The sequence below is a fragment of the Oncorhynchus clarkii genome, chromosome 5, assembly GCF_045791955.1.
Source record: "Oncorhynchus clarkii lewisi isolate Uvic-CL-2024 chromosome 5, UVic_Ocla_1.0, whole genome shotgun sequence".
NCBI lineage: Eukaryota > Metazoa > Chordata > Actinopteri > Salmoniformes > Salmonidae > Oncorhynchus > Oncorhynchus clarkii.
In genome coordinates, this window is record NC_092151.1 from 38,449,650 (window position 1) to 38,576,389 (window position 126,740).

At 42.9% G+C, this 126,740-nt stretch overlaps 6 protein-coding genes across 9 annotated transcripts in view; 2 read left to right on the top strand and 4 right to left on the bottom strand.

Annotated features, from left to right (window-relative positions):
* Positions 1 to 2,845: 2,845 nt before the first annotated feature.
* LOC139409996 (palmitoyltransferase ZDHHC8B-like) lies at positions 2,846 to 20,988 on the bottom strand. The gene is made up of 10 exons (XM_071155414.1): positions 20,680 to 20,988; positions 7,982 to 8,103; positions 7,347 to 7,504; positions 6,557 to 6,729; positions 6,310 to 6,412; positions 6,097 to 6,188; positions 5,873 to 6,005; positions 5,630 to 5,744; positions 4,852 to 4,964; positions 2,846 to 4,514 (listed from the first exon to the last, which is right to left on the bottom strand). Exons 1-10 carry the CDS (start codon positions 20,781 to 20,783, stop codon positions 3,435 to 3,437), a joined length of 2,193 nt encoding a protein of 730 aa, XP_071011515.1. The 5' UTR covers positions 20,784 to 20,988; the 3' UTR covers positions 2,846 to 3,434.
* Positions 20,989 to 21,748: 760 nt separating this feature from the next.
* Positions 21,749 to 22,771, top strand: LOC139409682 (olfactory receptor class A related 5). The gene is made up of 2 exons (XM_071155092.1): positions 21,749 to 22,435; positions 22,541 to 22,771. The coding sequence occupies exons 1-2, from the start codon at positions 21,749 to 21,751 to the stop codon at positions 22,769 to 22,771; spliced, it is 918 nt and encodes a 305-aa protein (XP_071011193.1).
* Positions 22,772 to 25,285: 2,514 nt separating this feature from the next.
* On the bottom strand, positions 25,286 to 43,471 carry LOC139408783 (nucleoporin 155). 2 transcript variants are annotated; one of them, XM_071153101.1, is made up of 34 exons: positions 43,338 to 43,471; positions 42,605 to 42,762; positions 42,298 to 42,435; positions 41,953 to 42,049; positions 41,774 to 41,844; positions 39,118 to 39,210; positions 36,617 to 36,880; positions 36,446 to 36,519; positions 34,882 to 34,973; positions 34,655 to 34,752; positions 34,376 to 34,543; positions 34,192 to 34,292; positions 33,816 to 33,986; positions 33,589 to 33,699; positions 33,318 to 33,498; positions 33,090 to 33,155; positions 32,810 to 32,954; positions 32,576 to 32,642; positions 32,378 to 32,493; positions 32,124 to 32,230; positions 31,828 to 31,961; positions 30,307 to 30,498; positions 29,969 to 30,107; positions 29,721 to 29,856; positions 29,440 to 29,593; positions 29,154 to 29,258; positions 28,865 to 29,019; positions 28,561 to 28,690; positions 28,332 to 28,445; positions 28,095 to 28,215; positions 27,546 to 27,656; positions 27,144 to 27,280; positions 26,818 to 26,924; positions 25,286 to 26,624 (listed from the first exon to the last, which is right to left on the bottom strand). In XM_071153101.1, the coding sequence occupies exons 2-34, from the start codon at positions 42,744 to 42,746 to the stop codon at positions 26,486 to 26,488; spliced, it is 4,176 nt and encodes a 1,391-aa protein (XP_071009202.1). In that variant the 5' UTR covers positions 42,747 to 42,762; positions 43,338 to 43,471; the 3' UTR covers positions 25,286 to 26,485. The 2 variants fall into 2 exon arrangements, with proteins under 2 accessions (XP_071009202.1, XP_071009203.1); XM_071153102.1 differs by lacking the exon at positions 33,090 to 33,155 and having other exon boundaries at positions 43,338 to 43,458.
* Positions 43,472 to 44,649: 1,178 nt separating this feature from the next.
* LOC139408784 (nipped-B-like protein B) lies at positions 44,650 to 98,486 on the bottom strand. Of its 3 annotated transcripts, none has more exons than XM_071153106.1 (46): positions 98,449 to 98,486; positions 84,480 to 84,630; positions 74,447 to 74,612; positions 74,176 to 74,276; positions 72,721 to 72,832; positions 72,426 to 72,580; positions 70,881 to 71,026; positions 70,613 to 70,703; positions 69,690 to 70,214; positions 68,234 to 69,538; positions 67,702 to 67,881; positions 67,325 to 67,516; positions 66,815 to 66,883; positions 66,634 to 66,723; positions 66,309 to 66,409; positions 66,118 to 66,204; positions 65,782 to 66,013; positions 65,312 to 65,463; positions 65,139 to 65,219; positions 64,457 to 64,557; positions 64,169 to 64,301; positions 63,991 to 64,073; positions 63,436 to 63,568; positions 62,384 to 62,527; positions 62,189 to 62,275; positions 61,869 to 62,092; positions 61,550 to 61,652; positions 61,337 to 61,435; positions 53,380 to 53,526; positions 52,673 to 52,807; positions 52,436 to 52,534; positions 52,252 to 52,305; positions 51,873 to 51,981; positions 51,609 to 51,745; positions 51,239 to 51,379; positions 50,867 to 51,115; positions 50,672 to 50,762; positions 50,338 to 50,511; positions 49,849 to 50,039; positions 49,574 to 49,681; positions 49,249 to 49,449; positions 48,964 to 49,110; positions 48,452 to 48,789; positions 48,112 to 48,286; positions 47,328 to 47,522; positions 44,650 to 45,730 (listed from the first exon to the last, which is right to left on the bottom strand). In XM_071153106.1, exons 2-46 carry the CDS (start codon positions 84,541 to 84,543, stop codon positions 45,368 to 45,370), a joined length of 8,010 nt encoding a protein of 2,669 aa, XP_071009207.1. In that variant the 5' UTR covers positions 84,544 to 84,630; positions 98,449 to 98,486; the 3' UTR covers positions 44,650 to 45,367. The 3 variants fall into 3 exon arrangements, with proteins under 3 accessions (XP_071009207.1, XP_071009205.1, XP_071009204.1); XM_071153104.1 differs by lacking the exon at positions 98,449 to 98,486 and adding an exon at positions 97,624 to 98,106 and having other exon boundaries at positions 67,702 to 67,824; XM_071153103.1 differs by lacking the exon at positions 98,449 to 98,486 and adding an exon at positions 97,624 to 98,106.
* A 2,952-nt stretch (positions 98,487 to 101,438) lies between these two features.
* Positions 101,439 to 113,293, bottom strand: LOC139409997 (excitatory amino acid transporter 1-like). The gene is made up of 10 exons (XM_071155416.1): positions 113,133 to 113,293; positions 112,029 to 112,181; positions 110,977 to 111,114; positions 107,463 to 107,667; positions 107,287 to 107,329; positions 105,612 to 105,883; positions 104,686 to 104,919; positions 104,214 to 104,408; positions 103,959 to 104,093; positions 101,439 to 102,755 (listed from the first exon to the last, which is right to left on the bottom strand). Exons 2-10 carry the CDS (start codon positions 112,165 to 112,167, stop codon positions 102,551 to 102,553), a joined length of 1,566 nt encoding a protein of 521 aa, XP_071011517.1. The 5' UTR covers positions 112,168 to 112,181; positions 113,133 to 113,293; the 3' UTR covers positions 101,439 to 102,550.
* A 12,923-nt stretch (positions 113,294 to 126,216) lies between these two features.
* The window catches only part of LOC139409998 (ran-binding protein 3-like), an 18,587-nt gene continuing 18,063 nt past the window's right edge, over positions 126,217 to 126,740 (top strand). The window contains exon 1 of the mRNA XM_071155417.1: positions 126,217 to 126,608. Coding sequence (XP_071011518.1) covers positions 126,398 to 126,608 — 211 coding nt within the window. The 5' untranslated portion in view covers positions 126,217 to 126,397. The remainder of the gene's footprint in view (positions 126,609 to 126,740) is intronic.

The following is a 126,740-nucleotide window of genomic DNA, read 5'->3' on the forward strand; positions in this document are numbered from 1 at the left end:
TTTCATTTAAAACGACGTGGATACAATGTCGATTCAATCAGTGTGTGCCCAGTGGGAAGGAGGTTTTCCAAGAGTGGAGCCAGTAAGCTTGAGAGCCTCTCCGCTCCGACTACTAATAATACTGTGCCCGACGTGCTGTCTTCCAGTTAGAGGTACCTGCAAATCAGAATAATCCACAGAGAAACAGGAAAAGGAACTTCAGGAAAGGAAATTCCCCCGACGCAGACAGTCCAACAAAGGGCCGAGTGAATGTTGAAGTTCTATAGATAATATATGAGATACAAGTCTCTTTGAATTGTGATAAATAATGAATGTAAACCAGGGCGCCCCAGAGAGCTGAACTACACAAGGTGTTATGATTTATACTGGGCCTTCCTGTCAAGTGTCACCACAGGAAACGCTTCATCATAAACAGCCCAGGGAGGAAATGAAACGCTTCAATGGCACGGGAAATCTGAACCTGGCAATCAACAAGGCACTGATGACCCTGATGGATGGGGCATATCAATTAGGAGGAGAGTGTGTGTGTGTGCGTGCGTGCGTCTGATGTGAGTGTGCATGCATGCGTGCATCTGATATAACTTTATCACCATTGGTGAGCCAAACATAACCACAACATGGTGTAAGATAGCACTATTCTGACACCAGAATCTGCTGCACTTCACATACTCAACGAACCACAAACCCTCCTCTTCACAGCGGCCCTCCTCATTAACATTTTACCCCAGGCTACAGAAACAGTGAGGAGAGAGAGGGAGGGAGAGATGGGGGGTAAGAGAGAGAGAGAGCGAGTGAGAGAGAGAGAGCGAGGGGGGGGAGATAGAGGGAGTGGGTGAGAGATGGAGAAAGAGAGGGAGAGAGTGGGAGAGAGGGAAACTGAGTATTAAAACTACATCAAAACCAGCATCTCAGAGGTCTGCAACTGGGCCAAAGTTAAAAACACACATGAACAGAACACCAAGATGAATATTTGATCAATGGCCTTTAAAGCGGTCCCATCACTAGACTTCAGACGGTTGGAAGTGTCATGATTCCTACAAGCTGGGTGAAGATCAAAAGAGCTCGTTCAGACTGAATAGACACAGTGGGGTCACGGTTGTAGAGGGCGTTTCATAAAGAAGGGGGGGGGGGGGGTCAATCCAGGAGGAGAGAGAGAAGAAAAGGAAGATGAAAGGATGCACAGAGTCTGAAGAATGGTAGAATTTTACATTTCAAAAATGGATACGTCAAATGAAGGGTGGAAAGACTTCAGTCATTAGTGAGACAATAAGCTATTTGTTATGTGATCTAACCTGAAGAGATGAATGGTCATGAATAGTGCATTGTTTGGGACTCAATACATGGTCTGTGATGTCATAAATGGAATGAGAGAAAAGGCCGGTGCCAACTGCAGAACCATAGAAACTGGAACATGACAGCAGGGAGGGGCTGCTGTTAACCACGGCTGTTCCTTCATTTCGTGTTTTCTGAGTACCTAACTTCTGTGTAAACGGTTGTTGATGTTCTCTGTACTTCTCACTACAGCCCTGCAGTTCTGGAATGATGTCTCAATCTCTCTGTGTCTATGGCAACGATCACTGGCAGTCTGAGAAATATCACCGCATCAGAATGCTGGTGCAGCACACAATCTCAGTGGAATTACCTCAATAGCGAAGGCTTCATTTATGTAAGATATCCAACACATACTTCTCTGAAACCCATAGCTGAGCGCAGCGAGCCTCCCATCAAAAAGTAGGCCTAGAGGATTACCTACCCACTCATTTGGGTAGGTTGAATCCCCGAGCTGACAAGGTAACAAAGTCTGTCGTTCTGCCCCTGAACAAGGCAGTTAACCCACTGTTCTCAGGCCGTCATTGAAAATAAGAATTTGTTCTTAACTGACTTGCCTAGTTAAATAAAGGTCAAATTAAACATACTCTTTGAATGGAATTTTCTTTATTCTACTCACAGCACCTCACACAAGTCCACTAGGGGGTACCATTTCATCATACTATTCTGAACGAAAGCTGACCTGAGCTCAGTTCCTGCACCTTGTGTCAAAGCGGGATCCAGGTGGAGCCAAGCTTCAGTACCTTGTAGGTCAGAAGAGAAATCTTGGATAAAAGTAAGCTAAACCAAGGTTATGGGTTAGGGTTGTGTTTAAGGCTAGAGTAAGAGTTGAACTGGGATGTGGACTTGAAGCTAGTGTTATTAGATTAAGGCGCCCCATACTAGGCTCGGTTTGCTCCTAGCAGAACTCGGCTAGGCGAAGTGAACCTCTTTGCCTCACATACTTCTTCGATTGAAAAACGATAAAAGTAGCAAAATTACTGTTTGTCCTCTTGAGACCCCGTAGCAACAACATAGCCAGTATACACTTCCTTAAAATATTAAGAATGAATCTAAGATAAATCAAGAAATATGTAATTCATTTGGATGTTTTCGACCGAGGAGGTCTTAGTCGCACAGTTTACCATCTAACTAAGATATTTTGGTATTTCTCAAGTCGTCTCAAAGTTGAATGACAACAAACAATCCCGCCCATAGTTCCCACTCTTACTAGGAGTAGTACTGTTGACCAATCACCGATGAAGGGGCGTAGACTTCGGCTACCGGACTTCGACTTGCCTTAAGAAAAACATTTGTGCGCGAACAGCCGGGGGAAAAAACAGCTGAACACCCAAACGAACCAAACGTTACCAAATGTAATCATCATAAATGCGCAAACTGCTTCGCTTGGGAAGAATGCGACAGGCTTTATGGTTGTGGATGAGCCTAGGGTTAGATTTGAAACAGGATGTGGACATGAAGCTGGTGGCAAGAACGGATAACAATAACAGATCATAAATAACGGAATGACAACAGCTTAAACAGAAAAAGGAACAAAACAGTGACTTTTTTTATTTGTCAAAACAACCACAAAATATGACTAAAGCATGATTTCTACAGACGCAAAATAATAGAATGTCCCATCATCATCACATAACATTATTTCTCAAAAGCATTATCAAAACACATAAACCAACAATAAAAGATCTGTCCTCTGTACATGTCTGCTGTTCTAGTTGAGTTCATTGATTCCTCCGACTGCATAAAGAGGCACAACTGTCTGCTAATTGGCCACTGTCCTGAGATATCTGCATATGCTGTTGGTTATCACTCACTCTATATTCAACACACACCCTTGTCTACCGAGAGGTCCAAGTGCAAATATCTGTACAAAATGATTCCCATAACTGCATGTTGATGTCCTCTCAACTCCCACACCCTCCCACACACTGACAACCCACACAGACACACTTACACAGTGCTGGGAAGTTGTGGATATACAGGCTAACACTGCAGAGTAGTGTGGTTGGCTGCATACACCCTCCAGGAAGACTCAATGGTTCCTATTTGGGGGCACCCAAGGGTGCTGAGTGCTTTCCCTCCATGGCATTGGTGAGTAAGGGGCGTTACGGGGGGGCATCTGGGGGAGAGGCAGAGGAAAGGGTGCTGGGCAGTGTGGAGGAGGAGGAGGATGAGGGCTGGGCCTGCCTGTTTGGGGGGAGGTAGGCTGGGGAGGGGGAACGACCCTTACTCTGCAGGCTGCTGCTGCTCTGCAGGGGGGAGCTGGAAGTCCTGGGGGCTCGGGTCAGAGAGGATGACGAGGCGCTGGAGAGGGGCGACCTCGTACCCCCGTACCCCAAAATACCAGTGCTCATCAGGAACTCCCTGGAGCCGTATGCGGGCGGGGTGGGGCCGCGTGACCCTGGGAGGCGCATGCTGTCTGCAGGGAGGCTGCATCTGCTGGGGATGTCGTACAACCCCATGTCTGGGCAGCCGTACAGGGCCTGGGACCTGGCCTGCATCCGCAGCATCCTGTCCCTCTCCTCCATCTCCCGCCGCTCCTGAATGGAGACCATGATGGTCTTGGAGAGGTTGTCATAGCGGACCGGAGAGGCCTCCCGGTGGATCAAGGCTTGCTGGGAGAGGTCCCTGTGCATCAGGGCCTGAGGGGAGAGGTCCCGGGAGGTGAGGGCCTGAGGGGTGAGGTCCCGTAGAGAGGGATCCCTGGGTGAGGTGTCCCTGGGCTGGGGAGATTGCCTGGTGACCCCCATGAACACAGGGCTGTAGGTGTGTGGAGGGGGCCGCTGCAGCACACTGCCTTCATGTCCCAGGGTCATAAAGTGCGGGTGGTAATGAAGTGGGGGTCCCCCTCGCTGGGCCAGGTAGTGGGCATCACTTGAGTTCACCAGGCTGTCATAGGAGAGGCTGTTGCGGTTGGACAGGGGGTTGTGAGGGGGGAACACGCTCGGAGATACCTGATGGGAGATCAGACCCTCTGGGTACAAGACCGGCAGCTTGTTGTGGTGGCGATAGGCGTGTTTGAGGGTGAGGGAGCGGGAGTTGAGGGTGAGAGAGTTGAGCTGGAGTGGAGCGGACATGGGACCGGATGGGACGGCTAGGTGCTGGTCCAATGTGCCCAGGATGAGTTCTGATGACAGGTCATGACGTCTACTGCTGCCCCCTTGCTGCTCTGGTGCCACAGCCACCTAGACACAACCACAACACATAACAGACTGTCAGAGAGCTCTCAGAACACAACACAGCCACAACAGTCTGTTAGAGGGTCGACAGAACACAGAATCACATGGCCAGTCTGTTAGAAAGCTCTCAAAACACAGCACACAATCATGATCTGTGGAAACGGCTCAAAACGCAGCACACAATCATGATCTGTGGAAACGGCTCAAAACACAGCACACAATCATGATATGTGGAAACGGCTCAAAACACAGCACACAACCATGATCTGTGGAAACGACTCAAAACACAGCACACAACCATGATCTGTGTAAATGGCTTCAAACACAGAATTCTATGACTGACCTGATGGACAGGTGAGGGGGGTGGTGCCTTAGATGTGGACTGCGGTAATGGCCTGAGCTGCTGCAGGGTCTGCCCAGAGGAAGGGGTCACTGGTTTGGGATGCAAACCCCTCTCTGGAATCCAAACACAGATGGAGAAGGAAATCAATATTTAACAAAATGTGAAATATATTACCATAATGTCTATTGGGATCTGTGACTGAACTAATCCAGAGAGAGGCAGTGACGTGTCTCATTAACATATAATGCAAGTCTGTCCTCAGAATCACCTTAATTAGCCAAAACATTTGCATAAACAGGAATTTGACTTGGTGAAATGGTGCTGCCACAATTAACAGAATATACAGACAGACGATAAACAGGATATACAGACAACAGACGTAGAAGCATAGTTTACACAAATCCATACGTGGTAGGTATTCTACGTACACTGTAAACTAAGACCTGCGAACTTCACTACAAACACTAAACTACATTCTGAATCAGGCCGGCTCGAATATTCAGCAGCTCATCACGAGTGAAACTTGGTTGGAAATCCACAAGTAAACAAACAAAGAACAACCAACGAAGAAGACACAAGCAGCAACAAAAACCATGGCTGCCTCTCTGTTGAATAATGTGGCCACCAGGGTGCAGTAGGAGAGCAGTGAGTGACAGCTTGTGGGGTTTCTGGACCGTTTCGAGTTTCTTCATGATCATTTGCTCACGTTCTCTATAATATGACGTGCATAAATACAGGTACTGTCTCCCTGGTTGTCAGATTACTAATGTGACCCTACCTTCAAGTGTTGCTAGGTGTCTCCTCAGCACGTTGGGGTCTGGTTTGGGGGGCAGAGGTGGTGGGGTGTCCAGACGTCGGATGTCTGGCTCTTCCATACCGTCAGTGGACGGGCGCTGAGAGCGGAAGAGAAGGCACTACTCTTAAACATATCTGATCTGCTGATGAAGTTAGTTAAATACGGAGGCTTTATGTGAATCTGGGATGTTCCCTTCTGAGGGTATTTTGGGGTGGACAGACTTACTTTATTTTGGTTATCATGACACTGGATGCCGTTATCCTCAACCTTAATAATTGGTATCTGTCTGTCAGTCTCTGGTCTCAGGAATGGAGGAATGATGCGAACTGTTGATTTCTTAATGGGCCTCGCTGTATACCTGGTATGGTCCAAGCAAATAGATAAGCTAATGAGCTCCAATACGTTATGTTAAACATGATGTTTACATAAAAACGTCAAATGCTTCTTACTTTGGAGAAATGGGACTGCATATGAGATACTCCAAGTTGCCACAGCAACCTTGTGTGAAAGGGTTGACCCCTCCTTGAAACTTCCCAGTGACCTGTGGAAAAGAGGGCAACAATTTCCTCATTAAAGTGAGGACTCGACCTAGGGCGGCCTCATGTATTCCAGAATCTTTTATCTAGTCGTTTAAAAACATGAGCTACACAGAGGCGTCTGACCTGTTCATTGGTGGTTCGGCCCCTAGACACCAGGTAGAGGTGGAACCCTGTGAGGCCCAGGACAGGAATGAAGAACAGACCTGATACGCTCATCACCACCAGGCTAGACACAGCAGTCAAGGAGACTCACGGACTCTCTGTAGGGACCTTTAGAAATGAATTACCATGATCATACTGCACATACTGTATGAACACACACACACACGCACACGCACATAGTACACAGAGTTTGTTCAAGGAAGGATACGTGACAGTACAGTGCAGCTTCCATAGGTCTTCCAGATGGTGTAGGATGTAGAGCAGGCCACCGGAGAGCACGCCCACCATGTGCAGCGTGAGTGACAGGAGAAACAGGAAGAAGTAGCGGTAGTTCCGCCTCCCGATACAGTTGTTCACCCAGGGACAGTGGTGGTCAAAGTCCTGCATGCGGTTATGACACGATGAGACACAGCATTAGATACAACATTCAATCCCTCTGAGAATTATGACAACACACTGTAGTAGCCTACTTTACATGACTCTGTCCCAACATTGTGCATCCCATTCTACAAACAGAGTGGTCTAGCTAGCCACATCCACATGGGATTGATCAATCTTGGACAGTGGAAAGACATTATCAACAGAAGTCAAATATCATCAAAGTGTTGATAGGCACTGAGCTGTCTAAATATACCTCAGTGTACACACAGAGATTGTCCCAACCATTTTCAAATCTCATCTCTCTCCCCGCTGCGGGGACATTAAGGATTGGGGGAAAGGGATTAACCTGATTAATGTGATCTCTCTCTTCCTCCCCCTCTATCCCTCCATCATCTTCTCCCACCCACCATTACCCTACAGCCACACACACTATTGATCCCCCTCCTCAGGCACTTCCTCCTCCCTCCACCATCAACCACTACCCCCCCTCCCACCCCAAAAACCTGTCTCACATCCACAACTTCCCCCTATCCACCCCTCCCTCCCGCTCTCCGCCAGCCCTGGCTTGTTCTCCCTTTCCCTCTATCTCCCTCCCTCCCTCTCTCCATCCCTCCCACCTCTACACAGTGGTCACAGACACTGCAGTGGGAGCATCGTGGAGGTCTGTAGAAGTGGCAGGAGGCACACCACTTCATCCGGACCTGGACACCCTTCACGTCCACGTTCTTGTAGAGCGGGGCGCGGAAGTCATCGTCCTTGTCCTCGTCCTCATTAGCTGAAACCCAAACGCACAGCTCGACATGAACTTACAGGTCACCGGCACAACACTGGGCATTGGGTAACACAGGATATTCTTGTTTTTATGTCAATGTTTTCTCTTCAAATTCCTTCTCAGGCAGAAAGTTAACATTACTAACATAAACCTGGCCTAGTTTATCAATATATTGTCATGGTAATGAAATGGACTAGTATGTTATAACTAGTAGATAATAATTCAATAGAATTGAACAACTGCCTGCCAACCTCCTGTAATGTTTGTCCTGTTTAGTTACACTGTAGTGTACAGTAGTGAATAGACCAGTGCAGGTTTTCTGTTCTACCTGATAATTAATTGCACCCACCTGGTGTCCCAGGTCTAAATCAGTCCCTGGTTAGAAGGGAACAATGAACAAATGCAGTGGAACTGGCTTTGAGGTCCAGAGTTGACTTTGATGGCAATAGTGTATAATATAGTAGTTATAGTGTAACTAACCCATGGGGAGAACACCCGCATCCATAAAGGTTGCCATGGTGAAGTTGGCCAAGACAAAGAAGAAGAGGATGCCACTGCATGGTGGCACGTAGATTGACACAGTCACTGCCAGCCACGGGCACCTGGGACAGAGACAAGAGACCTGAAGCACAGTGGACTCACAATACACACACAACACAGTAGTTTTGCAATACACACACATTACACTCATAGTATAGGCGTAGAACATGCACCGTAATATGTCTAGGTTGAATTGGTTGAAAGGGGTATAAATCTCCCTCAGGCTCAGTGTAGGAATCAATCAAAAGGAATCGTCAAAATGATTTGGTTCCTCGGCAGGGAAATATAACTACACTCGGCGACGCTAAATTCAGATTGATGCCCAACTTCATGGCTTTTTCTGGATATGTCCACAGGGCTTATAGAAACCATCACAACCATCACTGTCATTATGCAAATGTGGTTAAAACTGGAGAATTTGATTTGGTGAGAGGATGCTATGATTATATCTCCACAGTGTGAGATGAAATAACGGCTGTGTAATCAGGTTTACTGAAGGGGACACAGGGGAAGGCACGGTGGATTATAATGATTAAAGGTCGGCATGAGGAGCCTATACAATATCCAATCATTTTTTTTATCTGTATAGAATTGAGTCCAAAGCCATGCTGCTGTGGCGATTTTATCTTCACTTGAAAAGTTTACAGCAGAACGGGTTTCAGCATTGGACCTCTTACATTATCACAACTGGCATCATGTCATAATGGCATAATGCTCCTACTTCCTGTCGGTATTTGATGTTTAGGGGCAACAACAGCAGAAGTGTGGTTTACCATTGAAGTGCAGACTGTGTATTAGTGACCATGGCCGTAACAGTGACTGTAACAAGACCGTGATCAGTGTGAAACAGATACTGGGTGGATTCCCCCCCCCCCCACACACACACACACAACCCAAACCTGTCTCCCCACAGTTGCAAAGGTGAAGGGTCAGGAGGTGACGAAGGCAGAACGTATATGTGTGAACCCCAATAGACTGACCGTGACTGTGAACACCGTGAAATTGACAACATTTTGAGTCAAGAGTCTCCTTTCCCCAACTCCAGCCCAGCCCAACCTGGCGCAAGCCCCCCAACCCCCACAGAACAGCCCCAGTAAGGATGAGCGCATGGGGGAGAGTGGGGTAGCGTGGGGGAAGGGTGGTTACCCCCAAAGGAATGCCTGGTAATGCCATGCCAGCTGCAATCTCAATAATCCCAGGATTAGGGACTCTGGATTACAGCCCACTCTGCCAGCCCGCGATGGTGGAATCCTCCCATCAGACGACAAGCACACAGACCCTACAGCCTGCAGCACACATCACAACACACAGCCCAACAGAACCTATTCCATACCTTTAGGATAAAGGAAACCATACATATTCCATTACCTATTCAGCTACAACAGACACGCCTGCCTTTACAGACAAACAGCCTTCATAGGCAAATACAATACAGTTCTGTACAGTTCTGATCTGTCAGAATAATGCTCCTCTTGAAGGATTTACTTAATTGAAACATTAACACTACATTGTACTACTGAGTAAATCAGATTAATGAGGGGAACAGAACAGTGGTTCCCCCACAGCTGGAGGAGGGGATTTATATTTTAAGTCCTATCTGAAGCAAAGTTTCACTAAATGTGTTCATGTTTGAGATGTACTTAAATTGTCATAAGAGAGCTAGATTACATGGATATGTGCATTATACTGTACCCCTGCACTACCCAGAGTCCACACTGTACTCGTCCCGGTACACTGAATACTGTACTCGTCCCGGTACACTGAATACTGTACTTGTCCCAGTACACTGAATACTGTACTTGTCCCAGTACACTGAATACTGTACCTGCACGTCTAGCCACTCTACAGTATAAATAGGGAATGTGGATGAAGTTGGTTGATTCAGGGGTAACTGCCAGCGGGGCAGCACTAAATATGAGGGATCAAGCCCAGTCAGTCTGCATGGTCTGGAGTAGTGTTCATGTATCTGCATAACACCTTCACCATCCTCCTCTACCAGCAAGGCCAATGGGCGGTGGGGAAAACAAGGAGACAAAAAGGCAATTAGGAATAGGTATGCTGTCACTGATTATCTTTTCAAAACTCATTATTTAGATGGTCAAATCCTCTTCCCCCTCACCCATCTGTCAAATAATGGATCTATCACAAGAAAAAAAAACTGTCAAAATGAGCACAATATGGAAGATAATGATATTGCGTTCAAAATAAGCAGAAATCAGTCAAACTCATTTGGGCTGAGTGCGGAGCGTAGAGGACACACCAGATAAGGTGGAGCGCTCTAGAAGAGGGTCGATCCGCGACTGCCGGATTTCTTATCAACGGGATTATTTCTGTGGATGCCATTGCATGAGCTGCCTTGCCGTCCGGCCCATCATTGGTTTGTGACCATCTGGAGCACAGCACAGGGAGAGTTCATTATGCTGCAGTGTGGCGGTGCAGGCAGACAAGCCCCTGCCTTGCGCCTAATGAAACAGACAGCAGAGCTGTATTAAATCATCCAGAAGGGTAAGCTGCTGTTGAGGCTGTCCAATCTGCACACTGCCCTGCCTGAGTAAAGCACAGTAGTGAGCAGGCTAGTCATCACTACCAGTGTCTATCGCATCGGCAGCAAGCAGCAAGCACAGAAGAGCATTAGAGAGGCTCACAACTACACTCTCAGGACAAAAAAAGGGTTCCAAAAGGGTTATTCGGCAGTCCCCATAGGAGAACCCTTTGAAGAACCCTCTGTGGGAAGGGTTCTTCATGGAACCCTAGAGGGTTCTACCTGGAACCCGAAATAGGGTTCTTCAAAGGGTTCTCCTATGGGGACAGCCAAAGGGCCATCTTAGGTTCCAGTGTATGGCTCCTAGAAACATCTCATGGATAGAAAATATGAGTGTTAGAAATGCTGAATGACATGTGATCATAAGCCCTTAGGAATGTATGACCGGTCTTCAGCTTCAGCAAACACTGAATGAACACATAACACTGTTATAACAGGGTTCGGAGAGAGTGCTTCCTTGAACTATTAAAACTACGGGCTTGAATATCAGCTATGTATGTCTACTTAAAGGAGACATACGTGTACATATTACATCATTGTATCCAGGGATCGATGCGTATGCGGGCATAAAATAAACAGTTTGTTTGGGGAGGAGTGTTATTCTATAAATATCTGACCCACTATGGGTGTGTATCACATCTGACATCCTCCCCTCTGCACATGGTTGCATAATTAACTCAGGAAGGAAGTAAAAGGTCAAGAAGGCTTCTCGTTTACAGAATTGTGTAGCATCTCAGCTACATCAAATCTTGACATTAGCCGGGGAAAATTGTTACGAGGAAACACCCTTGAAAGAATCTTTGCTTGTAATGGTTCAATTTCGTAGTGTTTCCACTGCTGGTCTTTGCATGTCTTTTGTGAATTGTCCACAGTAACAGTACTTAGAGAGAACAACGTAACACAAACACAATCTGAAGGCTGAGATGACAGTTTCCGTTTTAGCTCAGCAATGCGGCTGTTTATCAGGCGAAGGATGACCAAAGGTTCCTACTTTCAGTGGTTCCCCCCCTTGCCAACTTCACAGGAGGGTTTTTGTCTTGATATTGAAAAGTGTCCTAAATCTTGCATAGACCAGTTTGTCAGTTTGTCTGTGAGTCGTGTACTTTGATACATCAGAGTAACTGCTGGAGCTTACTCTCCATACTAACAGACTGGGGTTGCATTTGGGCACTTTATTTTGACACGCACATACTCTAAGTAACAACCTGAGGGACCACGAGGTCTGACTGACATTCACTTTGGACTCCCTGCATCAGCATATAGCACCAAGGACGAATCAAGGTCCCTTTCCCTCAGAAGGACCCAGGTAGGGTTGCATTTGGTCGAGATAACGACAGAATCTGGCATCTGTCCATCACTGCTTTTAAAGAAACACAGACATCGTCCTTGCTGACAGAGCAGACAGGCAGACAGACACAGACAGACAGTCCTTCTCTGAGTAAAAGGCTGTCTAACAGTGATGTAGGCCTACATATGATGTAACGGCAAAATATTGTCCCTACAGATTCCATTTCTTCTGCTACTGCCAACGTGAAAGGGCAAACAAACGAGCATGTGTGATTGGGCTGGAACGCTCTGTTTCAACATGACCTTATCTTTGAAGAATGGCTGTCCATGGAATAGAAACTTCCGACATAGTCTATTTTATCATCGTGAAACATCTCTCAGTGGGAACGTTTTCGGGAATGTTCATCATGTCTCTTGTTGGCGATCTTCAGACAAACCTGCAATAACAGCCACTTGTCCTGGAGCAGTAGAGCTCTAGGGGTTTGTTCTCTTGAAGTGTGGAAGTTCTCTTTACAAATGCAGATACGAGTCTATTGATCATTGATGGAAACGGACCACTCACTTGCCTGGCCGCCAAAGTCATGCTACCCACATACAGCAGCATCCATCATCTGATGGCAAAAACCAACACAGAATCTCAGGGATTATCGGATGTTGTGAAAACTGTATTTTTTTTATACTTGGGGAAAAAAATATTTTGTTATATTATTTAAGCAAATAAAATACTGTTTGTTTTTGGAATTTTCTAAATATGTATAATATTATTAATTTGCATGTCAGCTCTGTGCCAGGAAATGCCCTTGTCCAGAACAAAGGATCCCAATTTCAAACTGCCCCCAAAAGTGTTTACAACTTTTAAAACGGGCTAAAATGAATATTCACTGAAAAAGGATCTCATGTAGTTCCTTGCAATAGCCCTCTCTGACTTGAAGGAATATGTTTCTCAAAACTGTGATTCCTAAAAAAATTGTCCAGAGCGTTGGTCAACTCTGTCAGATTTGTTCAAAATCGTAAATTAATTTTAAAAAATGTGTAGGGTCAGCTATAGGAAGCCCTTCCTCATCTTTTAAAAATACATTGTAGATATCACATGCTCACAACCATAACCTGTCAACTTCATCTAACTACTAACTACTATTACTTTGCCACTATGGCCTATTTATTGCCTTAACTCCCTTATCTTACCTCTCATTTACACTCACTGTATATAGACTTTTTGTTTTCTTTTGTTCTACTGTATTATTGACTATGTTTTGTTTATTCCATGTGTAACTCTGTGTTGTTGTATGTGTCGAATTGCTATGCTTTATCTTGGCCAGGTCGCAGTTGCAAATGAGAATTTGTTCTCAACTAGCCTACCTGGTTAAATAAAGGTGAAATAACATTAAATAAATACAAAATTAACATAGAATATGACTTTTGGTTCAAATATGTTCATTTTAATTAGGTTATAGCAACTGAAGAAAAACAATTTGCAATTTGTCAACTCCGTAAAACATCAACTCAGTCAGATTTTTGTCTAACGTCTGATAGAAGGGTTGGGCCAACTGCAAACACTGATGGCCACTAGATTATCACCAATTTCCGCATCGATTTACCGCTCCATAACACGGATGTCGGGGGGTTCTTTTAGTTCTGATCGCAACCAACACTTTTCAATATGATTTCAGCCTCTTATCATCAGAACATTTTAATCTAGCTATTTGAGCAAAGTAAGGGCGATGTATCTATTTGACAATCATTCAGTACGACTGAAATAAAGTATGTCCTTGTTAGCACGGCAAATTGACTGTGAAAATTTACCGGACATGTTGTATGATTGGAAAACTAATGTTGATGGTGAAGCCTACTTATTGTTTAAGTCATTCCAATTTATGTAATCCATTAAATACAACTGCCTTTGATTTAAAAAAATGTGTCTGATATGGTCATTTCTTATCAAGATCGAGGGTAAAATATCCCTGGACAGTCCATACTGTGTGACTAAATCAAGTAAATCGTGATTGAGTTATATATATTTTTTTATCAAATGAAAATATAGTTTACAGCCTAAATGTATTTTGAATGGCATATACTATTTTGGCATTTAATGTGAAACGTTTTGATGAAATATAGGCCTTTTAACACTACTACTTCTATACTGAACAAACATGTAAACGCAGCATATAACAATTTCAAAGATTTTACAGAGTTACAGTTCATATAAGGAAATCAGTCAATTCAAATAAATAAATTGGGCTTAATCTATGGACTTCACATGACTTGGAATATAGATATGCATCTGTTCATCACAGATACTTTTAAAAAAAGTAGGGGCGTGGGTCAGAAAACCAGTCAGTATCTGGTGTGACCACCATTTTCCTCATGCAGCACGACACATCTCCTTCTTATAGAGTTGATCAGACTGTTGATTGTGGCCTGTGGAAAATTGTCCCACTTCTCTTCAATGGCTGTGCGAATTTGCTAGATATTGGCGGGAACTGGAACACGCTGTCGATCCAAACATGTCTGGTGAGTATGCAGGCCATGGAAGAACTGGGGCATTTTCCGCTTCCAGGAATTGTGTACAGATCCTTGCGACATGGGGCCGTGGAAGAACTAGGACATTTACAGATTCCAGGAATTGTGCACAGATCCTTGCGACATGGGACCGTGCATTATCATGCTGAAACATGAGGTGATGCCGGTGGATGAATGGCACGAACATTGGCCTCTGGATCTCGTCACGGTATCTCTGTGCATTCAAATTGCCATCGATAAAATGCAATTGTGTTTGTTGTCCATAGCTTATGCCTGCCCATACCATAACCAGACCGCCACCATGGGACACTCTGTTCACAACGTTGACATCAGCAAACGGCTAGCTCACAGAACGCCATACGGTTGTGAGGCAGGTTGGATGTCCTGCCAAATTCTCTAAAACGATGTTGGAGGTGGTTTATGATCAATTAAGATTACATTCTCTGGCAACAGCTCTGGTGGACATTCCTGCAGTCAGCATGCCAACTGCATGCTGCCTCAAGTCTTGAGATATGTCTGGCATTGTGTTGTGTGACAAATCTGCACATTTTAGAGTGGCCTTTTATTCCCCCCAGCACAAGGTGCACCTGTGTCATGATCATGCTGTTTAATCAGCTTCTAGATATGCCACACCTGTCAAGTGGATGGATTATCTTGGAAAAGGAGAAATGCTCACTCACAGGGATGTAAACAAATTTGTGCACAAAATTTGAGAGAAATCAACTTTTTGTGCCTATGAACAATTTCTGGGATCTTTTATTTCAGCTCATGAAACATGGGGCTAACACTTTACATGTTGCGTTTATATATAAATTCTGCCTGTTGGTTGCAATCAAGCCGTTGTGTTTTTGTTGGGTATTGTCAAATGTATCATCCATATTTTAAGTAATGTTTGTATTTACATACTCTGTTTTGAGTATCTGTTGTCACTTTGGGCAGTTGCTTGTCAACTCCTCACTGATTGCTAATCATTGTCCTGAAATATATGCTTAAACTATTGAATACTTTGCTGTGCTAGAAAAAAATATATAATGTTTGCTTTATAAACTTTGTTTTAAGTTCTTAATCTACAAAAACATGCCAAAATGCTAAACGAAATTAGCCCTGGAGCATTATACAGTGTTCTAAAACAAAACAACAATATTTGAATATGCTAATGTTAGAATGAAACAATCAAGGCCTTTAAACACTTGTTGTACAATAAATATAAAAATGAAATGCCTTTTATGGTGTCTGATGGAGTTGACATAAATCTGGTTAGGTACACTTTATGAAAACATGTTTTCATTAGGAGGTTGTTCCTTTGCATGGTATGATAGCTGATACTTTGGTTTAAAATATACGTATTTCAAATGTTGTTATTATGAAGAAAAATATTTGTGACAAATGTTTATTGTCTCATCTTTTAAGAATTCCTGATTTACAATCCCAATTAAAAACATCCCCAGAATCAGTCAACAACAGTGGGGCGCCAAGATAATAACGCAATAAACAAGCCTACGTGAAGAGATGCGATTGGCATCCAACTGAGTCACTGACACTTAGCAATTAAACTTCAACATCAGCAGCTTCATCAGCAGCCAAGAGTTGCAATAAAATCCAATAAATTACGCATTCACTTATCAGATGATTCATTGTATTGTATTTCCCATAAAGAATTCTAGAATTCCTCATTCCAAACAGCATGTGAATTGGGGGTATGCAGTAGGCATGGCCATGTCAGTTCTTATATTCAGTTGTTATATTCACTGTTGACACTTTCAGATACAAGATACATATAACAGTTCAATGACATGAAAATGACTGAAAACTGTGACTCTTCCATGCTAAAGATTCAGATCCTACCCTACAGAGCCATAGAGGATTACACGTCTCTCTTAAGCCCAGTGTCCATAAGCTCCTTGTCTTTGAACAGCAGGGAGTAAAAGAATAGGGAGGATGTCAGCATGAAATCACTCTTTCCAGACTCTCTCACAAATCATTGGATAACCCCCAGCCAAGTCAGTGGCTTTAGTCCAAATCAACCCAGTCAGTACAGTGTAGTACATTTACAACTCAATCCACTGTGGCCCACTTTCTCTTTCCTCACATCAATGCATAATCACGTCACTGAGGATATATCGTTCTAAAATATTTCAGTTAATCAGAAGTGCATGTACTCTAGTACACTTATGCCAAGTTCCCACCTGAGAATTACCCCAGTGTTTTACCCAGAAGGCTCAGAATTTTCTGTTTCCATCTCCACAGATGGCCTCAGTGAACATGCTTCGATTTTAGGGCCAAGGCCTGGCACTTTTCAGCTGCCATTTACATAACAGTAAGTGTGAGCATGAGTTAACATCTTTCTATAGTTAACACCTCCTCATCGAGCGACTGTCTTGATGATGCAGAGGTTGTTGATTCTGCCCTTCACAAGTCATCGATAGTTTACTCCTCCCTGCTCGCCCCAAGTTTTCAGTCACCCCTCGTTCCACAGATGTGGGAATCAGGAGGCATCGATCAGAAGATCGGGATATTAATTGGAAACTTCTCATCTGCTAGAGGATCCACTTGAAAAATTGCTGGTAAACCAACAGATGTGGAAACTGGGTATTATTTGTCTACAGGGGTCAGTATAGAAGTACTGTTCAAATCAAATCAAACTTTATTAGTCACATGCGCCGAACACAACACGTGTAGACCTTACAGTGAAATGCTTACTTACGAGCCCTTAACCAATAACGCAGTTAAGAAAAATACCTACAAGAAATAAGATATAAATGTAACAAATAATTAAAGAGCAGTAAAATAACAATAGCGAGGCTATATACAGGGGGGTACCGGTACAGAGTCAATGTGCGGGGGCACCGGTTAGTCGAGGTAACTGAGGTAGAGTTATTAAAGTGATAATAACAGAGTAGCAGCAGCGTAAAAAGGGGGGGAGGCAAATACTCTGGGAAGCCATTTGATTAGATGTTCAGGAGTCTTATGGCTTGGGGGTAAAAGTTGTTTAGAAGCCTCTTGGACCTAAACTTAGCGCTCCGGTACCACTTGCCTTATGGTAGCAGAGACAACAGTCTATGACCAGGGTGGCTGGAGTCACTGACAATTTTTAAGGCCTTCCTCTGACACCGCCTGGTATAGAGGTCCTGGACGGAAGGAAGCTTGGCCCCAGTGATGTACTGGGCTGTACGCACTACCCTCTATAGTGCCTCACGGTCGGAGGCTGAGTAGGTGCCATACCAGGCAGTGATGCAACCCGTCAGGATGCTCTCGATGGTGCAGCTGTAGAACCTTTTGAGGATCTGAGGACCTGTGCCAAATCTTTTGAGTCTCCTGAGGGGGAATAGGTTTAGTCGTGCCCTTTTCACGACTGTCTTGGTGTGCTTGGACAATGTTAGTTTGTTGGTGATGTGGACGCCAAGGAACTTGACGCTCTCAACCTACTCCACTACAGCTCAGTCGATGACAATAGGGGCGTGCTCAGTCCTCCTTTTCCTGTAGTCCACAATCATCTCCTTTGTCTTGTTCACGTTGAGGGAGAGGTTGTTGTCCTTGCACGAGTGAACAGGGAGTACAGGAGGGGACTGAGCATGCCCCCCTGAGGGCCCCCCGTGTTGAGGATCAGCATGGCGCATGTGTTGTTACCTACCCTTACCACCTGGGGGCGGCCTGTCAGGAAGTCCAGGATCCAGTTGCACACCATAGTGCCCTCAAACCTTAGTGATGAGTTTTGAGGGCACTATGGTGTTGAACGCTGAGCTGTAGTCAATGAATAGCATTCTCACATAGGTGTTCCTTTTGTCCAGGTGTGAAAGGGCAGTGTGGAGCGCAATAGAGATGGCATCATCTGTGGATCTATTGGGACGGGATGCAAATTGGAGTGGATCTAAGGTTTCTGGGATAATTGTGTTGATGTGAGCCATGACCAGCCTTTCAAAGCATTTCATGGCTACAGACGTGAGTGCTACAGGTCAGTAGTCATTTAGGCAGGTTACCTTAGTGTTCTTGGGCACAGGGACTATGGTGGTCTGCTTGAAATATGTTGGTTTTACAGACTCAGACAGGGACTGGCAAGTGAAGACACTTCAGCGCATGCTCGGAGTACACGTCCTGGTCACACAGTCGTCCGGAACAGCTGATGCTCTCATGCATGTTTCATTGTTGCTTGCCTCGAAGCGAGCATAGAAGTTATTTAGCTCGTCTGGTAGGCTCGTGTCACTGGGCAGCTCACGGCTGTGCTTCCCTTTGTAGTGGTATGGTAGTACAGTGGGACTATTCACCCAGGCGCTATTAGCAATCTAGGGGATAATGTTGAAAATGTTGTTGGTGGTATCCCAACAACACGGTAGTGATTCTCACATGACTAAAATGTTGTTTTGAGAACACAAGTACGGTGGGATTCGGGAACCTGTGTTTCTTTAGCCGACCCAGTCTGATTTCTAACTGACTCCTGACTCTAAGCATCATTGCCCTCTGGAAGAAGATAAAGGGATTTAGGAATACATGTTCACATACACTCAGAGGTGTGGTTGTGTTCATTATATTTTGAGTCATAATAACATATAATATAATGACGTTTCCGGATTAGGACGCAGTTATATTAACCACTGAACCACATTAATCATCCGAACATTTGAGTTTAGCCTAACAAGAAAATCAGCCTTAGACATAGGCCTAATAGTTAAATAGCCTCTTAACTCACATAGTCCCCATACCAAATTCATATAGCCTACAGTAGCTTATATTAAGAGGATCAACATGATATTAGGCAATGACATGTAAATACTAATAGACAGCTTTGGGTACAGTATTGTTGAACTGTTTAATGAATAGTATAGCATATTGATATGTAATTAAAACTACACCAGAATTTCACAAAAGGGACTTTTTTCAACAACAAATATGTGTCATATTTCACTTCTGTCAGATTGAATGGCAAAAAAACACTGTTCTAAATTCCGAATGTGAAGTTTGCCTTAAAATGTTTATGGGTCGTTCTTGAATTACAGTGGAACTTGGACATGGCATTTTGGACAAAATGTACTTCATTTTTCTTTATTTGATTTGGGTACATCTTCCCATTCTAAATCAACTAATATGGTAGCTTAATGATCTTAAAAAGTGTGTACCTTTATGACAATGTTGTGACATCTGTAGGAGTAGTAACACCAATGATGGTAACACCAATGAGACATTTGAGGTAAATTAAGATTTTCTGAAATGGAGGCCACAATGCTCAAATCTAAGTTCATCAATCCTGTACTAAAGTGATATGATTAATCATTTTTCTCACAATGATATTTCCCTTCATTTAAATGGACTAACCCCAAGTTGGGGCGGGCAGGTAGCCTAGTGGTAAGAACGTTAGGCCAAACAACCGAAAGGTTGCTAGATTGAATCCTGAGCTGACGAGGTAAAAATCTGTCATTCTGCCCCTGAACAAGGCAGTTACCCCACTGTTCCTAGGCCGCCGTTTGTTCTTAACTGCCTAGTTAAATTAAAAAGTGACACTTTGGATTTTGACACCGAATGAATTAACGGAATCCTCAAATGTATGACATATTTAAAGGGTGTGATTAGCTAATCATTTCCTTTAATATAGACCACTCCCTGAAAAAGAGTTTGCCACTGGAGAAAATGCTCAAGGTTCTTGTAGATCTTTGTAATGAGTTATTTTCAAGGTGGTAACACCAGTGACATAAAACAGAGGGTCACACATTATACTGGTAAAATAATTGGTATTTCAATAGCCTTCTTTGTTTTGATTCATCTATACAATATATGACATACTTTTGTTCACTTTCTAGCATTCAAATTCCCAAAGCATGTCACTACAACTCCACTACTGTGACAAGCCTGCTCCTAAGTACTTTAAATAATGCATCGACATAGAGGGTTGCAGTATGAAGGATTTTAATGATGTTTTATCATTTATAAACAGTTCAATATAAACCAAAGCGTGTATTATCTGTGTTTATTTGTCATTTTCAAGTGTGTTTCATGGTTGCAAAGGCAAGGGATTCAAATGCCAAATCAATTAAAAAACGACCCTTATTCTACACAGTGTGTGAGCGACAGGACCTATTTTATCGTAAGCTTTCCCTAGAGACAACTTTACCGTTTGGAGCAATTGTGCATGCCCATTGGATCTGATACTTCATAGGCCTATTACAGTATATGCAATTCAAATATGTGGACTTGGCCTAGGCCTACTTTAGATATGGAATATAATAGTTTCGAAAAGGTAGGCTACTTTCGTGTCTGGTGTCAAACTACATTTTCAAAAGGAGGGATATCGTCAACTTACGTAAAGACAAAGAATAAAGTGGTGGACCCGACGAGGAGGACTGCAGCGGTGGACACTGGAATAAACGCGCTGGCTTTAATTCTTTCACTGCCGCTGGTGGGCATTCTGTACTTTCCACAAACATCAGCAGTTTATTCCAACGAAACGATTACACCGAGATAGAATACATGATCCATGATACGACGTATTCCCACTATGTTCTGTCCTGAGTCTCCATGGATCAAATGCAACAAATCCATGGTCAAAAAGTCCAACGAGCTGTGCCCGTCTTGGAAATCCCACCGTACAGGACTGGGCCGGACCAACCACCAACTCAGCGAAGCGGCTTTTGATTTGATAGGTGGGGCTATCGCCGGGGAAAGGTAGCTTTGGGACACAACATCGGGAGTCTGTCTATTGGTTGGACTCCGTTTAAAGGAGGACTTACGTGAACTACACTATAGCAGAATAGACTCAATTGTGGTGTATGTTTTCAGTGCTAAATATTATTTTGACTATTTAAAAAAAAACGTATTTCATGTCATAGCCATACTCTTGATTACAAATGTTATTTGCTTCAACATGGAAATGGATCTGTCATTAGAAATGGACAATAATGTTGCTCTATAGTGACAGATAAAAGTATATAATGTACAAATGTTGAATATTCTAACGACATAAATATAGGTTATTCAAACCCTGCTCCTTTACAGTGATCCAAGTTCAGTTTGGTTTTTCGCTTCTGTATTGGGATACTACAAGTCTCTGGCAGGGGCGAACTGGCCAGCCAGAGGGGCTGGTCCATTTTTAGCCCAGTGGGCCTGACTAACTTGTTTATTTTTAATTATCTGGCTGTTGATGGGGGCCTCAACAATTAAAAATTGTCCGGTGTGTTTGAAATGCCAGGGCCGGTTTCTGGTCCCAGTCTCTAGTGCTGACCAAGAACTGAAGACTAGATATGTATGACAAATGTGAGGTTAAGTCTCTAAGGATTTGTTGAGAGGTTGGGCCTGGCTGTAGCATGATATTAACATCCCTTATAAATGTTGAGCCAAATAAGGCTCAGACATAGATAGATGAGCCAGGCGTGATGGATGCAACGGAGTGGATCGAAGCCTTCATCCGAGGGCTGATGTGTCTGCTCGGGATCCTGGGGAACAACTGGCTTTGTCTCCGTTCTCTCCCCGGACCCAAGTCCAGTCTCCGCACCAATGAGCTCCTCTTCATCAACCTGGCCGTCTCCAACCTCATCACCAACTACCTGGTGGACCTGCCCGATACCATGGCTGACTTTGTTGGCTACTGGTTCCTGGGGGAAGCCTACTGCTGTGTGGTCCAGTTCTGCTCTGACCTGTCAGAGACCAGCAGTGTCTTCTCCACCTTGTTTATTAGTGTGTTCTGGCACCAGAAGCTGGTGGGCTCTCTGAAACGCGGAGGAGCTCCGATCCAGCTGGATAGCCTTCGTCTCGTAGCCTGTCTCCTGGCTGGCAGCTGGACAGTGGCTGTGGTATTCAGTGTTCCACAATTATTCTTTGTCCGGTTGGAGAGTGGTAATGAGAGCCACGATGACTGTATAGAACTCTTTCCCTCCCAAACTGCAAGGCAGACCTATGAGCCGTTGTATCTGACCTTCGCTAACGCCCTCCCCATCACTGGCATAGCGTTTGCTAGCATCCAGATTGTGATCACTCTGCTAAGGCACCAGGCACGTATCCAGGGCCTGACTTCGGACCATCACAAGGGGACAGCTAATTCTTTACCTAACAATGGACCCTCAGTTGTTCACAGCTCGATCAGTTCCCCCCTCTACCAGGTCGAGATCGGGGACAGCATAGTCAGAGCTCCACCCGATCTGAAGAGATCCTCTCAGCCTCCAGCTAAGCCCAGCCCAGGCTCAGGTACTCAGGTGAGGGCAGCCAAGAGCGTGGTGGCTGTGGCCACTGTGTTTGTGGTATGCTGGGTGACCCACCTGCTGCTGATGATGGCCAGCAACATCCACACGTCCTCCTTGGTGTTGGAGCTGGCCAGCTACATCGGATCCTCTTACACCTGCATCATCCCCTACATCTTCCTCTATGGAGTAAAAAAACTGTCTTTCTCCTGCAGAGGGTAGCTAGATATAGTCATACACTCATTTTCTATTTAGTGGTATCAAACCAAGTGCTTTGTATAATTGTTGCTATTTTTTAAATTGTATTTAACTAGGCAAGTCAGTTAAGAACAAATTCTTATTTTCAATGACAGCCTAGTGGGTTAACTGCCTTGTTCAGGGGTAGAATGACAGATTTTTAACCTTGTCAGCTCAGGGAGTTGATCTTGCAACCTTTCGGTTACTAGTCCAACACTCTAACCACTAGGCTACCTGCCGCCCCATATGTCTTCAGGACATCTGCGTTGCCTGAAAATAAATGAAATTAGATTGGCATATCGCCATGATTTCATTAGTGTAGTTATACTAGTGTAGACACAAATTCAGTATATACACCATCACGTCTGGGTGAATATCAGTGAACTCCAACGACTCTCTGACAGATCGAGCTAGTGATGGTGACTGACAATTAGAAGTATGTTTATGATGGAAATGTTGTCAACCCTGTAGAATGTTAAGTCACATAAAATACACTATAGATATATACTCACACATTACTTTGATGTTAATGATTTGCTATAATATCTTATATAAAGTTTGTGTTAACAAGCATTTCAACTTCGAGTTTGATTTAAGTGCTTCATGAACTTGGGAAATCAATGCTGCATCTCTGGATTCAAGTCTGCTTTAATTGTTTTGTTTCCAGCACATTAAAATCAAAGGCCCGTGCCTGAGTAATTGGAGAAAAGCATCTCAGCAATTATTGCTAAGTTGCAGAGACAACAACCAGCCCTGGGGCACAATTATCCTCTATTAAGGGTAATTATGCCAACAAAAACAACAGGCACACAACAAAGTATGAACAACCCTCTATAATGGGGTATCTGTTAATTGTCAACAGTACTATGAGGCTGTGTGCTGTGGGGCCTTGTGAAATTATTCAGACCCCTTTGACTTTTTCCACATTTTGTAACGTTACAGCCTTTTTTCTAAAATTGATCATATTTTTGATCAAGTTTTTGGGGACCTTCAAGGGGGTGGCAGGGTAGCCTCTTGGTTAGAGTGTTGGACTACTAACCGGAAGGTTGCAAGTTCAAACTCCCGAGCTGACAAGGTACAAATCTGTCGTTCTGCCCCTGAACAGGCAGTTAACCCACTGTTCCTGGGCTGTCATTGAAAATAAGAATTTGTGCTTAACTGACTTGCCTAGTTAAATAAAGGTAAAATAAAAAATGCTGCAGACATTTTTTGGTACCCTTCCCCAGATCTGTACCTCGACCTAATCCTGTCTCGGAGCTCTACGGACAATTCCTTCAAATGGGTTTTTGCTCTGACATGGGACCTTATATAGACAGGTGTGTGCCTTTACATATTATGTCCAATCAATTGCGTTTACCACAGGGGGACTCCAATAAAGTTGTAGAAACAGCTCAAGGATGATCAATGGAAACAGGATGCACCAAGCTTAAATTCAGGTCTCATAGCAAAGGGTCTGAATGCTTAAGTAAATAAGGTATGTTTATTTTTTTTATAACTTAAGTCTTAACCTGTTCTCGCTTTGTCATTATAGGGTATTGTGTGTAGATTTCTGAGGATTCTTATTTAATCCATTTTAGAATAAGGCTGTAACATAACAAAATGTGGAAGGTCAAGGGGTTTGAATACTTTCCGAAGGCACTGTATACACTCAGTGGTCAATTAAGTACACCACTCCCTTAACGAAAACGGTTCACTCCTACAGACAGTGAGTCAAAGCAGGCAGACAGGCATCCAGTTACTGTTTGATTTAACATTAGAATGGGCAAAACGAGTGACCCAAGCAACTTTTAGAATGGTATGATTGGTGCCAGGCGCACTGGTCCAGTATTTCAGGAATGGCTGTCCTCCTGGGCTTTTAATGCATGACAATGTCTGGTGTGTCCTGAGAATGGTGCCAAACAAAAAACATCCAGTCAGCGGCAGTCCTGTTGGCAAAAACAGCTTGTTGATGAGAGGTCAAACGAGAATGGCAAGAATCGTGCAAGCTAACAGGCAGGCCACAAACAGGCAAATAACAGCGCAGTACAAGTGGTGCGCAGAACGGCATCTCGGAACGGACAACTCGTCGGTCCTTGTCACAAATGGGCTATTGCAGCAGACGACCACACCGCCGGGTTCCACTCCTATCAACTAAGAACAACACGCGGCTCCATTGGGCACACGATCACCAACACTGGACAAAACATGACCTGGTTTGACAATTCCCGGTTCCTGTTGCATCATGCTGATGGCAGTCAGGATTTGGCGTAAGCAGCATGATTCCAAGGCCCCATCCGGCCTGGTATCAACACTACAGGCTGGGGCCGGTATTGTAATGTTTCTGGCAGACGTTAGGTCCCTTGATACCAATTGAGCAACATGTCCATGCCCTGAATAATTCAGGCTGTTGTGGAGGCGTCTCACCCAGTACTAGATGGATGAACTAGATAGACTGTGGACAGTTTATATCACAACAGGACCCATACATCGATATCTGTGAACATTTACTTGTGCAAAGAGTTCAAATCAAAGTGTTTATTTTTTATATACTGAACAGGTTGCAAATTTTATTATACATTTTTTTCCAATACAATCTTAAACAAAAAAACAATGACAAATTGAAATTATTCTATGCATGTAAAATTGGCTTATTTGATAAAATTGCTCACTGCAGGCCTGAGTTCTCAGAGTAAAACTGTTTGAACAGCACCCTTATACAAGGCATGGATCAAGGATTTCGGTCTCATCCCTGAAATCTCAGTTGAGTACAACACTCATACAGTCAAATAAATGCCATTTAACTAGTCAGCCAAAAGCAGACACACTGATTAAGGTGTTAAGTCATTCAGAAAAATAAGAAATACTAACAAAACATGTAAAAGTAAGGTTAAGTTATTACAAACCTTTGGCAGAGAAGGCATTCTTAGCATAATGTAAGGAGTACCAATATTTTACTCTGTATTACGGAGAGGTTGAGTGGTACAGACAAAGCCAAATACTGTCAGCTTAACAGTCTTCTTGACATCTAAACAGTGGGGGGGGGGGGGGATTAATCTGGGTTTAAATGAGTGGAGTGATTAAGACAGCGTCCTCAGCTCGCATCAGAGGCTAATGTCCATGGAACAAATACTTAGGCCTGAATCATGGCAGGCATGTGGAAGGAAAGACACTCATGAATGATATCAGCACGATATCCAGCCATCACAGCAATCATGTAAGTGCATTTCTCCTCTACATACGTACATTCTATATATTTTACCCACATAAGTACAGTAACTCCATATGTAAATGACAATCCCATCCCTGTAAAGTATTGTCCCCTAATTCTGTGTGTGACAACAGTTCATGTTTACCTAACATTCATTTCTGAAACTAATGCAATTCCCTCAGACAGACACCAATAAGTTGTCTTCACTTCTGCTTATGTCACAAAACAAATGCATACTGTACTTATAAAATAAGTTAAAAATAGGATGTAAAAAGTCTGAAGACAGGGGTGTAGTGAGCTGGTCAATAACCCCTTCATGAGAAATGCGGGGGTGTAAGTCCTTTGCGACGCAACTGCAGTCTGAGAGACCGAACTGTATTCTCAATATCACTCCACTATCAAAAACCAGCCAGAACAAGAGATATACAGAAGAGTTGTGTTATTCAGAACTGTAAACCGGTTTCATTCTGTCTCTTTACTTGCTGATCTTCCTGTGACCCCTGGGAACCTCCTCAGTGAACTTTCTCCAGCTTGGCCTGCAGGGCCTTGAAGTTGCCGATGGTGAGCCGCAGGGTAGAGTTAGGACTCAGGGACTGCAGCTCCACCAGGTAACCACAGATGTTATCCAGACACACATTAGTGAACCGCCGTCTGACAAGATGGGGAAGGAGGAATAGGAGTTAGACGGAGTGTATTAGATAAATTAGAGATACATTTTAAACATGTTTACAAACAATAATTGTCATGACTACGTACGTATACGGGTTGATATGTTTTCAAATGAGAAGCGCGGCCTAATGAAGAGAGCAGCGACGGTTAGCACACGTGGTGATTGGTTAGTTACCGGTCATATGTTGGTACTCTGCTGGGGTCCTCTACGTATCCTGACAGCAGCACATGTATACACTCTACCAGGTGGAGAGGTTTCTTCAGACGCTGCCAACACGGATCCTGGGTGACACAGCCACAGTTCGAGACATTCAGTCTTTTAAGGTCGACAGAACCTTATTAATTAATCAAATAATGCTCAAGTTGAACAGGTGTAAAATATGATTTTATAATAACCCTTTATTATGAAGAGTATCTTTATCTATTTGTATCCCAAAACTGCCAGCAATAATTGCCCCTCCGGGATGAATAATGGTCATCGAATTTAATTGAGAGACATACCCGTGTCTTGAAGAGTTGGTCGTAGACCTCCAGCAGACGGGGGAGCTGTACTCCTATCTCCTGCATGGTGAAGGTGACAAAGCCCACGTCCCAATTCAGATGACACACCTCCTGCTCCAAAAACTTCACCAGGAATTCTGGAGACAAGACAGTGGAAAAGTACTGTACATTAAACAAATTTGCCCATCTCTGTAGTTCAATGGTAGGAGACAACCTAGGACAGGTGTTGGTGGATAATGAAGCAATTACAGATGAAACGTCCAGACCCTATAGACATAACACCTTAGAGACATACATGTTGACATAATGAACTGCTAATGTAATTACACTCAGTATGGATGTCTTACATAGAGGACAATCAGAGAATTGGCTGAATAAATTAAAGTAGGCATGTGGTTTTACCTAGTGGAAAGTATCTGGGTGTTCCTGCGTAGATTTTCCCCAGAGACACCAGTTTGAGACTCAGAGCTCTCATCCTGTCAGCTGGACTCATGGCCACACTGTCACCCAGCTCTGGAATAAAGGACAAATAACAGAATTCAAGATTTAGGTTGTTTATCTACTTACCCAGAGCCAGATGAACTCATGGATATCATTTTTATGTCCGAGTGCAGTTTGGAGATGATTGAAGCTAGCATATTGTTAGCGTGGCGCAATTCCGTGAAGTCTCCCGGTACAGTATCCAGCTCCTCTCAAAAGCAGGGGAATAGACCTAACTACTCCAAAACTGAGTGGTAGGCCATTTCTAGTCTTACAAAGCTATACATCTAGATAGAATCTAGTTTTTATGATCAGAGAAATTAACATATTGGTAAAATATTGAGAACTATGTATAGCTTTGTAAGACTACCCCATAACCAACCACCCAGTTTCTGAGTAGTTAGGTCTATTCCTTAACTACTCAAGAGACAAACACGTTGGATAACGTCAGGAGCACTTGTCTGTACACACCTTTCTCCATGATCTCCTGCCACAGAGAGTGCACCAGGATGGGGTCAGAGTGACCAGCACAGTGGATGATGGCCAGTTTGCATTCAGACAACCGGAAGTGATCTGCAAACTCCCCATACAGCTAGATAGGAGGACAAAGGACAGGGGTATTAAAACATTTACTGTATGGGAGGAAAATGTATTACCAAACAGAACTATTGGAGTGAGGGGCAGTGTTAGATATCCATGCACCGTTACCTTGGTGATGTCCATAAGCTCGGAATCCAGTTGTGACATGGCTCCCTGTACAGAGGGATGCTGGGAGTAACGTCTGCTCAGAGTCTCCTGGATCTGGACCTGAATACGCACCACCTGGGAGGCAGGACCAACAATATCAGCTTGAGTTGACAGAGCACAAATCTAAACCTTGTCAAAAAGGGGCCAAAACCTAAAAATTCAGCGAGGAGTTATTTCCCCTCCCCCGTACCTCCATCTTCTCCTCCAGCTCATGCAGGAACTCCCCTTCAGCTCCTTGAGCAGAGATGCAGGAGGAACTCTTGGCTGACAGGATGGCCCTGGAGATGTACTCCAGCCTCTGCTTCAGGGAGATCTCAGTACTGCACACAGACAGACACACGTATAATATGTTCGCACTCCCTTTTAACGTCACTCAGAATCTACATGAATGAGGCCATTTTCATATGTCAGTGGTAGCGCCGGGCTCTATCACTGAGCCACACAGTGTGTGGAAATGGCCCATCAAGACTCGGGGGGGGCCTGTTAGATCGTACCTGTGCATGTCAGCGAGCCTGGCCAGGACGTGAGCTGCCTTGCCAAAGCTACGGCTCTTCTCATAGTACCGCCACAGCAGGTCCATGTTCCGCACCTTACTCTGGTCCTGCTTGATCATGTGCATCAGGTGTTCCTCCAGGTATGGAGAGTTCACCTGGATAGAGGACAGAGAGAGACGATAATAAACCACAATGAAAGATCAGTTTAATGCAATATACTCATCCACTATAAAGTACAGAACCAGGCATCTCAGGCAGTGACTGTGGGACAATGCCAGAATGTTCTTACCTCCAGAAGCTTGTCGGTGAGGTCAGCCTGTATCAGCCAGTTGTAGAGGGCTATGTGGAAGAGTTCATCCTGTGACCTCTGGGCCAGACCAATGACCTGCTCAAACTGCCGGGTAGAACGAGAAGATCATGAGACAGCTCATCCATAGCATGAATGAATTGAGGGCAAAATCTTTGGACCTAAACATTTTCAGCCTTATACTAAAAAAATAATGAAATTATTATTTTTGTAAACAAATTCCTATTATTGTTATTGGGGGTTACAGTCTCCTCCACGCAGCACTTACGTGGGCGGTGGCATCCTCATTACTCAGCATGTTGGGGTCAGAGGTCATAACAGGGGGTCCTGGCTGCTTAGGGACACTGGGAGACTGAGGAGCCGCTTTACTCTGGTTCACCAGCTCCTGCATGGTGTCTGTGATACACTTATAACATGACAACCTACAGGAGGAGACGAGGGGGTGGTCAGTCTGTCAGCACAAGGGAGAAAATAAAAGGGCCAGGACATCCCTTAGCAGATATCTATTACCACAGTCTCATGATCAACGTAAACAGGTGGTTAAGTTACCTCTCCTGGAAGGCCAGTGCTCCAGCCTGGTCCTCCTCTGGTTCTCCGTTCTTATAGAAGTGAGGTCCCAGCCTCTGAGGATCCTTCTTATCCGCTGCAGTCAGGCACAGCTCAAGCACCCCCTCATAAAAACGCACTGAGAGAGAGAGAGAAAAAGGCACTTAGCGTCCCATCCACACTAAGCATGAAGAGTCAAGGACATTTCAAATAGTATTAGTGTGATGGCCAAGGTGTGTGTGGAGCCTTACCCTGTCTGTACTGGGAGCAGACCAGTGGCAGGTCTGTGTGTTGGCTGATCAGCTGGTAGAGTTGTAGTGACTCTCTCAGTGTTCTCTCCTTATCGATCTTAGTCTGGATCTGTCTGGAGCCCTGCAGCAACTCATTAGCCTGGGAGGGACAAAGGGAGGGGGAGATGTAGTTCTGAGATACATTTGTAAAGGGAAAAAGAGGACCGAGGAGGCAACAGTGGATGCTATCAAACTTTGCCCAGGGACTGCAGATGGGAATTAACCTTGTAGTCAAAATCGGATGGGCATCTTCCCTGTCATATAGACAAATAAAAACACAGCGCGTGTTTGTAGACTACCTTTGAGCAGACGCTGTCGTCGCTGCTGTACAGCAAAGGACAGATGTCTCTAAGGTGGTTGCTGATGGCGTCGACAGAGGCGGAGTCTTTGATGTAGACGTTGATGAGGGCTGTGATCAGAGCTCCGGTCAGCTCTCGACCCCGGATCACCACGTCCTTAAAACTCGCCCCCTTCATCTGGTCCTGGAACTCCTATTACAAGTCCCACACGGGTTACAAACAGGAGACAAGGGAGACATCTTTACAAAAGACTTCAGAAATACACCTTCCTCCATATTGATTTGGACAGTGAAGCTAAAATTTAGAAATTTGTCTCTATACTCCAGCATTTTGGATTTGCGATCAAATGTTTCATATGCTGTGACATAACAAAATGTCACCTTTTATTTGAGGGAATGTTCATACATAGCAACAGCTCTGGTGAACATTCCAGTAGTCAGCATGCAAATTGCCCGCTCCCTCAAAACATCTGTGGCATTGTGTTGTGTGACAAAACTGCACATTTTAGTGGCCTTTTATTGTCCCCAGCACAAGGTGCACCTGTGTAATGAGCATACGGTTTAATCAGCTTCTTGATATGCCACACCTGTCAGGTGGATGGATTATCTTGGCAAAGGAGAAATGCTCACACTAACAGGGATGTAAACAAACATGTACACAACATTTGAGAGAAATAAGCTTTTTGTTCATTTGGAACATTTATGGGAACTTATATTTCAGCTCATGAAACATGTGATCAACACTTTGCATGTTGCATTTATATTTTTGTTCAGTATAGTTAAGTGTAGTATTTGGTCCCATATTCCCATCATTCCTTAACTGCATCAAGCTTGTGACTCCACAAACGTCTTGGATGCATTTGCAGTTCGTTTTGGTTGCATTTCAGATTATGTTGTGCCCAATACAAATTAACGGTAAATAATGTATTGTCATTTTGGAGTCACTTTTATCGTAAATAATAGATGTTCCTGAACACGTCTACATTAAATGTGGATGCTGCCATGGTTACGGGTAATCATGACTAATGATGAGTGAGAAAGTTAAAGGAAAAAAGACCATACCCCACCAAAACGCTAACCTCTCGCCATTACCAATAATAGGGGAGGTTACCAATTTTTGGGGGAGACTAGATACCTAAAGTGCTTACATTTGTAAAAGGTTAAACAGATATCTATTAAAATACCCTCTAATGAACGGTGGTGACATGTTGTACTGTCACCTCATTTTAAACATTTGATCTCAAATCCAAAAATGCTGGAGTATAGACACAAATTTACACATTTTAGCTTCACTGTTCAAATAAATACGGAGGGGAGTGTGTGTTGATGATTAACCAATTAGATGAATTAGTCTGACTGACAGCACAATGTAATCCTGCACATCCTGAATATCCAGCGCTGGTTTCCCGGACAGATTAAGCCTGGTCCTGGATTAAAAATCTATCCCAATGGAGAATGGACTAGGCTTAATCTGTGTCCGGGAAACCAGTCCCCAGTGAGGTCATTGGTGCTGGAAGCTTACCATGGGTAGTTCAGAGATGATGAGGCTAAACTGGTGGTCACACAGCAGCTTCCACAGTGCCAGGGTCTGACAGGAGCGATGCACCAGTTGCTGGATACCCTGCAGGGACATCTTCTCATAGGCCTGAGCCTCGGCTGTGGACGGGGAAGAGAGAGAAACCGTAGTCACAAAGTACAGAGACCACAAAATATAAGTATAGTGTTTTCTCATTGGTGTTAGGATTCTACTCCAACAATGCGGTCATTCTAGTTGCTCCTGGATTTGGAATGGCAGTTTAACATCCACACATTACTTACTGTGGTACTTCCTCTGGAGTTCCTGCTGGACCTGCTGAGAACTGGCTCCTCCATCAGGCCGCATGAAGCCCAGCAGACGCTGCTGCAGATTGGCTGGAGAGCTGAAACTGCAGATGCGTGGAGTTCAACATGCAAATCAAATACTATTTATTTCACTAGATGACCATAGAAGAGTGGATATATAGTACCCCCCATAAAGCAGCCAGCCCAGGTCTTGGCCATGGGGAGAGGCAGGGTCCAAGGCTCTGTCTTACCTGGCTGCCCCCAGAGACGAGGGGCTGAACTGGGAGTTCTTATCCAGGAAGTCCTTCAGACCACGGAGTTCCAGAAGAACTGACTCCAGATCAGATGAGCTGGCTGTGCTCTCCAACTGGGGCAGAGAGAGAGAGATTGATCATCCTCAAATTAACTTGCAAAGGAGGACTATAATATGCTGTTAATGCAATACTCACAATACTGACAGCCTGATTTCCTTTACTGATGGTCTTCTCAACAGCAAGACTCCCGTCCCAAATATTACTGTTAATCAATAACGTTCACAAGTTAGTGAAGCCACTCAAGTCATGCTATAAGTGAAACATATGAGTATTGTCTCTCAGTCCAGTAAATTCATTTTTTTAAATGAATTTCCCCGAGTATGGAAGTGAGGCCTGAGTACAGTACGCTATCCAGGTGAAGGGACTGACCCCATTATGCGTGCGAAGTAGACACTGATGCCATTGTGTTTCCCTGAGAAGACCACCTCTGGCCCAGAAGACATGCCAGTGATGGGGGCGGAGGGCATGGGCATGGCTGGTATATAGGGCGTAGACACACTCTGGGGCATCATACCTGAGAGATTGTTGTCAGGGCACACACACACACAAACATTAAACACTTGAATGTTGTTAATATTCAGTGGGTGAATGTGTTGAGTACTGTCGATGGGCAAGGCACTCTGCAAAAAAAAGAAAAAGGGCCGTGTACCTGGAACAGGCGTTGCTAAGAAACTAGGGTTATGCATTGGACTGCTACCAACCGGCATAGGGGACCCTAAAACAACAGGCAGGCAGGGAGTAAGACAAGTGATGAGCAGTCTAATTGCAATGCACTGTGTAAAACTTATACAGGGGATTTTGACTAGGGCATTATTGCCATGCTCCAACTAATGGAAATTTGGCTTTAAGCAGAAATCCTGCCTCAGATGCGCCTCACCTGGTACAGGAGAGCCGAACAGAGCGCCGACGTTGCTAGGAGCAGAATGAGCCGAGGGGAACCTCATCTGAGCCTCTCCTCCATACCTAAAGAAGGCTCTGGTGGCCCACTGAGACACCTCTCTGTCGCAGGCAGCACTAGAACAGGCTACTATCAGAGCAGTGGCACACGCCTGCTCCTCCTGAGGTGAAGAGGGTTAGATCAACACAGAAATAAAGAGTGTGTGTAGCAGTGCTTGCAGTAACAAGACAATGAGTAATGAGATTCATACCCTGTGCAGTTTGAAGAAGCGTTCGACTTCTTCACTCTCTCCACCAGTACCGCTCACCAGTAGGTGGCGCAGCTGGTCCACCGGCCGCAACTTGTGGAAGATGTGACTTCCCTGGAAAACCATGAATAACAACCCGTTTGTTCACAAAATGACAGACAGGACTGCACAGGTTTCATTGACCGTGTGAATTTACAGTGCCATACTAAGCCGTCAAATCTTGACCGTACCTTGGCAGAGAGAAGGACAAATTTCTGCGGAGGGACATTGTGTTGCTGCACCACGACAGGAGAGTCAGTGAGGGGAACCTGATCCTTATTCAGGGGGGTAGAGATTTTAGGTGCCTTCTCCTCCTTGATGGCACAAAGCGCCCAGGAGTGGCCATCTACATTGGACATCATCTGCAATGATATACACAGACAATAGAACTTTAATGCTCTGAAGCCAAACAAATACTACATTTAAAAAGAAACTAAATCATAGCATATGCATTGCAAAGTAAGCCGGGGTTTTGACTACACATAGTAGTGCGTCTAATTTCAACTCCAAAGCAGATGGGGTTTTACATCTCTAATTAACTATGACCCTCACTCCCTCAGCTCCCACCTGAGCCTCCATCAGGGGTTTCTTAAAGGGGAAGGAGTCGTGGTTGATGCACCACAGGATGTCACTGTCCTCAGTCTCAGACGCTGCCATCAGGAGAACTCCTGTAGGGATTAACACCAGAGACACACAAGTAAACCTTTAGGTTTATTACAGGATAGCGTATAGACTGCAGAGTGGCTTTTACCTTTGCTGTGCAGAGCCTTGTGGACCTTGGCAGGCTTCTGCAGGGTGGAGGACGCAGAGAAGCCTGGAGGCAGGCGGACATGGACCAGAGCAAGCAGACAAGGGCGTGCCCCTGGCTGCTTGGCATGTGGTGGGGCAAAGGGAGCGGTGCTGAAGTAGAGACGCACTCCTACAAGCAGAGATAGAGACCAACATAAGGTCTTTGTAGATACTTATTCTGCAATGAAAAGAATGTCAGTACGGCCTCTATTTCCTCTCCCATGTCAGTCCGTCTCCTTACCTGCATGAGTGACAGCCAGCAGGTGGCAGTCGGACGACTCCGATCTGTCTATCACAGAGATCTGAATGATGGGTTTAAACACAGAGCGATCTATGGTCCTATAGGGAGCGATGTAAAAGAACAAAGAGATTCATTTTGATTTGTTCTTAAGCAGTGATGAGCGTTGACCATCTGAACCATTCACTAGCACTCTGGATTTAACCAGAGGTGAGGAGTAGCTGACAAACCTGGCAACGTTTCCTGCTGCAGCCACGATGGAACTCTGTGACATGGCCGCCACACGGCTCATACCCTGCCCATCTACACCTAGATCATACACCTGGAACAGACATCATCAGCTTTTAACTCAAGGTCCTAATTCAGCGTTTCCCAAACTAGGGGTCGCAACCCCACGTGGAGTCGTCTGATATGAAAATGGGGTCGTGGGAGAATTTCCAAAATCCAGATTTTTTTGCGCATTCAAATGACCTATCGTCATTGTATCTCAAAATCACTGTAACGTGGTTAAACTTAAAAATCTAAATGAAAACTATTCAAATCTAAAACTCAACCAGAGTACCCTTAGATCGGGCAGAAATGAGCTTGTAACTCAAGGCCATCAGACTGTTAAACAGCCACCACTAACATTGAGTGGCTGCTGCCAGCACACTGACTCAACTCCAGCCACTTTAATAATGGGAATTGATGGGAAATGTAAAATATATCACTACCTAATATAATGTTTACATACCCTACATTATTAATCTCATATGTATACGTACTCTATATCATCTACTGCATCTTTATGTAATACATGTATCACTAGCCACTTTAACTATGCCACTTTGTTTACATACTCATCTCATATGTATATACTGCACTCAATACCATCTACTGTATCTTGCCTATGCCGCTCTGTACCATCACTCATTCATATATCTTTATGTACATATTCTTTATCCCCTTACACTTGTGTCTATAAGGTAGTAGTTTTGGAATTGTTAGCTAGATTACTTGTTGGTTATTACTGCATTGTCGGAACTAGAAGCACAAGCATTTCGCTACACTCGCATTAACATCTGCTAACCATGTGTATGTGACAAATAAAATTAGATTTGAATCGGAATGATTCAAGTGCAACAGTCAAGTGCGGCCTTTCGAGCGGTCATGTGGACATATGCTGCAGACAAAGCATTGACGGGTCCATCACGGAGGAGTTTTGGTTCCTGACTCAGAAGGGAATACCCTGCAGTCTCTCTCAGAGCGTTAAAACTCATGGTACCCTTTGCCAGCTCATATCTGTGTGAAGCTGGATTAATTGCTCTCGTCTGCATTAAAATCAAATATTGGCCCAGGTTGGATGTGACAGCAGAGATGAGGTGCGCACTGTTGACCACGCCCCCTGACTTTCAGCAGCTCCAATGCGACATGAATCAAGCACACCGATCTCATCAGTGGTGATGAGATAGGATACATTATGTCAGTTCAATTAGCAATTGGCTGTTATAGGCCCAAATTAAAAGTATGTGTTCGTGTGTTGACAAGACAATCAGAAATACTGTTACAATGTTTTGCAATTGACTGCAATAGTCCCAAATAAAAAAGTAAACACTGGCTGTTAATCACATCGTTTTGAGAATTTTCAGATATCAAAATGGGGTCGTAGATTAAATAAATTTGGGAACCCCTGTTCTAAATAGTACAACCTTTTGAAATGTCTGACAAAGTTCTACCCAAAACATCATCCTATTCAACAAATAAACATATTGATATTTACTACAGTGCTACCATTCAAATAGTTGGGTTGTGTACCTGTAGAACCCCCTTCTCTGAGCGGGTGAAGAGTGTGTTACGGGAGTTGTCAATGGCAATCTGCACTACCGGGTCTGTGGGGCACCAAGATAGAAAAATAGTCAAATTCAATTCAAGAACTAGAGCACAAGAAAGTTCCAATTCCACAAGGAGCCTCTGAACTATCCTTACCGTCCTCAGAGAAGGAGAACTGGAGCAGAGAGGGGACTAGGAAGGACAGGCTGCTTTTGGAGTGGTTAATCTTCTTACAGCGTTGGCTGAACCAGCCTGCCTCGGCCTGGTAGGCTACCTCATACAGGCAGCCATCTTTCCCTGCCAGGAAGATGCGGCCCAGGTCGGTGGAGGTGATGGCCAGGAGGTAGGTGTTGTCTGTGGGGATGGAGTACAGCGGGTCTGGTAGTAACTGCATCCCTCCAGACATGCTGTCATTCAACCCTGATAAAGAGAGGGAGAGGGAAAGAGAAGTTGAGAGAGAGTAAATCAATTTCTGAAGTAGTCCATTGTGGGTTAAAGACGTTCCAGTGATTTTTATACTTTTCCTGTTGAAAAGCAATATCCCAGGTATAAATACAGTAAACACACAGACACTAAAGGGCAGTGGTGGAAAAGGTACCCAATTGTCATACTTGAGTAAAAGTAAAAGATAACTTTATAGAAAATTACTCAAGTAAAAGTCATCCAGTAAAATACTACTTGAGTAAAAGTATTTGGTTTTAAAGTACAAATAATTTCAAATTCCTTATATTAAGAAAACCAGACGGCACCATTTTATTTTTTATTTAACCGATAGCCAGTGGCACACGCCAACACAATTTACAAACGAAGCATGTGTGTTTAGTGAGTCCGCCAGATCAGAGGCAGTAGGGTAGGGCTGGGCGATATGGCCAAAATATATCATGGTATTGTTCAAATTTTTGACGGTATGACGGTATTTTATGTTTTTGATTAATAAAAGCTCTAAGTTGGCTTTATGAGTAGAGCGTGACAACACATATATTCTAAATTATTTCAAATGGGCCTTTCTCCATTCTGATTGTTTTATTCTGTTCAATTCAACTTCAACCTAAAATTATTTCCTGCATTTTCTGCACTCATTTGAGATAATTTCCACACTGCCACTATATGGGCAAAAATACTAGGCTTTATTTAACCAAATGTCGCAATTGCGATTTAGATCAAAACCCTTGGGTGAACTTTTGGAATCATGGTAATATAATTTTTGAATTATAATTCTAGTTAGAATATAAATAATGGTGGGCACTTTGAATAGTGTTGTTTGACATGACAACGAATGAAAATGCAACTTATTGTGACATAGGTAGGAACCAAAGTGGTGTTCAGTGTTTCCTAGGGGACCCTATAATCTTTGGCTACATTAAATCTTTATTCGTATAGCCAACATATTCATGCTTCACCTATTCCTTTTTGATTTAGAAGATACTGTTGGACAAACATGCTGATTTAAGCCTCCACCAGTACTGGTATCAGGCTGTATTAGCCAGCTACGTTTGCTCTGACTCAGTACTTTTGTCAGCTAGTTAGCTAGCCAGCTAACACGATTTAGCTTAACTTGGTAAGGAAATACTAGCTGTTTGCAGATGTAAGAAACACAAACACGGCGTATTACATTTAACAAATCAAACATTAAAATACCGTTATAGAAGGTAAAGTAAAAACCCAAACTGGTCCGTGCATAAATACCGGTATATAGTAAAATACAGTGTACCGCCCAGCCCTACAGTAGGGATGACCAGGATGTTCTCTTGTTAAGTGTGTGAATTGGATCATTTTCCTGTCCTGCTAAGCATTCAAAATGTATTGAGTGCTTTTAGGTGTCAGAGAAAATGTATTGGGTAAAAAGTACATTATTTTCTTTCAGAATGTAGTAAAAGTTGTCAAAAATATAAATAGTAAAGTAAACTACAATAGTAAAACATACTTTGAATTACTGCTTAAGTACTTTACACCACTGCTAAAGGGTAAAAATACATGTTTTAATAGTGTTCAGGCAACTGCAAAATTCAAGGAGTAGGGTATTCAAGCATTTGGACTGATGGTGACTGTGATGTCATCAGCCTCCCCTCTTGCTTGAGGAACAATAGAGAACAAAAAAGGAAAAGAGCACCCCCCACTTGTGCCATGTCATGAGGATACATGGAAGACCTATTGAGATGTGCCATTTGTTAAAGGGATACTTTGGGATTTTGGCAATGAGGCCCCTTTATCTACTTCCCCAGAGTCAGATGAACACCTGGATACCATTTTTGTCTCTGTCAAGTATGAATGAAGTTGGAGGTAGTTTTGGGGGCCAATGCTAACTAGCATTAGCACAATGATTGGAAGTCTATGGGTATCCACTAGCATGATTAGTTAGCAATTCCACAAGAGCTAGTTAGCAACGACACTAAAACTGCACAGAGACAACGATGGTGTCCAGGGGTTAATCTGACTTTGGGGGAAGTAGATAAAGGCCTCATTGGCAAAATCCTGAAGTATCCTGTTAAGTAAATCAGGTGTTAAATGAGGTGAAATGGAGACTGGAGTAGGACTTTAATACTAATACCAACAACACAAAGATAAATCTAAACCAAATCAACCAATTTCAAAACTGTATGTCGAATTGATGACACTGGGTTGTGTGCTTCAGGTCTAGGAGGATCATCATTACTCACCTGCTTGAGCTTTAGGGAAGCTGAGCCCCAGGATCACTACATCCACAGGAGTGGCTAGGACCAACAGGAAGTGGATGTGTGGCTGGAAAATCCCTGTGGAAAGAATTAAGTAATTTTTTTCTCCCAATGCAGCCATTTTTTAAATCTCAATATCAAATGATATTTGGGTAACAATTAAGTACCTTACTCTTAGATTTTTGACCATTTTAAATTGAAAACAAGACACAAAAATAGCTTCTTAGCAAAGAGGAATTTATCAAGCAAGAATTTTTCTAGGACTGTCTGGGAGTGGTCTGAGTGGGGAGGGAAAACATAGCTGTTTTATTAGGTACCCCACCCTGTTCACAAAAAAGGCTCGCTCCTACAGAGTCCATGAACCCATCTTGCCTGCTGTCATTGGTACATGCTGTTGGCGGTGGTGTAAGGAATGTTTTCCTGGCACACGTTCGGTTTCTTGATACCAATTGGGCAACAAACACATTGTAGAATCCATGCCCCAGAGAATTCAGACTATTCTGGAGGCAAGGGGGGGGTCTGACCCTGTACTAGATAGGAGTACCTAATATCTATGCACAGTACAAATCAAAGGTTTGGACACCTACTCATTTCAGGGTTTTCCTGTATTTTTCACTATTTTCTACAGTAGTAGAATAGTAGTGAATACATCAAAATGATTAAATAACACATATGGAATCATGTAGTAACCAAAAAAAGTGTTAAATAAAAAAATATGAGATTCTTCAAAGAAAGTCCCTTTTCCTTGATGACAGCTTTGCACACTCTTAGCATTCTCTCAACCAGCTCTCTGGTTACAGCCTCATTCTAAAATTGAATAAATTGTTTTACCCCCCATAATGACAAAGCAAAATTAGGTTTTAAAAAACGTTGCACATTTATTACAAATAAAAAAAACGTCAATATCAAATTTACATACGTATTCAGACCCTTTACTCAGTACTTTGTTGAAGAACCTTTGGCAGTGATTACAGCATCGAGTCTTCTTGGGTATGACGCTACAAGCTTGGCACACCTGTATTTGGGGAGTTTCTCCCATTATTCTCTGCAGATCCTCTCAAGCTCTGTCAGGTTGGATGGGGAGTGCTGCTGCACAGCTATTTTCAGGTCTCTCCAGAGATGTTCGATCTGGTTCAAGTCCGGGCTCTGGCTGGGCCACTCAAGGACATGCAGAGACTTGTCCCGAAGCCACTCCTGCGTTGTCTTGCCTGTGTGCTGAGGGTCCTTGTCCTTATGTCACAGTCTGAGGTCCTGAGCGCTCTGGAGTGGGTTTTCATCAAGGATCTCTTTTTACTTTGCTCCGTTCATCTTTGCCTTGATCCTGTCTAGTCTCAAAGTCTCTGCCACTGAAAAACATCCCCACAGCATGATGCTACCACCACCATGTTTCACTGTAGGGGTGGTGCCAGGTTACCTCCAAACATGACACTTGGCATTCAGGCCAAAGAGTTTAATCTTGGTTTCATCAGACCAGAGAATCTTGTTTCTCATGGTCTGAAAGTCTTTAGGTGTCTTTTGGCAAACTCCAAACAGGTTTTCATGTGCCTTTTACTGAGGAGTGGCTTCCTTCTGGCCAGTCTACCACAAAGGCCTGATTGGTGGTGTGCTGCAGAGATGGTTGTCTTTCTGGAAGTTTCTCTATCTCCACAGAGGAACTTTAGAGCTCTGTCCGAGTGACATCGGGTTCTTGGTCACCTACTTGACCAAGGCCCTTCTCCCCCGATTGCTCAGTTCGGCCGGGCGGCCAGCTCTAGGAAGAGTTTTGTAGTTCCAAACTTCTTCCATTTAAGAATGATGGAGGCCACTGTGTTCTTGGGGACCCTTCAATGCTGCAGAAATGTCTTGGTACCCTTCCCCAGATCTGTACCTCGACACAGTCCTGTCTTGGATCTTCCAGACAATTCCATCGACCTCATGGCTTGGTTTTTGCTCTGACATGCACTGTCAACTGTGGGACCTTATATAGACAGGTGTGCCTTTCCAAATCATGTCCAATCAAAATAATTTACCACAGGTGGACTCCAATCAAGTTATAGAAATATCTCAAGGATGATCAATGGAAACAGAATGCACCTGAGCTCAATTTCGAGTCTCACTGCGAAAGGTCTGAATGCTTAAGGTATCTGTTTATTATTTTTAATACATTTGCTAAATAAAAAAAATTTAAAAAACAGTTTTTGCTTTGTCATTATGGGGTATTGTGTGTAGATTGCAGAGGATGTTTTGTTATTTAATCCATTTTAGAATACGGCTGTAACGTAACAAAATATGAAAAAAGTAATGTGGTCTGAATACTTTCCGAAGGCACTGTATACTAGAGATCAACCAATTAATCGGAATGGCTGATTTCAAGTTTTCATAACAATCGGAAATCTGTATTTTTGGGCCCCGATTTAATTTTTACACCTTTATTTAATCTTGATTTAACTAGGCAAGTCAGTTAAGAACACATTCTTATTTTCAATGACGGCCTAGGAACAGTGGGTTAACTGCCTGTTCAGGGGCAGAACGACAGATTTTCACCTCGTCTGCTCGGGTGATCCAATCTTGCAACCTTACAGTTTACTAGTCTAACACAATAACGACCTGCCTCTCTCTCGTTGCACTCCACAAGGAGTGCAAAAGTGTGTTGCCATTTTACCTGCTTTAGGTTTGACCAGCCCCACGGACAGGATGGTTTCACTGAGTCCGTCAAAATATGCAACGTCCCCCCTGTGGAACAAAGTGATGACAGTGTCCAATGAAAATGGGTCCATGTTTACTGCTCCTGCAATGTTTTTTTGAACAAAATAACTTAATGTATGAGTGCTTGGTACTCACCCATCCTCATAATTCCACATGAAGATATCGTTGTCAATGGTGAGCCATGCTCGACAGATTTCAGGAAAAACTCCCATCATACAATTGCACTGCATATCTGTTAGGGGAAGGTTAAAGACTAGGCAGCTTTTCTGAAATGGTGGTTAGTTTTACACAATTCACATAATCCTGCACAGACATTTCTGAGTTATATGGGTGAGACCTGGACAGTTGGACACAGCTCCCTCTGTGTATTCTGATTCAGAGGGGTTGGGTTCAATGCGGAAGACAATTCAGTTGAAGGCATTCAGTTGTACAACTGACTAGGTATCCCCCTTTCCTTCCCCTAGTCTCTGAAAAGGATACGGCTGAATTGCTCCACCAGCTCAGGGGGTAGGGGAACCCTTCGGACTGCACTGAGCTCAGGAAGGTTTGGCACGCTGATCAGCCCAGGTCCCTGAAGAGGGTAGTCCATGTCTGACCCCCCAGACAAAGATGGCATGTCTGCAACACCGAGTGGGGAGTGAACTAAGCCCTGAGATGTGGCTGTAGCCTCCCTACGCACAGTAAGCTGGCTACAGCCAAAATATCAGAGCTAAAGTGTCTTGTGAGATGAATTGATATGACAAACTTGAACAACATATAACCTTGCACCGCCAATTACTTGACTTACTGTGTGAGGGGACATTAAGAAGCTCTGAGAGGTCAGGGAAGCAGCGGTCATCCTGGAGGTGTCTGTCTATGAGCCGGCCAGAGCTCTCCAGCGCTTCCGCAAGGGCAGCAGCAGGACTGCTGGGTCCCAAGGTGGACGGCATGTTTGACACTGTGGGACTGATGAGATTCGCATGAGAAGATGAACATATAATTTCAGCACCACTGTGACGTCAGCCGTGGTCAAAATCCAACCACAAACAAACCAGACTGTCACCGCAGGTTCAAATTTACGGACAGACATGTCCCCTAACTTGCAAACTATACGACCGATGAAAGGCAGTACGGACATAGACGGTTGATTATATGGCAAACACAGAGAGTAGCAAACTAGCAAGCTTTATTTAGCCTGTCCAACCCCGTCATCACGTTCTGTAATGACTCTGTAGGTAGTTAACGTTGGCGAGCTAACGTTAGCTAGCCAATTAAGTTAGTTACACACAACACTTTTGTTTATCAAAATAAGGCTGGTGGAAGTTATAAAAGTGCGTGTGAAACTAACTTGTGAAACTGGATGAGTTAGCTACCTAAACTAGTTATATAGTAGGTTAATAGCACATAGCACATCTTGCTAACACTAAAATAGCTAAAACCGCGGGCTAAACCCTGTTTATTCTAAGTTGCGAGCTAACGTTCGCTAGCTAACTTTAAGTTAGATTTGTTGAATAACGTTCGCTACTTTTCTTACAGCTTACCGTACAGAAAGCAGTCTGGACGTAATTAATTGTTAACACAATGTGTGATAAGCAAAATATTCTAGTCTTCGGTGTAAACAAGTGTAGCAGCTAGCCCGCCAGCCTCATGACACTTTTGAACAGGGTGAAAGGTTATAGGATGTACTTCCTGTGTAATTTCAAATACGATTTAGAAGTGAATTTCTACATGCTCTCTACACTAATGGCATTTGCAAAGGTGTTGAACTTTTCATAATATTTCGTTGCCCAGACTAAAACGACTGGCCTTTTCACTTTTTTTTCAGCCGATAGAATCTGTTCTTGCAGCACAACGGACACTGTAATTACAATTTCTGTCCACTAAGAAGCGCCAGCGTATTAACTATAGGTTTGGACATGGTACAGAGACATACCAGTTGAAGTGCTGAACGCACGTGCGAAATATCCAAACGCCTATCCTTTCGGGCAGAAACAGAGCACTCTGATTTTTGGCGGCAGATAGCATGGCGGGTAGGAGGAGCGTTGAGCCAGTAACCGAAAGGTTTCGAGGTCGAATCCCCAAGCTGACAATGTTAAAAGCTGTACTTCTACCCCTGAACAAGGCCGTTAACCCACTGTTCGACGGACGTGGATGTCGATTACTGCAGCACCTCTCTGATTCAGAGGGGTTAGGTTAAATGTGGAAGATACATTTCAAAGCATTCAGTTGTACAACTAACTAGGTATCCCCCTTTCCCTAATGAGCTACTCCCATTACTTTTTTAGCCTGAAACAACAACAAAAAAACAGCCTGGCATTCAGCACTTGACAGATTTGTTGGGACAGGCAACAAACGGTTTCTTTACGGCACAAAACCATATTTATATTTTTCTGAATATTAATTTTCTTAGGCGGATCGTCCATCACGTTCATAGAGTACATGGTTATACTAAATCCAGTTCATTACAAAAACTGTCAGTGGCATACAGAAACAAGACAACAGATGGATTCACCACTGCTTTTTGCAAGGCCCTCTCTGAAACTGAGTTGATGAGCGATGGATTTGAGTTCTCGGAGTTGCAAACACCTAGGTAATCAAACACCGTGGACTACTAAATTACCACAATAAACCCAAGACAAAATTGACCATATTACAATTCTACTACTAGGGAATCAAAATACTGTAGCCCTTTCCTTCATCCTGGACCTTCCACCTATAATATCAAAAACTAAAACAGAAAAGAACCAACAAAAATGACAAACAACAAATGACAAGTTGACAACAGATACTACATGGTGGCGCACCATCACCATGAAAATAATAAAATAAAGTCAAATGCAAACGAGACAAGTAACAAAGAGAAGTAAAAAAATTTATTGCAGTATTTGCTCCGCCAGAAGTGCTGGGGATGCCTTTTAGTTCTCTTGGGTGACCTAATACATCAAAATCTAAATTTACAAAAAACTCCCCTGCATGTAGGCCACATATACTGCATGCTTCGCTTTCAACCGAATAAATTATATCCAAGAGACTCCATTGTACAGCATGGGTAAACAAAAGGGAATAAAACAAAATAAAAAGGTAAAAGTTTTAAAAGTAGCTTCCCTGGAAACTAAGCTAAATAAATCCATCCGGTGCTAGGTTAAACTCCAAGAACACTTTATTAAGAACATTAACAGACTAATTTTCAACATTCACTTTGTTTATTTTTTTAAACAGAATTTTTGTCAGCGATATAAACATTTGTCATTTTTTTTTGTTAAACTATGATACAGTGGGAAAATCAAACAACCGAGTTTGCTGCACAACAGCGAAGGAGCTCCCACACAATGTTTTCCAAACATTTCCTTCTTGTGTTTTTTCTGTTTAACTTAAACATATCCTGGATCCAGATTAAATGTTCATCACAGACCAAAAGTTCACAATACTTGCTCTCTATCTCGTGCTTACATTTCATGTTTTGCGTGTCTGTAGTATTTTTTTGTATTTTCTGTATTAGAAAAACGTTGGTTCCTCATAATAGAGTTTGGCTGCAAAGAGTTTATCTGTCTGAGAGTAACCGTAGAGTCGATTAGGAAGTTCCGTCCTTGGCTGAGTACAGTGACCGTAAAGTCTGCACCACTCTGTTCGTCAGCTTGTGTGCACTCGTCAAGGGTATTTTCTTGTAAATAATGTCCGACTCCTTGATAGTGTCCACCCAAGGCACAGTTTTGCGTCCGTCCCGTTTCTTAGCCTCAGCCCAGACTCCAGAGTAGGACCCAGCCATCCAGTGCACCCTGTAGCCCGTGTTGGTCTTCTGGATGACGCGGGCGATCTGTGGCCGGTCCTTGTACTTGGGGCAGCAGAGGGCGATGACGTCCATGGAACCTACCGTCTCGTTCATGTGACCTGATGCCTCCGCAGAGTCGCCGTGCTTCCTGGATCTTCGTGACGACTGGGGAAAGAAACAGCAGTGTTACTACAACACCCAGCTAACTACTGCACCGAGGGCAGTGAGAGCAGATACAGTGCCTTCAGAAATTATTCACACTCCTTGACATTTTCCACATTTTGTTGTGTTACAGTCTGAATTTAAAATGTATTAAAATTAGTTGTCACTGGCCTACACACAATACCGCATAGTGTCAAAGTGAAATTGTGTAATTAGATTTTTTTTAATTCTTTTTTTTTTACAAATTAATTAAAAATGAAAAGCTGAAATGTCTTCAGTCAGTAAGCATTCAACCCCTTTGTTATGGATAGCCTAAATAAAGTCATAAACATTTGCCTACCAAATCATATATTGAATGACTATCTCATCTCTGTACCCCACACATACAATTATCTGTAAGGTCCAGTCAGGTCAGTTGAGCAGTGAATTTCAAACACAGATTCAACCAGGGATGTTTTCCAATGCCTCGCAAAGAAGGGTACCTATTGGTAGATGGGTAAAAATGTAAATAAAATAAAAACATTGAATATCCCTTTGACCATGGTGAATCACGCTTTGGATGGTGTATCAATACACCCAGTCAGGAAGGAAATCGTTCAGGGATTTCCCCATGAGGCCAATGGTGACATTAAAACAGTTACAGAGTTTAATGGCTGTGATAGAAAAAAACTGAGGATGGATCAACAACATTGTAGTTACTCCACAATACTAACCTAATTGACAGAGTGAAAAGAAGGAAGCCTGTACAGAATACAAATATTCCAAAAGATGGCACTAAAGTAATACTGCAAAACTTTTGGCCAAGCAATTAACTTTTTGTCCTGAATACAAAGTGTTATGTTTGGGACAAATCCAATACAACACATTACTGAGTGTGTACCACGCTCCATATTTTCAAGCACGGTGGTGGCTGCATCATGTTATGGGTATGCTTGTAATCGTTAAGGACTGGGGAGACTTTCAGGATACTAAAGAAACGGAATGGGTCTAAGCACAGGCAAAATCATAGAGGAAAACCTGGTTCAGTCTGCTTTACACCAGACACTGTCAATAACAAAAAATACAAGGCCAAATCTACACTGGAATTGCTTACCAAGAAGATAGTCTATATTCCTGAGTGGCTGAGTTACAGTTGCAGTTACATCTACTTGAAAATCTATGGCAAGACCTGAAAATGGTTGTCAAGCAATGATCAACAACCAATTTGACAGAGCTTGAATTTTTAAAATAAATAATAATGGGAAAATGTTACACAATCCAGGTGTGGAAAGCTCTTAGAGACTTACCCAGAAAGACTCACAGCTGTAATCGCTTCCAAAAGGTGCTTCTACAAAGTATTGACTCTTATGTAAATTAGATATTTCTGTATTTAATTTTCAACAAACATGTTTCCACTATCTGGGTGAGAAAAAAAATCTATTTAATCCATTTTGAATTCAGGCTGTAACAACAAAACGTGGAATAAGTCAAGGAGTATGAATACTTTCTGAAGGCACTGTAGGTTTCAGTAGCCAACATGGCAGTCAACAGTCTTCTAAAAAGTTATTAACAGGGACAATAACAGCTGTAAGACAGCTGCAATAGGCTGCCTGGGGCTCACCCCTGGGGTTTTCTCGTCTCCGTCGCTCTCGTCGTCGTCCGTCTCTATAGGAGCTTGGTGGTGGTTCTTGTGGTCCTGGTGGCTGGACCCTCCCAGCAGTGAAGTGATGGCTTTGTTTCTGGCGTTAGCGCTGGCCGACGCCTCACCTTCCTCATCCTCTTCATCAGGGTCCAAGTGCTCCATCAGTAACTTGAACTGAGAGAGACAAGAATATTAACCAGTCTGCTGCGCTCAGAGACAACACTAGGTCACCTTACTGCAGGGATCATCAACTAAATTCAGCCGTAGGCTAATATTTTCTTGAGCGGATGGTCGGAACATAATTTCATATAATTTGGAGACTGCAAATTGACCGCAAGAAGCCCAAAAAGATATCACATTTGACTAAAACAATAATTTCAAACCTTGCTTACATTTTATATGATCACATGTCTATTATGCGTGGGAATACTTGGGAACAAATTTCATAAATTAAAATAACTTGGAGCTGATTTCCTGGTGTTTTTACAGTCTTATGTCCAACAATAAAACATGAAAAAAATTGGGAGGGTTTAGAAAACTTTGGGGGCCAAAGTTGCCAGTTGGCAAACCCTGCCTTACTGCATAACCCTTTTACAAACGACAAAAATAAACCCCATCTGGCTCAATTCCGTTTCAATTGAGGAAATTCAGGAAGTAAACAAATTACAAACCCAATTTTCCAAAATTCCATTATTTCCTTTATACGACACAAAACAACTAAAGAGACTTTCAGAAAAAAGGAAGCGTGAGAGTGATCTCTTACATCTAGGTACTGTTTGACGATCCTCCTCTTGATGTCGTAGGTCAGTTCAACGTTGGCCAGGTCAGAAGTTAAAAAGTCCAATGTCTGACGTGGGCTGAAGTGCACGTGACTCTTCCTGTTCACAGCCTTCTCGTACACCTTAGCCGATTCCGTCGGAGAGTACTTCTGGATTTTACTACATGAGCGGATGAAGAGGTTAAGTTTAGGTTATTTCTTCATTAACTGAGAAATTGGCATGGCAACATAAAAAGACAGAATTATTATCAGTATCATATTGTGATGTTCCTAGCTCGGTCTTGTCCAGTGAGACGGTAAGGTGAGATGTTATGTAGTGACGTACCTGTCTGAGAAGCCATAGAGGTTCTTTAGGTGCTGCTTGAGAACCAGCAGCAGAAGGATACCCTGCGAGGCGTTGGCAAAGTCCAACAGGGGGATGGGGTTGTCAGGCAGACGCTGCATCACCTTGTCCAAGTCCTCCATCTCCAAGTCAGAGTCAGAGTCAGACTCCACGTGGGCCTGGGCCCGGTGTTTGTGCTTCTTGGGCCTGTGGACCACCTCATCGTCACTGCTGTTGGAGCGGCTGCTGTGACGCCCCTCTTCCTCAGAGTTATCCTCCTCCGAGTGGTACTTCCTCTCTTTCTGCTTCTTCTCCCGCCGCCTCGGCTCTTTGAGAAGGGACTGCAGAGAGGACAGAGGAGTGAGTCAGTCATTCACAACCAAACAAAAGCTAGTGTTGGGGATTATTATAGGGTATAAAACCCACTACAGCTTGTATGTCTTTAAAAGTCACATTATAGGTCGTGTTTTTAAAAACCACGTGTGGCTACGTGTGATCTTGTGTGTATGACCTACCTCCTTGAAGGACTGCAGCAGGTTGCTGCCGGACACAGACAGGGTGATGTCTATGTGGTGCATGATGAACAGGGGCTCCTCCTGGCTCTGGTAGGGGAAACAGGCCAGGTTGTCTGCTATGTACAGGAGCATGTTTACCTCCATCTTCTGCAGGGGGGGAAAAGTCACAATAACAACGATTACCTTCACCAAACTCTTACATTTGTCTATCTGTTCATTCTGTCTATGTATACTGCTATAATACTGATTCTTCACAATGTGTATTTAGGGGAAGGAGGGACTCACCGAGCTGTCATCAAACAGGTTGAGCAGTGAGATGAGGAAGGCTCGTCGGTGCTGCCGGTTGGTTCGGACCATAGAGAAGAGGTGGGCGCAGAGGGCCGAGGTGGTCTCGTCCTGCCGGTAGCCACGGATCACCGTACCCTTAGCTGACCAGATAGCTTGCTGTACCTGGTAGGACATCTTCATCCCCGCCACGGCCTTCATCTGGACACACAACCAAACACAATGCATTATATACATTGATAACATACAGTAGATAATCACACTACCAGCCTGTTGAGAGGCCAGGCCGCTCTTTCTACCCCAAGACCGGCCCACAGACACTCACATGGATGAAGCCGGTGTACTTCTTATCAATCTCCACCAGCTGCTGGTCAGCCTTGTTCCTCATGGTGGGCTCTGGGTCCGTTCCCATGGCAATCAGGTAGGGCACACACTGAAAAAGAAGATGGATCAACAGCAGTTACAAAACTGTTGACAACAGTGATGCTTTTCTCCATTATAATCACACATGTATTTTTTACATGGCCAGAGTTTAGGAATGACTTGTCTGAGAAGAGTAGCCCAATGGTATGCTGTTTGGGTTTCTGAAGTGTTATGTACCTGCACAGGATGGATGAGGCCCTGGTTGAGCGTCAGGGCGATGACGTTGAGGGCAAAGTGTCGTACGTTGGACTGTGTGTGGAAGAAGGCCTCCAGCACCTGCTTCAGGTACAGCTGCATGATGGAGCTGCTCATGCCTGACGAGATGTCCCCCATCTCCTTCAGGTCCTCCTGCTTCGACAGCTTCTTCCCTGCAGACGCACAAAGGCGAGAACCATTAGGAACCCTGAGCCTGGTTCAGTTGTATGGAAACTAGCCCCTAGACATCATGGAGGCATGCACCTAACTAACACACCCAATATCCTGTGCCCCATTCTAACATTTTATTATATTGCTGTGCTTGTGTGTTTTATTTGACCTGTATTGATGTGAATAAATGAACTTTTGCTTGGACCACCAATATGAACATGTATACACTCTATTTTGTAAGTCACTTTGGATAAGGAAATGGAATATATTAGATTGAATAGACGCAGAGGTGAAACTCACACTGTTGGTCGGCCTCCTGCATGCGAGAATCCTCCTCCTGCAGGTATGTCTGCAGGTTCTTCAGCACCTGGATCTTCAGGTTGACGGAGCTCTTCCTGTCCGACAGGATGCCGTTGTACAGAGTCTTCACATCCTGCATGAACATCAGCCCTGGGTACTGGATGAACTGGAAGCCTGGAGAACGGAGAGAGGGGGATGGGGTGTAAGAGAGAAGGAAAAAGATATCAGCCCAAGCACCGAGGAACCAGGGGAACAAAAGCCATTGGTGGTGGATGACAGAATTTTGTTAGAACAACTTGTGGTCTGTGCTAGGGTGAAGTAAGGTTAGCTTTACCTAGACCAATGATGGCCTTGGTCTGAACTTCCTCATCTTCATGTTTGGTGAAGTACAGCAGAAGTTCCATCACTTTGTCCTTTATCACAACCTGAAGGGAAAAAGCAACAGTGACCGACAATGCATCAAGTATTCAGGTCTTTAAAAATCCCCAACAATACAAAAATATATCTCCCTTCTATTTCCTGGCTCTACCTTGCTGGGCCCCTTGAACTCCTCCTGGTCAAAGTCAAAGTGGCGACAGAGCGCCCCCACAGTGAACAGCGAGCGCAGCAAGGCCGGTTTGTTAGCAGCCAGAACAGGGTTGTTGCAATCCTCTGAGTGCTGGGTCTTCAGCTTGGTCAGGGCACCATAGTAACGGTTGAAACAAGCCCAAACAAACTTGTAGTTGTGAGTGACCCGGTTCACGACAGCGCCAAGACAGCTCACACAGTGTTGCACAACCTGCGAAAAAAAAAGAAGATGACAGAACAACTAAAAACCGGTCCTTCACATTTGATTTGGTTTCTTCACGGTTATTTTAGCATTGAACCTGGCTACAAGCTGTAGCCTTTACTAGAGATGTACCGTCATGCCGTATTTGATGGTGAGCTTCATCAGGTCTTCCTCTATGGTGGTGAGGAAGGTCTCAGAGGGGTGCTCCATCAGAGGGATAACCAGCTCCAGGATCTTGGCCACGTTACAGATTACCATGAAGTCACTCTGGGTCTGAAAACAAGATCAAATTCATATTGATACAGTCACAGAGATTTCTAATGTGAGAGAAAGCTTGACCTGTTGGTCATGTTGTTGTATAAAACGTGTACCGACAATAATCAACCACTAGATGGCCCTAGAGCGCTATGTAAAATCAGGTGGCTAATTTTTGCTTGAACTTTCTTACACCGGTCTCAGTGTTTCAACAAATTGAGGAGAGAAGGTTTGCATGGGTCCTTACGTTGCACTTGGTGGTGAGGTAAGGCTGCATGGTCATGGCATGTTTGACCATCAGCTGGGCTCGATTCTTACTGAACAGGAAGAGGGTGGTGATGCAGGACACCAGACGATTGGAGTTCACCCCCTTGTTCTCGATATCTGAAACAGAAACACCGATCCTTCCTTCAGTCTCAACTGGACTTTCTATCATATCATAAATCAACAGTACATTGATGTGTCAGGATAAATGGCGATTCGCAATCTAAACTGTGAGTGACATCCATACCAGCGAGAGACTCTTCGTATTTGAGGATGTGTTCCACTAGATTGTCCACCAGCTGAACGCAGGCCTTTCTGGCCGGTTTATAGGAAGCATCTTCCTCCGTCTTCAGCAGCTAAATAAGGGGGAGGTTTTGAAGTAAGGCACACAACGTAAATCTTTCGGGAACCTGTTTGTAACAGCTCTCACAAGAGAAAAGTGATATATATGAACAAGTCACAGTAGACCTGGAGTAAACAGCATAACTTCCCCCTGTGCTTAAAACTTTCCACGACCACGAATAAATGGGACAACAATGAACCTGAGCCAATGCGAAAAAAGTTCTGAATGTGACTCGAGGCCAACTACCACCACGTAACACACGACGACAACTGTAAATACTCACGTTTTGAAGCAGCTGCTCAAACCAGTCATAGCCTGTATCTTTGCATGCAGACACCTAGGAAAGATGATGTCATCAGGTCAAGACATGTCGAACAGGCAACCCTCAAATACAGACTGAGATGTACATTGGAAAGTTATTTGACAGTTTGATAGTTGTGTACTCAGCTTTGAGCCCTGGAACTCACCACGTCTGTGATGTTGAGGATCTTACGGGTCATGGCGTCTTTATCGTGATTGGGTGTAGGGGTGAACCAGAGTTTCTGGAAGGTCTCATTCACAAGTTTCTGAAGAAGAAGGTGGAGCAAACTTTGAAATTTGCACACAAATGCGCACACAACGACAGGTAACGTTCTGCAGCCCTGTGAAGTATCCATCTCCAAATGAAACACGGACATTTATTACAGACGCAGACGAATACACACCTTGATGCCCTCCTCGTCGTTGACCCTGCGGATCATCTTGACACACATCTCAGTGATCTTGTTGAAGGTGGGTTGCTCCAGACAGATGTCTCTCAAGATCTTGATCACCCTCTTCCTCACACTGATACCCGTGTCCTAGAAACAAGAGTGGTGCAATGAGGTCAGATGGGAATGCAACATCCACCATATATTTACACATTTTCACTCCAGGGCTACCTCTGCCTTACAAGCGATCATGATATATATTATCGAAAATAAATGAAACATTAAATAATAAATGTCATATTAACAAAACGACAATCTGAGTTACTTTCGTTGAGTAGAGGAGAAATGATAGCTGTTCAAATGCATTGTGTTTACGTTAGAGAAGCCTGCAGTTCTCCAGCAGAGCCCTGGGTGGCAGTGTGGAGAAAATAATATTACCTTAGGTGAACTTTTACACTTGGAATGAACTCTCAGCTAGAGGTGGGAAGTGTCATCGGCCCAGTTCCATTTCTCACTACTCTATCTCAGCTGATGCCTTCTCATTCTCCTAGAAAAGGCTCTGAGCCGTGTTATCCTCTTTAACAGCTTGTTTGCGCATTGCTCAAAGAGTTACACTTCACAGCTGTGTTTAGGGTGTCACGCTGTGACTCTGTATCTGTGCATAAAGATGTGTAATAGTCTGCTTGCTCAGGTGTGTATTATGGCGCGTGTGTGTTCGTTACCAGTATTCTCTCGATCAGCATGTCGTAGTACTGCTCTGTGAGTTGGGGTCTGCTCAGCACAAAGCGTCCCAGCAGCTCCACTGCAGCCTCGCGAACACTGGTGGAGTTGTCCATCAGACGACCATGGACCCCGCGCTGCATGTCCAACTGATGAGAGGAGAGGATGAGGACTGAGGAGACACTTATGCACAGACAAACAGGTGTATATATATATATATATATATATGTATATAATTCACCCCCCTTGACATTTTTCCTATTTTGTTGCCTTATACCTAGAATTAAAATTGTTTTTTGGGGGGTTTGTATCATTTGATTTACACAACACGCCTACGACTTTGATGCAAAATATTTTTTATTGTGAAACAAACGAGAAATATGACACACAATAAAAAAAAACATACAGTGCCTTGCGAAAGTATTCGGCCCCCTTGAACTTTGCGACCTTTTGCCACATTTCAGGCTTCAAACATAAAGATATAAAACTGTATTTTTTGTGTGAAGAATCAACAACAAGTGGGACACAATCATGAAGTGGAACGACGTGGAACGACAAAAACTGAAAAATTGGGCGTGCAAAATTATTCAGCCCCTTTACTTTCAATGCAGCAAACTCTCTCTAGAATTTCAGTGAGGATCTCTGAATGATCCAATGTGTGACCTAAATGACTAATGATGATAAATACAATCCACCTGTGTGTAATCAAGTCTCCGTATAAATGCACCTGCACTGTGATAGTCTCAGAGGTCCGTTAAAAGCGCAGAGAGCATCATGAAGAACAAGGAACACACCAGACAGGTCCGAGATACTGTTGTGAAGAAGTTTAAAGCCGGATTTGGATACAAAAAGATTTCCCAAGCTTTAAACATCCCAAGGAGCACTGTGCAAGCGATAATATTGAAATGGAAGGAGTATCAGACCACTGCAAATCTACTAAGACCTGGCCATCCCTCTAAACTTTCAGCTCATACAAGGAGAAGACTGATCAGAGATGCAGCCAAGAGGCCCATGATCACTCTGGATGAACTGCAGAGATCTACAGCTGAGGTGGGAGACTCTGTCCATAGGACAACAGTCAGTCGTATATTGCACAAATCTGGCCTTTATGGAAGAGTGGCAAGAAGAAAGCCATTTCTTAAAGATATCCATAAAAAGTGTCGTTTAAAGTTTGCCACAAGCCACCTGGGAGACACACCAAACATGTGGAAGAAGGTGCTCTGGTCAGATGAAACCAAAATTGAACTTTTTGGCAACAATGCAAAACGTTATGTTTGGCGTAAAAGCAACACAGCTGAATACACCATCCCCACTGTCAAACATGGTGGTGGCAGCATCATGGTTTGGGCCTGCTTTTCTTCAGCAGGGACAGGGAAGATGGTTAAAATTGATGGGAAGATGGATGGAGCCAAATACAGGACCATTCTAGAAGAAAACCTGATGGAGTCTGCAAAAGACCTGAGACTGGGACGGAGATTTGTCTTCCAACAAGACAATGATCCAAAACATAAAGCAAAATCTACAATGGAATGGTTCAAAAATAAACATATCCAGGTGTTAGAATGGCCAAGTCAAAGTCCAGACCTGAATCCAATCGAAAATCTGTGGAAAGAACTGTTCACAAATGCTCTCCATCCAACCTCACTGAGCTCGAGCTGTTTTGCAAGGAGGAATGGGCAAAAATGTCAGTCTCTCGATGTGCAAAACTGATAGAGACATACCCCAAGCGACTTACAGCTGTAATCGCAGCAAAAGGTGGCGCTACAAAGTATTAACTTAAGGGGGCTGAATCATTTTGCACGCCCAATTTTTCAGTTTTTGATTTGTTAAAAAGGTTTGAAATATCCAATAAATGTCGTTCCACTTCATGATTGTGTCCCACTTGTTGTTGATTCTTCACAAAAAAATACAGTTTTATATCTTTATGTTTGAAGCCTGAAATGTGGCAAAAGGTCGCAAAGTTCAAGGGGGCCGAATACTTTCGCAAGGCACTGTCCATATCTATTCACCCTCCCAAAGTCAATACTTTGTACAGCCACCTTTTGCAGCAATTACAGCTGCAAGTCTCTTGGGGTATGACTCTATAAGCTTGGCACATCTTGCCCATTCTTCAAGGCAAAACTGCTCCAGCTCCTTCAAGTTGGTTGGGTTCCGCTGGTGTACGATTTTTGCAATTCGTTCCAGTCACAGGCGGCAGAGAACTGGAACGAAAGGCGGCCAAATGAGGTGTTGGCTTTAGGAATGATCAGTGAGATACACCTGCTGGAGCGCGTGCTACGGGTGGGTGTTGCCATCGTGACCAGTGAACTGAGATAAGGCGGAGCTTTACCTAGCATGGACTTGTAGATGACCTGGAGCCAGTGGGTCTGGTGACGAATATGTAGCGAGGGCCAGCCGACTAGAGCATACAGGTCGCAGTGGTGGGTGGTATAAGGTGCTTTAGTAACAAAACGGATGGCACTGTGATAAACTGCATCCAGTTTGCTGAAGAGAGTATTGGAAGCTATTTTGTAGATGACGTCGCCGAAGTCGAGGATCGGTAGGATAGTCAGTTTTACTAGGGTAAGTTTGGCGGCGTGAGTGAAGGAGGCTTTGTTGCGGAATAGAAAGCCGACACTAGATTTGATTTTAGAGATGTTTGATATGAGTCTGGAAGGAGAGTTTACAGTCTAGCCAGACACCTAGGTACTTATAGATGTCCACATATTCTAGGTCGGAACCATCCAGGGTGGTGATGCTAGTCGGGCGTGCGGGTGCAGGCAGCGAACGGTTGAAAAGCATGCATTTGGTTTTACTAGCGTCTAAGAGCAGTTGGAGGCCACGGAAGGAGTGCTGTATGGCGTTGAAGCTCGTTTGGAGGTTAGATGGCACAGTGTCCAAGGAAGGGCCGGAAGTATACAGAATGGTGTCGTCTGCGTAGAGGTGGATCAGGGAATCGCCCGCAGCAAGAGCAACATCATTGATATATACAGAGAAAAGAGTCGGCCCGAGAATTGAACCCTGTGGCACCTAAATGTTTCCCCTTAACTTCTTATGGCTGCAGGGGCGGTATTGAGTAGCTTGGATGAAAGGTGCCCAGAGGTGCCCAGAGTAAACAGCCTGCTCCTCAGTCCCAGTTGCTAATATATGCATATTATTATTAGTATTGGACAGAAAACGCTCTGAAGTTTCTAAAACTGTTTGAATGATGTCTGTGTGTATAACAGAACTCATATGGCAGGCAAAACCTGAGAAGAAATCCAAACAGGAAGTGGGAAATCTGAAGTTGGTCGATTTTCAAACCCAGCCCCTATTGAATACACAGTGGGATATTGGCTATGTTGCACTTCCTAAGGCTTCCACTAGATGTCAACCGTCTTTAGAAACTTGAATGAGGCTTCTACTGTGTTGTGGAGCCGGATGGGAGCTGTTTGAGTCAGTGGTCTGGCAGAGAGCCAGATCCTGGTCACGCACATTTCACATGATAGCGACTTGCGTTCCATTGCTTCTCTACAGACATAGGAATTCTCCGGTTGGAACGTTATTGAAGATTTATGATAACAACATCCTAAAGATTGACAAGTTTCTTCGACCTAGCAAGTTTTAAGTTCCTCGGCATACACATCACAGACAAACTGAATTGGTCCACTCACACAGACAGCATTGTGAAGAAGGCGCAGCAGCGCCTCTTCAACCTCAGGAGGCTGAAGAAATTCGGCTTGTCACCAAAAGCACTCACAAACTTCTACAGATGCACAATCGAGAGCATCCTGGCGGGCTGTATCACCGCCTGGTACGGCAACTGCTCCGCCCTCAACCGTAAGGCTCTCCAGAGGGTAGTGAGGTCTGCACAACGCATCACCGGGGGCAAACTACCTGCCCTCCAGGACACCTACACCACCCGATGTCACAGGAAGGCCATAAAGATCATCAAGGACATCAACCACCCGAGCCACTGCCTGTTCACCCCGCTATCATCCAGAAGGCGAGGTCAGTACAGGTGCATCAAAGCTGGGACCGAGAGACTGAAAAACAGCTTCTATCTCAAGGCCATCAGACTGTTAAACAGCCACCACTAACATTGAGTGGCTGCTGCCAACACACTGACACTGACTCAACTCTAGCCACTTTAATAATGGGAATTGATGGGAAATGATGTAAATATATCACTAGCCACTTTAAACAATGCTACCTTATATAATGTTACTTACCCTACATTATTCATCTCATATGCATACGTATATACTGTACTCTATATCATCGACTGTATCCTTATGTAATACATGTATCACTAGCCACTTTAAACTATGCCACTTTGTTTACATACTCATCTCATATGTATATACTGTACTCGATACCATCTACTGTATCTTGCCTATGCTGCTCTGTACCATCACTCATTCATATATCCTTATGTACATATTCTTTATCCCCTTACACTGTGTACAAGACAGTAGTTTTGGAATTGTTAGTTAGATTACTTGTTGGTTATTACTGCATTGTCGGAACTAGAAGCACAAGCATTTCGCTACACTCGCATTAACATCTGCTAACCATGTGTATGTGACAAATAAAATTTGATTTGATTTGATTTGACCTGTAATATAACCTTTTGAAGTTTTCGTCCGACGTTCGGCTGTACCTGCACGAGCGTTTGGATTTGTGTACTAAACGCGCTAACAAAAGTAGCTACTTGGACATAAATAATGAACATTATCGAACAAATCAAGCATTTATTGTGGAACTAGGATTCCTGGGAGTGCATTCTGATGAAGATTGTCAAAGGTAAGGGATTATTTATAATGTTATTTCTGATTTCTGTTGACTCCAACATGGCGGCTTCTGAGCGGCTTCTCAGATTATTGCATGGTTTGCTTTTTCCGTAAAGTTTTTTTGAAATCTGACAGCGGTTGCATTAAGGAGAGGTATATCTATATTTCCATGTCTAACAATTGTATTTATCGACATTTATAATGAGTATTTCTGTAAAATGATGTGGCTCTCTGCAATATCACCGGATGTTTTTGGAACTAGTGAACGTAACGCGCCAATGTATATTGAGATTTTTTTTTATATAAATATGAACTTTATCAAACAAAACATACATGTATTGTGTAACATGAAGTCCTATCTGATGAAAATCATCAAAGGTTAGTGATTAATTTTATCTCTATTTGTGCTTTTTGTGACTCCTCTCTTTGGCTGGAAAAATGGCTGAATTATTCTGTGAGTTGGTGGTGACCTAACAATCATTTGTGGTGCTTTCGGTGTAAAGCCTATTTGAAATCAGACACTGTGGTGGGATTAACCTGTTGAACCTATAGGGGCGCTGTGTCATTATTGGATAAAAAGACGTGCCCGTTTTAAGCGCAATATTTTGTCACGAAAAGATGCTCGACTATGCATGGAATTGACAGCCTTGGAAAGACACAACTCAAACGTCTCCAAAACTGCAAAGATATTATCTGTGCGTGCCCCAGAACTAATGCAACAGGCGAAACCAAGATGAAGTTTCATACAGGAAATGCACCGGATTCTGAAGGCGCTGTGTTCCAATGTCTCCTTATATGGCTGTGAATGCGCCAGGAATGAGCCTGCGCTTTCTGTCTATTCCCCGAGGTGTCTGCAGCATTGTGACGTGTTTGTAGGCATATCATTGGAAGATTGACCATAAGAGACTACATTTACCCGGTGTCCCGCCCGGTGTCCTGTGTGCGTAATCTGTAGGTCCATGCGCGTTCCATTTCTTCAGAATTGAAAGTAAACTGCCACGATGGATTTTATCGTCGATAGATATGTGAAAAACACCTTGAGGATTGATTCTAAACATCGTTTGCCATGTTTCTGTCGATATTATGGAGTTAATTTGGAAAAAAGTTCGCGTTTTAATGACTTTTTTTTCTTACCCAAACGTGATGAACAAAACGGAGCGATTAGTCGACACAAATAATATTTTTTGTAAAAACGGAACATTTGCTATCTAACAGTCTCCTCATTGAAAACATCTGAAGTTCTTCAAAGGTAAATTATTTTATTTGAATGCTTTTATGGTTTTTGTGGAAAATGTTGCATGCTAAATGCTAGGCTTAATGCAATGCTAGGCTATCAATACTCTTACACAAATGCTTGTTTAGCTATGGTTCAAAAGCATATTTTGAAAATCTGAGATGACAGTGTTGTTAACAAAAGGCTAAGCTTGAGAGCAAATAGATTAATTTCATTTAATTTGCCATTTTCATGAATAGTTAACGTTGTGTTATGCTAATGAGCTTGCTGATAGATTTACACAATCCTGGATACAGGGGTTTTTTCGTAGCTAAACGTGACGCAGAAAACGGAGCGATTTGTCCTAAACAAATAATCTTTCAGGAAAAACTGAACATTTTCTATGTGAGAGTCTCCTCATTGAAAACATCTGAAGTTCTTCAAAGGTAAATGATTTTATTTGAATGCTTTTCTGGTTTTTTGTGTAAATGTTGCCTGCTGAATGCTAACGCTAAATGCTACGCTAAATGCTACGTTAGCCATCAATACTGTTACACAAATGCTTGTTTTGCAATGGTTGAGAAGCATATTTTGAAAATCTGAGATGACAGTGTTGTTAACAAAAGGCTAAGCTTGAGAGCAAATAGATCAATTTCATTTCATTTGCGATTTTCATGAATAGTTAACGTTGCGTTATGGTAATGAGCTTGAGTCTGTATTCACGATCCCGGATCCGGGATGGGGAGATCAGAGAGGTTAACAACAAGATTACCTTTAAAACGGTATAAGATACATGTATGTTTGAGGAATTTTAATTATGAGATTTCTGTTGTTTTGAATTTGGCGCCCTGCACTTTCACTGGCTGTTGTAATATCGATACTGTTAATGGGATTGCAGCTCTAAGAAGTTGTAAACCATTTGAGTGTTGCTTAAACAGAATGCTTAGGGTCATTGTCCTGCTGGAAGGTGAACCTCCGTTCCAGTCTCAAATCTCTTTAAGACTGGAACACATTTCCCTTAAGAATTTCCCTGTATTTAGCGCCATCCATCATTCCTTACATTCTGACCAGTTTCCCAGTCCCTGCCAATGAAAAACATCCCCTCAGCATGATGCTGCCACCACCATGCTTCACTGTGACATAGCGTTTTCCTTGATGGCCAAAAAACTCAATTTTAGTCTCATCTGACCAGAGTACCCCTTCTTCCATATGTTTGGGGAGTCTCCCGCATGCCTTTTGGCGAACACCAAACATGTTTGCAAATTTTTTCTTGAAGCAATGGCTTTTTTTCTGACCACTCTTCCGTAAAGCCCAGCTCGGTGGAGTGTACAGCTTAAACTGGTCCTATGGACAGATACTTCAATCTCCGCTGTGGAGCTTTGCATCTCCTTCAGGGTTATCTTTGGACTCTTTGTTGCCTCTCTGATTAATGCCCTCCTCCTTTTTTGATAATGGATTTAAATGGTGTTCAAAGTTTCTGATATTTTTTTGTAACCTAACCCTGATCTTTACCTCTCCACAACTTTGTCCATGACCTGTTTGGAGAGCTTCTTGGTTTTCGTGGTGCCCCTTGCTTAGTGGTGTTGCAGACTCTGGGGCCTTTCAGAACAGGTATATACTGAGATCATGTGACAGGTCATGTGACACTTAGATTGCACACAGGTGGACTTAATTTAATTAATTATGTGACTTCTGAAGGTAATTGGTTGCACCAGATCTTATTTAGGAGCTTCATAGCAAAGGCGTATGAATACATATGCACGCCCCACTTTTCGTTTTTTTATTTTTTCAGAATTATTTGAAACAAGTTCTTTTTTTCATTTCACTTCACCAATTTGGACTATTTTGTGTATGTCCATTACATGAAATCCAAATAAAAATCAATTTGGATTACAGGTTGCAATGCAACAAAATAGGAAAAACACCAAGGGGGATGAATACTTTTGCAAGGCACTGCAGGTAGATCAGTTTCCGTGTTGGGTAGAGCAGACTCACCCTGGCTAGAATACTGGGGTCTACAGCCACCACCTCAGACAAACACTTCATGGCTTTAGTTCTGACAGCAATGGCACTCTCCCCCAGCACTCTCAGGATCTGTTTGAGAGGAGAGAAAAAGAGATCCATTCTTTACCAACCATACACAAAGCACCAAGTTTACCATATGCTGGTTCACAACACACAGGAATTAAACAAAATCCACCCTCTTACCTGTGTTAAATAAATATCGAAGCTCTGCGCGAACGGCCTCATAGAGGCCAAATATCTGACAATCAGGCAGGAGTCGTCATAGTCCACAGTGTCAGAGTTCATCCTGTGGGGGAAAAGAGACACAGGCCAACATTGAGGATGAGCCACATTTACACTTGAGTCATTTAGCAGACACTCTTACCCAGAGTGACTTACAGGACAAATTAGGATTAAGTGCCTTGCTCAAGTGCTCATCGACAGGTTTTTCACCTAGTCGGCAAAGGGACGCGACCCAGCAATCTTTCGGTTACTGAGTGGGACAGCGAGGGTTGAGTCCTACCTCAGTGTGCTGAACTGCGAGGGCGCGGTCTTGATGATGTTGCGGAGGTACTTCTTGCGGGCCTCAGCTCTCTGCATGATCTCGCCAGTGCTCTCGATGTCCTTGGCGTGGTGCTGGCCTTCAGAAGAGTCCTCGTCCCCTCGCTGGTTCTGAGACTTCATGGCCTTTTCTGTCTCTGTCAAAGTGTCCCTGAACCACTGAGCTATGTAGAACTTCCTGGCAAACTGAGGAGCAGCAGCGGAAATTAAGAGTTACACCTCCCATCTGATATGTAAGTAACGGGCAGTTATTACTACGGTATGTGCATTAAACACACTCACAACTAGAGATGGATCCGTCTCTGCGTTCTCGTCCATGTAGGCCAGCAGGGCTTTCTGTAGCTGCTGGGTCTCATCATTGCCTTGGGTCTGGGTTGGAAATACAGCAAGAACAGTGAGGATGAGGTTGAGCATTGTCATGGTCAACCTAAAAATGTGTGCGTGTTCAGATTGTTCTGTGTTTGACTGAACGTTTACCTCTTTGAGGATGCGGTCAATGGAGCGCTGGTCCATCTGGCTGGTGACTGCGTCTTTGCGCAGGCGGGCAGCGACCGTGCCCAGGTAGTCAAGCGATGCCACCCTCAGAGCCATCTCCGTCTGCTTATTACTGAACTGGTGCACCTGGAACAGTGGATAGGGAGAAGAGTGTCATTCAGGCTGTTCTTTTTTTCCCACAACAGCAAAGAACTCACCAGAGTAAGGAAGGGCATTTTAAAAAGTAACTATTTTTGGGGGATATCCGGATAGTCGAACTACATGTGTTTTTAAATGTGTTATGTTTTTAACCTGAGCTTCTGCTACAGCAGCGGGCTGGGGAGTGACTGGTGTGTGAGACGGAGAGAGAGACCAGTAAAGTAGCAACGCCATCTCACGCTAGACAAACTTGTAACAGTTGCCATAGCTTATCTATCTGACAGTGTATGTCTAGACTGCATCAAATCAATGTAGAGATGTAGATAGCTAGCTACTTGAGGCTATAATATGCCGCGCTCCCCATCCTAGTCAACAAATAACAACTCCATTCAGATGAAACAACAGCCTACCTGTCGGTTGTAGCCCACACCGTCTCATTTAGCAAACTTTTTATTCCGTCATTTTTTTTAATAAAATGTTGGAATGCTTAGAGATCTCTCACTTCACTTGCTACACATGGAACCTCTGCTGCTGTGAATGGCCGACAAAAAACAAGCAGCTACACGCGTGAAACGCTACCGATATGTCTATTTTGTGGAGCGCACGTCATAATTTTTTAAAATTAAGAATTACAAATATCATGGTACTATATATCCTTGTATGGAACAATGTCACATAGACAATTTAACATTTTGACAAAGCCTTTTCATTGTTAAAATAGTCCTATATTATTTTTAGGATTACTCACAAGTAATCCAATACTAATGTATGTTCGGATATCTGGATAAACGTGCCCATCCCTACACCAGAGGAGTCCTATGTGCTTTTTATCTCTACTGCTTGTCAATAACTGATTGATTTAGCCAAATCTTTGTTTCTATGATGGATGGACTCACCAGTAGACGTCCCAGCAGACTGAGGAGAAGCTCTGAAGCTGGCCACTCTGGTTTGTTCACCGTAGACAGCAGGTCCTGGACAAAGTTCTCAAACAGCGGCCGGTAGTCCTCTTCTCCCTGCTTACTGCCACACCTGAAACACAGACAGAGGGAAGTGTGATCGAAGAGCTTACAGTATCATAACAGATATCTTACGCCATCTTTTTTTTTTTTTACCCCTTTTTCTCCCCAATTTCGTGTTATCCAATTGGTAGCTACAGACTTGTCCCATCGCCTCAACACCCGTACAGACTCGGCAAAGGCCGAGAGCCACGCGTCCCCCGAAACACGACCCCGCCAAGCCGCACTGCTTCGTGACACACTACTCGCTTCACCCGGAAGCCAATCGCACCAATGTGTCGGAGGAAACACTGTACAGCTGGTGGCTGGTCCATACACTGTACAGCCACTAGCACTGCGATGCAGTGCCTTAGACCGCTGCGCCACTCGGGAGGCCACACCGTCTTCTCATAACAGTTAGGATGTAGTTTGATTTTGAGAATGAGATTAACTTACTTCTTTAGGAAGACGGACAGGAAGTTCTGAGCTGCTCTCATGGCCGTCTCATAAGAGTTAGTGATCAGGACATCTTGATCCACCTGGGAAAATAAAACAAACTAAATACGGAAGTCTTTGGCTGAGAATTCTGTCGAATCATCACTAGCCCCGGTAGTACATGGCATCTCTAACGTACCTTCTTGTTGTACTCATCGTCGTGACTGTCCTTGTTGCTGGGGAGGTGCACCACACACTGGATGAGCTGAAGCACCAGAGCTGTGACCATCTGGATGTACATGGGCTCCCCATCCTTATCACTGCTGTTCAGCCTAGGGACGCACACATAGACAAAGAAACACGGACAATTCATTTCAGCAGATAAACACGCTGAAAAGAACCAGAAAAGCATTTGAAAAATAAGGACTGTTTCTTGAGAACTACGACATGGTCTCTCGTGGCGCATGTTCTCTACAGGTACAGTTACCTGAAGTTCCTGAGGCTGCGTTTGCTGGTGGGTAATCTGGCCAGAGAGGTGAAGATCTCTTCCAGGATGAGCTGCCTGTGCTTCTCATAGCGAGAGAACACCTAAGGGAGATCAGGAGAAAAGGCTCATCATCGGAGTCATACACACACACACATATATACACACACACACACAGTAATATTGTAAAGATTATTTATTTGATGTGATTGTTCTAATCCTGTTTGGACCCCAGGAAGAGTAGCTGCTGCCTTGGCAGCCGCTAATGGGGATCCTAATAAATACAAATAAATGAAAGAGTTACCCTGACATTGCTATACATAATACATACACAATGAAAGGAAATATATTCTAGAACAAATCCAGACTCCATGGGAACTCTGGTTTGAAGCACCACATCAAGAGCAACCCTGGCACTGCTATACAAGGGCTGTATGGATGCACAATAAAGGGAAGTGCATTTATATTGACTCTGTACCGGTACCCCCCTGTATATAGCCCCGCTATTATTTACTGCTGCTCCTAAATTATTTGTTATTCTTATCTCTTACTTATTGGGGGATTTTCATAAAACTACATTGTTGGCTAAGGGCTTGTAAGTAAGCATTTCACTGTAAGGTCTACCTACACCTGCTGTATTCGGCGCATGTGACAACTCAATGGGAACCCTGTTTTGGATTCTTACCGCGGTCACTAGTTTGATGGCACACAGCTGTAGCTCACTGACACTCTCCACAAAGAATGGAGTGATGCCCATGGAGGAGACCTGAGGTAAGGAGAGAGGGAGAGATGGGTCACAAGGTGAGCAGGGGTCAGAGGGCATGACCCCCAGGGATTGCACTAGGAGCCGAGTCTCACCTGTAGGATGGTGGTGTCCGTCAACAGCTGGATCTCCAGGAGCTCAGAGATGTTGCTGACGATGTCACACACCTTGTTGTAGAGCATGATGATCACCCTCTGCTTGTGTGTGGAGCTCTTAGCTCTCTTAGCCCTGGAGCTCAGATAGCCACCTGGGTGGGAGACGGGAGGAGAGACCATGAGAAAATCAGTTAACAGGGAATGTAGAGCAAAAACCCTTTCCACAGTCAGTCAGGGCAGGAATATGCATAACAGTGGCCCCAGTAGTTCAGAGACGGACCACACTGCCTTGAATATACACACCATGCTTATTCTTTACATGAACTGTCTTTCAAACGTTCTGGGTGCTCTGGTCTTGAACAGAGTGTATCAAGACTGTGACTGGACATTTATATGGCCTGTTCTAGCCACATTATGCTATGGCTTTGCTCCAATTGCTTTTGATAGTAAGGTGGGTTTATGGTGCTGACCTCCATGAGGGTTCACTCTGTAGACAGGGTCATACTGAGGGTAGAGGGTGTTCTGCAGGTGGAACTTGGTGTACTGCAGCACCCTCTCAATCACATCCTCGATGTACACCGCCTTGGGCATGCGGGACGACGTCATGATGTTGAGGGCCGTCAGACAGGCGTCTGCAGACTTGGTCACGCGCTCCATGATGAGGTCACGCCACAGCCGCTCCTCGTCTTCTGCGTCTGCGTCCTGTTGGGACGGAGAGGGAAGACGTTCAGACAAGTGGAACTTGCTTTTTAAGTCAGGAGGAGACATAATCTGTGTCCGGGAAACCATATGAGAGGACAACTTACATGGTTCATCAGTGTGGAGAGCTTGGAACCGTCCTGAATGTTCTTCTCCAGGATGTTCAGGACCTTCACCAACTTATCAGATGGAAGCTATGGATGAGACAGATGAGAAAATACATAACAGAATACCGTATCCAATTTAGGATTGACAAAAAGACTGACATCACCCTGCATCCAGTGTTCCCCTTTCTTACCCTGAAGGTGATGCCCATGGCCTTGATCTTAGCAGATTCGCTGCCCAGTTCGCTCAGCTGGTGTTTCCCCAGCAGAAGCTCTTGTGGGATCTCATCATCATCTGTTGACAAGAGTTCTGGAGTTAGAGGAAGCAGTTCTGTCACCATCATCTGTCACTGAACATTACTACGGCCGAAATCGAATTACATTTGGAAAATAATTCCAACAATCACAAGGTTATCTGTCCCATCCTTGGTAGAAGGTATTAAAAACACTGACTCAAACCGCTGAGGATAAAAAAAATTAAAAAAACACCTGTAAAAGTAGATCATGAATAATGCATACCGATGGCGTTGAAGTCAATGTCTTCCAAGCTCTCCAGAATGTTGTCCACACTGGCTGAGAACCTCTTGAACGTGGAGGAGTCCATCAGTTCTGTTGAGTAAACACAGAGAAAGTGAGTAACCTGCGTTAATGGGACAAAAGTCATACAACAAAGACACAGCTGAAGTTAGGACGAAATTACCTTCTGGTGTCAGCTTGGGCTCGTATGACTTCCTCTTCTTCTGTTTCTCCTTCTTCATCTTTCTGGCAACTGGACAGGATAGATACATGTTCCAAAAATATATTGGACAGCAACACTTACCTAGTGAAATATTACTACAGATCTAAGATCTTAATTTGAACGATATAGTCTAAGCAAAATAATCATGCAGCAACAGGATTTGAATGTTTAGTCCGTAATGTTGCTTGATCGGCGGTTAGGCTATTAGCTGGCCAAAAGTGGGCTGTGTGAAAAGTGCAATACTGTTAATATAACAGTGTGTTTGTGGTGGATTTCAGTGAATTTGCGTAAACTACAAAGCTCAGCAACAAAAGGGTGATCAAATGATGATCTTACATCTCATCCTCTGCATTTTTTTACCCTGCATCTAATGCCCAGGTGTAGCCTGCTGGTTTAAACTCTTCAGACAGTGGAAAAGATAACCATTGACGCACATGCTGGATGGTCAGTCGAAGACAGTGCCAGACTTACGGTCACTCATGCTGGGTGGTGGGGATTCCTCATCCGATTCCTCTGGGCTGCGTTCTCGGTAGCGCCTGCCAGATCCCTTGCGCCGCTCCTGGGAGCCCCCACTACTCCTCCGGTGCTCTCCTGAGCCTCTCCTCTCCCGCTCATCAGGCGCCCACGTCTTTTCTCGCTCCTTCTTGTGACGCTTCCGTGCAGCTGCAAGGAGAGAAAGAAGGAGCAACATGTCGCAGGGAGAGAAAGAAGGAGCAACATGTCGCAGGATGTTGCTTTAATCATCAGGGGTTTGTTATCAACCATTAGCCCGCACTACTGGGATTGGAATTAACACAGTGTTGGATATGGTTGTGGGGGGGGAGACAGCAATGTTGTGTGACACTCACACTCCGTCACAGAGTCGTCGTCTGAGTCGTCGGAGTCGACTTCAGCGTACTTGGGCTTCTCGTTGACGGTGCTGCGCTTGCGTTTGTTCATCTTCACTCTCTCACACAGTGGCATGGTGGACTCTATCTCAGCAATGAGATGAGGAGGGAGTTCTTTCAACACTGATTCATCAAGACCTCCTAAGGAGAGGTCACCCAGTCATCTATTAGCCCTTGTATGAAAGGGCTAAATACACTAACAACGACACATTACGCGCCACAATTAAAACCAGTAGTGTCTTGTATACAGGATCATTAGCAAGGCCTCATGACCAAATCAAATCAACCCCAAAATAAATCAGAATCCCTTCAAGGGGAGTGAAATACAGTACGTGATTCTGTGCTGCTAGTGGATCAATGTGCAAAGTAATTAAAACTCAAAGTTCTCAAATTAAGTAAAAAACGCATGATGTCAAAACCATAGTTAAACCTTAACTTCACCCACACAATAAGCTGACCCAGTCAGTCACGCAGACAGCAGGATGTCTCTTACCTTTCCCAGACTTCTCATGTGAGTGTCTGCTCTTGGAGGACTTGGAGCCGCGTGCGTTCCTGTCCTCCCTTTCCCTGATGATTTTCTGCACCTCGTCGATGCTGAGTTTCTGCAGCACCACAACAGGTTTGGCTCCTGTCTTCATCTCCTCTACCAGTCCCAGTCGCTCCAGCTTGACCCGGGGCTCGCTCCAGCCCTCCATTACAGGCCCCAGACCAGACCCAGGCTTCCTCATCTCAGCTGCCAACACATGCCCATCCTTATCCCGCTTCATCTTGGGGATCACAAAATTCTTAAAGCCTCCAGACTTTACCCCCCCTAGCAAGTAGGCAGGGAACTCCTGTTTGCTTTCAGCAGGCTGCTGTTGCTGCTTGGAGTCCTGTCGGTTCCTGCTGCCGTCCCCACTCCTCTTCTCCTCCCCACTCCTCCTCTCCTCTTTATTAGGGGGTTTGAGGTTGGGGCATGGCCGGTCAGTCCTCTGGCGCCCACTGGGGTCCACCCCCCCTCGGCCCTCCTGCTTAACCCGCGGGCTCTCTGGCCTGGAGCGCTGCTCTGGAGACCGGCGGTCCCGTGGTTCCCCTGCCTCTGTCCTGTGTTTCCTCTCCCTGTCTTTATCCGCCCGGTCCCTGTCTCTGTCCCGTCCATGTTTGGAGTCGTGTTCCCCCCTGCTGGACTTGCTGGGGGTCTCTGGCCTGCGGATACGGGATGGGTCGCTGTCCCGAGACCTCTCTTCCCTGTGACCAGAGTCTGAGCGGCCCTCGTGCCGTTGTCGTGGCGTGTCAGGCGTCCTGCTGTCAGGTCGGGCCTTGCCATTGTCAGGTTTTCCGTCGTGTCTGTGTTTGGACGAGTCTCTTCTGTTTTCGTGCTTGTGTTTAGGGGTCTCCGGTCGGCCGTCGGGGCCCAGCTTCTTGGGGGTGTCGGCGCGCTGCTTGATGACCTCTGGCCGGCCGTCTGCAGTCTGTAGTCGCTCTCCATCCGTCTTGGACTTTAGCCGCAGGACTCCGGTAGAGTCGGAGCCTTCCTCTGGACCCAGGCGTTCCTCGGGCCAGCGCCGGGCCTCCACGGCTGGGGTGGGGGTGCCCATGTTCACCTCTGGCTGCCCGTCAGCTCTGCCTGCTTGCTGCAGGTCGATGCTGACCATTAGGGCTGGCCGGCTGGCACCATTACTGGCTGCACTAGCCTCCTGGGGTGCCAACTTGCTGCCAACATTGCCCCCTCCCACGCCAGGCTGAGTTGCCCCCGCTGTCCCACCAGCGCCAGGCTCTTGGGGATACGAGTCCTGCTTCCGCTTCTTCAGTGGCTTGTCTACAATGAGGAAACCATGGGTAAGGAAATTGACAGACACCCACAACTATCAAGTTCTTTCTCCCATCTCTCTTTATTAAGTGAAAAATATTGCCAGTATGTGATAAATCAGTCAGTGTAAAACTAGATGAAGCAAGATGTGCACACTCACCTTTATCCTGAACCTCTTTGGAGCAGCGCTCCCTTTCTATGAGCGTCTCTCGTTCTATTCTCTCGATCTCAGCGAGCGCGTCCATCTCAGCATCGTCGTACACAGCTCCGCTGATCACCCCTATAGCCTGTTTGGTGTTCTGGAGCACAGGGACCTGCTGGTAGCCTGACTGCTCCCCCTGGCCCGGGGCTAACCTGTGGGCAGGGTCCTGCTGCGTCCGGGAGAACTGCAGGCTGTTGTAGGCCAGGTCAGTGTCCTGGTCCTCTACCCCGGATAGGAGCTCTCCGGACTGGTCCAACTCAGAGGACTTCACCCGGGACAGTTTGAGGGTCAGCTTGGTGGAGTCTTTTGAGGGAGAGCTAACAATGTCGTACATGGCAGCTTTTTCCAACTGCTCTTTCTCCTCTTTAGTTAGCTTCTTCTGCTTCTTCTTGTGGTCAGGAGAGTCCAGGAGTAGGTCGGGAGCGGCGTCACGGGGGGGAGCATAAGGTGGAGGGGATTGCAGAATGAGGCCAGGTCGTGACCCTGCCAAAACCAAAAAGGTGAGTTTATTTTTTAACAAGGATTTTTTTCAGCAGTGGTGGCAAAGTCAGCTTGGTGGGGGAGCTCAAACGTTATTTTAAAAATCTATGGGGGCCCCATGGCATTTTTTAAGTTTTACATTCTCCTTCTGTAGATTTGTTTTGAGTGATTATTAGTTCTCAAATAGGATCTTATTTAAATATATATAGCTCCCTTATCTATCCTACATATTTAGATATCTGGTTTAAGTTTACACTGAAAACGTTTGACCAACTTTTTTGTAATCATTATTTGAAGTGGTGGGCAGCGGCTACTAAATTAATATAGGGGAAACACTGCTTGGCATAGAATAAGTAGGTTGACTCGTGATTTCCAGCCCACAGCATGACCATGCATAATACCTTTTGGGGTCCCTTCGCTGCCCACAGGGGAAGAAACAGACTGGGGCGATCGGAGCGGGAAGGAGGCATTTCTCATGGAAGGATCACTCTCCTAGGGAAAACACATGTCACATAAGTATCTATATTACAGATCATTAAAGCAGCAATGGTGGATACAACAAATACATTCAGGCAGTGTACAAGCAATGAGGATCCACGCGAGAATAGTCAAAATAGTCTCTTTGCTAGGTAGAGTTTCATTTTGGTATGAATCATTTCTTGTGTTTACCTCATTCCCTAGTCTGTGGACTATGTTCATGTAGTCTTCGTTCGAGCCATGTCTGGCATTGTGATTGGCTGAGTTGCTTGAAATTTGCCCGGAGACCTTGTTGTCGTGGATGTTCCGCATGCTAGCAGGAACCACGGGACTGGCAACTGAACAGACACAGACAGACACCCAAATAAATCTCAAATACAATCAATCAATAGTTTAACTGCCTTCCAGCTAGGCCAAAACCCATATTCAACCACTGGTTCACCTGTAAATCTTGTTTAAAAGCTGGAATGAATGCAAATAAAACAAGACATAAAACAACAAAACGAAAGAAAACGTGAAATATTATGCCAATGTACAGGAATCTTGCGGCAAGTGTGCATTGCAAACCAACACTGCATCCTGTATTGTTACACACAGAGTTTGCGTCGACAGAGCATGGATATTCTGTGCTGCAAATAATAAGGCACAGACACATGAGCCGATGGGTCACAGCTTGGAGGTGATGGGGCAGGATAGCGGATGTTGAACATGATGTCCCCAGGTGACTCCCGTACCTAAGGTTGGGGTGGAGGGGTTCTGGTGGGGGGAGGCCTGGGGCTGGGTCTGCACCTCTAGGCAGGGCTGCACAGGCCTCTTGGGGCTTCCTGAATAAGAGGGTGCAGCCGGAACGACAGGGGAACCATGCAGCTCTACGACCACAGAACATCAACACAACACACCAGGGTAAACCATGGGTATATATCCATGTTAGTTTGACTCGTTATTGTTATTCATTATGCACTGTGTATCTACTCCCTGTTTCACTATTTCTACTTTAATCTTTAACTCTGCTTTGTTGGAAAAGAGCCTGTAAGTAAACATTTCTTTGTTGTTTATGAAGCATGTGACAAATACAATTTGGTCTGTTGGTTTAAGTGTGTTGGTTCGACACAGAATCAACATCCTGACATACAGCACCAGTCAACAGTTTGGACACATCTACTCATTCAAGGGTTTATTTTTATTTGGACTATTTCCTACATTGTAGAATAATAGTCAAGACATCAAAACTAGGAAATAACACATATGGAATCATGTTGTGAGCAAAAAAGTGTAAAACAAGTCCCATAGGGCGGAGCACAATTGTCCCAGCGTCGTCCGGGTTAGGGTTTGGCCAGTGTAGGGTGTCATTGTAAATAACAATTATGACTGACTTGCCTAGTTAAATAACAAAAATAAAAAGCTGGTTGAGAGAATGCCAAGAGTGCGCAAAGCTGTCATCAAGGCAAAGGATGGCTACTTTGAAGAATCTCAAATCTCAAATATATTTTGATTAGTTTCCCACTTTTTTGTTCACTACACGATCCCATGTGTGTCATTTCATAGTTTTGATGTCTTCACTATTATTCTACAATGTAGAAAATAGCAACAATAAAGAAAAACCCTTGAATGAGTAGGTGTCTCCAAACGTTTGACTGGTACTGTACATAAAAGTTAGGTACAGTACGGTTACCTGAAAATCAGTTTTGTAGGTTTCATGCATCATTTCCCTATACAAACGCAGAGGTGCAGTCTCACCTTGCTGGATCTGTTGGTGCTGAGAATAGCTGGGGGGGTGAGGGTACTGCTGCATGTAACTTGCAGGGCTTTGGGGGGCGTAAGGGCTAGACACAGGGCTGTTCTGCTGGGGCGTGAACCTAGCGCCAGACCCCATCTGTGGAGATGCAAAGCGACTGTAGAGGCAGAGGATGAGAAGAACATGTCAATTCCAAGGGAACTTGTAACTCTCAAAAGCTGACAGGAGTCTTGAATGGACCATCAGAGCACCCACTGTACCATTACACCAAATTGAATGAGAAATGTATCGTTATACCTAGAAGGGCTGTGTGAGATAGTGGATTGCTGGTAGTTTGTCGACGCCGGACTCCCATGCATGGAATTCTGGGACATCTTGTACTGCGGCATTATTGGCTGCTGCATTATATCTTTAAGATGAAAAGAAGAAGTGATTAAAGAGGAGTAGAGAAGGCCAGTGCACAGCACCAGTATGGAGGCAACCTCCAGGCCAAAGCAGAGGGATCCTGTTTATGTCAGTGGGAGATAGAAGACCTCACTCAAAGAACTATTAAGCTACTTCGGGAGCGAGACTGCATGAGATCACTTTCTGATCCTCACTCAGTTATCTGGTGGGTTGACAAAATGCATTTCTTTACAAAACACTACTATTTAAGAGTTCTGTGGAGTGCAGGAGATTACAGTAACAGAACAGTTTTCACAGAGTGTACAACAAAGTCCAATAAACACATTGCACGATTCACTGTTGAATACAACAGCACAGCGTCAGGCCAGAGGTTTGGGAGACATTTCACTGGAGGACATGCAAATGGTCGGGGTCACTTAGCCAGCAAAGATGACACAGGATACAAGTCTGTGTCATCATCATAACACACTTAGCTTGCCTAATCAAGGTCCTTAACCAAACATTAACACACAAAAAACTGCTTGGGAAAACAGAGCATGACAGGGACAGTGATAAGCTATTTCAATTATCTGGATAATGAATGCAACAGCAGCTAGGGAAGAGGTTAGCAAACTCATTTGCATGTGTACTATGGATAACAAACTGTCTCAGACATGACGAGGTTCCAAGTCTTGCGCTGTATCCCAATCTCAGCACAGCACTACACAGTACAGGGGATCCCTACTGGCACCAGCCTCAACCGTCTGTGCAGACACCACTTTCCCCCTATAGCACCAGCAACTAGACACCAGTTTGTCACCAGTTTGTCACTGACTGAAATCGCTTCTTGATCTGCCCATAGATCAAAGAGCAATTAAATGTTTTATCAACTATACTCAAGGCCATAAGTACCAAATCAAATATATTTATATAGCCCTTCTTACACCAGCTGATATCTCAAAGTGCTGTACAGAAACCCAGCCTTAAACCCCAAACAGCAAGCAATGCAGGTGTAGAAGCAAAGTGGCTAGGAAAAACTCCCTAGAAAGGCCAAAACCTAGGAAGAAACCTGGAGAGGAACCAGGTTATGAGGGGTGGCCAACACATACCACAAACTCTTTCCAAGCTACAAGTATAGCGCTAACTCTAAAAATCACCCAAGACAACAAAACTTGCCTCAATGCCTCAAAACGCTGTTTTGACCCAGAAAACACAATTGACACAGGAAGTGTTACTCAGGTCAACAAATCAAGGCCATAAGAAGAAGGGACACAGTCAGTGCTGTATTAGGCCATACAATGTGCTCCAGAGCAGCGTCCAAGACACTCTTCTCCGTACCACCCTGAACCCCAAGCCAGGCTGACTTACTTTTCTCCCTGAAGATGTTGGGGTTCCTAGAGAGCACTGTCTGCAGCAACACAGGCACGTCACCCTCCGGGTCATCACTGCCCAAGTTGTCCTTCAGCTCTCTGCAATGGGAGGGGAGGGGGGTAGGGCAGAAAGGTTACAGTCAGCACATCAGAATAAATCACACACTCTATATACATGAATCAACTATGGCAACTGTGGCTCATAACTTTCTCTACTCAGCTGTTTTGAAAACTAGCGTAGAAATGTGCAGGGGTGGGGAGGTACTCACATGTGCTCGGTGGAAACCTGGTTGAGGCTGTGAGCCAGCTGGGACACCAGGTTCTCATCCCGGCAGGCCAACAGACAGTTGACCTCCTCCGCGATCCTCCCATTGTACAGCAGACTCTTAGTGGTGGTGGCAGGGAGAGGGGATGGCAGGGGCAGCTGGTTTAACACTGCAAAGACGAAGAGGAGACTGGTTAGCCTGAGTAAGTGGGAGGTTGGGTGAGCGAGAAGACATCCGCCATAATGAAGAGACACTGAATATCCCTTTGAGCACGGCCAAGTGAATAATCAAGCTGTGGATAGTATATTATACCACCCAGAAAATAAATATCCCACCTTCCTTCCTAACTGAGCTGCCGGGTAGGAAGGAAACTGCCAAGGGATGTCAAGATTTTTTTATTTCACCTTTATTTAACCAGGTAGGATAGTTGAGAACAAGTTCTCATTTACAACTGCGACCTGGCCAAGATAAAGCAAAGCATTCCAACACAAACAACAACAGAGTTACACATGGAATAAACAAAACATGCAGTCAATAATACAATAGAAAAAGTCTATATACAGTGATTGCAAATGAGGTAAGATAAGGGAGGTAAAGCAAGAAATAGGCCATAGTGGCAAAATAATTACAATAAAGCAATTAACACTGTAGTGATAGATGTCCTGAAGATGAGTGTGCAAGTAGAGATACTGGGGTGCAAAGGAACAAAATAAATAATAGTATGGGGATGAGGTAGTTGGATGGGCTATTTACATATGGGCTATGTACAGGTGCAGTGATCTGTGAGCTGCTCTGACAGCTGGTGCTTAAAGCTAGTGAGGGAGATATGAGTCTCCAACTCCAGTGATTTTTGCAGTTCATTCCAGTCATTGGCAGCAGAGAACTGGAAGGAAAGGCGGCCAAAGAGGAATTGGCTTTGGGGGTGACCAGTGAAATATACCTGCTGGAGCCTTGCTACGGGATGAGGCCAGTTCTTTGTTGATGTGATTTTACGACACCCCTAACGACACATGCGGTGTATGTGCACTAAAACTAGTTAACTAGGATTTGTGATCATGGTCGTCTCTGCTCGCTGTAACCAACAAAGGCTGAGACGGGAAAAATGTGCATGCAGTGTTTAACGATGGCCAGTGGATCTCGTCCCGACCTGGCCATTAACTTTTCTGCTCATTTTTTAGTTCCATTTCAACATTTACCTTCTCTGTCACAGTCTACCATTGAAAACTAATGAAGACCACAGGCAGAATACTCAAGCTATTTGTATTTGAGCAATATGACTGGCCATTCATTCAAGCACCACCATGCTATTGATGCCTTCACACAGCACACGCAAACTGTCCAGAGCAAAAAGAAACGCACAATAATACATTCGCTGAGCATATATATTTTACGGAAAGGGATTTACAAAATTAAACTCTCTGCTTTGGCTGGAACTCGAATTGTTAGGGGGCTGGCCCACATTTTTATTTTTTGTATACCTTTATTTAACTAGGCAAGAACAAATGATTAAGAACAAATTATTATTTACAATGACGGCCTACCAGGGAACAGTGGGTTAACTGCCTTGTTCAGGGGCAGAATGCCAGATTTTACCTCGTCAACTTGGGGATTCGATCCAGCAACCGTTCGGTTACTGTCCCAACGCTCTAACCACTAGGCTACCTGCTGCCCCATGGGGGGAAATGTAGGGAAACAGTTGATTTCAAATGAGGGATTTCGTGGCTAATTGAGGTAAAACAGTAATTTTGCTCAAAGATTATGTATGTATGAACTACATATTGAAACATCTAGCCCAAAGCGGATGTTCAATAATGTCTTAGTCGCCAAAGTACTGGAGAATATCTTTAATAGTTGAATATAGAGAGAAGCATACCAACCTATAGACCAGTGTTTCCCAAAGTTGTTCCTGGGGACCCCAAGGGGTGCACGTTTTGGTTTTTGCCCGAGCTCCTCACAGCTGACTCAAATTATCTAAGTTTGATAATTTGCTGATTTTTTTAATCAGCCGTGTATTGCTAGGGTAAAAAACGAAATGTCCACCCCCAGAGGACCGAGTTTGGGAAACGCTGCTTAAGGCCCTGCATGACCCCAATGCATTAAAAAACTACACCATGTCCGGGCCAGTAGAAATTCTGTTTGGGACAGTACATTTTTGGCCAACTGGCCTGACGAGAAAGAAAATAAGTTAAGATTGGACCCTGGCATGGTTCAACAACATCCCAGCTACTCAGCAATATTGGTTTCACTGAATAAGGAAGCCTATATGGAAAAGCCTCCTTCCAAATAAAATTTGAAAAAAAAAAAAAAACATTGTACAACCAAAATGCAAAGTATTAAGTTAGGGATAAAATCAATACTTCACATTACTGCATAAAACCATCCATAGTTTTAGGGTGTTTTCACACTTGGTTCCTTAAAATGTTTGTGCTCAGTGCAGTTCACTTCATTCGTGCAGTGTGAACACTCCAAAGGAACTCAGAACCCTCAAAAGAGACCCCGAAGCGAACTGAGACCATCAGGAGAGGTGGGTGGTCTGAGTTCGGTTCGCTTGAAATCCACGGTCCGGTTCTATTTCAAGGCAATGTGAACACAAAGCTACCCAGGTTTGCTTGTCCTTATTTCCACACCACACACTAGACTATTGAAACACTGTTTCCCCTGCCATTACCCCTCACATTGGGTATATCTATATATGCAATGACTTGTTCAACTAAATCTGTTTCTATTTATTGAGGCTACCAGACATCCATTTTCATAAGTTGGTCTACAACACATTTTGGTTATTTAATAATTACTTTTAACAAATTACACATGTAATATTCATAAGCAAATAAAAAATGTTAAGCAATTTTGACATAACAAAAGAGCAGTAGTCCTTTGCTAGTAATGTTTGATTGGTGCCACATTGCTGGTGAGCTTGGAAAGTAAACACTTAGAGATTCTCCGGCGCGTTTGTATACTTTTTAGCCAATAGTTCTGAAAGTAGCGCTCACGAGCCAAAAGGGGTCCCAGGAAATGGCTTACTACATTACATACAGTATGTACAGATACAGTTGAAGTCGGAAGTTTACATACACTTAGGTTGAAGTCATTAAAACTAATTTTTCAACCACTCCACAAATGTCTTGTTAACAAACTATAGTTTTGGCAAGTCATTTAGGACATCTACTTTGTGCATGACAAGTAATTTTTCCAACAATTGTATCATAATTCCACTGTATCATAATTCCAGTTGAATGTGCCTTTAAACAGCTTAGAAAATTCCAGAAAATTATGTCATGGAGTTAGAAGCTTTTGATGGGCTAATTGACATAATTTGATTCAATTGGAGGTGTACCTGTGGATGTATTTCAAGGCCTACTTTCAACCTCAGTGCCTCTCTGCTTGACATCATGACAAAATCAAAAGAAATCAGCCAAGACCTAAAAAAAAAATATTGTAGACCTGATTCATCCTTGGGAGCAATTTCCAAATGCCTGAAGGTACCCCGTTCATCTGTACAAACAATAGTACGCAAGTATAAACACCATGGGACCACGCAGCCATCATACCGCTCAGGAAGGAGACGCGTTCTGTCTCCTAGAGATGAACATACTTTGATGCGAAAAGTGCAAATCAATCCCACAACGGCAGGAAAGGACCTTGTGAAGATGCTGGAGGAAACAGGTACAAAATATCTATATCCACAGTAAAACGAGTCCTATATCGACATAACCTGAAAGGCCGCTCAGCAAGGAAGAAGCCACTGCTCCAAAACCGCCATAAAAAAGCCAGACTTCAATTTGCAACTGCACATGGAGATGAAGATCGTACTTTTTGGAGAAATGTCCTCTGGTCTGATGAAACAAAAATTTAACTGTTTGGCCATAATGACCATCGTTATGTTAGGTGAAAAAAGGGGGAGGCTTGCAAGCCGAAGAACACCATCCCAACCGTGAAGCACAGGGGTGGGAGCATCATGTTGTGGGGGTGCTTTGCTGCAGGAGGGTGCACTTCACAAAATAGATGGCTTCATGAGGGAAAATTATGTGGATATATTGAAACAACATCTCAAGATATCAGTCATGAAGTTAAAGCTTGGTCGCAAATGGGTCTTCCAAATGGACAATGGCCCAAAGCATACTTCAAAAGTTGTGGCAAAATGGCTTAAGGACAACAAAGTTAAGCTATTGGAGTGGCCATCACAAAGACCTGACCTCAATCCTATAGAATATTTGTGGGCAGAACTGAAAAAGCGTATGCGAGCAAGGAGGCCTACAAACCTGATTCAGTTGCACCAGCTCTGTCAGGAGGAATGGGCCAAAATTCACCCAACTTATTGTGGGAAACTTGTGGAAGGCCACCCGAAACGTTTGACCCAAGTTGAACAATTTAAAGGCAATGCTACCAAATACTAATTTCCTGTATGTAAACTTGGAATGTGATGAAATAAATCACTCTCTACTATTCTCCTGACATTTCACATTCTTAAAATAAAGTGGTGATCCTAACTGACCTAAGACAGGGAATTCTTACTAGGATTAAATGGCAGGAATTGTGAAAAACAGTTTAAAAGTAGTTGGCTAAGGTATATGTAAACTTCCGACTTCAACTATATCTGCGTCATTGCTCTGTATCTACGTTATTGCGCTCTCCCTCTCGCAACACTGCTGTGTGGGCATCTTGCTTGCTGTCACTCAAATACTGAGGGGATGATGCTCATTGGCTGGAACTATAATTGCTAGGGGGCTGGCCCACGTGGGGGAAAATGGCACAGCACAGCTTTCAGTAAACAGTTGGTTTCAAACTCATAAACACCGCCCATAGGCTAATCAGCCGATAAGACTCATTTTCAGCCAGCTACTTTTCCACTTCATATTAACTAGGCTACTTTTAACTTAGAAAAGTATATTTCGCTAGTCCGTCAAACCCTCTCCCTTCAGAATGAACAATATGCATCTTCTAGCAATCTATTGATAGGATAGGCGACTGTCAGTCACAAAGCGAGTGAGGACAGGGAGAAAGTGAAACTTTCCTAGGATGTCAGGGCTTGCCATACAGTGACGCTAAAGTGAGTGACTCTCGCCTCGTCAGTCAATATAGCCTACCGAATTGAATAGGTGAGAGAGCCGTTCATAGGCTATTGATAGGCCTAGGCTTTTTGGCGAGTATCTGCAGATAACTTATGAACGCATTCGATGAAGAATCAATACTACAGAAACTATAAGTTGAGGAGAGCCTCATTTTGGTCCAAATATGATAATTAGGGCCCTCGCGGAATCCAGGCATTAAAACGGAATTCAACAATATTTTTTTAAATGTATTGACCTTAGTAGGGAATTAACTACAGTGCCTTCAGAAAGTATTCACAGTCCTTTACTTTTTTCCCACATTTTGTTGTGTTACAAAATCGGATTAAAATGGATTGAATTGTCATTTTTGGTCAACGATCTACACAAAATACGAACATTTTATTATAATTTATTTTTAATATGACAAATATCTTGATTAAATAAGTATTCAACCTCTTGGAGACAATACATGTTAAAAACACCTTTGGCAGCAATTACAGCTGTATGTTTTATGGGATAAGTCTAAGAGCTTTGCACACCTGGATTGTACAATATTTGCCCATTATTATTTTTCTAATTCTTCAGGCTCTGTGAAGTTGGTTGCTGATCGTAGCTATTTTCAAGTCTCGCAATAGATTTTCGAGCTGATTTAAGTCAAAACTTTAACTAGGCCATTCGGGAACATTTAATGTCATCTTGGAAAGCAACTGCAGTGTATATTTGGCCTTGTGTTTTAGGATCTTGTTCTGCTGAAAGGTACATTTTTCTCCCAGTGTCTGTTGGAAAGAAGACTAAAATGATTTTGCCCGTGCTTAGCAGTATTCCATTTCTTATTTTTTTATTGTAATTTTTACCCCACTTTTCTAGCCCAAATTCGTGATTACGATCTGGTCTCATCGTTGCAATTCTCCAACGGGCTTGGGAGAGGCGAAGATCGCGTCATGCTCCGAAACAAGACCCGCCAAACTGCGCTTCTTAACACCTGCTCACTTAACCCAGAATCCAGCTGCACCAATGTGTAGGAGGAAACACTGTTCAACTGACGACTGAAGTCAGCCTGCAGGCGCCCGGGCCGCCACAAGGAGTCGCTAGATCACGACTCCTTGTGGAACACCAGGCTGTAATGACGCAGCAACACTGCAGTGCCTTAGACTGCTGTGCCACTTGGGAGGCCCTTATTCAGTTTCTTTTAAACCTAAAAAACGACAAGCATACCTATATGATGCAGCCACCACCACCACCATGCAGCCACCACCATACTTGAAAAAATTAAGAGTGGTACTCAATGATGTGCTGTGTTGGATTTGCCCCAAACATGGCACTTGTATTCAGAACAAAAAGCACATTTCTTTGCCAATTTTTTTGCAGTATTACTTAAAGGGATACTTTGGCAACGAGGCCCTTTATCTACTTCCCCAAAGTCAGATGTGTCAGATTATGTCTCTGTCAAGTATGAAGGAAGTTAGAGTTAGATTTGCCTACAAGCGTTACCCATATACTCCCAGTCATTGCGCTACTAGCAACGATTATTTTCTACACATCTACCAATCGGTGCCCTTCTTTGCAAGGAACTGAAAAACCTCCTTGGTCGTTGTGCTTGAAATTCATTACTAGATTGAGGGACCTTACAGATAATTGTATGTGTGGGGTACAGAGATGGGGTAGTCATTCAAAAGTCATGTTAACCACTATTACTGAACACAAAATGAGTCCATGCAACTTATTATGTGATTTGTGAAGCACATTTTTACTCCTGAAAGTATTTCGGCTTGCCATAATACATTTCAGCTTTTCAGCTTTTCATTTTTTATTAATCTCAAAAATGTTATACAATCTAAATACCACTTTGACATTATTTATTTTTTATTTTACCTTTATTTAACTAGGCAAGTCAGTTAAGAACAAATTCTTATTTTCAATGACGGCCTAGGGACAGCGGGTTAACTGCCTGTTCAGGGGCAGAACGACAGATTTGTACCTTGTCAGCTCGGGGGTTTGAACTTTCAACCTTCCGGTTACTAGTCCAACACTCTAACCACAAGGCTACCCTGCCGCCCTGTATTGTCAAAATTCAGGCTGTAAAACAACCAAATGTGGAAAAAGTAAAGGAGTGTAAACACTTCCTTAAGGCAATGTAAATGTATTGAAAATTAATTAATTTGCCCAAGTTTGTCATAAGACATAAACAGAACGCATTAGTGATTCGTATTTCCTGCAACTTTCTAAAGAGGCAACAAGCATGCCCCTGTCTGTGTCTGGTGTGTACCACTTTTTGTAGCCGTTAGCGATGATGCGAATGAAAACAGTCTTCTGGTAGATGGAAAGGCTTTCCCAAAACCTTCTCATTTAAATATGAACTACAAAGTAGCCTATGCTTACCTGGCAGAAGGATATATTTATTATTTTAATCACTACAGTGGGTATTTCCTTTGCAAACTCGGCCATCACGTGCACTACAAAAACACTTATAAACAACAGCCTCTTGTGCTAGGTGCACACTTGAATTAAAGGGCAACTACACCCAAAAATCAAAATTACTTACATTTTTTCCAGGCCTCAAACGTTAGCTCATTGTTGTGGACTTAGAAAAACAACAACAGTGGATGTTCTATAAAAAAGCGTGGTTTTTAGAGCGAAAACCATAAACCTGGAAAATTTCGGAAAGAACAAAACGGAACCAGGCAAAAACTAACCATTCCTAAATGTAAAATGTTTCAATCATTTAGGTTATGCAAATCAGAAAGAAATAATACTTAAGACTGATATAACTCTTTTATTTTTATATATTTGACCTTTAATAGATTTTTCAAGATAATGCGGTCTATATAGCTCCTTTTTCAGTTGTAATAAATTACATAATTTCAAGACCAAACATTATTGTGGCAATTCATATCTTGCAGTAAAACTGTAAATAAGACTAATCAAGAAAAGACAGATTAAATGTTTTTAAAAAGGCTTAGTAGTCCTGATCAAATAGGCCTAGATGATATCCAAAACAACTACAATACACTGAAAGTTTTTTGTCATTTAAATTGTAAAGTCATGTCTTTCTACACAATACCCCAACAAATTGTTCCAATCTGGGAAGTAAATCATTTTGCTATGTATCCTATTTTGGATGGAATCAAGCCATTAGAATGTACCAGAGGCCACCAAAATAGAGCTACTTTGGCAAAACATTTTGACCCCTGGGGGGGCAAGACCCCCGCCGCCCTCCGGGCCGGGGGGCACCTGACTAACTACTTTTTCCATCTGGCTGGCGTGTCCTTGTGGCTAATTGAGGTAAGACAGTAATTCTGCTCATAGATTATGCACATGTATGAACGACACATTGGCACGTCCAGCCCAAAGCAGGAGATTTAAAAAGTACTTACTAGTTGCCAAAATTGCGGAGCATGTCTTTAATATTCTTGATCACCAATAATATTAAAGACAGAAGGATACTATCAACAAACTACTTGTTGAGAAGCAACTGCTTGTTAGGGTAACACTTATAATAAGGGTAAAAGTTAAGGTTAGGGCTAGTAGATAGTTAGTTGAAGTGATAGTCTGTAGAGCATCTACAGATGGAGTATCCAAATAAAGTGTTACCCATTTATGGCAATCCTCCCTCCCTACAATTTGACGTTTGCGCTGTACAGCAAATCAGCAATCTGTTGGCTAGCTCACCAGACCTGTGTGGATTGACAGTTTGCTGGTCCAATCAGAGGGCATTCCACTAGCCAAACTGTTGCAAGTTGCTCTTGCTACTGTCTGTGGCTGAGTGGCGAGTAATCCACCGAGACTCGTCCTCAAAATGAGTGTCAAAACGTTATACAAAACCTGGCCAAATCATTTCAAGTCATCAGTCTCAAGTCAAAGTCTAATCCCAAGTCTTGAGGCTCAAACGTGACTCCAGTCAGACTCGAGTCCAAGTCATGTGACTCTAGTCCACACCTTTGTGGTGGCGGCATCATATAACAGGTATGCTTGTTATCGGTAAACTTGGCAGGATCAAAAGAAAATGAAGAGAGAAAAGCAGAGGCTAAATAATAGAGCAAATCCTTCTGCAGTCTGATAAAGACATTATGTTGCGAGAAATCCACTTATTGGCAGGACAAAAACCTAAAAGCGAAATTCAAATCTAGGGACTGTTTGGCAGGTGGATAGGAAATCCTGAGTAATAATTCAAAGAAACGATGCCCTGGCACACTGTACTTGCAAAGACACTTGTTTATTTTGTGCCAACGTTTCAGCCTCGTGGCTCGTCGTCAGAGGTCATATCTGTATTCAAGCTACCTAGCTACTGGACTACTAGCTACAACCTTATGAACTGTCAAACTCAGGCAAATGGTCACGAACAATGTAAACACATGCCACGCATGCACAGAATGTTTGCCTAGATTTGTAACCCAGAGACATTTACATCCAGGCTTGGACACTTAACCACTGTGTAATGAATTGCATTGAAAGATGAGGCACTAAGGCAACAAAATGTGCAAAGGTGGATACTTTCTTGATATGGGCACTATACATCATATTCCACTACCAATGCAATTCTAAAGCAAGGACTATGGAAAAGTGCCATCAATCATACTCAGTTGTAGGAGTGTCCTAAATACCAAGACTGCAATATTCATGTAGTGAACATTAATGCTTTATTACAACAAGGGGAAAAAAAGGAGTAATCAAACAAAGCTCAATTCAAAATCAGGCTAACTTGGTAAATGAATAATCTAAATACCAATAAACAAGCTTTGCGGCAGGCAGCACTGACCATAAAGCAAGCAAAATGGTTGTGATGTATTATTGTTTAAAGGATTGTATACATTTTGAAAAAAGCGTTGTATACTAAAGATGTATTAGTATAAAAAAGCTTGCAGCGGGAATATAAATGTCAGTAGACTCGGTACATCAAAAATAGCTTGGCCCCACCAGCATTGTTTCTCTTGCTTTCCAGGAATCCACCATATCAGTAAATATGTGAGTGGCAGTGTAATACTTACAGTCTGTAAGGCTAGCGATCCCAGCAAGAGTAGTAATGGGAACATGAGGCATATCCCCATTCATGCTGAAGATGGGGGTGGGGGAGTCGTGTCGATGCACAGGTTTGCTCAATGTCGTCGCTCTCCGACTGTTCCTCACATCTCCCGACCGCTGCAGAACACAGAGGGCTTCATTAGAACAGCCAGCGGCAACGAGAGATGGACAATTCACAATATCACACAACACTCCTCAATGTGCAACACTGCTCAGAAGAGCCGCCGCATGTTAAACCAAAGCCTTGGTGAACATAGAATCAGGGGCTTTCATATCAAAAGTCAAAGTGATGGAGGAAGAATTCTCAGGGATGAACTAACGGGGCTATATTAATTAGGCACCATTGTTAAGCTAAGGCTGAGGGGAATGACACAGATGTGAAAGTAGTGCAACAGGATACAGAGGGTTACACACTGGTTGGTACAAGGATATAAAGCTCATACAACACTCACTGACAACTTTCACTCAGGCAGCAGCTCAAGGTTTTACTTGCATTAGAAATATGACCTAGGCATATTCCATTATGGAAACAGGAGCAATAGAAACATAAATTAATAAAATTGCATGTGAAGTAAAATAGGCTACTTGTTGTGCAGATGGAGAAATAGGCTACTTGTTGTGCAGATGGAGAAATAGGCTACTTGTTGTGCAGATGGAGAAATAGGCTACTTGTTGTGCAGATGGAGAAATAGGCTACTTGTTGTGCGCATGGTGAAATAGGCTACACAGGGAAATTGGTCAATGGCTGCTAGAGCAAACACACTAGTAGAACACATTAGCAGACATGCATCAGTGGGGAGAAGGAATTGAAGAAAACCGAGTACAGTACTGGTGGTGCCCTTACTCTGACAAGTTCCAGGGGTGTCATCAAAAACAGCACATACAAAATAGTCAAATCCTTTCCTACTGATAATGCAGTGGCTTTGAAGCACGCAGAGAGTGTTTTTGAGTAGGACTGAGTGAACCCCAGTGCATTTAAAAAGTGTGTGCACTTCTTGCATTTGGACAGAACACCTCATTATCATTCACTACTATTATCCTTGGCCACCGACAAGACAGCCACTGTCAGAGAAGGCAACAGGAGGAGTAATTATATCCCTATAGAATGATCAACACCAGACTGACAGTAGAGACCAGGAACGGCAACACATAGCAATAGGCCTAGATGACTTGACATGGCACAGGTCTATTATCAGTGGTTACTGGAGTAGTACCTTGATAATCCTAGGAAGAAGTGTGAACCCATGCATGCTTAAATGAAAACAGCTACCCCTTTCCGGACCCAAATGCTCATGGTCACTCTGAAGCTGTGCTGGCTGGGTAGGAAGGTGGACGAGCAAGCAGCATATAGGATTATCTGGTTTAGGGAAGGAAGGCAATTTCTCTGGCGCTGCAGGATCTTCTTGAAAACACTTGACTTTATATGTATAAAATGTGTCCTACCGCGGATAAGTTATGATATCTGCCACAGAGGAGAAAACCATGCACACGCTTCAAAAAACATATTCTACTTATTGTTTTATCTATAAAAATGTCTTGCACAACTAACTTCATTCGTTTTTATTACTTTACGATCAAACCATGTAAACGTCATGACGCGCAAGTGGAGAAGGACCGTCTCATTTCAAACAAGCGCACTTCCGTCCTCGTTCACCGGCTCTCTTTGATTACCTTTGACCTTTTTCAAAATGAGGTGAGAGAGGTCCGAGAGAGGACGCAGGAGATGAGCAAATCCAATTGAGGAAAGGCCCCTGTCTGTGAGTGCACGTTTGTCTACGACTTTCTATAGCCGTTAGCAATGACTTTAATGTATTGACAAGTCTTCTGGTAGATGGAAAGGCTTTCCAAAAAACCTTCTCAATCACGAGTGCTACAGAAACATTGCTTATCAAACAACCGTCTCAGGTTGGTATGCAGTTGAATTAAAGGGCAACTCCACCCAAAAACAACATTTCTTCAATTGTTGTGGTCTTCTGATGTGATTTAAGCATTGTTGTGCACTAAGAACATCCTTTTATTTTTTTAAGTGTGATTTTGAGAGCAGAAACTGAAACCTGGAAAAATAAAACAGAAAACGGAATCAGGCAACAAAAAAAAAACAGATATGCTCCTTAACTGTGAATTTGCAGCTAGCTACTGGGCAATTCCATGGTAATTGAATTCCAGTTAAATTGTATACCAAACAAAAACCATTGATTTCAAAGTTTAACAAAATCATACAACTCTCTGCACAAGGACTACTTTTAACAAATGACACTGAACATTTGACAAAAACACATTTACTGGAAGAACTGAGCAGATGAAAAGTTTGGTAACAGAATTCCTTAAAATCTCCCTCAGATTATGTGCCCATGTTTTCCAAAAACGTGTAAAATATCTGCTCTGAATTAAGCTCTGAAGTAAGATTCAACGATGTCTGCAGAAAGAATGGGGTGTCCTCTATAACATGACACAATGGCTTTCAAAAAATCTCTGTTGGTTATTGAACGAGAGTAAGTGAACTGGATTTACACATGGTAACGGAATTGCGGTAATGTCATCATGTGTCCCTGATCTGCACTACAAAGAAATCTTGGTCGCCCGAAAGTAGTCTGTTCTTTCGACCAATTGTTAGTGTATTTTTCCATATAAAATCAACTATATGCACTGAGCTTGTTTGATACTTTAAACACACCGTTTTATAAAATAATTAAGACACACAAATGACTTGAGCCAGCAAGTGCCTTAGACTGGGCCTTGGGGTGAGTTGTTTGAGCCTTGGGGTGGTTGTTTCCCTTGCTCTGCATGGTTAACGCTGCTTCGATGTGGTGGCTGTTGTTGTTATGTTGCTGGTTCGAGCCAAGGGAGGAGCGAGGAGAGGGACGGAAGCTATACTGTTACACTGGCAATACTAAAGTGCCTATAAGAACATCCAACAGTCAAAGGTTAATGAAATACAAATAGTATAGAGGGAAATAGTCCTATAATAACTACAACCTAAAACTTCTTACCTGGGAATATTGAAGTCTCATGTTAAAAGGAACCACCAGCTTTCAAATGTTCTCATGTTCTGAGCAAGGAACTGAAACGTTAGCTTTCTTACATAGCACATATTGCACTTTTACTTTCTTCTCCAACACTTTGTTTTTGCATTATTTAAACCAAATTGAACATGTTTCATTATCTACTTGAGGCTAAATTGATTTTATTGAAGTATTATATTAAGTTAAAATAAGTGTTAATTCAGTATTGTTGTAATTGTCATTATTACAAATAAAAATAAAAATAAAAAATTATAAATCGTCCGATTAATCGGTATCGGCTTTTTTGGTCCTCTAATAATCGGTATCGGCGTTGAAAAATCATAATCGGTCGACCTCTAGTTGGAACAGTGTAAATAATGCTAAATAAATTACGCGTACCAGAGTCTGTTCTAACAGGGATTTTTTTTAATGCAATTATTACTGCAAAGACTAAAAACAGTTGCTGACATGTTGCAGTTAATTTGTTGTTTTGGCTAATTATTCGAGAATCCCTTTGTTATATCATTTGTAAACTAAAATACTTGATTGCATTTCAAAACATGAATGACTTGTATGCTGTGTGATGACATGAACGAATGAATGATTGTATGACGCCCTCTTAGGCCATACAGCTCGGTGGTGGTTATACAAGGCTACTAATGATAATGACTTTACTTATTATTATAATAACAATGATCGTAATAACAATTGTAATAATAACAATAAGAAGGAGGTCAAGAAAAGGAGAGTGTAGGAGCGAGAGCTGCGTGCGTATTGTGTGTAACAAACAGGTGCTGTTAGGTTACAATCGAGGCATAAAATACATTTTGTGGTCCACCAGCCCGCTACACCAAGAAAACGCAAACAAAGAAAATTGATGAGCATGCTTTGTAATGTTTCTAAAACAATAAATGTATTACTAGTAAGAAGTAATGTGTGTATATTGATACAATTTATTTTTTTGTCCCAAGACTTTTAACTAAAATATCACAGAGAAATGTTCAGGGAGGTTATCGTGGTAGCACAACTCGAGTCATGTTTGTGCCTGTGAGATTTGAGTCTGACTATTACAAGCGTCGTCTTCTCTTCCCTAGCAGTTGATCTCAAACATAGAGAAACAACCTAGATTGTTTGAACAAACAATGTAAATAGCCAAGAAATACAAGGACAAATTCTCACTTCAGTAGACTTTCCTTTCAAGTAAATTAGACCAACTTTTATGCCTGTGCGCTGCACTTCCGAAAATGAATATTTCACTTGCTTTATAGATCGGCAGGTAAAGGTGCTCTCGAGCGGCTATAATTTCTTTACCATTCAGCCATCATATTTGTCACAAATGCTCCTTATAGGACACAACACCGCACTCTACACTCCTCCGTAAACTGGTCATCTCTGTATACCAGGCACAAAACCCACTGGATGATGCTCATTTATAAAGCCCTCTCAGGCCTCACTCCTCCCTATCTGAAATATCTACTGCAGCCCTCATCCTCCACATACAACACCCGCGACTGAAATGAGCTGCAAAAAACACTCAAACCGGACAGTTTTATCGCAATCTCTTCATTCAAAGACTCAATCATGGACACTCTTAGTGACAGTTATGGCTGCTTCGCGTGATATATTGTTGCCTCTGCCTTTTTGCCCTTTGTGCTGTTGTCTGTGCCCAATAATGTTTGAACATTGTGTTGTGCTGCTACCATGTTGTTGTCATGTTGTGTTGCTACCATGCTGTGTTGTCATGTGTTGCTGCCATGCTATGTTGTTGTCTTAGGTCTCTCTTTATGTAGTGTTGTGGTGTCTCTCTTGTCGTGATGTGTGTTTTGTCCTATATTTTTAGTTTATTTTTTATCCCAGCCCCCAGCATTGCAGAGCGAGGTGGAATAGGCTATATAGGATTTGTAGTTCTTTGATTTTGTGCAATTAATGAATTTACCAGCTATGAAACTAAACAGAAATACTTTGAAAACAGCTACTGCAGCATTTATTTTCTATAAATGTGATCACACTTGACTATTTTTATCCACAAATGTGAGTGAAATGCTCCCACTGTGGAGCCCTGACCACCGGCCAACGTGGCTGGTGAAATAGACATCTTGCCCACCAATGCCAAAATCTACCTGCATTTGGCGGGTGTTAATTATAGGCCCTGATTACAATATGATAATCTTTCTGACCGTTTGGAACAGTGTAAACAGCACTAAATAAATTAAAAGCAGCCTATACCAGAGATATAAATCTTAGCAAAGTGTTGATTTTTTTAACTTGCAAAATTGCTTTTGAGTGTTGCAGTGGCGTGAGGCTTGGAGCTCACGGAATCAGTAGGCTATTAAACAAACTCAAACACGCAACAGAAGCAGGATGTGTCTTATTTCTATAGATATATATATATGGTTGATTTAGCCAGGCACATTTAACAGATAGGCTATTGATTATAGACCTAATTAAGTTGGGGTTTCCTCTCTCCTCAATTTTCATAGACATTTAAAACGCCTCACTCCACTGCTGCCTCCTCCGCATTGTTCTCAACACCATTATGCTGGTTAACTTTGCTATTATGCACATAGCAACATGGTCTTGGAAAAGGCAGCCATTCAACAGCGCACCGAAGATTGTTTCAGAACCGCAGACAGCAACCGCTATCCAATGCGGGGAAAACCGCATTTGTTATAAAATATATTTTTTTTTATTGGTGTTGCACCATTGTTTTTAAATAATATAACCATATACATTTTCAGTAGCATATGTCAGAGCGATGGACTATATATTTATGATTGCTCGACTAAAGAAATCTCAAACAAACAATCAACCAGTCAACTAAATGGGGTCAGCCCTAACAAACGCATAAATATGAATGTCGTTCTCTTCATGGTGATGTATCCTAAATAGGTACACAAAAGGTATAAATATGCAATATCCTCCTTTGCATATTTGGGTATTATTCTACACAATGGCTATTATTCTAATGAGCTCTGCACCCAAACAAGACCAAATTTGGTTGGTCCTGACCGTACCAAATCTGAACCAATCATAGAGCTCTATGTTTCACAAGTTTGGACATCCAAGTGCAGCACAGAGAGCTCAGTAGAGTACAGCACAGAACAGTAGAGCTCAGTAGAGTACAGCACAGAACAGTAGAGTTCAGTACAATACAGTAAAGTATAGTTCAGTACTGTAGAGTACAATTCAGTAGATTATAGTGTACTCAACTCTAGTGTGCTCTACCGTGTACCATACTGAACTCCTGTGTTGTACTGAACTATACTCTACTTTTTCTTTACTGTACTCTACTGTCCAAACTTGTGAACCCAACTGTGGTTTGTGACTACTATGATTTTCTATTGTAGCCAACTCAATTGCAAAAATTCCATTACCACATTTTCAGAAATTCCGTTACTGAATTGGTAACAGATTTTTTTTGTTTTAATCACTTAAAAATTCATAAACAAAATTGATATCAGTAAAAACTAGAGGTCGACCGATTAAATCTGCATGGCCGATTAATTAGGGCCGATTTCAAGCTTTCATAACAATCGGTAATCGGCATTTTTGAACGCCTATTATGGCCAAGTACATTGCAATCCACGTGTTACGCGAGTGCAGCAAGGAGCCAAGGTAAGTTGCTAGCTAGAATTAAACATATTTTATAAAACAACAATGAATCTTAACATAATCACTAGTTACCTACACGTTTGATGATATTACTAGTTTAACTAGCTTGTCCTGTGTTGCATATAATCAATGCGGTGCCTGTTAATTTATCATCGAATCACAGCCTACTTCGCCAAACGGGCGATGATTTAACAAAAGCGCATTCACGAAAAAAAGCTAAATTGTTGCATTAATGTACCTAACCATAAACATCAATGCCTTTCTTAAAATCAATACACAAGTATATTTTTTAAAACCTGCATATTTAGTTAAAAGAAATTCATGTTAGCTGGCAATATTAACTAGGGTAATTGTGTCACTTCTCTTGCGTTCAGTGCAAGCAGAGTCAGTGTATATGCAGCAGTTTGGGCCGCCTGGCTCATTGCGAACTGTGTGAAGACCATTTCATCCTAACAAAGATCGTAATTCATTTGCCAGAATTTTACACAATTATGACATAACATTGAAGGTTGTGCAATGTAACAGCAATTTTTATACTTAGGGTTGCCACCCATTCGATAAAATACGGAACGGTTCCGTATTTCACTGAAAGAATAAACATTTTGTTTACAAAATTATAGTTTCCAGATTTGACCATATTAATGACCCAAGGCTCGTATTTCTGTGTGTTTATTATATTATAATTAAGTCTATGATTTGATATTTGATATAACAGTCTGGCTGAGCGGTGGTAGGGAGCAGCAGGCTCGTAAGGATTCATTCATACAGCACTTTTCTGCATTTGCCAGCAGCTCTTCACAATGCTTGAAGCACAGCGCTGTTTATGACTTCAAGCCTGTCAACTCCCGAGATTAGGCTAAGAACATCCAATAATCAAAGGTATATGAAATACAAATGGTATAGAGAGAAATAGTCTATAATTCTTATAATAACTATAACCTAAAACTTCTTAACTGGGAATATTGAAGACTCAAGTTTAAAGGAACCACCAGCTTTCATATGTTCTCATGTTCTGAGCAAGGAACTTAAACGTTAGCTTTCTTACATGGCACATATTGCACTTTTACTTTCTTCTCCAACACTGTGTTTTTGCATTATTGCAACATGTTTCATTATTTATTTGAGACTAAATGTATTTATTTTATGTATTATATTAAGTTAAAATAAAAGTGTTAATTCAGTATTGTTGTAATTGTCATTATTACACACACACACACACACACACACCCACAGAACTGCCGATTAATCGGCATCGGCTTTTTTTGGTCCTCCAATAATCGGTATCGATATTGAAAAATCCGTCGACCTCTTGTAAAAACACTAACTAATTGATAGGTCTACCTTTACTTGTTACTTCTGTGAACTTTTATTATCCTCCCTCCTCATAAGGGAGAGACATTTTTTAAATATCTTTAAAATATGTGGGTTTTTGGTAACGGGATTTCAAGGCACATGGCAATGTTCCTTAAACTTACAGAAGGCAGAAAAATGTATCTAAATGTATCCAAATATAAGTGTTGATATTAGTTGGCAGACATCTTTACTTCAACATGTATGTTTTGATGCATTTCTAATACCGTTTAAGACTTTCTGATAGATGTTTTCTAAAAACCCTTTTCCACCAGTTTGACCAGAAAAAATTATAGACTCTTATCTGTCATTTGACACCCAATTTGATATGCTCCTATGAACTTCACATGTTGGTGCTCATGGGAAATTTCCTACTACTATAGTTGTTACTATTATTTTAATGTGTATTTCTTTCTGGTCGATAACCATCATTCAAGTAGTAACATTCCCCCATAATCAACTAGTCTATACAAAACATTTTTTACCTACTTTAATACAACCTACATTTGCCGTGAATACAGCAGACCTGCAGCCTGTATGTGTAGACTAAAATATGTTGGTAAATGAAAAGCCAACGCTGTAAACAAATTTCAGTCATATGGGATAGTCACAACATTTTCCACAGATAATGGGTCATTTAGCTTGCTCGTGTACTTGGTAGATGAATTCGATAACATTGAAAAAGTAGCTATACTCAAGTTAAGATAATGCACGGATACCGTGTCTAAGTGCTAGCTACTAGCGAGCAACATACTACGTTTCCATTAGCAAGAAAGTCCTCTTCCCGGCAGCATTTTAGACAGGTGATCTTTGCCATCATTTGCATGCACTACTAAGTAAACATGGTGCATAAATAATGAGGTTGCTAATTTAGCTACGGTGTGCACACAAGCTTTTTTAGGTAACTACCTAGCATTAGCTGCAGAACTAACTATTTAATATATTATAATAACATATATAATACATTCCATTTAGCAGACATTTTTACCCAAAGCGACTTACTATTACGCGTGCATACATGTTATGTATGGTGGTCCCGGCAATCAAACCCACTACCCAGGCCTTACAAGCACTATGCTCTACCTACTGAGCTACATGCCTAGCATTGGCCAAATTAGCCATCTAGCTAGCAAAGTTGAATGGTGCTGAATTGTATTTCTGCTTTATCCCAGGGATGCTTAACCATTTAGCCAGTTAGCTAGCTAGTTACCACCTTGACAGAATCCGACTTCTGTTAATTTCTTCTCTCTAGTCGGAATGGTGCTATGCCGAAATGTGGACAGCCAGAGCGGTATATGGCTTGGAAAACCAACCTCAATCCAAGGATGGAATATGTCACTGTACTACTAATTATCCTGAAATGATGAATCGAGAAGATTGGAATACTGCTAGTTTTTTAATTAAACTGCTGTTTTTGGCAGCATGCTAGGCTAGCTAACGCTATAGTAGCCCATTCGATTCTGTGAAAATGCAACGCCTAGCATTGGGATGAGTAGCTACTGGAAGTGTTGTCAAATCCAATGGGCTGCTTTAGCATTAGCTAGCATGCTGACAAAAATGGCAGTTTAATTAAAAACAAGCAGAATTTCAGTCTTCTCAGTGTATCATTTTGAATAATGGGATAATTAGGAGTACAGCGCCCTCTCACATCCCTGGATTTTAGGTACATTGTCCGAGCCATATTTCGCACCGTCTCCACGGTGTTCTGATCACAGCTGCCTACCATTCAGACTAGAGTTTGACCGATTAATCGGAATGGCCGATTAATTAGGGCAGATTTCAAGTTTTCATAACAATCGGAAATCGGTATTTTTGGGTGCCAATTTAGCATTTTTTTTATACCTTTATTTAACTAGCCAAGTCAGTTAAGAACATATTCTTATTTTCAATGACGGCCTAGGAACAGTGGGTTAACTGCCTTGTTCAGGAGCAGAACGACAGATTTTCACCATGTCATCTCGGGGGATCCAATCTTGCAACCTTACAGTTAACTAGACCAACGCTCTAACCACCTGCCTCTCATTGCACTCCACGAGGAGCCTGCCTGTTACGCGAATGCAGTAGAAGCCAAGGTAAGTTGCTAGCTAGCATTAAACTTATCTTATAAAATACAATCAATCATAATCACTGGTTATAACTACACATGGTTGATGATATTACTAGTTTATCTAGCGTGTCCTGCGTTGCATATTATCGATGCAACGCTGGGGGATGATTTAACAGAAGCACATTTGCGAAAAAAAGCACAATCGTTGGACGACTGTACCTAACCATAAACACCAATGCCAATCTTAAAACCAATACACAGAAGTATATATTTTTAAACCTGCATATTTAGCTAAAAGAAATCCAGGTTAGCAGGCAATATTAACCAGGTGAAATTGTGTCATTTCTCTTGCGTTCATTGCACGTAGAGTCAGGGTATATGCAACAGTTTGGGCAGCCTGGCTCATTGCGAACTAATTTGCCAGAATTTTACATAATTATGACATAACATTGAAGGTTGTGCAATGTAACAAGAATATTTAGACTTAGGGATGCCACCCGTTAGATAAAATACCGAACGGTTCCGTATTTCACTGAAATAATAAACGTTTTGTTTTCGAAATTATAGTTTCCGGATTCGACCATATTAATGACCAAAGGCTCATAGTTCTGTGTGTTATTATGTTATAATTAAGTCTATGATTTGATAGAGCAGTCTGACTGAGCGATGGTAGGTAGCAGCAGGCTCGTAAGCTTTCATTCAAACAGCACTTTTGTGCGTTTTGCCAGCAGCTCTTCGCAAGCACAGCGCTGTTTATGACTTCAAGCCTATCAGCCTAATGGCTGGTGTAACCGATGTGAAATGGCTAGCTAGTTAGCTGGGTGTCTGCTAATAGTGTTTCAAACGTCACTCGCTCTGAGACTTGGAGTAGTTATTCCCCTTGCTCTGCAAGGGCCACCGCTTTTGTGGAGCGATGGGTAACGCTGCTTTGAGTGTGGCTGTTGTCGATGTGTTCCTGGTTCGAGCCCAGGTAGGGGCGAGGAGAGGGATGGAAGCTATACTGTTACACTGGCAATACTATAGTGCCTATAAGAACATCTAATAGTCAAAGGTTAATGAAATACAAATGGTAGAGAGAGAGAAATAGTCCTATAAATACTATATTAACTACAACCTAAAACCTCTTACCTTGGAATATTGAAGTCTCATGTTAAAAGAAACCACCAACTTTCATATGTTCTCATGTTCTGAGCAAGGAACTCAAACGTTAGCTTTTTTACATGGCACATATTGCACTTTTACTTCTCCAACACTTTGTTTTTGCATTATTGAAACCAAATTGAACATGTTTCATTATTTATTTGTGGCTAAAATAAGTGTTCATTCAGTATTGTTGTAATTGTCATTATTACAAATAAAAATACATTTTTTTTATTTTTAAATTGTCCGATTAATCGGTATCGGCTTTTTTGGGTCCTCCAATAATCGGTATCGGCATTGACAAATCATAATAGGCCGACCTCTAATTCAGACCTTACAGGGAAGATCTAATTACAGTGACCGTACGGTCTGAATCTTTAGACTAGTTACAACCTAACCTAGTCAGTTACCTCATTCACCAGCACCAATTTACAGAGCAGTGCAAACGAGTAAAAACTAGTTAATGAGAGCTGACTTAGTCAGTTGAGAGGGCCTTCTAAGCATAATTTTCTAGTCAGGAGGCTAAACATAGTCAGCAACAGAGACTTGCTCCTTGAGTAATGTTAGCTGGATGTGTACATAGTTAGTTAGCTCACCTATAGTTTAACTATGATCACCTAGATTGAAGGATAACCGTGTGACAAGCTGGATGCATGATTACAGACATGATTATTCTCTCTGCTGCTCTGGCTGACAACATTGCCGCACATCTGTCTCTCTCTCTCTCTGGCAACACAGTAATCGGTCAGATACAGTAGGCTGCTAATTGCTCACCCAACACCAATTAGGGTCCAATGTATTTAATCAACTTTCTTTTCATCAGCTACGCAATAGTCTAACATAGCCCTGATTTATTCATATTTGTGTTTTACAATAACCCAGTTTTTCACATTCCTTTTCCTGATGATCTAGCAAACTTTCCAAGCAAGGTGGCTATATTTATTTGCTTTATCAAGTTACATTAATATCTACAACATTGGATAGATTGCTAATTTCCCTGTAAACAAATGAATCTAAGTTGGTTGAAGTTGCCAATCCTATGCAAAGGGAATAGCTATAGGTGTATTTAACATGTTATCAACTAGACAGGGGGTGGTCTCATCACGAATTGTTATGTTAAATCTCTGTGGTGTATCTGATGATTCCATTTGATAGATTGTAGCTAGCTAGATAACTTGGTGGATAATACATCTGCAGCTATTACTTTATAAGCGACTAGGTCAATTATGCTTAATGTGTACAATTTGGTAGCCTCTAAACGGCGAATAGCAAGCTTGCACAGTTTATTAGGCAAACGTTTAAACCAGTTTAGTTGACATTGCAAAAAAATATACTAGCCACTAGCTAGTGTGTAGCATTGGATAGCAAGAGCCTATTTCTCAGAACATCTGACTCCAGCATAAAACGTCAGAAAACATTACCCTGCTGAGAAAACACTGAAGTTGCACTTGTTAGTTTTGTCTAAATGGCTAACAAGTAACGTTAACTAGCTAGGTAACGCTACGCACATACTGTAGCAGCTAGTTAGCTATATTATTCTAACCTTTGATAGCTAACAAAAGTTAGCTATGGCTAGCTAGTCAACGTTAGCTACCGAGACTGCAACCGAATCCATGTTTTCCTTGACTCGCCCACACATAATCATTCCTTTGCAACCGTATGACCATCCCTTTTGGTTTGTTATCATGATTGCGCGTGCGGATTAGGATTTTATTTTCAGTTTCAATGGCCTACATCGGCCTATTAGCTTGCTAACTGGACCTCGGACTCGCCTGAGGAAGCGTAACCCCGACCCGACGCCTATATGAGCGGATACAAGGCAACATAAATGTTAAAAACACATATCGGTGCATTCCACAACGTCTATCCAGTTTCACTGAATATAAACAACACCCGTGTAGCCGATCGGAATTGTTTTGTTATGGTACTCCTAAATCTATATTGTACAATCATATTTACCTCTGGATGTGTTGATAAAAAGAAATGGTTGCAAGGGGGTTGGATCCGTGTCTCTAGCTCCCTCTCCGTTCTATCGCTCGAACAGCTCCTCCGAGTAATAATATAACAACAATAATCCGGTTCGGGAGGGTTCGTTCTTCCTTCTCACTGCAAACATCTATGCTTGGAGAGGGGCAAACATTCCCATAACCAGTCCTTGCACCGGTTTATCCCCAACACCGGCAGAAGATGAGTTTAAATTCCAACGGGTTTCGGAAAACAATCAAATGTGAAAAACATAAATACTATTGACGCGGTGATAAAAGGGATCCACTCAGACTCTCCTCCTTCTCTTGCAGAACAAAATGCCGACCGGAAGAACTGCTGCAGGAATAACTCCCTCCACCGGCGCCAAACCAACTAGCAGGAGCAACCATAGCCAGCAACCCAGTTACTTCCGCCGCTTTCTGCATTACTACTGTACACCGATACCATCCATTCCACACAGCTGCTGTAAATATTTTGGAGGACGAGGTCATCCTTGAGTATGTAACCAGCTAAACCAATGTAAGCAGTTAATAAAATAAGATAACTAGCATAATGATAATTCAAATACATACATAGTAGTTGTGTATGAATTGCATTATTTGATGTAAAACTTTTTTTTAAAGATATTTGGAATTTGGGCTGACATGAAAACCTATCAGTGCTTGGCTCAACAACCATCAACACACACACACACACACACACACACAGAACAGTTACTTTAAGTTGGTTCTCTGAAAAATAGAATGTTGGTGTTGTCTCCTGCTGCATGCACCCACAAGCACCCACTTTCACACTTACCTTTGATTGACAGGTAGGTAGTTCAAGTAAGATTCTACCTATGACAAATAATGAACAATAAGAAAGTTAATTTAATAAGCATAACATTGATGGAAATAGGAAAAAAGGCAAAGGAGTCAACAGACATGAATCGATCAAGGTATTAACAATGCCCAAACAACAAGAGCTGTTGATCTCTCGTGGAAGAAAGCGAAAGTGTGCGAACTGACATAATTGATTGAACAGGTCTGATTTCAGAAAATCAATAAACAAATAAATACTTGTACTTTCTGTCTTACCTTTATTTGATTTCTTCCTCACGCTTGGCATCCCATTAACATGGATGCTGTGTATTCAGTTAGCTAGAGACCTGGCAAAAATGTCTCCCAGTAAGATCGTTGTTAGCTAACTTCAGCTAACGCGTTAGCTAGCAAGCAAGCAGAGAACGGACTTTTATTTATTTAACGTTTAACAAATGGACACTGAGAGCAAGTAACAAAGTTCATTCATAATTTACCCGCAAAACAATTTTGCAACCAGATACAGATAGCTAACTAGTTTAAAACTGTTTCGGCGCTAGCTAGCCTGGCCAGTAGCTGTTGTCCTCGGGATATAATTCTATTTAGGAAAGGATGTTGTTGAAAAAGTCGCGCTCTTCGATTTTCGGTGGAGTCTGACATAATTCTCGTTGCCAACCAACGTTTCAGCAACAGCATCTCTGAGGCTTTTCCTCTCTGGTTTCAACTATATAAGGCTACCATATACAAACACAAGTTGAAATGTGGTAAATATGGATATTTCGTGTAAGTATGAATGGTTTTATCTGATTTTACCTTCTGCAGGTGCTTTGTCAGCCAGAGCATCGGCCAGAGTTGGGTCAACATTTGAATTAAATGCTAGCTATGATGCAGTCTACATACCGGTAGATATTTAACTATAGTATGTAGATGGCCTGCCCTGCTCCTTTATTTCTGTGTATCTACACTTTTGACAAGAAAACACCCATGTTGAATTTGATCTCACATTTCTTGTGACATTGCTATCACCGATTCATACCCATTATTGACTTGAAATAGCCTACAGTTGTACCATTATGCTGTTTCCGTAAAGGTTCATAATAGGAATGAAAAACCCAGGGGTGCTTGTGGTGTCCCCCAAAGTTATCGCCACAGATGAAAGGTAGAAGTTTGCATTAAGTGCTGCTCAAATCTCACCACAAGATGGCAGCAAACGTCCACAAACGATTCAGCCGGCTTTCCCAAGAACAGTTTCATTTAATTTTTTTATTTAACCTTTAATTAACTAGGCAAGTTAGTTCAGAACAAATTCTTATTTACAATGATGGCCTACCCCAGCCGAACCCTAACGACACTGGGCCTATTGTGTGTCGCCCTATGGAACTCCCAATCACCACCAGTTGTGATACAGCTTGGAATCAAACCAGGGTCTGTAGTGACACCTCTAGCACTAAGATGCAGCGCCACTCGGGAGAATAAAGAGGGGGCTATCTCCTTTCTCTTTCAAACTCCATTTTATTTTGCCAGAAAAGTCACATTGATATAAATAATCTACTTTTTTTTCTTACATCCATCAAAAATATAATTTGGTATTTTTACATACCTATCTATGCCACTAGATTATTCAGTGTATGATCATCATTACATTACTAGTACATTACTATTACATAACAGTATATTACTTTAGCCTATTAAAGCCACAGTCTGTACGTGTCCGGTCATTTCAACTAATGAAATATACCCCTTGATTGAAAAGACCACGACATGTAGTTCGTACCATAGTACAACTGTCTTTATGACCTCATCATAACCCATTCAAATCAAGACCTAGGCCTATTACTCCATTAGTATGGTTGTATTGTCATATTGTGTGCCGTGTAAGATGATATCCACAGTTATCATTTATATAACAAATGTTATGTAACTGTTTATTACGGTATGTGTGTCATTGAATACAAATCACCCAAATCAAACCCTGATTCCTTTAAAACATTTATTCAAAATTGTATTCACCAAAGACAGATCTGACAGTCTATTTCCCTTTTCACCACAAATGATGCATTTACAGAAAGTGAACACCAATATCAGAAACCATAAAGGGAAAAAAAGAAAATCACAGTTTCTATTTATCACACACTGTGTTCCTTGATTTAACTTTCCAAGGCTTTGGAGTGGCATTTCAGCCCTGAAAAAATGAATGTCTTTCAACATTTAGATGAAAGAAAACACATTCAAGTAAACAAGTATCAAGTTAACTGTATTCTATAGTTCATTTACACAATAGTGTCATACAATCTCTCTACAGGCAGAACAAATCTTATACACCTGCTATGTTAACAGAATTATATACTAAATAGTGAAGGATATTTCAAATACTAATTTGTCTTAGGGCCGGCAACAAAATAGTAAATATACTGTATAGTGATAACAATGGGATTGTTGGATACACCTCATATACATTTTAACAATATTGTCAGCATCACAGCACCAACTTCCCAAATTGTTTCAATCCTAATAAAGTAAAAATAAAATTGGAGTTGTCATATTGACAGCATGAAGAAAGGGAAAATAATAAATAACAATCCTCAAGTGCTGTGCATTTTTTAAATTTAAATTACTCTTTATTGAACCCACGATAAGAAGTTGTTTATATTTCCACAGAAGCCATTTACACTACATGGCCAAAAGTATGCGGACATGTGCTCGTCGAACATCTCAGTCCAAAATCATGGGCATTAATATAGAGTTGGTGCCCCCTTTGCTGCTATGGGGAGGCTTTCCACTAGATGTTGGAATATTGATACGGGGACTTGCTTCCATTCAGCCACGACAGCATTTGTGAGGTCGGGCACTGATGTTGGGCGATTCGGCCTGGCTCGCAGTCAGCGTTCCAATTCATCCCATAGGTGTTCGATGGGGTTGAGGTCAGGGCTCTGTGCAAGCCAGTCAAGTTCTTCCACACTGATCTCGACAAACCATTTCTGTTTGGACTTCGCTTAGTGCACGGGGAGCATTTTCATGCCGAAACAGGAAAGAGCCTTCCCTAAACTGTTGGTGAAGCGTAATTCATTACTCCAGAGAACGCGGTTTCCACTGCTCCAGAAGCCAATGGCAGCGAGCTTTACACCACTCCAGCCAAAGCTTGGCATTGCGCATGGTGAGCTGAGGCTTGTGTGCGGCTGCTCGGCCATGGAAACTCATTTCATGAAGCTCCTGACGAACAGTTGTTGTGCTGATGAAAAATTCACGTGATGACGTTACTTCCAGAGGCAATTTGGAACTTGGTAGTGAGTGTTGCAACCGAGGATAGACAATTTTTACGTGCTACGCGCTTCAGCACTTGCTGGTCCCTTTCTGTGAGCTTGTGTGGCCTAGCACTTCACAATAACAGCATTTACAGTTGACTGGGGCAGCTCTAGCAGGACAGAAATTTGAAAAAAACTGACTTGCTGGAAAAGTGGCATCCTATGATGGTGACACGCTGAAAGTCATTGAAAGCCACGAAGCTCTTCAGTAAGGCCATTCTACTGCCAATTTTTGTCTATGGAAATTGCATGGGTGTGTGCTCGATTTTATACACCTGTCAGCAACGGGTGTGGCTAAAATATCCAAATTTGAAGGGGCGACCACATACTTTTGGCCATGTAGTGTATATTAGGGCCTAATGTCATAAGTATCAAATGAAATGAAATGTTCTCTGTTGCATTTTGTGAAGGATATCGCTTGTCCAGTCATTCAAACATATGTTGTCTTTCGATCTTTTTACAAAATACCTTTCTGACACCAACGCCCTGATCAACTTCCTCCTTACTTATACCATTATACCACATACTTATTCTAGGCCAAGATGACTTAACTCAACACAAAAATAGCCAGAAAAACCACAAAAACAGGAAGCCTATCTATCTTGTAGAGCGGCAACAGATGTAAGCAATTTGATTGGGCCACTTCAGGGAGATAATTATTAGTTTGTTTGTAAAAGGGACTTTATGAATGACAAAACAACAAAGGAAAGGAAATATGGCACAGTGGCAATAACTGGAAAAATATGACAAAGAATAAAAACTAAACTAAACCAAAACGTGTATATGTGTGTGAGCATTGAGCTACATCTTGGTTTCAGTGCCCGGACGTTTGGCGTTCTCGTAGTCGTTTTCCTGAGAGATGAGCTGGTATGGTTTCTTCCTCTCCTCCAGTACAGCGTTCCCCATCTCCACATCCTTGGCCTGCAGCTCGTGTCGAGATAGGAACTCCACAATGCCTGCCCCAATGGAATCGCCCAAGACGTTTGTCGTGGTACGCAGCCGGTCACTGCAACCCAGAAATAAGGGAAGAAGAAAAAGGTTAACCAGGGGGAGGGAGTCATATACAGTTGGAGGAGAGGTAGAGAGGGTTGCGGGACATTCATTCATTTAGAAAATAAAACACTATGTCCCCTGGGACGTTTGGTCATGTTAAATGGAACAGTCAACAACTCAAAACATTCACCTATTTTCTGCTTTTGTTGAAAGATAAACTAAACTCTAGAATTCTCAGCAAAATAATGTAGATGGGAAATAGGCCACAGCGCTATCAACAGGGATATTTACCATCTACTGTGAAAGAGTAATCAGAGCACTCTCTATAGGCTATCTCATATTCTAATCACTGTGAGAAACATCCATGTTTTCAGTAAATGAAGCTTTGACTCTGTCTGCACATTCCGTCCATCCTAGTTTAAGGAGAGTGGGGTTTTTTCTCACTACCCAATTAGCTGTGTAATTTCTGTGAAGGGGATTCTAATTGAAATTATTAATTTGGGCAACCTAATTATGTTTCTATGTTAAAACTCATTGCAAAAAAATATGTAATTCAAAAAAAAAAAGTGGACCAAGACCCTAGGGATAGTAGTTAAAGGGATAGTTCACCCAAATTACAATATTACATATTGGTTTCCTTACCCTGTAAGCAGTATATGGACAAGGTATGACAGGATTCCATGCTTTGGTTGAGTTTCCCTGGCTAACGTTTTAGCATTTGTGGCACAAATCCCATTTAAGTCATTGGACCGATATTAGCATTTTTCATACAGCATGTTCAAATAATCTATAAGTGACTTTGTTGAGCTTCACAATCAACTTTAGATATTTTTGGACTTTTGAAATGCTAATATCGATCACGACTTGAATAGGATTTGTGCCACAAATGCTAAAATATTAGTATTTGTAAACATTGACTGGGAAGCTAAACCAAAACATTGATTGCTGTCATATCTTGTCCATAAACTGCTTACAGGGTAAGGAAACCAATATGTCATTTTGTAATTTTGGTGAACTAGTGTCAAAGGGTTGTAGTTGATAAAAAGTTTGTCCTTTAAAATGAAAGATAAATGATTTTCGTTTCAGTTCAGGTCATTAGACAAATTGTATTTCACAAAAACTTGTATGTGGATTTGCACCATAGTAGCCTAATCATTAAGAAAATATAGTTAATTTATTCTAATTTCTCAATCTGAAAATGGGAAAAATTACTCACAGGAACCAATCAACCGCAATGATGAGGGTGATGTCATCAGTGGGAAGTCCAACAGAGGTCAGCACAATCACCATGGTGACCAGTCCAGCCTGTGGGATGCCAGCAGCTCCAATACTTGCCGCAGTGGCTGTGATGCTGTTTGATAACAGAAAATGACACGTTGATAAATCATGTAATTTAGTTGTAAACATATCAACACCCTTTGATTCTGTAAACATAAACCTTAGCTTATAAACCTTGGATACTCATTCACACCTGATTGTGATGATCTGACCTATGTTCATCTCCATGTTGTTAACCTGGGCTATGAAGATGGCTGCCAGAGCCTCGTATAGTGCTGTTCCATCCATGTTGATGGTGGCGCCCACCGGTAACACAAACCGTGTGATGCGCTTATCCACCTTGTTGTTCTCCTCCAGACACTTGAAGGTGATGGGCAGAGTTGCTGAGCTGAGATAAAGATGGAGAGAAACAGGTAGTGTTTGAGTTTGGCGAGTTGTTGTTGTTTCTATTAAATCTATTATCCGTATTCGCCATATAAACAAACGTAAGTAATCCCACTAATGGGGATGATGATGCCTCATAGGTTTTTATGAACCACACAATCTGAGCAGGAACCTCTACCTGGCCCTACTACTTTGATATGAGTCGGCCAAGCGAGGCATGGCTACAGTGTCGGTAGTCAGAGTAGACCAGGGAGAATGGCAGCAGTGTTCGGGGAACCTACCTGGAGGAGGTTCCCAGGGCTGTGATGAGGGCCTCCACTAGCCCCATGATGAAGATGAAGGGGTTCAGCCGTGTGATGGCGAAGTACAGGCCTGGGAGAATGATGAAAGCGTGGATGGAAAGGCCTATGATCACCGTGATGGTGTACATGGCCAGCTGACCACCCATCTCAGTGATGTCATCCATCTCCACGATTTTCCCCGATATGAGGAACAGGATACCGATTGGGGCATACCTGTAGAGCAGAGGGAGGAGAAGGGGTTATGCCAGGGAAGGATAAGGTCACAGTTCAAATGGCCCTACATTCTCGGGATCTTACTAATTTGTATGTGTAATAGGCCTGAATAGGAAAACAATTAGTGAAACCATCAGTGCCTTCTGAGACTGCAAGCACAGGCTATGAAATTGCCTTTATTCATAAACAACTTGATGTATATCTGTCAGATATCTGACTGGGAATATTTTGATTTAATTGGCACAGTGAACATGTCACTGGTTTTGATTGCAAAGCCTTGTCATTCAGCTGTGCAACCACTTAGCATCAGGAAGTTATGTCCTGAGGCGGTTCTGTGTTGGCCAATTATTAGGTGGTTCTCATGCAATTATCTCAGTAGACCTAAATACCTATATCAGATCTCACCTGTATAGAGTTACCAGAGAATTCACAGCAATGCCTCAAGCAAGAGGCTAAATGAAGCCATTTGATTGAATTGAGAGGGAGAGATAAACATAGTACCGCCCCAATTCTGCAGGGACTCCATAGACTTAGCTTTCCAAAGCATAGATGGAAAGATTTCTCTGTAACAGATGCATGGGGTTCACATACACACTCACCTAATGAAAATGGGGATTATAAGACCATCATCATAACACACACACACATCATCTTTATAAACACCCACACACAAACACACACCAAATACTCACCACATGATAATAGCGACCAGCCTCATGATGGCCTCATTGAGACTGTCGAAGAACTCCCTGAGGGGCTGGCCCTGCTCCTTCATGTTGCCGATGATGAGGCCGAAGCACATGGAGAAGACCACCAGCCCAAGGGCGTTGACCCCGTTTACCGTGCCCGGGATGGGGATCACCTCCTCCCTGGTGATCTGCTCGGTCAGGTTGGTCAGGTTGAAGACAGAGTCGTTCACTGTCATCGTCACATGGACGATTCGCTTCCCGTATTTGGTTTTGAACTGGAGGGAAAGAGCCAGTTGTCGTAAGTGATGGGTTAACATTGTCTTGTTAAAGTGATGATAGCATGTCATCTCCTTTGGTGAAAATTGTACTGAAATATTGTCTTTTGTAATGTTTACTTTATAATCGTTCAGCCATCTATTCAGTAGAGCTCATAAAAAGCCAAGCTGATAGATAAGGTATCGAGGGATTGTAGTCAGACTAGAGAGCAAAAAAGTCTAAAGGCGCCTGCTCCGCTCACCTCAACCTCATGAATGAAACAATAGGCCTCTGTATGGCTGGAGTAGTATTCTGTAAGGTCCAGCTGACTCACTGACAGCCCTGTCTGGACCACAAAGCGTTTAGCCCCCCGTAGACATGGTCTCCCATTACTTATATGGTCCTGCCCCAGCAGCCTCTATCAGTTTCCGGACCATCCTGCCCCCACCATGCTACTATTGGAAGTTGGTCCTGCCCCAGCAGCCTCTATATCTCAGTTTCCGGACCATCCTGCCCCCACCATGCTACTATTGGAAGTTGGTCCTGCCCCAGCAGCCTCTATATCTCAGTTTCCGGACCATCCTGCCCCCACCATGCTACTATTGGAAGTTGGTCCTGCCCCAGCAGCCTCTATATCTCAGTTTCCAGACCATCCTGCCCCCACCATGCTACTATTGGAAGTTGGTCCTGCCCCAGCAGCCTCTATATCTCAGTTTCCGGACCATCCTGCCCCCACCATGCTACTATTGGAAGTTGGTCCTGCCCCAGCAGCCTCTATATCTCAGTTTCCAGACCATCCTGCCCCCACCATGCTACTATTGGAAGTTGGTCCTGCCCCAGCAGCCTCTATATCTCAGTTTCCAGACCATCCTGCCCCCACCATGCTACTATTGGAAGTTGGTCCTGCCCCAGCAGCCTCTATATCTCAGTTTCCAGACCATCCTGCCCCCACCATGCTACTATTGGAAGTTGGTCCTGCCCCAGCATCCTCTATATCTCAGTTTCCAGACCATCCTGCCCCCACCATGCTACTATTGGAAGTTGGTCCTGCCCCAGCAGCCTCTATATCTCAGTTTCCAGACCATCCTGCCCCCACCATGCTACTATTGGAAGTTGGTCCTGTCTTCTCTTCCGCTGGTGAATTGTTTTTATTTACACATGGCAGCAGAAGTCACATTTTGTAATTTGTTCCGAGTCGTCAGAATATTTCTTCCAGTGTAAGTCAAAGCCCCCCCCCCCCTCAGTCCTGGATTTCTGTGTCTCTTAGGGTGATGATTTATCGCTGCTTAGAAATGTCAAAACCAGCAAGTTTCCTCTCAATAAAAGCATTTCCTTTGGCAGAATTTGTCAGACCATTTTCCCTATCTGCTTATTGAATGTGAAAATCTGTTTCATTTAGTAACAAAGTCATTAGATGCTTTACCTGCTGTGTGCAGGCCTGGATCATGTTTGGTGGAAACATGTTCCTGAAATTAAAGAGCACGATCATCACAACCAATGAACACTCCAATATTAAGGCAGGAGTACAATGGCAAAATACAGTGCATTTCCTCCACTAAACCCCTGACCCTCTTCCTACAGTAGCAGGCAGCTAGCTACCTGATGAGATCCAGGAAGGCGTCGGCAGGGCTGATGTCCTCTATCTTCGACTGTTTCATGAACTCATCCTTAGATCCTTTCCCAGGGTGGATGATGAGCACCACGATGATGCCTATGATGACAGCGATAATGGTGGTGGTCATGTAATACACCACAGCTCGCATGCCCATCTTTCCTGAAGCCTTACTGTCCAGCGCTGCCATGCCTAGATGGGAGAGACAGCGGAGATGTTGTTTAGAAGAACAGTATTATCCCTTTGTGCAATAGTTCAAACATTTCTTCATAGCAGTGGCATGACAACACTTGAAATAGCAATTGCTTGTAGCCATGTTAGCCATGCGTTCTGGCTAGCTCATGAACCTATGCTGATGTGTTGGATGTTGTCTTCACTGACATTTTCAACCTCTCCCTGACTGAGTCTGTATTACCTACATGTTTCAAGCAGACCACGATAGTCCCTGTGCCCAAGAAAGCGAAGGTAACCTGCCTAAATAGGTTACTAAAGAGGTCTGCAGACCTCACGTCGGTAGCCATGAAGTGCTTTGAATGGCTGGTCATGGCTCACATCAACACCATCATCCTGGGAACACTAGACCCACTCCAATTCGCATACCGCCCCAACAGATCCACAGATGGCGCAATCCCGATCGCACTCCACACTGCCCATTCCCACCTGGACAAAAGGAACACCTCTGTTCCTTGACTACAGCTCAGCGTTCAACACTATAGTGACCACAAATCTCATCACTAAGCTAAGGACCCTGGGACTAAACACCTCCCTCTGCAGCTGGATCCTGGACTTCCTGACGGGCCTCCCCCAGGTGGTAAGGGCAGACAACAACACATCAGACATGCTGATGCTCAACATGGGGGCCGCTTAGGGGTTCGTGCTTAGTCCCCTCCTGTACTCCCTGTTCACCCACGACTGCGTGACCAAGCACGACTCCAACAACATCGTGAAGTTTGCTGATGACACAACGGTGCTAGGCCTGATCACCAACAATGATTAGACAGGCTATAGGGAGGTCAGAGACCTGGCAGTGTGGTGCTAGGACTAGAACCTCCCCCTCAATGTGAGTAAGACAAAGGTGATGATTGTGGACTACAGGAAAAGGTGGTCCGAACACGCACCCATTCAAATCGACGGGGCTGAAGTGGAGCCGGTCAAGAGTTTCAAATTTCTTGGTCTCCACATCACCAACAAATTAAGAAAGTCGTGAAGAAGGCATGACAACGCCTTTTCCCCCTCAGGAGACTGAAAAGATTTGGCATGTGTCCCCAGATCCTCAAAAAAGTCTACAGCTGCACCATCGAGAGCATCCTGACCCAGTTGGATCACCGCCTGGTATGGCAACTGCTCGGCATCCGACCGTAATGCGCTACAGAGGGTAGTGCGTACACCCCCATCACTGGGGCCAAGCTAACTGCCAACCAATACCTATATACTAGGCGGTGTCAGAGGAAGGCCCAAAAAATTCAGCCATAAGACTGCTGAACAATTCATCAAATGGCCACCCGGACTATTTGCATTGACCCCGCCGAGCTGCTACTCGCTGTTTATTATATATGCATAGTCACTTTACCCCTACATACATGTACAAATGACCTCGACTAACCTGTACCCCCACACATTGACTCTGTACCGGTACCCCCTATTTATAGCCTCATTATTGTTATTTTATTGTCTTCTTTTTTTCATTTTTTACTTTAGTTTATTTAGTCAATCTTTTCTTAACTCTATTTTCTTAAAACTGCATAGTTGGCTAAGGGCTTGTAAGCATTTCACGGTAAGGCCTACTACACCTGTTGTATACGGCTCATGTGACAAATAAAATGGGATTTGATATTTATCATCTCATGATAAATATATAAGATATAAGCTGACCTGCTGGAGGATGTAGCCTAATAGAAAGAGTAAATGGGTGTGCAAATTAATGGGCTGCCTGACAGTCATCTGACAGAAGTCCTAGTGCGATTGCAAACCAGGCTAGTAGCAAAACATACAGGCAGGTGAAATAATGATGTTCTGCATCTGAAAATAGATCATGGTTATGGTTAGCTTCTGCCTACTGACATCTCTCTCTCACAATCTTACAAAAAGGTCAAGGGGGAGAGAGACGGACAACGAGCCATTATAGAGACCTCAACCTCACAAAGTGTTGCAATAAAGTTAGCTTTGGATTTTCCAAGGTGTCAGGGGCCGTTCTGGTGTGTTTTCCCCATTCAGTGGGCTGGAGTAAGTATTTTGTTTGTGTAAGCGAGATGTATGTGCTCTTTTAATCCTGTTGGGGGCACTGCCATTAGACAAAACCCTCCCACTCTTTCGCACTCTTTCAGCTTCCACTCTCCTTCTTCACGCCTCGCTCTCCCACAATTCACCTGTTCCACTGTGCTGCTCTCTCTGTCTGTCTCTCTCTCTCTCCATCCTGTCTCTCAGTTCCGGGAAACTTGTCCACTTGCCATGCGCCCATAACAACATTGCCATGGAAACTGCAAACAAGCCTGTGTGACCACTTTCACAGGACTAAAGGAATGACTCACGTGGCTTATTTTCAAGGGTTACGACAAAGAGGGAGGATGAAACAAAACTGTACCCCACACATACTTCTCCTTTTCTGCCTTTCTCTCCAAAGTTCTACTTCTCCAAGGCAAAAAAAAATATATATATTTTTAGGGTGTTTCAAGTGAGATCAAATCTAAATATACTTAATAATCATTCACAACTTCTTTCAAGTGAGTGTTAACACAAATTAGGTTCATTTAAAAAGAGGTTAGTTTAAAAAGAAAATGAAGTACAGTACAGATAAGCTCAGTCTTTGAGAAAGGACTAGAGCTTGCTGCTCCAGGTCTAGTTTCAAGATCATGCTGCACATCATACCAAGCTGGGTGCATCATGTGGATCCCAACCTTGTGGAGGACTCCAGATAATAGATGGCATAGTTACATGTCCACTTGTGTACCTGGGCAGTGTGCCTCTTTTCTGGGCCGTGACCTCTTACCCCACCACCCTCCAAACCACTTACGGTATTGTGGTGCTGGGTGGGCATTGAATTCCACTAAACAATACAGCTACGAAGGAAGAGGCGGAGGGGCACTTTGCATGCTTTTATCCGTGTGAAGCGAAGCAGGAGGTAGAAGTGCAGGGGGGTACCCATCCCAAAGCCAGCCTCTCAGACCCACAGGCAGTGGGCTTCCGACTGAAAGCTACCTCATCCTTCCGTCTCTCCTCCCTCATTTTAATAGCAAAGAAGCACAATGAAGTAACTGTCTTCGTGCCAGAAAACTAGAGGACCAAGGGAATCTGGAGAAAAATGGTGGCAAGAAATTTCACATGGATCAAGCATAAGTTACAGAACCTGAAAAGTTGTGCCTCGAGCTCCATTGGCATTTCCCCTTTGGGCATCCACACCTGTCTTTCAAACACCACCAAGTCTACCCCTCCTCTTTATCATATGTCTTTATTATATCTAAATTTGCTTCTGGCGGAGGGCATCAGTATAGTGACTTGGTGTACCTGTGATGAGACTGGATACCAGCAGGGGAAGCACCAGCATCTGCAGCATCCTCATCAGCAGCTCTCCAGGGAAAGAGAAGTACTTCACCTCTCGGTAGGTCATTTTATAGGGACGCAGTGCAAAGCCAAGGATTATACCTGGAGAATTAGAAGGGCTGATCAGTGTGCTGGAAACATGAACATGCAACTGCATATAAAGCACATGACAATGAGAATATCTGTCTCTCAGTCACATCTAGAATGAGGTTTGTAGGTGAGTCCTCCCTATGGGATTGGGATTACAATAAGAGAGCATGTGTTTCGAAGTGTGTGGGTGTGTTTGCGTGAGTATGTTGGCCCATACTCCCCTATGTATTTATTTGGACAGTGAAGCTAAAACTTTTCATTTGGCACGATACTCCAGCATTTGTACATTCATCTTGATGCTACCATGATTACGACTAATCATGAATAATGATGAGTGAGAAAGTTATAGATGCACAAAGATCACGTGCCCAAAACAGGGAATGTTTTTTGAGGGGGTATGAGCTTTGTTCCATTAACTTTCTCACTCATCATAATTCACTATTCATTAATGATTATCCATAATCGTGGTAGTATTCACATTGATGTAGAAGTGTTCAGAAACATCTTATATTCATATTTAAAATGAAAATGACTCCAGAGTGACACAATACATTATTCATCGTTCAGTTCCTATCGGGCAGAAAAATATAATCCGAAACACAAACAAAACAAACTGCAAATGCATCCAACAAGTGTGTAGAGCTGCAATCTTGATGTAGTCATTACGTGCTAGGAGTATGTGACAAAATAATAAACCTTTGACTACTTTAATACAATGTAAGTGCATTTTCCTAAATACTTAAATAAAACAAACAAAAGGTGACATTCAGTGCGATCGCCTCATAAGAAACATTGGATCTCAAATCCAAAATGGTGGTGTATAGAGCCAAATTTACACATTTTAGCTTCACTCTCTAAATAAATACGGAGGGGAGTGTGTGTGAGTGGACTGGGGTGTGGTATTGGAGGTGTGTGTGTTCACTCACCTACAACGACGGCCGCTACAGTAAAGAGCACAAAGGCGTTCTTCTTGAAGAAGGCCTGGACGTCTTCCTTGGAGATGTCCTCCACTTTCCTCTTGGCCTTCATGGTCCTTATGTGGATGCCCTCCCGGATCCGCTGCATCCTAGTGTGGGAATCTGAAGCCGGAGGGGGGGGGGGGGGGGCTTAATTACTTTTGGTCATGACTACAGACAGGACTAGGAGTGTCTCACACACCTTTTAGACAGCCAGACAACCTGAACCAATGGGTCTGACTAGCCCTTACTCTGGTTATAGGTACTGGAGAAGAGATTAAATGACACAGAACAAGACACATGCAGTTGAAATGACACATGCAGACATTCACATTGACATTGCAATGCGGTTGACAAGATTAGAGAAAGAAGAATAGCTTATTTTTTCTTATAGCAAATCTGGACCATGTGGTGTGTCGTCAAAATAACAAATGTTTTCATGATAAAATAGTCACACAATCTTGAGAAGAAAGCAAGTATTTTATTCTTCGATAAAAGCTAGCATTTCTTCACCATGGTGAATCCCTCCATGACAAGCATCAAAGCCCCTGAACACAAGAAGCATGGAACCCTGCAGGTGCAGATCTGCATCCCTAATACACCCTGGCAACTCATCAGTCTATCCTGGAGAATATTTATTCATAAAAACACTTGATGAGGAAAAACGTATGCGCACCTGAATAATGGAATAACAAAAACAATCAACTGCGCTTTCTTTAAAGAGATGTACTGCATACTCAACTAAAAGCACCCTACACAACACAACTATGTATCCTTTCATTGGAAAGGCTTCATTTTTCAATCAATTGCTTGATTGAAAATGCCAGTTGGTAACACTCTGAACAAACTGCAAATTTTGCTACAAAGATTTTGTTTGCACTTTAATGAATTTAGAAGATGTGGACATGAAAATCTAAACAAAAGGATGATAATTTGCATGCATGGCCACATCAACAGTATGGACCCCTGGCATACAGCTAAAACATCACAAGGGCCACACAGACCTGGTCATTCCATTGGACAACAACACCAACAACTATCTCCTCCTCAAAAGTGGCAAAACAAAACACTGACCTTTCACCAGTGTAGATGTTCCTTTATTAGACAAACTCCTCTTCCTGATGAGTTATCCTCAGCCTGAGGACAGGTCAGGCAGGCAGAGAGCAACAGTGGTAGAGGCAGGCAGTGGGTCCAGAGGCAGAGAAGGGAGGAGAGATAGAGACTGGGAGATGGAGTGAGATAGACAGGCACATAGAGAATGGGAGGTGTACATATGTTCTCTGAAGACAACTGAGGCAATCCCTCATGCTCCCATTCTCTGAAGAGGGAGGAGACTTTCAAACTCAGAAAGAGAGAGGGAAAGATAGAGAGAGGTAAAGGCAGAGGGAGGAGATGGTAGCCCTTCCTATCTCTTTACAATTTGGGGGATGTTATGTCCCTCATTCATTCCAATAAAAGAGTGCCCTGAGTGATGCTCAGAAAGCATAAATTAGTAAGAATATACAGTAGGATATGCTGTATGCTACATGGAACCCAATACGGTTCTACCTGGAACCAAAAAGATTTCTGGAACCAAAAAAAGTTATCCTATGGGGACAGCCAAATTACCCTTTTGGAACCCTTTTTTTCTCCTCTCCTCCCGCTCCCATTCTCCTCCAAGCTCTCTTTTCCTTTCCTATCTTCCCTCCTCCCCATCCTCTCGTCTATCCTCTTCCCCTCTTTGTCGGGCTATTCAACCCTTACTGGAGTGCTTCAGAAACAGATAAAACCGTGGACCCGTAAGCAAGATCTGCTCGAGGTGTTAGGGCTCTCTCCCTCTGCTTCAGTGTAACCTCTCCCACAGTCCTGACAAATAGGAGCTTTCATCACCAGCAGCAGTGGTTGCTGGCCAGGACTGGACAGTCAGTGCCTAGGGCCATAGGATCAGCATTTGTTTCATTGTGCACCATTTCAAATGTGCAGTAAATCTCTATGTCAAATTGGGGCGGCAGGGTAGCCTAGTGGTTAGAGTGTTGGACTAGTAATCAAAAAGTTGCAAGTTCAAAAATCCCAAGCTGACCAGGTACAAATCTGTCGTTCTGCCCCTGAACAGGCAGTTAACCCACTGTTCCTAGGCCTTCATTGAAAATAAGAATTTGTTCTTAACTGACTTGCCTGGTAAAATAAAATAAAAATACTGAGCTCTACAACGCTCAAAACCGTTTGACATAAATAGACTTTTCATGTTTATTAATGAAGAAATTATGAAAATTATGAATAACAATCCACCCATGAGGCCACTAGAAGACGCTTTGATCATTAGACTGCAGGAAAGGGCTACTAAGTGCATCTACGTGACCATACGTACATATCACAACCAGAAGCCATGAATTACCGGCAACAGCCACACTGAGCTAAAGGCTAGAGCTGACGATTTCAAGGAGCAGATCACTAACCTGGACCCTTATAAGAAATCTACAGATGCCCTCCAAAGAACCATCAGATAGGCAAAGTATCAATACAGGACTAAGATCGAATCCCACTACACTGGCGCTGACACTGGTCAGATATGACAGGGCTTGCAAAATATCACAGATTACAAAGGGAAACCCAGCCACAACCTCCACAGTGACATGAGCCTACCAGACGAGCTAAATACCTTCTATGCTCAGTTTGAGGCAAGCAACACTGAGCCATGCGTGAGAGCACCAGTTGTTCCTGATGACTGTGTGATCACACTCTTTGTAGACGATGTGAGTAAGACCTTTAAACAGGTTAACATTCACAAGGCTGCAGGGACAGATGGATTACCAGGACGTGTACTCAGAGCATGTGTTGACCAGGTGGTAAGTGCCTTCACTGATATTTTCAACCTCTCCCTGACCCAGTCTGTAATACCTACATGTTTTAAGCAGACCACCATAGTCCCAAAAACGCCAAGTTAACCACTCTAAATGACTATTGCCCTGGAGCACTCACATCTGTAGCCATGAAATGCTTTGAAAGGCTGGTCAGGCTCACATCAACACCATCATCCCATCATCCCCACCATCATCCCACCACCATCCCTGGACCAGCTCCAATTCACATACCACCACAAAAGATCCACAGATGACGCAATCTCTATTGTACTCCACACTGCCCACTTGGACAAAAGGAACACCTACATGAGAATGCTGTTAATTGACTACAGCTCAGCGTTCAACACCATAGTGCAGTCAAAGCTCATCACTAAGTTAAGGTCCCTGGGACTGAATACCTCCCTCTGCAATTGGATCCTGGACTTCCTGACGACCACCCCCAGGTGGTGAGGAAGGATAGGCAACAACACAGCCGCTGATTCTCAAAACGGGGGCCCCTCAGGGGTGCGTGTTTAGCCCCTTCCTGTACTCCCTGTTTTATCAGTTTCTTTATGAAAATATTTTGCGAACTCCATTACAGTAGCTCAAGCAGCACACAAGTAGACTACAAATGCATGCTGGGCCGAGCATGCACAAAGAAACTGATAAAACACACAGGTGCAAAATCAAGGTGACTTACAAAGATAAGGACCAAGATCAAGAGAGGGAGTGCAGTGATGTAGGGTCCAGAATTAAAGAATCATTGTGGAATCTGAAATTACACATATCGCAAAATCATGATAGTGTACTTATTATGTGCACGTGCTAATAGAAAGGAAGGAGATGGGTAGCTAGTGAAGTGTGTCATAGTAGCAAAGTATTTCTAAACAAAAAATCAGATCTCTTAAAAGTTGATTTCATTTTCGTTCTATTATCTATATAATAGGCTATCATAGACTTTGGCTCAATAGGTCTGACACCGTACCACTTTCAAGGAGATTTTCCATTTTGATAGGGTTATTTTGCCTAAAAACTTTAGGCCTACCTATATAAAAAAATAAAAATACAACTCTGTATCCCTGCCAGCATGGCAAGAGTGGCCCGTAGGGTGTTAAGCATCCCCAGTGGCTCTGCAAGTGCAGAGAGGATATTCTCTCCGCTGCTGGCCTGCTCTCCAGGCACCATGCATGACCCAGACTCTGACCAAACGGCTGTTTCTAAAAATGAATTCAAAGGCACTGAGCCTAATAAGGCATTTTTCGTAAGGCACAGGTAAGACACAGGCTATGTGCGCAATTTATAGATTATAATGATTTAATACAATTAAATGTTGAAATGCTTAGCACTATAATGTTCCTTTCAGCCTAGTGTGTCGCACTAGCAAATGCTTCACAATTTATATCTTTGTAGGCTATAGCCTTAAAATAATTGAAATAATAGGCTAATAATGTAGCCTAAATAATTCATTTTCTTTCCTTCTTAGGCTACCAGTCTGGCTCCTGACCTATTTTGAGTGTTTAAATGCTGCTTAATGCGACATGTAACATGATGAGCGCTTCTTACAGTCACCATTTCATGTTTATTAAAATGTTTTTCTTTCAAATCACCACATGGTAGGTCCAGGTAGTCACAAAAATTGATGGTTGTTGGTTAAATTGTCATTTTAATGAATGGAGCGAATTTGGAGTGGCAGTTTTTTTCCATGTGAGCGAGGAGCGTTTTTTTTAGCGGAGAGGTTGGAAAGAACTTGGTGTCATGTCCTGACCATAGAAATATTTTATTTTCTATGGTAGAGTAGATCAGGGCGTAACTGGGGGGTTGTTCTAGTTTATATTTTTTATGTGGGGTTCTAGGTTTATTTTCTGTGTTGGTGATTTGTATGATTCCCAATTAGTGGCAGCTGGTAATCGTTGTCTCTAATTGGGGATCATACTTAAGTAGCATTTTTCCACCTGTGGGTTATGGGATATTGTTTGAATGTATGTGTTTTGAGTTATTGCACGTAGCATCGCTGTAGTCACGGTTCGTTGTTAGTTTATTGTTTATTTGTTTTTGTCTTTGCTTAGTTTCACTTTCTTCATTAAATAATGTGGAACTCAACAGCCGCTGCGCCTTGGTCCGACATTTATTCTAACGAACGTGGCACTTGGAGCGCAGGAGCGGTGTGCAAGCACTGCTCCGTGATCCGACCGCTCAACTCCGCTCACATACTCTGGTGGCCGTGCACGACTCCAACAACATCATTAAGTTTGCCGAAAACACAACAGTGATCATTGACGACGATGAGACAGCCTATTGGGAGGAGGTCAGAGACCTGGCAGTGTGGTGCCAGGACAGCAACCTCTTCCTTAACATCAGTAAGACCAAGAAGCTAATCGTGCAGCTCAGGAAACGGAGGGCAGAACACGCCCCCATTCACATCGACGGGGCTGTAGTGGAGCGGGTAGAGAGCTTTAAGTTCCTCGGTGTACACATCACTAAGGATCTATCCTGGTCCAAACACACCAACACAGTCGTGAAGAGGACACAACAATGAAAATATTTGGCATGGGCCCTCAGATCCTCAAAAAGTTATACAGCTACACCACCGAGAGCATCTTGACTGGCTGCATCAATGCTTGGTATGTTAACTGCTTGGCATCCGACCGCAAGGTGCTACAGAGGATAGTAATGCCACCCAGTACATCACTGTAGCCAAGCTCCCAGCCATCCAGGACCTCTATACCAGGCAGTGTCAGAGGAAGGCCCAAAAAATGGTCAAAGACTTCTGCCACCCAAGCCACAGACTGTTCGCTCTGCTACTACATGGCAAGCGGTACCAATTCTTTGAGTCTGGAACCAACAGGACCCTGAACAGCTTCCACCCCCCTAAGACTTCTAAACAATACTGCTAAAAAGCTAATCAAATGGTGACCCGTACTACCTGCATTGACCCTTTTTTTGCAGTAACTCACTAACTGCTTTGCACATACGCTGCTGCTACTTTTTTAAATGATATATCCTGTTGCCCAGTCACTTTATCCCTATCTATGCTTTATGTACAGTACATAGCTACCTCAATTACCTTGTACCCCTGCACATCGACTCGGTACTGATACTCACTGTATATAGCCATGTTGTTTCCGAATCCCTATACATAGCCATCATTTTTACTTGTTATTTCTATTAATTATTCACTGTGTATTTATTCCTTGTGTCACTATTTAAAATATATATATATATTGTATTTTACTCTGCATTGTTGGAAAAGGACCCGGAGTAAGCATTTCACTGTTAGTCTACACCCGTTATTATTATAGTTCAAAGTCAATCCACAGTGTAACTGACAGACAAAGTCAATTATAGTTAGTTGAAAAAAGTGTAACTTGTGCAGTAGTGGGTGACCTCACTGTATGGAAAATGTATTCCCCAGTGACATGGAGTATAATTAGTGAAGAATACCCCTGAAATCAGGCCACATATCTACACACAAATAAAACTGTCAGATTAATGAATGAATAGGAATATACTCCAATGGGGATTTATGTTTTAAGGGATCCAAAAATTATACTGACAACTTTCTTGAAAATGTATGAAATTATAATTGACGTTTCATGACTTTGAGCCCTGCACAGTGAAAGTATGAGATGCAATGCCTGTAGCCAATCCTGTAAACTTGGCCGAACTAGCAAAGTTTTTGAGGGGCAAATTTCAGGAGGGCCAACCCACATTCTGTGCATATTAATAGCCCAGCCCCACATCACCACCACCAATTACTAGTGAATTTGCAAGGGAACCTTGTTCTCATCATTTATTCTTCATAGTTCCAGTCCAGACAAACTCAAGTCCAGGTCTAAATGTCTTTGCGTTGTTAAAATTCAAAGTGGGGCTGCCAATAGCGGAAGAGTGGCAATGGCTCCATTAGTTTGCCAGTCACACACGATGCCTTGGCAGAAGAATCCAGACTGGGCAGACCAGCACTGTCCAGGAGAGCAAGACAGTCGCTAAGGCTTATCGTCTTTGTGACGCTCAATGTCCATGTTAGAAGATCTAACAGCCTTAAAAGCTATACCTCTCCAAATCAAACAAAGCCAACTCCTGCTGGGACCAATATGAGACTGCAAGGCCATGCACACCACACAGCTGACCAATTTTCTTTGTAGTAATAGGTTGTTATCTAAAAATCCATAGTAGCCATTTGTCATGTCTTAAAATTGGGTCTTCTGTGTGGGTTTTTCCACCATACTCCATACATCTCCCCATCCCACTGCTGACGGATTTACATCATGGCACCGGCTAATGAAATCCGAAATGACTCACACAGAGCTAATACGCAGGAGGAGGGAAGAAAGGTTTCAATACCATCACCCCACACCCTCAGAATGAATGGCCAAAGACCCAGAGCTGGGACGGTGCTGTGCTGTCATTCACTCTCACATGCAAGGAGCTCGCCTGTACAAGCCCTTCCGGAGCAGCGAGCACATCACTAACATGTCCTGTTGTTGACCTGTCAAAAGCCCAGACAGTCAAGCAGGGAGTTTTGCCACCGCCTGTGCAAGTTCAGGTCCTTCTTGTGGCCAGAATGAACTACTTCTATTGGAAGTATTTGAAAGTATTTTCAAATCATTTCTAGAAATAACCTGCTATTTTAAATTATTTTCAAATACTTTTATAAAATACTATTTTGAAATACCTGGGTTAAAGTATCTCTACCTGCACATGACCATCTGATCATTTATCACTCCCGTGTTAATCTGCTAAATTGTAATTATTCGCCTACCTCCTCATGCCCTTTGCACACAATGTATATAGACTCTCTTTTTTTTCTACTGTGTTATTGACTTGTTAATTGTTTACTCCATGTGTAACTCTGTGTTGTTGTCTGTTCACACTGCTATGCTTTATCTTGGCCAGGTCGCAGTTGTAAATGAGAACTTGTTCTCAACTAGCCTACCTGGTTAAATAAAGGTGAAATAAAAAATAAATAAAAATAAAAATGAGTGGGAGTGTATTTCAGTCAGTGTATTTCAGTATTTTCAAATACATGCCAATACGTTCCAAATGTATTTCCAAATAAATTCCAATATTCAACTACTTGTCTTAACATTAAAAAAAAAAAGGTTACTTTGAAATGTGCATGAAAATAATTTAGATACTTGAAATAGTATTTGAACCAAGGTCTGCTGTCTTAAAACCCTCCAACTTGAACACGAAGTGCATTAAAAGATACAAGCAGAATCCCATAGACTGATAGTTGTCTACGACCTGGTTTACTTTCAGTGATGTGAATGAGTCTGGCCTTATTCTCAGCACGTAACAAGTCATCTGTTGGCCCCACCTGTGGTCCAGGGGCCTGGCCTCTCACTGAGGTCTCATGCAGTCAGATTAAGAGGACATTGTGTAGATCTATGTGCCTTAATACCAACAGCAATATAATTACTATTATAACTCTAACGTGTGAGCGATTTGGAATGCACAGATAACATATCTGTTAATTATCAAATAAAATAAATGTTCAAATCAATTCAAATGTTATTAGTTACATGCGCCGAATACAACTGGTGTAGTCCTTACAGTGAAATGCTTACTTACGAGCCCCTAACCAACAATGCAGTTTTTAAAAATACAGACAAGAATAAGAAATACAAGTAACAAGTAATTAAAGAGCAGCAGTAAAGTAACAATAGCGAGACTATATACAGGGGTGTACCGGTACAGAGTCAATGTGCGGGGGCACCGGTTAGTTGAGATAATATGTACATGCAGGTAGAGTTATTACAGTGACTATGCATAGATGTTAACAACAGAGAGTAGCAGCGGTGTAAGAGAGGGGGAGAGGGGGTGTTGGCAATGAAAATAGTCTGGGTAGGCATTTGATTAGGTGTTCAAGAGTCTTATGGCTTGGGGGTAGAAGCTATTTAGAAGCCTCTTGGATCTAGACTTGGCTCTGTCCTCTTTTTCCTGTAGTCCACAATCATCTCCTTTGTCTTGATTTAATGATATGATTATGACTGTGTAATAACAATTGTCTTTCAATGTACCAAGACTAACTGTCTTCTGTTATTAGGAGAGCCTGCTAAAGGAATAGTGAGCAAGTATGAACTTGTTATTGATACACTAGTGTATGGCCTAAAAAAGATAGGTGATTTTTTGCATGGAGGCCATGATTATGCAGCAAGACAACGGTGTCACCATGTGGTGAGAAGGGGAACTTACACAACTACATAAAAGGTATAAGATCCTGTGCAAAACTGGGTAAAGTTAGAAGTTTGAGTCATCCCATAGGATAGTGATATTTCAGTTTATTTCAGTTCATTGTCCTGCTAGAGAAACTGTGTGAAGCAAGTCAAGTTAGTCTTTAGCATCCCAATTAATTGTAGACTACTTTAAGCGCCCTACTTCTGTCTGGCCAAAACTACTCTCTCTCTCTTTAGTTTATCTGCTCCTTATGCCAGGCTTCTTTTTAGTCTTTCTCTTTAGTTTTGGCGATGGATAGGTTGGCTATGAGCTTTAAATGCCTCTATGGGTTGTCAAGGAACACAGAGGATCCAGTTTTCTTTCCAATGGTACATAAGGGATTCAATGAATCTGTGATTGTTAGAGCATTGAAATATAATAATAATAATAATAATATAATACTCACTAAGGAATGGATAACTGTGTTACTGAACCACATATATATTAAGCAATATCAAAGTAGCACAAGAATGTACACAACATAGGAAAAAGAATACTGAGAACCTTTCACCAGTAGATGGCAGTGTAGTAAACCAGATGCTTTCCTAGCAGCCTATCAGTGTGGTCTTAAAATATCAAATGGGCAAAATTGTCATAAGCACTCCCATCAAATCCCAGGTGTAGTGACTTATGAGGAACTCATCTTTTCTGCAAATGTAGTGTTTCACTTATTTCTCCCTCATTGCATACAGGTAAATGACCATAATTCATACAATGTTCACATTTAAAACATGAACATGACTGAATTCCCTTTCAATACTGTATGTAATATGATGGTTCAGTGAACTCTGTTTTATGGGTTATAATGACCCTGGTCACACCTGAGCATTGGAAGGGCATGTTGTAGGCCTCACACACACAGCGGTAGTCCTGGAAAGATAAAGAGCACTGTGCCAAGGTCAGAGAGAGACACAGTGCAATCGGAAAGTATTCAAACCCCTTGACTTTTTCCAAATGTTGTTGCTTTACATCCTTATTCTAAAATTGATTAAGTTGTTTTTTCCCCTCATCAATCTACACACAATACCTCATAATGACAAGGCAAAAACAGGTTGATATACATTTTTTGGGGTATAACAAAAACAAAAAACTGAAATATCACATTTGCATAAGTATTCAGATCCTTTACTCAGTACTTTGTTGAAGAACCTTTGGCAGAGATTACAGCATCGCATCTTCTTGGGTAGGATGCTACAAACGTGGCACACATGTATTTGGGGAGTTTCTCCCATTCTTCTCTGCAGATCCTCTCAAGCTCTGTCAGGTTGGATGGGGAGTGTCGCTGCACAGCTATTTTCAGGCCTCTCCAGGGATGTTTGTTCAAGTCCGGGCTCTGGATGGGCCACTCAAGGACATTCAGAGACTTTCCCAAAGCTACTCCTGCGTTGTGTGCTTAGGTTCGTTGTCCTGTTGGAAGGTGAACCTTCACCCCAGTCTGAGGTTCTGAGCACTCTAGAGCAGGTTTTCATCAAGGATCTCTCTGTACTCTGCTCTAGAAAGAGTCTTGGTGGTTCCAAACTGCTTCTGTTTAAGAATGACGGAGGCCACTGTGTTCTTGGGGACCTTCAATGCTGCAGAAATGTTTAGGTACCCTTCCCCAGATCTGTGCCTCAACACAACCTACGAACAATTCCTTCAACCTCATGGATTGGTTTTTGCTCTGACATGCACTGTCAACTGTGGGACCTTATATAGACTGGTGTGTGCCTTTCCAAATCATGTCCAATCAATTGAATTTACCACAGATGGACTCCAATCAAGTTGTAGAAACATCTCAAAGATGATCAATGGAAACAGGATGCACATGAGTTCAATTTCCAGTCTCATAGCAAAGGTTCTGAATACTTATGTAAACAAGGTATTTCTGTTTTTTCTTGTTAATAAATGTGCTTTGTCATTATGGGGTATTGTGTGTAGATTGATGAGGAAAAACATGTTTGTAATGCATTTTAGAATAAGGCTATAAGGTAACAACATTTGGAAAAAGTCAAGGGGTCTGAATACTTTCCGAATGTATTGTATATAGAGAAAGACCAGATGGTTGTTATCAGGTGAGATTGAGGAAGGGCAGAGAGGGTTGTGTAATGTGTAATGGACCTAAAGAGGAGAGTAGAGGGGGAGCCTGGCACTGAGAGTTAAAAATTGATTGTTAAATGCTCACAGTCCGAGCAAACACATTCAGACAACACATAGACAAGCACACAGACACAATCCCCAATTATATAAAAAACAGCATGTGAAAAAAAAAACATGAAAGAACAGAAGAGCGCATACATACACACATAAACACATACAATCAGCCACAGTAGCTTTACCACTACACACATGAAGTAAACATTAATGCAGTCACACACAATAGCACACCACAGCATAACTCATGCACACAGACAGCCCCTCTGAGCAGAGAGCCTTTGCCCCCTCCAAGGCTGCTGCCTGGTTACACACAGTGGAAAATTCCTCCCACTCCAACTGAGCATGCTCAAAAAACCAGCCTGTTCCAGTCCTGCACCCTTCACTCAGAGTCTGTCCTATTCCTCCTGTACGCGCTTAGAAAAAAGGGTTCCAAAAGGGTTCTTCGGCTGTCCCCATAGAATAACTCTTTTTGGTTCCAGGTAGAAGAACTCTTTGGGTTCCATGTAGAACGATCTGTGGAATGGGTTTTACATGGAACGCAAAAGCGTTCCTGAACCGTTTTAGGTTCTAGATAGCACCTTTTTCTCTTAGAGTGTATAGTCATGCATCACAATCACCAGCTGGGGGATCTCACGTGACAACCAGGCAGGCACCAGCATGGGACTGTGTGTTGTAATGCTGCTTGGCATTTGGAAACATCTCATGATATCAAAGTAGTCCATGCCTGGCCTCTAGCACCTTGTTACAGAAGCCTAATAAACAATCTTTGTTGATGTGTTTAGCAATTCCTAAAACTACTCTGAATAGAGGCCATATTTTCAAAAACAAAGTACACACAGGTATGTTGTCTCGTGTTGGACAGATGCCCATGCTGATGCATAATTCATATTGTTTAATGAAATAGAGTAGTAGCCTATAGCCAGCAGGCATCCACTCCAGGTTATTAATAGCTATAGGCACTGGGCAGTGCTTGACTTGGGCAGGATCTCACTGGAGCTGAGTACCAGCACCTAAAATGTTCTACTGCTTGAGCTCCTGGAGCTCAAAGTATTTTGGAGCTCCTGCACCTAAATTTAAACAGTACCAGCACCCAAAATTAGTACCGGCACCTATTTCAATCCAAGTCAAGCACTGGCACTGGGCCACATTTACGATTCATATCCCAGGGTAAACTACACACTGAACAGACAAGACCAAGTTAGGATCAAGGGGAAGAAGAATGCTTTATTAAATGATGTGGACAAGTGTGCTAATAAGTGTTATGCATCTACTAATATGAATCAACGCTCTGTGTAACCATATATGCTGTAGTGTCAATAATAAATAAGTAGGACAGCTACTATGGGAACTTGGGAAGAGTGGGAATAAAGTTGCAGCACAAGGTGAAGTTGCCAGCAGCACTCTTTGCTCTCATAAAGCAAAGGCTACACAGAGCACTTATCCTTATCCTGTTTCTCGCTCATGATTTGGGGAAAGAATCCAACAACAATTGAAAGCAAGCTCGCTCTGGACATTTCCCAAAGTTCAAGCTAAGCATATTGCAAAAGTCCAAGCCAAAATAAGGCATTATACGAAAATACTTAGAGGTTGCTCAACTGCCATCCAAAAGGTTAGAGAGATGCATATAACTCAATTACAGTAGGCATGGCTTCTCATTCCCTACAGTCTTTATTATTATTATTATTTTTACCTATTTGGTTACTGAAAAAGACTATTCTGTGTGACCTACTTGGATTCGGGTGATCTTGGGCAAAGTTCCATAAGAGTGGGGTGATAAGGCAATAACACATTGAGCAGGGATCATCAACTAGATTCAGCGATTTTTTTCTTGAGCGGAAGGTCAGGGGCCCGGAACATAATTCCATATAATTTGTAGACTGCAAAATGACCGAAAGAAGCCGAAACAGATATCCTATTTGACTAGAACATAATAATTTCACATCTTGCTTACGTTTGTATAAGATCACCTGTCTTTTTCTCTATTATGTGTGGGAATAGTTGGGAACAGATTCCTGAAATTAAAACACCTGGAGCTGATTTCCTGGTGGGTTTTTTTTACAGTCTTTATGTCCAACAATGAAAAAAGTTGTTTTGCTCAGTACTTGGGGGGCCAAATAAAACCAACCGTGGTCACCAGTTGGGGAACCCTGACATAGAGCATCATGCCCATGTTCATTCATGTTTCTTATGGAGCAAAACCTTTGGAATTTCCGCAGTGACAAATGTACCTTTTTTTTTTGTCAAAAGAGTGTTTAGGCACTTCTAGAGCAATGGTAGATACATGCTATTTTCTTGATGTGGTATTATACTTCCTCAATTATGAGTCACATAATGAAGGAGGTATAATACAACATAAAGAAAATATACTCATAAAATGTAATCTTATCTTTAAATAATTTAACCACTGCAATATCAATAGTGATATATTAGCAAAGATAATCTTCTTTGCTTTATTTAATTGGGCTCCTGAGTGGGGAAGAGGTCTAAGGGGCTGTGTCTCAGTGCTAGAGGTGTCACTATAGACACCTTGGTTCATATCCAGGCTGTATCACAACCGGCCGTGATTGGGTGGCACAGTGTTGTCCATGTTTGGCCGGTGTAGGCTGTCATTGAATATAATCATTTTTTCTTAACTGACTTGCCTGGTTAAATAAATAAGAAAATTACTTTACCATTCGTTTTGACTGAAGTAGGTCCTTTGCATATCTGCTCCAGTTATCCTGTTATAGTATTACTTGCCACGTGCTCTTTTGGAGTAACTAACTATGTTGGTATAGATATGGATTCCAATCTCTAGATGCTTTCCGTTAAGCTTATCTGTTTTTTTAATGCCATTTAGAGTGCATTCATTTAAGTACAGTTACCACAGCACTATAAACTGGTTGAGGGGGTTAACCCGGTTTATGTCGCTCACCACGCCCACATTTTCCAAGCAGACAGGAGCCACAATGTGGCGCACGCTCGGTAGTGAACACGGTATACGACTGTTCATTCATAAACACAGCGAAGGCAAACTGACTGACAGTTGAATCGAGAGTAAGAAAATCAACAATTCCGGACAATCAAGCTTTTGACACCAAGAAAGCAAATCACCACTTTTATCTGGGCGTTTCTTCCTTTTCTTGAGGTTGTGTTTATTTCACTAGTTTGTCACAGCTTCAGATCCGAAGAATGAGAGGGAATCTTTCCCCGAACGAAGATATTTCAGCGTATTATTCAATGATGCCAGTCTCGGACTTCCATGAAAATGTTCCCTGTACGGTGGAGCCCGCGGAGAGTGTCTGTGGAGCGGCAGAACCTGTCACCTCTAGACCGCGGATGGGGAATACCTCTCTGGCGCAGGATAGAGGATGCGCGCAGGACGTAGCTGAAGAGTTAAAGGGTAAAGTTGTAATTTCATCTCACTTTTTCAATAGTCACTTAAACAGGTCTTGACTGTTAGATAATAATCTAAATGTAATTGTATACTTAAGACAAAAATAAATGTATTGCCATAACGCTACACAGTACTGTT

Bases quoted from the DNA above. Each gene is read 5' to 3' on its own strand.
- LOC139409996 (XM_071155414.1), bottom strand. From the start codon at position 20,783: ATGCCCACCAGCGGCAGTGAAAGAATTAAAGCCAGCGCGTTTATTCCA. The intron at 6,006-6,096 runs GTAAGAAGCATT...GGACCATACCAG, and splicing joins TGCAGTCCCATTTCTCCAAA to GTATACAGCGAGGCCCATTA. The intron at 4,515-4,851 runs GTCAGTCATAGA...GGTTGTGTCTAG, and splicing joins CCCCCTCACCTGTCCATCAG to GTGGCTGTGGCACCAGAGCA.
- LOC139409682 (XM_071155092.1), top strand. From the start codon at position 21,749: ATGGATGCAACGGAGTGGATCGAAGCCTTCATCCGAGGGCTGATGTGT. The intron at 22,436-22,540 runs GTTGTTCACAGC...CCTCCAGCTAAG, and splicing joins TACCTAACAATGGACCCTCA to CCCAGCCCAGGCTCAGGTAC.
- LOC139408783 (XM_071153101.1), bottom strand. From the start codon at position 42,746: ATGCCGTCCACCTTGGGACCCAGCAGTCCTGCTGCTGCCCTTGCGGAA. The intron at 34,544-34,654 runs GTAAGGAGACGG...CTCTGCTTGTAG, and splicing joins GCTGGCTGTCACTCATGCAG to GAGTGCGTCTCTACTTCAGC. The intron at 28,216-28,331 runs GTAACGGTGCAT...CCTCCTATCTAG, and splicing joins AGCTTATGGACATCACCAAG to CTGTATGGGGAGTTTGCAGA.
- LOC139408784 (XM_071153106.1), bottom strand. From the start codon at position 84,543: ATGAATGGGGATATGCCTCATGTTCCCATTACTACTCTTGCTGGGATC. The intron at 66,410-66,633 runs GTATGCATTATT...TCTTGTCAACAG, and splicing joins CATTGACTTCAACGCCATCG to ATGATGATGAGATCCCACAA. The intron at 50,763-50,866 runs GTAGAGCCAGGA...TTTTCCCTTCAG, and splicing joins AGTTCAAGGGGCCCAGCAAG to GTTGTGATAAAGGACAAAGT.
- LOC139409997 (XM_071155416.1), bottom strand. From the start codon at position 112,167: ATGCAGCGGATCCGGGAGGGCATCCACATAAGGACCATGAAGGCCAAG. The intron at 107,668-110,976 runs GTACACCAAGTC...TCTCCCATCTAG, and splicing joins GGTATCCAGTCTCATCACAG to GCATGGCAGCGCTGGACAGT. The intron at 104,409-104,685 runs GTAGGTTCCCCG...TCTTTATCTCAG, and splicing joins GCCCTGGGAACCTCCTCCAG to CTCAGCAACTCTGCCCATCA.